The following is a 144,179-nucleotide window of genomic DNA, read 5'->3' on the forward strand; positions in this document are numbered from 1 at the left end:
GGGGATTCCTTATTACATTTAATATGTTGTAATTCCTAACGGGGAGGTGTTAGATGTGACATGCTTGGTGCCTATGAAATAGTAATGAAAAACTCTCTTTAATTGGAATGTCGCTAATCATTAAATTTTGAAAATAAATGTCACTTTTAGAAAGTTGGCATTTTCCTGCCATTAGCCCTTTGTGTCTGCAGCCTGTCTTGGGTCACATGACTAGGTGGAGCTGACAGACTTAGTGAATTTCTCCCAGATAGTCTCAAAATAGAGGGATTAGGTGTCTCAATGAGTCATCTACTGGTAGGATGGGGGAGTATAGCTTAGCACATCCCCAATTATACCTAAATAGTATGTGCTCTGCCTTCACTCAAAGGGCCTAGCATCCCTGCATTGTCACTGCAGCCAGCTTGCAGCCAGGGCAGGCAAGTCAGGAAACTTCATGCACTTTAAACAACCTTTGCAGAAGCATCTCCCACCTTCCAGAAGAAGTGCACCAGGGTATAAAAGAGGACATTCCGACCCACTATTCGATTCACTACTCGACCTTCGGAAGGACTCTCAGAGAACTGCCTGCTGCTGTGACCTGATGTGCATTCTGCCTGCTGTGCACTCTGCCAGATTGCTGCTGTACATTAAAGGACTGCTTTACTTCCTGTAGCCTACAGTGAACCCTCAGGGGTCAGCCCTGCTGTTGAGCCCAACATCTTCACCTGCACCCAGGACTAACAGATTGGCTCCAAGGGCTATTTTGCTTGCCACCTGTTCACAGCCACAGGGACATAAAAAGCTCCCACCATTTTGGAGCTGCACCTGGATCCAGCGTGAGCGACCCCTGAACCCCCAAGAGTTGTCCCACCAGTCCTGGTCCCTTGGTTGTGGTACTAAAGGTTCCCATATGGCAAAAAACCAAGACTGAGGACTAATAAATTATGGTGCTTTGAGAACCAGGAGGACATCGGGATCAACCTGCTTGCCTATCCGCCCGAGGTTCATTGCTGGTCAGATTGGATTTGCGGCTTCTCTGAGATTCCCTTGGTGACAAGGAGATGGTGCACAAATCTCACATGCCTTCCAACACTTCTACGTACAGGCAATTGGTCGCCATCAATGGGCAGAGGCTCAGAGGGACACAGGAGCCAGTATGACTACTGCCAGTTGTCATCTGGTATCCCCAGAGCAAGTGATTCCCATTTCCATTCACCAGGTTGTAGTAGCAGATAAATGGGAGAGCCAGTACCCTATGGCTCTAACTCCCTTTGAATGTGCAGGGTCCCAGGTCTTCTGAATGTTGCTGGGAGTCATGCCATGTCTGTGGACTGTCTATTAGGGATTGGCCTAGACCACACTGCCTTTAAGGCAGTGGAGCTCAGGTCACATATGGAAATGTTGGGGGTGCCTGAGTAGGTCTGTGTGACTGCCAGGTCTATGGCTGCCCAGAGGAGGAGTCAAGGAGGCCTGGAGCCTGGGAAAATGGCCCAGATAGCTGCCAAGGTGAGGGAAGGGTAAGGGATGTAAGAAACCAACCCTTGAATGTCCCATGGTAGAGGTGGATGGGGTCCCATAGACAGCCGCCCTGGAACCTACCGTGGAGGACTTTGTCTCACTTAGTGACTTGCCTGAGCTTGCTGGATGGCAAGCAGAAGGAGGACCTACCAGGGAAGAGTTATGTAAGGTACAGAAGGTTTGCCCGAACCTGAAGGGCATGAGGCAGCAACCCAAAGTCCAGACAGCTGGTGATACCTCCAAATATCACATAATATACTAAGAGAATGACCTCCTGCATAGCGAGCCTCGGAACCTGTGAATGGAGCAACACATGTGTGGGTAGTCTCCCAATGCAAGACGCCCTTCCTACTGGGGCTGGCAGATACCCCTGGCAAGACATCTGGGGCAGGACAAGACCCTTGCCAGGCTTGTCTCCTACTTCTATTAGCACCAAATGAAGATCTCCTCAAACACATTCTGTAGGAGTTGCCTTACCTGCCAAGCCAGTAGAAAGGCAGGAAAAAAGCCGGAAGCTCCAATGAATTCCTTATCTGTAATTGGCACACCCTTTGAAAAGGGTCGGCATTTACATTGTAAGACCCTTGTACCCCATGACAGTCTTAGGTGATAGGTTTATCCTGGTCTTGGTGGACCACGCAACTGGTTACCAAAAGGCCATACCTCTGAGGCTTGTAACTGCACCTGCAGTGACTATGGTCCTGAAACAGATTTTCTCCAGAATAGGTTAACCTAAAGAAGTGGTGTATGACAGGGGCACCAACTTCATTTTTGCATGCAGGAAGTAACGTTGGAAGGAGTCTGGAGTAACAAACAAGTTCTCCACACCGTATCATCCACAAGCAAATGGACTTGTTGAAAGATTTAACAAGACCCTAATAGCCATGATTATTGGCCATCTTCAGCCCATAAGGCAGTATTTGGACATCTGTTTACATACCTGCTCTTTGGCTACATAGAGGTGGCACAGAAGGGGGTTGACTTTAACCCCTTAGAATGTTTGTATGGTTACCCTCTTAGGGGACCTTTCAGCCTGGTTAAGTAAGGGTGGGACTAACCTCCCAAGAAGCTCCTCCAGGATGTTGTTAGCAACATACTAGCCCTCAGGAGCCAGATGGCTAAGTTCTGGAAGAACATTTCTGGAACCTTGGAGGTTAGCCAGGAGGTTATGAAACAGTGGTATGAGCAGATGGTTACTATAGTGGAATTTCAAACTGGGCAGAAAGTGTGGTTAATAGAGCCTATGGAACCCAGGGCCTTCGAAGACCATTGGATTAGGTCTTATGAGAAAGTTGAGAGGAAAGGGGTGGCCACCTACCTGGTGGTCCCCCAGACACTCCTTAAGGGTTCTCCATATCAACCTTCGCAAACCACATTATGAGAGGTCTGAGGTCACCATGCTTCTGACAGCAGATGATGAGAAGGAGAGTGATACTCTCCCTCACCACCTGTCATTAAAAGAGAAAGATAGTTCAGTGAAAGGTGTCAGCCTCTCCTCTACCCTGACCTCAGAATAGCTGAGGGACTGTCACCAGTTAATGTGACAGTTTGCCTCTCTGTTTTCCCTTACTCCTGGGCTTACACATCTATATACCCCATGATATTGACACTGGAGAGAGCTCTGCTGTGAAAACCAAAATATACAGGCTGACTGATAAAGTTAGGGCCAGCATCAAGGAGGAGGTCTCCAAGATGTTGGAGCTAGAGGTGATTTAGCACACCAGTAGCCTCTGGTCCAGTGCTTTTGCCCACTCTCCTAAACACAGTTTGATTGGCATCTCCCTAATTGGCATATTTAATTTACTTATACCCTCTTTTAGAATGATAATGTATATACCAGGGTCTGTAAATTAACTGCTACAAGTGGACCTGCAGAAGATATTATGCCACCCCCGTATGTAGCACATTAAAACAGGCTCAAGGTTCACCGCTGCAGCCTGAATACAATGTTAAACTTCCATGTTGACTTGGCAATTAAACCCCCTACCAAGCCTTAAGCTCTCTGTTAATATATATGTCACCCCTAAGGCAGGACTTAGGCAGCTCACAGGCCAGGGTTCTGTGCAATTAAATAGTTGGACATGTACTTGTAAGTTTTGCATGATTTGGTAGTGAAAAACTAAAAAATTAATTTTACTACTGTAAGACCGACCCCTCCTATAGGATAATTTTGTGGATTCCTCATTACATTTAATAAGCTATAATTCCTAACTTGGAGCAGGTAGATATAACATGATTGGTACCTATGAAATATCTAATCAAAAACCCTCTTTAACGGTAATGTCAGATTTTTCATTACAATTTTGAAAATAAATGGTACTTTTAGTAAATTGGTATTTTCCTGCCCTTAGCCCTTTCTGCCTGCAGCCTGTCTTGGGTCACATGACTAGGTGTAACTGACAGACTTTGTAAATTCCTCCCAGATAGTCACACAATTGGGGGATTAGGTGTGCCTCAATGGGCCATCTGCTGGCAGGATAGGGGGGTAGAGCTGAGCACAGCCCAACTTACAACTGAATAGCCTGTGCTCAGCATTCACAAAAAGGGCCAGGCATCCCTGCATTGTCACTGAAGCCAGCTTCTAGCTAGAGCAGGGGGATTCAAGAAATTCTATGCACTTTAAAAAACCTTTCCATAAGCTTCTCCCACCTTCCAGAAGAAGGGCAACAGGGTATAAAGGGGACATTCAGACCCACTCTTAAGTTCACTACTGAACCTTCAGAAGGACTCGCAGAGAACTGCCTGCTGTTGTGACCCTCTAGGCACGTTGCTAGACTGCTGATGTACGTGAAATAACTGCTTTTCTTCCTGGAACCTACCATGAACCCTTAGCAGCCAGCCCTGCTATGTAGCCCTACATCTTCCCCTGTACCCAGGACTAACAGATTGGCTCCAAGTGCTAGTTTGCATGCCACCTGCTCAGAGCCACAGGAACATAAAAGGCTCCCACCATCTTGAATCTGCACCTGGATCCAGCCTGAGCGAGTCCTGATCCCCCAAAAGGTGTCCCACCTGTTCTTGAACCTTGGTTGTGGTGCTACACATACCCAGATGGCCACAAACCAAGAATGAGGACTTAGATAAATGATGGGCCGAAAGTGCTTTGAAACCAGGAGAAGATCGGGACTAACGTAACCTGCTCACCTATCCGTCAGAAGTGCACCACCAGTCAGATTGACTTTGCTAATTCTCTAGCTATGTTCTTCTCCACAGCAGCAAATCCTTTTCAGTGGTCCTTCATCAAAGAGGTATCCGTCATTGTGGAACTGTCTTCGGCTAAAGTCCTCTTTCTCATCCCACTGGAGATATTTGACTTCCATTTCAGCGACTAAGTCCAAATGGAGAAATCTTCACCAATGCTCTGACTCAAAGCCAGCTGACTGTTATAGTCCCAAGTTAGGCCCATGTTGTGAAGCAGCTTATTTCTTACATTGGCCTCACAAAAAACATTTTCATTTGTGACATTTTACACATATTTGCATGTGTAACAATGTTGGATCAGTTTCCCTGAAACCAAACTTGTTTATACATCTATCTTCGCACAACATTATCACAATGCCCTGAACATCTTGTACAAGGTCTCTTTTTGCACTGTGTACAAAGGTCTTCTCTATCTTTATCCATGTGGCGACAGGGCTATCCACAGATGCATAACATCATTAATCTATACGCTCATCGCAAGGCTGCTTTCTATTATTAAAGTTGAGCATCCAATAGATTAGAAGAGGAGGCACTTCCGCTGACATCGAAGGTCCTTGCTATGCTAAGAAATCACCACGCAGTAGTCTGACATCTCGTGGGGGGTGTTCAGCTTGTGACCAAGATGGGGTCCATCATTCACTCCCACCAGGTAATGGGGTTGGATCGTCCCTTGGGGGGATTCTTGCCTCTACACCTACACACACTCTGGGTACACTTAGAGCAGGGTTCACATAGTAGGAGTACACTCAATTACTGCCTTGTTTTAAATGCCTGTATATATACATTGTTTTATTACCATGGTAGAACTCTATCTACTATTCACGCTTTTGGTGCTTGTAATTTCTTCTATCTGCTTCTGTCTATTAATCATGGCAGCCCGTGTATTCTATACAAGAATAACGGTGGTTCAATAAATTTATTGAAAACGTCCCTCTGTGTATTCTCTGTATACTTGTCTGGGAATAAGTAAGCACGAGTGACTGAGCAAAAGATTCTGCATTGTTTCCAGGATCCCTGAGGAATCAGGGTTGTCATTTTCAGTGTTTGCTCGAAACCATTCGCTCCCTGGTAGGTTGGGGGGCTTATGGTGGCACTGTGAGCTAGCTGGTCTATAAGCCAGCATATTCTGCAGGGGTGTCCGGAATCAGCCTTGACACCTAGCCCCTAGGTTATGTTGTCTAAAGAATGTGCAGATCCTACGGATTAGTTGGAACTACACGACACGACGATGAAGGTCCCTCCTCGAATACCTTCTGCAGCCTTGGCCTGTTGAACATTACCTTCTTTTTTTTTTTTTTTTTTTTTTTTTTAAGTTTAAAGATTTTATTAGGCAATGGAAAATGAGAATGCAATACAGAGTATCAGCTAGGAAGGGAGGGAAGATGGAAGAGGGGAGGTAGGGGGAAGAGGGGGTTGTAAAATACAATATGTAAGAGATAATATGCAATCAAACAATGATCATGGGCAACTGAAGAAAAACAAAGAAATTACATGAGTCGTAACTAAACAGCTAAATACAGAACAATATGTTAGAAAAATGTTGGACATGAAAAGGGTATCATGGGGGTTTAGGAACCTCCTGCTGAGCAGGCGATAAGCGAAAGGAACAGGCAGCACAATTATCTAAATGTAATGTAATGGGGAGCCATAGGTCACGCGTTTAGTTGCTGTTTGAACAGGAAAAACAAAGGCATTGTCAAGTCTGTGGTTGTGACAAACATTGTACCACCACGCTTTGAAGGAAATATTGGATGTGTTTTTCCAATTAACAGTAAGCTGCTGATAGGCAACAGCCAGTAATAAGTCAACAATGCAAACACACATATCTACATTGTCCCAGCTAGGGGATAGACTACCTAAGAAAAGGTGAATAGGAGAAAAGGAATACAGGTGTGAAAAATAACATTGACTTGAGCCCATACCTGTAACCAAAAATCATGAACATGTTTACAAAGAAATATCATGTGAAGTAAGGTAGCATTCGGAGAGCCACACGACCAGCATTTGTCTGGGGTATTTGGAAACCGCTTGCTTAGTGTAGAAGGAGTGTGGAGTAGTCTGTTATAAATAAAAAATAAGGATTGTGTCAAGGAAGCTGCTCTGGAAGTTTTGCGTATTTTTGTCCAGATTTTGTCCCACAAGGTTGTCGGCCAATTTATGTCAAGATCGATTTCCCACTGAAGTTCAACTTTAGATTTGGGTCTGAGTGACTTATGTGTATGAAGGTTTTTATAAATAAGAGACGCTCTGGGAATAGTACGCAGGAGAGAATGAAGTTGAGAAATGGGGTTATGCGAAACAGGGGAAGGAGGGGAAACCGAAAGTCGCTCATAAACCTCCAGGACAGCAGTTTTAAGTAGAAGATATTTGGGGAGAAAAGATAAGGGTAAGTCAAAAGAAGAACAGAGATCAGGAAAAGAAAGAAAAGTGGAGTTAGAGAAGAGCTGCGAGATCCAAATCAAACCTCGGCTTCTCCAAGATTTCCAATAAAAGGGCTTGCGACCAATTAAGAGATATTTATTATGCCAAATGGTGGAAGAAAGGAAATCAGCTACGGTCGTAGGGGGACCAGGGGCAGCAGACAGTAAAAGCTTAAGGGTGTACTTATGAATAGCAGTAGGAAGCAAAGAGGGTTTACGGGTAAAAGCAAGATATTCTGCAAAAGAAAACGGAGAGAGGAGATTACGCTCAACCTTAGTCCACAGAGGGCAGGGAGAAGTGGGGTCTTGTAGCCAGAGGGAAGCTTGACGTAGTAAAAAGGCCTTTTGATATGCAGGGAAGTCAGGAAAGTTGACACCACCCTCGGAGGTGGGACGGATAAGCCTGGCAAGGGACATTCTAGGCTTTTTGGAGTTCCATAGAAATGAGGATAGCGTTGAGTTGATCTTTGTAAAAAAAATTGTTGGGATGGGCACTGGAATATTGGAAAGCGTGTAGAGAATAATAGGAGAGATCATCATTTTAAGAGTGTCAAGACGACCCCACCAGGATAAGTATAAAGGATGCCACCTAGCAGTCAGGTCTGCAATCTTTTGTACGCATTTGGACATGCATAAAGAAACAGTGTCCGAAATGGAGGAGGTGATGAATAAACCCAAATATTTAATATGGGAAGGACACCAAGTAAATTGAGAGTCGCTAAATTCTTGTTTAAAAGTAAATTTGGTCAGGGGAAGGATCTCACATTTGTCATGATTAAGCTTATATCCAGAAATAGAGGAATAATTTCGGACTTCATTCAGAAAAGCAGGAATAGATTCTGCAGGGTTAGAGAGAAAAAGTAAAATATCATCTGCATAGGCAGCGAGTTTAATATGAGAGTCTGCAACCTGAAAACCATGGATGTCAGGATTCTGACGCAACCCGGATAAAAAAGGCTCTAAAGCGAGGTTAAAGAGAAAGGGGGACAAAGGGCAACCCTGACGGACACCTCTACCTAGATTAAAATAAGAGGAAATTTGACCATTCGCAAAAACTGCAGCTCTGGGGTGTGAGTATAACAGGGAAACTAAAGAGATAAATCTAGGGCCAAAACCAAACCAATTAAGGGTGTAAAAGAGATAACGCCACTCAACCCGATCAAAGGCCTTTTCGGCGTCAAGGGCAATCGCTGCAAGTGATTGCTGACAGCGGGAAGATTTTGACAAGATGTTAAATAGAAGTCTAGTGTTGTCCGTAATATGACGACCCTTGACAAATCCAGATTGTTCCTCAGGGAGAAGATGGTCCAATCGGATCGCCAATGCCTTAGCAAAGATTTTGTAGTCAATATTGACTAAGGATATGGGCCTATAATTTTTGCAATATTGTGCGTCCTTTCCAGGCTTAGGTATGAGGCAAATATGGGCATCCGAAAACGTCCCTGAGAAGGCACCATGGGCACAAAAAGTATGAAGAAGTGAGTGTAGTCGTGGGATCATTAATTTAGAGAAGTGAAGGTAAAATTCGACGGTAAAACCATCAGGGCCAGGAGCCTTATTAGGTTTAAGATGTTGTAGGGCAGTGAGAAGTTCCTTTCGCGTAACGTCAGACTCTAAGGAGGAAAGATCAAGGGGGAAGTTGGGTGGTGTATGGATGGTGGAAAAAAACCGAGTAAGGGAATTGGGAGAGGATTGAGTTTCAGATGTATACAAAGTTTCATAAAAACGTGAAAACTCAGCGAGAATATCAACATCCGTGTGTTTCAAAATATCATTAAAGTCATAAACAGATTCAATATTTAACTTATTATGCTTAATCTTCAAATAATTAGCTAAGAGCTTTCCTGCTTTATTCCTACCCCCATAAAATTTAGCAGAAGACTTCAACAAGTACAAGGAGGCGTCCTCCGTAGATTTCTCATTAAATTTCATTTTTGCAGCAACAAGGGCTGCCAAGCTATCAGCAGAATGTGAGGTAAAATATGCATGTTCCAATTTCTTAATGTCAGAAAGGAGGTTGTTGGTAAATCTTCGTGCACTCTTGCGTTTGTCCGCAACATAACTAATAATAAAGTCACGTGCAGCTGCTTTAAAAGCGTCCCAAATAGTATGGTCAGGAAGAGTAACGTCATCATTAATCAAAAAAAATTCATCAAAGAAGGAAGTGAAGGTGGTTGTAAACTTAGGATCAGCAAGGAGGGAGTTGTTAAATCGCCATCTTTTAGGGCCAACAATTTTAGGGAATACATCAACGCTTGTAAGAACAGGGGCATGGTCAGAAAGCAGTATCGGGCCTATCTCAGAGTGTAAAAGTGATTGAGCAAGGTTGTGGGAGACAAAGATATAATCAAGTCGTGACTGGGAGCGGAGACAGGAAGAGTAAAAAGTATATTCCCGCAAATTCGGATTGCAAAGGCGCCAGGAGTCTACTAGCTTATGCTGTGAAATAGCATAACTAAACAGCTTATGAGGTTTGTTGGGAATATGGGGGGCCATGGACATCCTATCAATAAAGGGGTCGAGAGGTTGGTTACAATCTCCCGCCAGGACAAAATTATGGTCCATAAATTTGGTTAAGAGTGGAGAGAAATCAGCCCAAAAAGAAGGATCACCCGTGGTTGGTCCATAGACATTGAGGAGAGAAATTGGAACACCTCTAAGTGATAGCTTGGCATAAACCCATCAACCAGAAGCATCTGATTCATGAGTAAGGACCTGAAAGGGGAGGGACTTGCGACAAAGGACTGCCACACCATTTCGTTTGCCATCACCCTGCGAGTAAAACAGTTCACCCACCCATCCACGTTTAAGCTTAATAGACTCTGCATCAGTTAAATGCGTTTCTTGGAGGAATGCAATATCAACATTCAATTTGGCTAGGTGTGACAAAATCCGCTGACGCTTAATCGGAGAATTAATACCCTTCACATTCCACGACAATATATTCAGTGACATAACAGTAACTTATTTACAAAAGATGCATAAAGCATGGCTAATGAAAGAGAAACCCATGAAAAGGAGAGAAGAAAAAAAGAAAGAAGAAGAACCTGCGGAGACATGCTAAAATAAGAGAAAGGAAGTAGGTAATCGAAAACGTGAGCAGTAGCATGAAAGAAAGAATAAAGGCAACAGTACCAAAATTGATATAGAAAGCTATAAATAAGGAAATAAAAAATGATAATGCCAAAATTGAAACAGAAAACCAGAGGTAAAGAAAAGATTGAGAAACAACTGTAACGAGAAGAACAGGGAGTGCAACTCTTACACAAGCAAAGGGTTTCAACCAGAGGTAGAAATACAAAATGAAGACATGTGGACAAAAATAAGAACAAGGAAGAAGAAAAGGGGGAGGAATCGAAGGAAAAAGCAATGAATGCACAGGGAAGACAAATAAGGGCATAGAGGAAGAACATACCTACAAAGGAAGGATGCGAGAGAGGGTGGAGGAGGGAAGGAGCCACATAGATGAGGCGGTACATCCAGGAGCAACGAGGCAAGGATCGGGAGACATCATCAACACATGAAACAAAAATACCTGTAGAACAAAAGGGAGAAAAGAAGATTAAAACATATCAGGAAACTGTGATAAAACCATGGCAAACAAATAGAACAAAGGCCAGCCAGCAAGCATAAACAATTTAGAATGACAAAGTAAATGTCCGGGGAGTCAGAAGAACTCAGGTAAACTGCAAACAAGAGGATCAAAAAGGCATTAGTCAACCAGGAGCAGAGGAGGAAGATCCGGAAACAACCATAGGAGATGATTTGTGCACATTGATGAAGCTTTGTAGGCGCATTGGGTCCTCATAGGTGGTAGTCTTATTGTTGTAAGTAACTTTGAAGAGACATGGGTGGTAGAGTCCATATCGCGCACCCAACGCACGTAGATCATTTCTGAAACTTAGGAAAACCTTACGACGGTTGGCAGTAGCCTTAGCATAGTCCTGTGCAAAGAACAGGGACGAACCAGACCAAGTCAAATTTGGAGAAGACTTAGCCGCTGCCAGTACCATCAGGAGATCCGTATATTCCAAAAAATAGAGTATGACCCCTCTAGGTCTCTGTGAGGAAGAAGCAGAAGAAGGTGGTCGACCCAGTCTGTGTGCGAGTTGAATGTTGAGGGCTTTATTCTGTGTCAAGTGCAAAAGCTTAGGGAGGAAGGACTTGAAGAAAGTGAGTGGGTCAGACCCTTCGATTCCCTCAACAAGGCCATAAATACGGAGGTTGTTGCGTCTATTTCTGTTTTCCAACTGCTCCACTTGCTGTTGAAGGTCTGAAACTTGAGACTTCAGGTTTGAGACAACGGAAGACGTCTCTTGAAACGACTGAACAGATTTTTCCATCGATGTAACTCTTGTTTCCATTTGTGACCAGTTATCGGTGAGGACCTGGAGCTTAACATTAGTCTCCTCCATAAAAGGACGCAAGGATCTTATTTCTTCTAACAATAATTCCATGGAGACAGGCCCCGGATGCTTTGGGGGCGAGAGGGAATTCGATTTAAGCCTCTTCGTATTGGTTTTAGAATTATCTTGTGCAGGCCTGGTAGGATCCATTGGTGGACCTGAATCAGATGTATTAAGGGAATCTTCTAATTGCGAAAAAGCAGTAAAAACCTTTGAGTTCTTCGCAATATGAGGTTTGGTTGAACGAGGCAGGTGCGACATTGACTTGAGCCTACCCATGCAGCAAAGCCGAGGAATTCCGGTCCAGGGAAGACATGGCTTGGCAGTTCGGGCTGGACTGTTCCCATGAGGCACAGGGTCAAGACTGATTTGCATATGGCCATGTCTGAACTGGGGTGGCGTAGTGGGCAAAAGAACGATGGATTTAACCCAGATCTCTTGACTGGGGGAGAATGTCTGCATTGTCAGCATTCCGTCCATCATTTGTTTGTTGTAACGCTTTTCGCCCTAAGTGGGATGGGTATTCCCAGACGTGGGACCCGTGCTCACTACGCCACTGGAGTCAAGCTATCCTGGCTGATGACGGCTGATAGCCAGAAACCGGTCCTAGGATGCTTGATTCCGGGCCAGGGAAGACATGGCTTGGCAGTTCGGGCTGGACTGTTCCCATGAGGCACAGGGTCAAGACTGATTTGCATATGGCCATGTCTGAACTGGGGTGGCGTAGTGGGCAAAAGAACGATGGATTTAACCCAGATCTCTCGACTGGGGGAGAATGTCTGCATTGTCAGCATTCCGTCCATCATTTGTTTGTTGTAACGCTTTTCGCCCTAAGTGGGATGGGTATTCCCAGACGTGGGACCCGTGCTCACTACGCCACTGGAGTCAAGCTATCCTGGCTGATGACGGCTGATAGCCAGAAACCGGTCCTAGGATACTTGATTCCGGTCCAGGGAAGACATGGCTTGGCAGTTCGGGCTGGACTGTTCCCATGAGGCACAGGGTCAAGACTGATTTGCATATGCCATGTCTGAACTGGGGTGGCGTAGTGGGCAAAAGAACGATGGATTTAACCCAGATCTCTTGACTGGGGGAGAATGTCTGCATTGTCAGCATTCCGTCCATCATTTGTTTGTTTTAACGCTTTTCGCCCTAAGTGGGATGGGTATTCCCAGACGTGGGACCCGTGCTCACTACGCCACTGGAGTCAAGCTATCCTGGCTGATGACGGCTGATAGCCAGAAACCGGTCCTAGGATGCTTGATTCCGGTCCAGGGAAGACATGGCTTGGCAGTTCGGGCTGGACTGTTCCCATGAGGCACAGGGTCAAGACTGATTTGCATATGGCCATGTCTGAACTGGGGTGGCGTAGTGGGCAAAAGAACGATGGATTTAACCCAGATCTCTTGACTGGGGGAGAATGTCTGCATTGTCAGCATTCCGTCCATCATTTGTTTGTTGTAACGCTTTTCGCCCTAAGTGGGATGGGTATTCCCAGACGTGGGACCAGTGCTCACTACGCCACTGGAGTCAAGCTATCCTGGCTGATGACGGCTGATAGCCAGAAACCGGTCCTAGGATGCTTGATTCCGGTCCAGGGAAGACATGGCTTGGCAGTTCGGGCTGGACTGTTCCCATGAGGCACAGGGTCAAGACTGATTTGCATATGGCCATGTCTGAACTGGGGTGGCGTAGTGGGCAAAAGAACGATGGATTTAACCCAGATCTCTTGACTGGGGGAGAATGTCTGCATTGTCAGCATTCCGTCCATCATTTGTTTGTTGTAACGAATTGTTAAACCAGCAGATGTACAGGAGACTAAAGCGAAGGCAGTACGAGATATGACACAGCAGATGTAACACAGCAGATGTATGGGAGCAATGGAGTGCGTTATGAAGGGGATGCATCCATCTCCATAAAACTCAAGCGTGTATAGTCGTCAGGGCACTTTGTAATGGAAATTCCTGGCCAATACAATCAATCAATCAATCAATCAGTGACACTTATAAAGCGCGCTACATACCCGTAGGGTCTCAAGGCGCTGGGGAGGGGGGGTGCCGCTACTGCTCGAACAGCCAGGTCTTCAGCTTCTTCCTGAAGGAGAGGTGGTCTTGGGTCAGGCGCAGGTCGGACGGGAGGGAGTTCCAGGTCTTGGCGGCCAGGTAGGAGAAGGACCTTCCTCCTGTAGTCGCTCTTCGGATGCGGGGGACGGCGGCGAGGGCGTGGTTGGCTGATCGGAGGTGGCGTTTGGGAGCGTAGAAGTTGACTCGGCTGTTGAGGTAGCTCGGGCCTTGGTCGTGTAGGGCTTTGTGTGCGTGGGTGAGGAGGCGGAAGGTGATTCTCTTGTTGATGGGGAGCCAGTGAAGGTCTCTCAGATGACCGGAGATGTGGCTGGATCGTGGGATGTCGAGGATGAGTCTGGCTGAGGCGTTTTGGATCCGCTGGAGTCTCTTCTGGAGCTTGGCGGTGGTCCCGGCGTAGAGGGCGTTGCCGTAGTCCAGTCGGCTGGTGACGAGGGCCTGGGTGACGGTCTTCCTGGTCTCTGAGGGGATCCACCAAAAGATCTTTCGTAGCATGCGTAGGATGTTGAAGCACGCCGAGGAGACGCTGTTGACTTGCCTGGTCATGGAGAGGGAGGAGTCCAGGATGAAGCCCAGGTTTCGTGCATGGTCTGTCGGTTTGGGCGCGGTGCCCAGGGCGGGAGGCCACCAGGAGTCGTCCCAGGCGGAGGGTGAAGAGCCCAGGATGAGGACCTCCGTCTTGTCCGAGTTCAGTTTCAGGCGGCTGGTCGTCATCCACTCGGCTACCTCTTTCATCCCTTCGTGCAGGTTGGCTCTGGCGGCGGCGGGGTTGTTGGTCAGGGAGAGGATCAGCTGGGTGTCGTCGGCGTAGGAGATGATGCTGAGGTGGTGTTTGCGTACGATGGCCGCGAGGGGGCTCATGTAGACGTTGAAGAGGGTGGGGCTCAGTGATGATCCTTGGGGGACGCCGCAGATGACTTCGGAGGCCTCTGACTTGTACGGTGGTAGGCGGACTCGCTGTGTTCTTCCGTCGAGGAAGGAGATGATCCATTCCAGCGCCTTGTCCTGGATACCGATGTTGCTGAGGCGCCGTGTTAGGGTGCGGTGGCAGACCGTGTCGAATGCCGCGGAGAGGTCTAGGAGGATGAGGGCCGCTGTTTCTCCCTTGTCCATCAGGGCTCGGATGTCATCGGTGGCGGCGATGAGGGCGGTCTCGGTGCTGTGTTTGGCTCGGAAGCCGGACTGTGAGGGGTCGAGGGATCCGTTCGTCTCGAGGAAGGCGGCCATCTGCTTGTTGACGGTCTTCTCGATGACTTTGGCTGGAAACGGTAGAAGCGAGATGGGGCGGTAATTCTTGAGGTCGGTGGGGTCCGCTGTTGGTTTCTTGAGTAGAGCGCTGAGTTCGGCGTGTTTCCAGCTTTCGGGGAAGATGGCGGTGTCGAAGGATGTGTTGATGATGTCTCGCAGGTGGGGTGCGATGACAGCGTCGGCCTTGTTGAAGACGTGGTGAGGGCAGGGGTCGGTTGGTGATCCGGAGTGGATGGAGTTCATCGTGCGGATGGTGTCTTCTGTGCTGATCGGGGTCCAGGCGTGGAGGGTGGTGGTGGGGGGGGGTGGCAGGTCGGTCGTGGTGTGCGTTGGTTGGTTGTTGAAACTGCTGTGTATGTCCGTGATCTTGTTGTGGAAGTATGAGGCGAGGGAGTTGCAGAGGTCTTGCGATGGGGTGATGTCGTTGTTTCCTGCGCTGGGGTTGGAAAGCTCTTTCACGATGTTGAAGAGTTCCTTGCTGTTGTGTGCGTTGTTGTCCAACCGGTCCTTGAATGCTGTTCTCTTGGCGGCGCGGATCAGCTGGTGGTGTTTCCGGGTGGCCAGTTTGTAGGAGGTCCTGTTGTCCGGTGTCGGGTCCTTTTTCCAGACTTTCTCGAGGGCTCGGCAGTTCTTCTTGGAGCTCTTGAGTTCGTCGGTGAACCATGGGGCCTTCTTGCTGGCGGGTCTGCTGGGCGGGGTCCTCAGCGGGGCGAGCTCGTCCGCGCAGGTGGTGATCCACTTCGTGAGGTTGTCGGCGGCCTGGCTGGGGTTCGCTGAGCTGGCAGGAGGGTGTTGGCTCAGGGAGGTGGCGAGCTGGTCTGCTGTGATCTTGTTCCAGCTTCTGCGGGCGGTGTGTTGCTGGTGTTGGTGGGTCGTCGTTCTCTTGAAGGTGAAGTGGACGCAGCTGTGGTCCGTCCATTGAAGCTCTGTGGCGTGGCTGAAGTTGATGTCTGTGCTGGATGAGAAGACGGCGTCGAGTGTGTGTCCGGCGAGGTGGGTGGGGGTGGACACCAGTTGCTTGAGTCCCAGGTTGGCGAGGTTGTCGAGCAGGGTGCTGGTGTTGTGGTCGTTGTTGTTCTCCAGGTGGAAGTTCAGGTCCCCCAGGAGGATGTAGTCGGCGGAGGGGAGGGCATGCGGGCTGACGAAGTCGGCGATGTCCTCGCTGAATTGCGTGCGTGGTCCAGGGGGTCGGTAGATCAGGGTGCCTCTGAGGGTGGTGTTCGGGTTGGTGTGGATCTGGAAGTGCAGGTGTTCGGCGCTGGTCAGGGTGTTGTCGGTGCTGGTCGTGAGACGGATGGTGTTCCTGTGGATGATGGCGATGCCTCCTCCCATCTGGTTGGCGTTGCGGTCCCTCCGGATGATCTTGTAGCCCTCTGGGATGGCGATGGCGATGTCGGGAGCTGAAGAGGCGTTCATCCAGGTCTCCGTGAGGAAGGCAACGTCAGGGGCTGTGGCGTCTAGGAGGTTCCAGAGTTCGATGGCGTGTCTGTGGACGGAGCGGGTGTTGAGCAGGATGCACTTGAGGTGGGCGCTGCTGGAGTTCGACTTGTCGGGTGCTGGTGCGGGGCTGGTCCGGATGCAGGAGAACTTGCAGGCGTGGCAGCTGAAAGGTCCGTGGGTGTGTCGTGGTGTGGCTTGATGGCATTCTGGGAGTCGGCCGGTGTTGAGTGCGATGAGGGTGGCGGCGGAGTACGTCAGGCGGGTCGGTCGGGCTCTACGGGGGCCAGGGGTCCTGGCGCTGGTCGCGATCCGGTCGCGGACGGGCGCAGACGGGCTTACCTTTGGCGCGCCTTCGGCGCACAATCGGCGCGCCCGCTGCGCGTGACCGCTGCGCGTTCGCACGGTCGCCATTTAAGGCGAAGTGCGCGGGTGGGCGGGGCAGCTGGGAGGCGGGAGCGGGGAGGGTTACAGAAGAAAAAGGGGCGGGGACAAGCGGCGGTGGCGGGAAGGGAGGGCGGGGGGTGGCGCGGTAGGCGGGCAACAAGGAAGGAGAGCGCACACTTTAAAATACAAACAGGCAAAAATAAACGACAAAAAACGGGCAAAACAGAGAAAAACACAGATCGGCAAGACAAGCACAATACAGGTTCAATGTGGTAAATTACGATGCCCGAGCGGCTTTAAGGTGGTCACCTTATGGTGCCAAAAGCCCTCAGAAAGCTACTCCACAGGTTCCAGTGATTGAGTAGAGGATGACAATATAATATGAAAGTAAGTTCAAATCACAGTATGATGTAATGCTCCTTGGTGCAGGGTGTGTTGCTGCAGCGTGAAACCAGTGTAGTCACATCAGGCAGAACCCCATACTCCGAAGCACACAGCTAGGTTTACAATGTGCAGAAAAAGTCTCGCTTGTTTGGATTGCAGGAGAGAAAGTAGCACATAAAATGCAATCTATATGGCATATTTGGGCTGCAAATACAGATATAGCGGTCACTGGGGTCACTTCCTTGGCTGTGTCAAAGTGTGGGAGCTTTGCGCTGCTTTGCGAGTGCTCGTTACGAGGCAGTCACCTCATAACGCGCGCTGAGTAGAGAACTTAAAATGGCGGCCGTCGCCGAAGAAAGCCTGACAGAACTTACTGCCGTCAAAAATAACGTCGCGGAGGCAGGAAAAGGACTTCAACGAAGGCAGCCGGGGTCAGGGCATATTCCGATACGTCGTTAGTTGTCCGTCATTAGGTTTGGCAAGCAGGAGCCGGTCCGTCTCCCGATGTCGTCCCGGAGCTTCACAGGAGCGTCGCCATCATCCGCAGGCGCCAAGCCACGCCCCCTGAACATTACATTCTTAAACACTCTTTCGCCGAATTTCTTCTAAGTCTGAAGGTAAGCGATATGCGGGCCTAATCCACATTTTGTATCCAAACCACACTCCATTGCGGTCTGCCATAACTTATGACTTTGACCAGTTCTTCTGCATCTAGATGTCTGTGGTTGGCGCGTTGATCTTTTAGGCCCTTGTTTTTACTACAAACTTTAGGAATTCATTACTTCAGTTCTATTGACTGGATTTTAGTGGTTGTGGTGCCAAATAAATAATTACAATTTTCTCTATTTTGCTAAATTGATTTAGGATTTTTTTGTGTTGTATTTTCACTTTACTACTGTTTGTGTGCTGCATAAATACTTTACAAATTGCCTCTAAGTTATGTCTGTCTGCTTCATGTGCCAAGTTACTTACGGTGAAGCACAGGTTAATTAAGGGATTTTTTCTCAGTCACCCTGCAGGGAATTGTGCCTGTTGCTTGACCAGGGCTGGACCACATTTCTCACATTTGCAAGTAATATTACTGTTGGACCTAGCCCTCTCTGCATGGTCATGCCCAACATTTTTGCCTTCACGCTTCCCGTTTTCTGGATTAATATTTCTTGGCACTAGGACCCTGCGCACTTTTCCACTGCTAACCAGTGCAAACATGCCTTTGCTTTCTCCCTAAAACATGGTAAAATTGGCCTACACTGGATTGGCACATTTAATTTACTTATGAGCCCCTAGTACACAATATTATATGTGCCCGGGGCCTGTAAATTAAATGCTACTAGTGGACCTACATACTCATTGTGCCACCCATTGAACTAGCATTTTAAAACATGTCTCTGCCCTGCCATTCAAGCCTGTTATACAGCTGCCAATTGGACTTTTGCCAGGCCTAAACCTCCCATTGGAGGTAATGGGTAATGGGTTACCTTGTTATATTTAATAATTGCTAACTTTTGATTGGGAGTAGGTAGAAAGATCATGTTTTCAATCAAGGAAATTGTAATTTCAAATCTTATTCAATGTTAAAGTCATAATTCTGAAAATAGCACTTTTAGAAATTTGGAATTTTCTTGACCTAACCATTTGGTGCCTGCTGCTAATGTCCTGAGTCATGAGACTGTGAATGGCTCTGCTGTTAGGGTTTGGGTATACCTGCCAGACAGTAAGACAATGGAGACTGTATGTAGGCAGGATGGGGCATCCTGTAAGTGTTGCTGGGGCAGAGCTCTGCCCTACCTCATTTACATTTCAAAGGGGCTTGCCTCCTGCACACAAAAGAACCTGATATTAGTATTTTGTTACCCCAAACTTCTCTGAGCCTTGGCAGGGGAAGGGAAGAGCTTTCTAGAACTAGATGTGGGGGTAGACCAGGATGATCTCCCACTTCAAATTCTGCCACCAGGTAGAAAGATTAGACCCTTAAACAAATCTTCAGTACACTCCTGGGCCAATGGAAAAATGCAGAAGGACTGCTTGGACCCTCAAATGACTTCCCTGCTGCTACCAGAGGACTGCCCTGCTGCTAGAAGGCCTACCTTGCTGCCTATAGAACTGGACAATCTCCTTCAAGCCAGGACCACAAGAAGTGACTACCGAGCTAGTTGAACGGCTTGCTGTATGAGCCACAAAGACATAAGAAGCTTCAGAGGTCTTGGACCCTGCACTTGGCCTTTGCTGGAATGAAACCCTAGGTGGTGCTCCCCAGATGCTGGACACTTGAATTTGTATTAGAGGTGCTGTTCCTTCCTAAACCAAAAAGTTGGGACCTGGGAGAAATTTCACCAAAAATTGCAAGAAGAACCAACAGAAGATCGTGACCTAACTGCTAGCCAATCCACCCAAGGTGCATCGCCAATTGTTCTGACTTTGCAGTAGATCCTTCTACATTCTTCTCTGCAGTACCAAATCTTGTTCAGCTGTAACTCTTGGTGAAAGTATCCACCCTTGAGGAGGCCTCATCAGCTACAGCCTGCAGCTTCATCCTGCTGGAGGTTTTCAACTTCCAAAAATGTGGCAAGGTTGGTGGTAAACATCTTTACTGCAAATCCATCCAGCAGCTCCCCCACAAAAATACCTCCTACTCGGACACTGTCTGCTGCCTTGACCCACTGAACTTTACATTCTCAAGAACTTCTGTTCAGAATTTCATCAACGACCGAAGGTAAGTTGCAGCAGGCCCAATCCACCTTGTGTATCCAGCCCGTGCCCCATCACAGTAAGGCCTAACTTCTTACTTCTCCCCCTTTTTGTGTGACCAGACACTCGCAGTTGGTGTTTTGATCTTTTAGCTGCTTTTTTGCACTAAAAACCTTAAAAATGTAATAACTTTCATTCGAATGGATTTAGTTTTGTGTCATTCATTACATTGTATTCTATTTTTCTAAATTGTTTTGGGGGTTTTCTTATGTTGTATTACTGTGTTATCACTGTTTGTGTGCTGTAAAAATACTTTACACATTTCCTCTAAGTTAAGCCTGACTGTTTGTGCCAGGCTACCATAGAGTAAGCCCCTGTTAATTCAGTGACTTTTGTGGTTCACCCTGACAAGGATTGTGGTTGTTGCTTGAGTCGGGCTTCCATCCCCTTGATCAATGACCCAATTTTTTATAACTACTATATGTACTCACAAATGCTATTTGCAAATCTCCAAACAGAAATCTTTGGTGATGAGAATCCTAATCGATGTAGGCCCTCACGTTGCAAGCCTCTTGCTGACAGCAGCTTCAGTGATGATGCAGGACTCCACATAGCAAGCAACGCAACTTCTTCAGAACCAGATGATGTGTAGATGCCATATCAACAAAGGACTTCACATCGCAAGCCCCCTTGGCAACAGGCTCCTTGATGGTGATACAGAGCCTTGCATTGCCTTGCAGCTCCTTGGAACCAGTGCTGCATGACACACCTCCATCCAGGACCGAGTATCCACTTGGCTGTGTGACACATCCTCAATGCAGGACCTTGCAAAGCTCCGCAACCAGGATTTAAGGTACTCTTGTTCAGCAGCCCTAACTGAGTCCCTGTAGCTGGCCCGTGCTCCATCATGATTGGCCTGAACTTGTAACTTTGTCCTGGTCTGGCGCAACCAGATAACCACAGTTGCTGCCTGGTGCTTTTTGGCACTATATTCACTGAAATCTTTAAAATTGCATATCTTCGGTTTTACGGATTGGATTTGTGTCATTTTGAGTAGGGGTGGGCGGAATTTGCGGAAATAACCTTCGCAAATTATCGCGAGAATGTTTAAAATTATCGCAAACAAGCAGAAATATCGCGAAGATGCGGAAGTTTTTTTCCGGCATGTTCGCGAGATTTTCTGCATGGGCGCGGGTCGCCAACTTACCCATGTGGTTGCTTGCGGGCGCGGCCATCTTGTTTTGAGTTGTTCTCGCGGTGCATGATCGCGAGAAGAAAGACGTGATCGCGCGACGCATGACGTCACTGCGGGCGCGAACTGTCGCGAGACAGCGCAAATGGCTAAAAACAATACAACATCTCATGGAGAACGCGACCGGATCAAGAAAACTTGTCGGCGAACGCAGGGATTCAGGTAAGGCGATCGCGCGCGCGCGAGAATGTATTATTTTACAGCGCGAGCAAGAAACAAATTATCGCCAAGCTGCGGAAACCGGAATTTTTGACATTTTCGCGCTCTCCGCGGAACGCAAAAATGTCAAATTATCGCAATTTCCGCGAACGGAACGAAATTTTTGCCCAGGCCTAATTTTGAGCTTGCTTTGTTTACAAAAAATTACTCTAGTTTTCTAATTTGATATGGATTTTTTCCTGTGCTGTGTTTTCATTGTATTACTATTTGAATTATAAATTGACTCTAAGATAAGCCTGACTAGTTAGTGTCATTTTCCCGGAGGGTTGAGCACAGGTTAATTTCGGGTTTGCTCCTGACTTCTCCCTGAAGAGGACTGTGGCTGCTACTTGAATAGGGTTTTGCCCCCCTCAATCAGTAACTCAATTTTTACAAAAAGTTTAAGGGACTTTATAGTTAGGTGAAAATGTCAGTTAAAACATACCTTATTAAAGAAACAAAACTTCTAAAATTCACCAGGTACAATTATCTCAAGTATCTATAACTAGTGCCTTAAGACAACTATAACTTGTATGTTTTGTCATCAATGATGTAATTGCAAATGGTGCTGTGACATTAACAATGATGTCATATAACATCTCATAACTAATGTAATTAATATGTGGGGTAATTAGCAGTGCATGGTAAGTTAAGATTTACATTAGGGCAAAATCAAACCCTCTTTGAATGCATACACATGATGCATCAAAAAACAGCAGATGGGGAATCTCTACGTAGCAGCCCAAAAAAGGGGGTAAAGAGGTTTAAAAGGGCCATAGTACAGACCATAAAGCTGGTACGTCTTCAGATGATACTGGGCTAGAGCTTGATGAGAACAGAGAGGGCAAACAATTGGGACAAGAAAGACAATCACATGGGACTGAGGAGTCACTAAGTATTGTGAGGAATATGATAGCTCTAAATCTCCCCATCAGGGTAAATTCATTTTTTCGATTTTTCATGTTGAAAACAAGGGAAAATGCAATTGACCATTCTAGGGTTCTCAGTTTATGGAGAATATGCAAGCATAAAGGGCTGAGACAGGGCACAGTCAAAAAGGATCAACATAATATCCACTGGGTTTTTTCTGCCTTCATTGCTTCTCCTTTAGTTGTGACTATTCCCCTATTTTCACCCACTCCTCTCTGCCCCTCCCACACTTACTACTAAAACATATACTTACATGTTCAGAGGCTCCCCAAACGGGGTGCAGATCTCTGCACAGAAAACTACAGGACAGGAGGAGACGGAATCACTGCAGATACATTTATAAATTGCATCAGCTAGTGCATTTGTAGTACTACTGTAGTACAACATTAAGAGGGAGAAGGGGTACCTAGTGGATCTTGCCTCCTGTATCAAACAGATAATCAAAAGAAATCCACTAGAAAGCTTCAACTGAATGATATCCTTCCAGATATAGTAATATTCCTTAAGGGAAAAGTTTTAGTTTTCTTAAAATAACCCTGACCCACCAAAAGGTCTCTTGGTGGCATGCTTCATCATCGGGTTCTTCCCGCCCCGCTACAGGATGGGGTGTGCTGCAACTGGTGGAGATGTGGGAGCACTTTCTGGAAGGTGTGGGCTATAATAGTAAAAGATAAGTCAGTGAGATAGTGAACAGAAATTCTAAAAAATACCTTAGAGGTACACAATATAATGTATGTGTTACTCCTGGTCTACATGTTTCAAGACTTACCCTTCGGCTTTTCTTCAGGACCAAGTACGATTGATCCCTAATACCACTCCTGAATTTTGGCCATTGTATTCTTTAGTGCCTATTCATGATATATCATTGTGATTTATACGATACCCAATCCGTATGATGCTTCACTACTACCTATTTGGTAAGTTTTCTCAATTAATTTTATTATTGTTCTAACTTTGCCCCATGATTTCTGCACGGGAGGGGAGGGACGCTTGTAATCAAACTTGCCTCAAAGCTACTCCCTTGCCCAGCATACTTTGCCTGCCTGTGGCTCCGTGGGTGAGACCCTCGTTTTTAACAATACCAACCACATGATTTAATAAAGTTTTGGTCCCTAGAGGCCAGGTATTTTTAGAATTTTTGAAAATACTGATTATCTACTGGGTTTTTTTCACCTCACTCTTTAAATGTAATTTTGTTCCAGTGTTTGAAACTTTGAGCTAAGCTGTAATAGCAAACTCTTCTCCTGAAGTGCAAATAAAAGATAAAAGCACTTTGGGCCTCATGTAGGTAGCTAAATACCGGTCGGTAACGGCCGAAATTCGGTAAATATGCCGTTACCGACCGGTATTTAGACAAGTGAGATGTAGGAGGCCAAAAACCAGTTTTCGGTAAATATGAAGCGGTAAATACCGATTCATAATTACCGAATTCTAAAATACCGATTCATATTTACCGAATACATATTTACCGATTCGGTAAATATGAAGTGGTAAATATGAATCGGTAAATATGAAGTGGTAAATATGAAGTGGTAAAACTGAAAATGACATGTAGGAAAACTCGGTAATTAAGAAATCCATGAAATTCGGTAATTAAGAGTCGGTAATTAACACTGAGTGAAAGCAGGTGGTAACCATCAACAGACCATATAAGCAATCCCAAAATGCAACAGCGTGGACAACATGGCCGCTCTGTATGTCATTGCAAGGCGCCTACGTCTACAGGCAGCAGGTCTGAGGATATGGAGACGGGAGGAACGCATCTACAGACAGCGCATCACACTCTTCCAACTGACTGATGCAGAGATACATGAAAGGTACAGGCTACACCCCCAAACCATCATGGACCTGATAAGGGACCTGCACCCACTCCTGGACCAGCCAACAAGAAGGGCGCATGCCATACCACCACATGTGCAGGTGCTCTGCAGCCTACATCTACTGGCATCTGGCAGTTATCAGGTGGTGATAGCTGCGGTGGGTGGTGTATCCCAGAGTTGCCTGTCCCGTTTCTTCAGGAAGTTCCTGGATGCCATGATGCAGAGAATGCACCACTACATCAGCTTCCCAAACACACAGGCCGAACTGCAGAAAACTAAAACTGACTTTTATCACATGGCACAGTTCCCCCATGTCATTGGCTGTATTGATGGCACACACATCCCAATCTGCCCACCAGCTGACACAGAGCACATCTACAGGAACAGAAAGTCCACCCACTCCATCAATGTGCAGGTGATCTGTGATGCAGGGAACATCATCACTGATATTGTAGCGAAGTTTCCTGGGAGCACCCACGACTCTTACATCTTCCAGAACAGTGGGATCTACACACGACTGATTGCCGGAGAATTTGGAGAGGGATACCTGCTAGGTAAGTAACAGTGACGCCCCATGAAACCTGCAAATCATAGTGTATAGAGGCATGTGACTGATGGTTCCCTTTTACTCACCTAGGCGACAGTGCATATGCCTGCCGGTCATTCATCATCACTCCCTACCTACACCCATCAACCCAGAGTGAGAGACGATACAACGTGGCACATAAATCTACACGCAATGTGGTGGAGCGCACGTTTGGACTACTGAAAAGCAGGTTCCGCTGCCTCCACAAGAGCGGAGGCGCACGCCAGTACACACCGATCAACTGCTGCAAGATCATTGCCACTTGTGCAATGCTGCACAACCTTGCCATGAAGAGAGGTACAGATGTGGAACTAACAGATTTTGAGGACAACGAGGAAGAGTCAGGCCAGCCAGAGGGCAACGCAGCTGGAGTGCCAACTGCAATAGATGGGAGAGAGAGACGGGCAGAGATCACATGCAACTATTTCTGAGTAAGTAAGGGGACACAGCCAGTTGTGGTATGTCATGACGTAGTTTTAATGCGGCACTATGCCATGAAAACAAGATCAAGCCAATCTGGCAACATAGCATATTTACAAGGAGTAAGTCCAGGGTTACGTCACCCATTGGGAATTGGCTACGCAGGGCTGCATCAATGTTTGCGCATACGCGCTGCAGTGTGGGATGGCACGGATTGAGCATCCTCACTACAGCCAACCCCAAGCCGCCTGCTGCTCCTGCGTGCTTCTGGGACGGGGGGGTGTGATGCTGCTCCTGCTGCTGGAGTCAATGCTCTCCGCAGCATCCCCTGCAGCAGTTGTCGTCGCCTGACTTGTTAATAGCACCTCTAGTGCACTTGTCACCTGCACCATCCCCCGAGACACGTTGCTGCAGCAGTGTGTCAGGCCCTCCTGCATCGACACAGAGCTCCGGCAGAGTAGAAAAGTGGCAGTTGCCAGACGGTTGAGTGCCCTGGTGTTAGTGTCCCTCCTCTGCCGTTCCCGGCGCCGTGCATCTATGTCAGCATCTAATTTGCTGCACAACTGCTGGATTGACTGGGACATGTCCCGAATGCCCGCTGCCATTGCGCTGATGTTATTGTCCATGTTGACAAATGTAGATTTCATGAACCGCATATGCCTCTGGACTGACATGACTGCCTTTGTTTGCAGGCGCTGTTGTTTTAACATTTGGCCCTCGAGCCCCGAGAAGACACCATGGCTGTCAATGTTTGCTGGTGGACTCTGGACACGCGACCTGCGGCGCCCTCTTGCACCCGTCTGTGCTGCCTGTGAGGTGTAGGGCACAGTGGCAGGGCTCCCATCCTGGGGCATAGTAATTTGCTCAGGGCCCCTGCTGTCGTCAGACGAGGTGTCTAAGGCTCGCAGCCTGGCGGCAGGACGCCTCCTCATTCTCACACCTGCAGGCGGTGATGTGGCCGGTGACTCAAACATGAGTGGCGATGCTGGCTCTGGGTGAGGTGATGCTGGCTCCAGTTGAGGTGAGGCTGGCTCTGGTTGAGGTGAGGCTGGCTCTGGTTGAGGTGAGGCTGGCTCTGGTTGAGGCGAGGCTGCCTGTGTTAGTGGTGCAGCTGCCTGTGGCACTGCTCCCTGGGCTGAACTTGTGCTGGCCAGAGCTGATCTGTGTGGCCGGTGTGCCCTCTCTCCTGCAGCATGTCCTGTCCTGCGTGATGTCTCATCTGTGGACAGAAATGCAACATCGGCTCAGTGTCCCTGAAGGGCTGCATTGCAAGCATCACAATAAATCATGTTATACTCTAAATGTGTCCTCTGCCTCCTTGTGGCTAATGTGTGTAACATGCCTTTTTGTCCTGTGCTATTTACTTCAAGGTTGGGGTTTCCCTGACTACATCTCCCAGAATGCATTGCCTGTCTGCACTAACACATGGACTGGAGTGGGATACTCATTTACCAATGGGGGATGTGGGATAGGGGTAGGGGGGCTACATTGCTGTGCATTCGTCTCACCTTGTTGGGTGGCGGCTCTGGCAGAGCTGTCAGCATCCCCAAGACCCACGACGCTCTCATTCTCGATTGTGGCCCCCACCAGCTCCTCCAGTTCGGTGAGGGCAGGTGCCCTGTTGGTTCCACCTCCAGTCTGGCTGGCCTCCTTCTGGATTTCCCCCATCTTCCTCTTGGTTACAATCCTCAGGTCATACCAGCGCTTTTTGAGGACCTCTATGTCCCTGTGGGTCACTCCCACAGCATTGACCTGCGCCTGGATGGCCAGCCAAATATTGCGCTTTTCAGCCTCAGGCACTTGCAGGGACTGCCTCCCAAACAGCTTCTGGTGCTGCTTCACCACCTCCTCCACCAGCACCTGGAGTTCCTTGGGGCTGAATTTCAGCTTCCTCCTCCTTTCCCCTCCATCTCTCTGTGTCCTCTGGCTGGACATGATGTTTTTTTGCTGCACAAACAGGCACTGGCTCCCTGCCTCTCCTCTGCACTCCACGCCTCTCCAGGGTCTGTTAATTGTGTGCACCTGCCTGGGTGTGGCCACTTCCTGGTTGGGTGGGGTGTGGTTGCACAGGATTGGCTGTTTCATCAAGTCATGTGATTTTTTTTCCCGATTCGGTAAATACCGATTCGGTATTTACCGATTCGGTAAATACCACCTCGGTATTTACCGATTCGGTAAATTCCGATTCTTGATTACCGAATGTTACCGATTCGGTAATTATTACCGAATTTTTACCTACATATAACTTACCGATTCTTAAATACCGATTCGGTACGGCTCAGTATTTAAGAATCGGTAATTTTTATTTACCTACATGAGGCCCTTTGTCTTGTTGTCAAAATATAAAGAAATTGGATTTGTTTAGTTATATAAATGCTATATGGTTGTTATATATGATTCATGCGCATTCACGTACCTACAAAACAAGTTAAAATATATTCTGAAAATGTCAATAGAGTACATGGCTTTATTGCTATTATCCCTGAATACATTTTATGGAAAGAGAATGGAGCTTTAAGCTTGATTTAGAGTTTGAAAGACAAGTACTTTGTCAAAAACGTGGCGGATTCCCTGTCCATCTTATTACAAGTGCATAAGGAAATGATATCCAGATATTTATCATGTTTGTGATCGGGTACCCATTTGCCAAACTCTGAGGGCCTGGTTACGAGTCGGGCAGTCCATGGGACCACTGAACCCGTCGTAGAGGTGCAGTGACTGTCGTGGACTGCTACACCAGTGGTCCAACTACCGCGTTACGAGTGCAGTGGTGAGACCATAAGGGGACCACAGCAACTGCTGGGGATCCGTGATCCGTGATCCCTGGCGGTGGTGTGGCAGTCCTGAGGCCGCAATATACAGGAAAGCTACACAGCCCACCAGAACGCCACCCGCAGACACCACCACCTCATCAGATCTGCCAAAAGGACCTCCTTCAAAAACCGCCTAGACAACAACGCACACAACAGCAAGGAGCTCTTCAACATCGTGAAGGAACTCTCCAACCCCAGCCCCAACACCAACGACATCCCACCTTCACAAGACCTTTGCGAATTGCTAGCCACCTTCTTCCATCACAAGATCGCAGACATCCACGACAGTTTCAACGCCGTCACCACCCCGATAACCACTGAGACCCCTGCTCCCATGACCACCACCCACACCAACCGCCTGATCTCCTGGACCAACACCAACGATGACGACACCATCAAGATCATGAACATCGTCCACTCCGGATCCCCGGAAGACCCCTGCCCACACCACATCTTCAACAAAGCCAGCAGCACCATCGCACCCCATCTCCGGAAAACCATCAACATCTCCTTCGAGACAGCGACCTTCCTGGAGAGCTGGAAGCATGCAGAGGTCAACGCCTTACTCAAGAAACCCAAGGCCGTCCCCAAGGACCTCAAGAACTTCCGACCCATCTCCCTGCTCCCGTTCCCGGTGAAGATCATTGAAAAGGCCGTCAACAAACAACTGACCAGCTTCCTCGAGGAGATCAGCATCCTTGACCCATCCCAGTCCGGGTTCCGCAGCAACCACAGCACCGAAACTGCCCTCATAGCCACCACCGATGACATCAGGACCCTGTTAGACAACGGAGAAACCGCGGCCCTCATCCTCCTGGACCTGTCAGCCGCCTTCGACGCGGTCTGCTACCGCACTCTACGAACACACCTCTACGACGCCGGAATCAAAGAGAAAGCCCTGGACTGGACTTCCTCCTTCCTCTCCAGCAGAACACAGAGCGTCCGCCTCCCCCCTTCCACTCCGAAACCACCGAGATCATCTGCGGCGTACCCCAAGGCCCATCCCTCAGCCCAACGTTGTTCAACGTCTACATGGCACCACTCACCCACATCGCACGGCGGCACGACCTCAATATCATCTCCTACGCTGACGACACCCAGCTGATCCTCTCCCTCACCAAGGACCCCCACACCGCCAAAACCAACCTCCACGAAGGAATGAAGGCTGTCGCCGACTGGATGAGGAACAGCCGTCTGAAGCTGAACTTGGACAAGATGGAGGTCCTCATCCTCGGATCCACCCCCTTGGCCTGGGACGACTCTTGGTGGCCGAATGCCCTAGGAACACCCCCAACACCCACCGACCACGCACGCAACCTAGGGGTCATCCTCGACTCTACCCTCTCCATGACGAAGCAGGTCAACACCGTCTCCTCCTCCTGCTTCAACACCCTCCGCATGCTTTGCAGGATCTTCAAGTGGATCCCCACCGAAACAAGAAGGACAGTCACCCAGGTCCTCATCAGCAGTAGACTGGACTACGGAAATGCACTCTACGCAGGAGCCCCGGCCAAACTCCTGAAATGGCTTAACTCATCCAGAACGCCTCTGCATGCCTGATCCTCGACATCCGTCGCTGCAGCCACATCACACCCCACCTGAGAGACCTACACTGGCTCCCTTTCAACAAGAGGATAACCTTCAAACTCCTCACCCACGCACACAAGGCACTCCGCAACACCGGACCAACGTACCTCAACAGCCGACTCAGCCTCTACACCCCCACCCGCCAGCTCCGCTCCGCAGACCGCGCCCTTGCCACCGTTCCCCGCATCCGAAGAGTGACCGCCGGCGGCAGATCATTCTCCCACCTCGCCGCCAAGACATGGGCAGACCGAAGACCTTCAGAAGACTTCTCAAGACCTGGCTCTTCGAACAGTAGCAGCATCCCCCCTCCTCCCCCAGCACCCTGAGACCCTCGCGGGTATATAGTGCGCTTTACAAATGCCATGATTGATTGATTGATTGAATATGCTTGGCATGCCACTGCGGCACCGCCAAGCATATTACGAGTTTACTCCCTGCCTCACCTTTCACAGCGGAAAGCCCACCGGGAAAAGTGAGGGGGAGGAAACAAACAGGGCCCTACAAAGCCCACTTGTGACTTTGGGCCTAGGGATACATGCAGAGGGGGACATGTTGTGCCCCCCTTTGCGCATTCACCCCCTGTTCCTGCACGGCACGGACCTGACAGACCATGCCATGCAGGAACAGCCTTTGATATTCCCACTGCGGTGCCTTTTTGAAAGGCACCACCATGGGAAGGCCAAAGGACTACCTACCAGACTACAAAAATACTTGGAATCTGTTGCTTGGCCGGCAGTGAGCTTTGGCCCACTCCCGCACTGCCAAAGTCCTGATCAGGCCCAAAATCACGACTTAAATATTTTCAGAATCGAACTTTATTCACTGTATTGTCGAGCATTACCAAATTCCTGACACAGTATTTGGTAATATGGCTTGAAGAAATTCGAAAAAGGAAATAAAATAATGTAGAAACTTTTTTAATTTGCAAAGGTCATGAAGTTTTCACTGTGTCACATTTGCATTAAAAACAAAATTGTTTTTCACAAATTATAGTTAGCGAAAACCAGTCCAATTTTGTTTGGAAATGCCACTGTGTACAGAAAAAGTCTAAAAAGGGCAGACTTACTGGGAAATATCCTACAAACATTTGCCATTGTGCATACAAAAAGCTTTCCAAATATTTGCAGAGTAACAAATGCAGATTTTTTCAGCATTTATGTGTTTGAATAGTGACAAATATATGGCAATGAGTGTAAAGTGGGAAACATTGTAAATATCACTTTGATGAAAAATCCAGGTCTGTGCAAAACTATGGTGGTTATAAAATGCCAGAGCATGTGCTTGCTGCTTTTGGCTGTAAACAAAGCAGCATTTGTTGCCATTTATGCCAAAAATTTGCCATTTCCAAAAACCTGCTGTTATAATACGGTGGAAAAAAGTAATTTGCACCAATCACTGCCTTAGTTTACCACCAAAGGCGGGCCTTAGCATCAGTTAAAAAAAAAAATTGTGATTGGTGATTGGGCCCCTGATGACTTTTTGATGCCAAATGGTACCAGTCTATTTTAACTTGATGCACCACTACACCTTAAATAATGATTTGTAAAAGGAAAATATGTTTGGAACTGAGATATTTATACGACATGAAATACATACCGTACCTATCTAAGGGGTTACTACTATTGTTGCTAGATCCCAACAATATACTGACATAAAAACACCACTTCAACAATACAATTGCTGCTAAATCAGTGATTAACTCTTAAATGCAGAAAACACGTGCAATCTTAATGTAGTTATAGAAGCAATATTAGCCCTACCACATGGTGCAGTAAGTTTGATAAAAATGTAGCAAAATATGTTTGATGTTTGTTCAGCTGCATTCATGCATAGTGTGTTACATCCTTCAGTAAATATAAACTTTGTATTGGAAAAATTGATAAGTACAGATTTGCTGGTTTTTTTCTGGTCGAAGAATTCACTAGTGTATTAATCTGTCAAATGATGTGTAATTTTGACATTACAATGACTATGCTTTTTACAACAAGGCATATTGAACAAAACTGTATAGTATTATTCTCCCCTATATCTCGCCAACACACATTTTCCTTGATCCATTCATTCACAGTCAACACTCAGCAATATCAAACAGAAGATTGCAAGTGTTCCACACAGACATGGACACCCGGTACTCAGTCTGCGATGGAAAGTTGGATTTACTAATTGCTTGGCTCACAGGGATAGTATTGTCAGGCATTGATGGATTGGCTCAATGGAGGTAGTGTGAAGTTGAATCAAGACACGATTAGGGCTACTCTCAAAGCTAACTATACACGTGTGTGTTTGCTCATCCAAATTTCCCTAGGACACCTGGTTGTTATTGTGCACCTTTTTGCTGTTCCAGTGTAGGTTTATATCTAGGTGTAGACCCGAATCCACTCCCTCAAATTGGGGGTGAAGCTTCCTGAAACAGAATTTACAAAGGAAAGTAACTACTGGTAATTTTGCATATGTAACTGGAGATCTTCACCACCATGGCAAAGCTCGCCCTGATGGAAATTAAAGTGCAAACTATTAAACCTTATTGTATTTAATCTTTGAAAAATATGGAAAATATCTATATGTGTAGTATAAATATAACTTAATTTAAAATATTTATCATTAACTTAGAACTAATAAAATAAAATGTAATAGCACATTAATTCATCATAGTAAATGTCTAATAAATAATGAATTAATTGGTATTTATATTAACTCATGAATTATAATTGTTGTCATCATAACTTTGAAAACACCACGCTCATTAACATTGTAATTTGTCCTTATTTTTATACTATATTTTGTTAAAAGTTATGTGTTAGTTTTTAATGATTTTTTAAAATAAAAGTGTACATTTTTAATTTCATATATTAATAAATGTTAACATAAGAAGCATATTAATTAATAATTATATACATTTTATTACTAAAAAAGATGTAATTTAAATGTTAAATATTTTAATGTATTTAACATTTTATACTACAGGGTCTTATTTTAGTTACCTGCCTCATTATGATGCAGTACCAATGAGTGGCCATGTGTGGTGCTTGACGTACTCCCATGCTGCGGTGAATTAGTTACTCTAGTTTTGACACCTTTATGACCATAATAACTTTAGAAGTGTAGCCTGTGAATAGCAATGGTGTTACTGTGTTATTCGTGTGTGTTTGTATTAACATGTTACTCTTTAAAACCCTTTAAAGGCGGAGGTAGAGGCTTCCACCCTTAAGTTGGTGAGTATCATTTTGTAATATGTCATTAGTACTACTGTAGTACATATAACAGAATATAGTTTGTAGTACACAGTTAACACATTTGCAACAAAAATAAAATATCCATCGAGGGTTGATATTTTTTGTAAGGAGAACTTTTTTTAATAACACTTTACATATGTATAAGGGGATTATACATAGTAAATAGTGAAACAAAAGAAATTGCAAAACAAAAAAGGAAATAGAATAGTAAGAAAGAAATAACTTAGAAACACTGTGAAGACATGTTGCACACAAAATATAAAGTTCATGATGATGACGCTGTTCCTGTCATAATAATTTAGAACAGTAGATCGCACTTAACATTTCTTGCTTGTCACTTCATGATCACAGGAGGATTGCTATACCTTCAAAATTTCACAAAACCCGTAAAAAGATTAAACATCTTAAGGTAAAACAGTAAAATCAACTGCCTTAGGGTTTGTGATAAACTATTTTTGATTGGAAAATCTTCTCTGTCCTCTCAGTTTAGTGTTAGCTTTGAGCAGTGTTTTAATATACTGCCTAAGCACAGCCTTTGTGCAGTGGAGGTTGGTGATAGGGCTTGCCTTTGACCAGACCCTTCACACAACTCACTGAGCATGGCCATCCCCAATGTGCACAGACTTCAGCCATGTACAGTAGGCATTGTCAAGCCCTGCTGCTCACAACCAACAGCAATGTGCAGCAGGCTTTGCTGCAGGCTCTGAACACCAGGTCCCATGCCCAAACAACCATGGGGAGCCACCAGTTGATGTAAACATTCTTTGGGCCTGCACAGTAAAGGTTGGCTAAAGGCCCTGACCTATTCTGCCACAGGTGCCGACCCCCACTGCATTTCAGCTGTGCACACAGTGTTGGCCACAGGCCCTCACCCTTGGCCACATGCTATTTCCAGCCTGCCCCAGGTGCCCAACACCTTGTTAGCCACAGGGCCTGTCTCTGATACTCAGCAGATTACTAATGTACTTCATTTAACCAGGCCCTGCGCCCAATTGTGCATGGTTAGCCTCCCCATTAAATAGATGGGTTGGGAAATATAGCTTTTGTTTTGGCCTGGACGGATTCATTATGTTTATTTTTACTTTGGGGAAATTATGGATCCTAGTTTGGAACCTCGAACCCCGAGCAAGCCTGTGTACCCGATACCCAGACAAGCTTCTCTGACGAATGCCTTAGTTCCAGAGATTCATGGCTCCAAATCTGTATCTGCCAGTCGATGATAGATGATGCATGGGTTGAAGAAGCTTACCTTGGGTCTCAGTGTTTACAGCACCTTCTTTGGGAGCCGTAGATCCTCTGCATTTAAAAAGGCTGTTGGGGTACCATGGACCACAAACTGCCATTTTATGTATTGAAGGTTCTACAAATCCCAAAAAGGATGCGTTGATCCCATGACAATTTTTCATTTTGTTTTATATTTACACTATGAGGTGGACCTTTTTAGGTACTGAAGGTTCTACAAATCCCAAAAAGGATGCGTTGATCCCATGACAGTTTTTAATTTTGTTGTATATTTACACTATGAGGTGGACCTTTGAGGATGTCCCCAAGCCCCACTATAGCCTGTAATATTTGTATTAGCATTTTGTAGACATAAGAAATTAGCTTTAAAAATTGTTTCAGTCTGGGCTTGAAGAAAAGAAATAGTGAGATATGTGGACAGTTAATTTGCCATAAGCCATAAATGAGGCCCAAGGGCAAAACCTGCCTGCTGTGCATGATTGATTGTTGTGTGCAGCATTGTTTGGTTGCTTGCAGCAGGTTGAGTAAATGTTGAATTTGGTATGTGATAGAAAAAAAGGTAAAATTTAGTTAATAAAACAAAGGTTTAAGTGAAGTATGTATTCATGATTTTTTGTTGTGTCGATAACTGGCATGACAATTTTCATGCAGTTCTCTGTCCAGAAATGTGTTATTTCTGAGATGCAACACACAACGCTCACCATAACTCATGCTTCCCACCACACTCTGAGGTCCGATTCCGATCCGGGTCGGAAAGCACTCTGACCGAGTCGGATCCGGAGTGTTTTCCTACCGAGCCGGACCCCTAAAGTCCGACCGAGCGAGTACAATGCGCACGTATGCTGTTGGACTCGGTTCGGTCGGACTCCCCTAGAAGTCAATGGGAGCCAGTTGTACGATGCGTACATGCACTCCCATTGACTGAATGGGTACGTCTCAAACAAGTGCGCCCCCTACAGTGGGTACGCATCAGTGCCATCCGCACCGTACATGCCTGTGTTGGGGAGACCCATAGGTCTCCCCCTGTGTGCGAGTCGTACGGCTGCGGGTGTCGGGGGGTCCGACGCGGACCCCCGAAGTCTGACTCCGGGAGCTTTTGCGTGCCGGACACTCCGGCTCACACAGGCTGTCCAACACGTGCATCGTACTGGCTCGGTCATGAATCACATCCATTGCACGCCACGGTTAGCTTACGACCGAGACATACGGAGCGGTTCGGACCCGGAAACGACTCGGTCGGTGAATTTCATGTAGCTCGCATTGCACTGGCTCGCTCGTACAGCTGTACGAGTCGGCCGGAAAACATGCGTACGGCTCGTAGTTTTTCTGGCCGGATCGTGTTCGGTGCCCTTCCGACCCGGATCGGAATCAGCCCCTAAATAGAAACAATTGGAAGGCTGCCCATCTCAAACTTCCTGAACATGGATGACGTAGTCCTCCTCAGTCAAACTAAAACCTGCCTCCAGTGCCTAATTGATCAATTTCACCATTATACAATAGTAAGCAACATGGAAATTATCAAGAAAAAAACAAGGTCATGATTATTAACAAGAAAATAAAGGGAAAATACAAATGGTTACTGTATGGTAAGCCATTAGAATAAATACATGAGTACAAAGATATAGGAGTACCATTCGATGCAAAAGGTTCCATTCAACAACAAAAACAGGAGCTATCACAAAGGATTACTGACTTAACAGTGGCCTTCCACACCTTGTACAGAACATTGAGAAGACCCAATTATCTCAAAACCTATGGATATCTGTTCAATGTGCCAAAAAGTACATCACCAGCGCAGACACATCTGGAATTCGGGCAAATCAAGCAAACAATAGCAAGGCAGGGGGCTTACATTAAATCCTGCTACAGACTGATAGTGCTAACAGATGACTCCTTAAATAAAGGCTTATGGGCAGAAATAGCGAACAGCACTGGCACACCAGCAAGGTTTTATCTAGACAAGCACTCATAATTCAACCACTGTGGGACATAACAACGTCCTATATAGCGTCTAAAAATTCATCAACAGCCTTCTGAAGAAGGAGTCTCTAGTCGAGGATAAGGTGACTATCAAAAAGATCACATGCATGAATGTTATAAACTAACTCCAAAGTCCACAAGCTACAACAATAACTTGAGTCTGGATATTCAATGTTTTTAAAACAAATATTTCTGAAGTATTGGTTTGGAAATATACCTTCTCTCTTTCACATCACCATGGCTTTGGAAACTTGAATCAACCACATGCCGTTGACTTAAATACTATAAAGCCCAAGTCTATTTTAAGTATGCCGAGGCTCCATTTTCTGTATTCTTGCAGAATCATCAACATGTCTGCCATTGACCCAAATGTCATCTGTCTCTATCTTTTCAAGATCCTGTGAAAGTGTTAAGTTACTCAGACATAGGCATCAACAAGATAACTCATGTGACATTGGTCTGGAACATGTGCCTTGTTATCTCTATTTCAAGGTCAAATAAGAACAGTAGCCAAAATAAAGTAGTCTGAATTGTCGTATTATTACCTTATTTGTTTCTGAGAATGGATATTAAAATAGTATCTTGATATTCTTTAGTTATACCAGCAGTAGTGGCTGCCTCTGAACAGAGGTAGTGGACAGTGGGTGAAAAAATAAATAAAACAAACTCACCACTGCATGCCTCTCCTCTGTCCTCTCCAGCACTGGAAGCACCCAAGCTCCTGGACTCTCCAGCCAATCATGACGCTGCTTGAGCAGCGTTGTGATTGCCTGAGTGGCCTGTTTGACCACTCCGGTAGTGCCTGTTAGCTTGGGCATGTTCTCTGTCAGGCTGTGCAACACAGCGCAGTGGAGAACATGGTAAGTGCGCATGACTGCTTGGCCGGCCAAAAAGGGCAAGCCAAGCAGTCATGCGCACTTAGGGAGGGAGTACAAACCACTCCTGGTCCCTCTCATGGCGGCAAGTCTAGCCCTGCCCCACCTGAAAAAAAATATAGAATATATTGTTATTATCACTTTCTTGCTATTTTTTTCCACTGCTCACTGAGCAGTAGGGTGACACTCCTCCACCTTAGCGGAGGGGCCGCCACTTTATACCAGACATTCCTATGGTGATCTTGAAAATTTCATCTGAGATAAGATATAGTATAAAAGAACTACCACTTGACCATATGTCCAGAGAATCCTTCACCCCAGATTATTGCGTACGATAATGGCAAACTCCAGGTGCAAGTTAAACTACTACATACTATCGTAGAGTAGCTCATAGAAGTAGGTTTTAAAGCCAAAGACTTTGTTTATGCAACACTATTTTTGCAGATCTGCTAAGCAGGAGCTTGTTAATCTGCTTTTTATTTGTCCTTACCTTTTAAAGGAAAGTAGAGAGCTCCTGAGAGAGCTTTTTAACCAGTGGAGAATCCTCTCAAGCAGACAAGCAGTTCACGCTTGTTTCAACCTTGCATACACGATATTAAATAGCTGGTTTACAAAAAATCTATTAAGGTCCGATTTAAAACTAAAAAAAGACTGTGCTACAGCCCAATTGTGAGTAACTGCCGCTACACATTGCAGCTTATTTGTTTTTACATCACACTTGTGTTTTCGTAATTTTCTTACTCAGATCTGGCCTAGTATAACTGTGAGTAACTGCCACTACACATTGATGATCATTAGTTTTTATATCTCATCTCATGTTTTAATAATATTTTTATTGTGATCTGGCATTGTATGAATTTATCTTAATTAATTAGGCAGAACACATTTGACTTGACTTGAAATATACCACTTTGCCAATAGAACAGAAAAACAGCTGCCTACCAAGAGCAAAAACACGGCATTCAGTTTGAGTTACAGTGCATGCTCTGCATTGCATTCTATAACTTGAACAATTCCTTTTCTATACACACACAAACTTAGGATGACCACTTAGTGGGTGAGATGCATGGCCAGGAACTTAGTTCAACCCTAAAACCCCAATTCATACTCCTGCATGGGAGGTTTGAAGAAGTACTTGGTTTCAAGTCTGGCCATACAGACATGCCCCCACAACAGATGGCTGAGTTCTGTGCACAATGGGTATTGGCTACATAGAAGATGTGCAAAGGGTCTGGCCATTGGCAAGGGCTTCTGCCCAGTCCCCACTGGTAATGGCTGTATTGGAGGGAAGTTAGGCACAGAGCCTGACTGCAGGCAGGCCCTCACAGCCGATTACGAACACTGCTGTGCATGGCTACAGGGCTGGTGGGTTTATATAGCTGGCATATAGATGCACTGTCACATAATTTCAATAGAAAGTTGTTTCTGGTTCAAGTGGATAAAAATGTCCTGTGTAACTTGCCCTTCCTTGGTGCATACTTTAGGTAACCTCCTTCATCATGTTATAGTCCGATTCCACATAATCCTGGTGGTCCTGGAAATGGTAAAGTTCTGTAGAATGGTTTTGGGGCTATCATTATGATGATTAAAACCATATTTCTTGCGTCTCAATAAAATATTGTTTTTATACATCTCTATTTAAGCAACAGGAGCACCCAAACATGATATATATGAGATCTTTTAAGTTTGATTGATTGTTAAATGTTGTAAAATATGTTTAAAGGATTTACTTGTGTTTCTCAGACTTAGAAACCTTTAAAATGAAACATCTAATGAAATACATATCAAACAAAGAAACAATAATGCAGGTATTTCAAAATAATTCTCCAAAGAAATGCATGGCGTTATTTCTTTTGTCTAAAGGCTGTTCATAATATATGCAATTAATTTTTAACTTAGGTCCCTATTATGAGGCATTCGGAAACGGCTCTGACCATCGGTCGGAGCCTTTCCCACCGCATCGTAATATGCTGGTTGGATTCCTTTCCGACCGCCTCATTATGATGGAGGTGGTCGGAAAGGAATCCGAATGGTCATTCTGACTTGCTTCCAATGGGCTCAGAGAGCCCATCCGCCAGTCGGAATGTGGCAAGTAATCCCAAGGGCGGCTCTTTCCACCCATGGGATTGCGATGTCTGGTTTCGTCAGCCTTTCTGTGCCAACCTTTCCGACACAGAAAGGCTGTCGGAACCCGACTTTGGGGGCCCCACTGCATCCTGTGGCAGAGTGGCAGGCACCTTGAGGTGCCTGCCATGGGGAGCAGGGATGAACTGCACCTCCTATTTTACAATGGAAGCATTCATTCCGGCCGTAATACATGCTCCCATTTTGAAGTATAGGACTGCGACTGAACAGTGTTCAGTCGCATCCTAATTATTCGGTCGGGACCTCCGACTGGGTGTTGGTCAGTCCCATAACCGAGACGCTGTCGGGTAGGGAAAACTCTGTCCGAAGTCGTAATTGGGTTCTAAATGTATCTTTCATTATTTTCATTAGCCCTGATGCTGTTACAGTATAAATTAATTAATCTTTCTTCTAATCTAACATCTCTTAAATATTTCTTAGACATGGTTGTCCTGATAATGCTGAAGAATCACTAGACTCATAATTCCAATGATGTCACAGGAATTGACATCATTATGGAAGATAAAAGAAAAAAACTAAAATAGGAATACAATTAATAAAAGATCTAAGTCCATCACAAAAAAAGGCCACAGTACTAGTTTAAATAGCAATCTTATTAATTGCAGCACCACAATCATCTGTCTACGGTGCAGGTAAAATAGGGTAGGTGTAAATTTTTGGTAGGTCAAGGGTGTCTCCATCAATAATGAAGTTACAGCACCATATTTCTAGGTAAAACTTCACTATGCCAATATGCATCTTGCATATCTTCAAGTGCATCCGATTTTCATAAGCATGAATTTACATCGCATGACACCCATGCCAAAATCATCCTAAAAAAACCTAGACACTCTATCAATCAGTCATTTGTAAAGTGCAGCAATGTCACCCCTAGGTATCTGTGCACTGAAGGTACCATGTCTCTGTCGAAAAGTCAGATCTTGAGCTTCTTCCTGAAGTCTGCCCGGGAAGGGGTTATTTGGAGGTGGAGGAGCAGGTTCCAGGTCTTGGCAGCAATTTATGAGAAGTTGTGGCCCCCGCTGCGACTGCATCGAATGTGAGGGCTATTTGCAAGAGCAAGCAATGCGGAGTGCAGGTGTCTAGTGGACAGATGGAAGTTATGTATGGGTTGATGTAGGAAGGTGATGAGGTCCTGAGTGAGAGCCTTTCTGTTGTTGATAGGGATCCATCTGAAGATTCTGTAGAGCATGCAAAGGGTGTGGAAGCATGAGGAGGCAGCTGCATTGATTTGTCGTTTCATGGTTAGTTGGCTGTCAAGGATGATGTGGACGTTGCAAGCATGGTCGGTTGGTGAGGGAGCAGGTCTGAGTTCTGCTGGTCACCAGCTGTGCTCCCATGCGGAGATGAACTTCCCGAACATTAGTACTAGACACCACATGCCTCATTCAGCATCATCTACCCAAGTGCAGTGTCTGAAGTTGATGTACAAATGACTACAAATGATTAGATACTGCCATCATAGGCTACAAACAGATTTGTATGTCATTGTATTCCAAGTGAAACTTCACATTCTAACTTACCAATCACTGAAGCACAACCCCTGTAACAACTCTTCAGTCATCACTTGCCGAGTCTTTGCAATCAGCTGCCCAGGTCACAAGGCAGGATAGGACCTGATTGCATGATCACACTTTGTTTCATTATGCTGTACCGTTTGTCAACAGCTTTGGAAAAAGCTAAATAAAAAATAATAGGCATATGTACGACCTCGTAAGATACTTTATAATGGTATATGCTGAACAGTAACCTTACGTGTCCAATTACAGCCTCCTATGTGAAGTTATTGTCACACACTACTCTGGCCCAAACTAAAATGGCCACATTCAAGCACGTAGTCCCAGTTATAGCTGCATATTTCCTAGTTCACTGTTATACCTTCAGGCACATCCTTGCATGGGCAGAGTATAAGTCAAAATCTTACCTCATATGCCGATTTGCAACTTTAAATGACAGATAGAACCTAGTATGTCCATGTGTACAGTCATATGTCTAGATACATAAATAAACTTATAGACGGGCCTGTCTACACTTACTCTTATGCACCTATCTATGCCTATATATTCTAGGTGCAAGACATATGCACACAGACGCGCCCCCTTACATTGAAGTGATTTTGCACTTGGGGCCATATTTACAACTTCAGTGGTGCAGGGCAGTACAGCAAGTAACCTTGATCTGCTGCCCTACATCACAGAGAAAGGGTAGGAATGTGCTGTATTGATCCAATACAGGCATTCCTGTCCTTAGCCTTTCTTCTGGTGCTGTTCTTGCAGTCTAGCACCAACACAGCACACATAGAAAGAGGAAAAAAAAAGAAGAAATAAACTGTTATCCTTGTTATGCCTCCCCTGGGGATGCGTATCTTTTTGGCACATTTCCAGGTTAACAAGGTCTTGTAAATCTTGGAATGCCTCAAAAACCATGGGAGTTGTGTGGGAACATCCATGCAATGCCCATGGACTGGTTGCCCAGGGCAGAGTAATGCAACGAGGCGATTTGCTCTGAGTTGAGGTAATCCATATTTTTAGAGTCACTCAAACTGGCTTTGCGTGGCTTTAAAAATATGACTTTCGGTTGTTGGGCCACGTTGCGTGGTGCAAACCAGGTCAAAAATATGACTCTTGGTGCTGAAGAGTTGCATGTTTTGTTAGTAAAGCAAAGTGGGTATGAGAGAAGCACAATAGTGTAACTACTTTCACATGCAGTTTCCAATTCTCCCAACTCCTGTTCTAGTGCAGCATGCATGGGTCTTGAAGAACCAGAACCTTTTGGGCCTGGCGGCGCAGGGTACGCCTTAATCTCCTGGATTCACCTGCTCAGCTACACAGAGACACGGGACACTCTGTTGGCGTTAGAAGATCAGATTTATTAGCTGCAGATAGTACAGTTATCCCAGAAGTACACAAGGTAGGTTCTCAGGAGACTGCCACTTCACTCTGTGGCGCACAATCTTATATACCATATAGAAACATATACATTAACCAAATATACACCCAGAGCATACAAGAAAGAGCCAATAAGGAAAGTTGGAAAACAGGACAGAACCAATAGGAGAGATTGGAAAACAAAGTGTCAGATGACTCGAAGAAACCTCTCCTCCAACTATGTTTGTCACCCCTCCCTCAAACTAATTTATTAACGGATTTGTAACTAACTTGCAGGTGGCGAGATACGTTTGTGTGTGTTGGAGGACAGTTGTGAAACGAGAGAATGCTAGCAGAAGACAGTGAAGGCCAGACGATAAGATAAAGTCAGAAAAGAATAGTGTGAACCAACAGATAGTTGAGACGAGGATTAGAAAACCAGACGGGGATTAGTGTACTCGGCCAGTCCTAACACCAGCTTTGCAAATAGAGGCAGAAAAGCTGTTTTTAACACGAAGCTGCAGAAAAAGCAGAATAGACTTTGTTCGCCGTGCTGCCTGAGTGATGGCAACACAAAATGGCGGCGGAGCACAAAATGGCGGGTCGATTCGATCGCGATCGGAAATCGAAGTTCCTCAGTCTACGCGCAGTGATCTATCTGGCCCCAGGCTCTCTGCTGCCTGCTACACCCAAGGAAACAGTGAAAATGCAGAGGCCCTATATATGATATGCAGTGGGACACTACCCCTAACTCCCCACCCTTGGTGACATGTACTTTGTTTTTAAGTGAGGGCTGTGGTAAAATCTCATAAGGACTGATGTCTTGAGAATGCCCTTTTCAAAGTAGATGGTGTATTTAGTGATGTGCTTCTCCATCTTTGTGTTCTTGGTAATGTATCAGAAGGCTGAAAACGCCTCTTTGTAAGCAAGAGAAGGCCAATAAGGGGATGGGCAAAGATAGTTAAATACCGAAAAACACATGGCTCTGAAAGAGACGTGTCTCCTCTTAGTTAGGGGTGGGCGGAATGTGCGAAATTCACTTTTGCAAATTATCGCGAAAATGTTAAAAATCTCTGCAAACACGCGGAAATATTGCGAAGATGCGGAAGTTTTTTTCCCGCCCATTTGCGATATTTTCTGCGTGGTCGCGGCTCGCCAACTTACCCATGCGGTTGCTCACAGGCGCAGCCATCTTGTTTTCACTTGTCTCGCGGTGCATGATCTCGAGAAGAAAGACATGATCGTGCGACGAATGACGTTACTGCGGGCGCGAACTGTCGCGAGACAGCGCAAATGGCTACCAACAATCCAACATCTCGTGGAGAAAGCGACCGGATAGGGAAAACTTGTCGGCGAACGCGGGGATTCAGGTAAGGCGATCGCGCGCACGCGAGAATGTATTATTTTACAGCGCGAGCAAGCAAAAAATTTCCGGTAAAATGCGGATTGCGGAAATTTTGACATTTTCGCGCTCTCCGCGGAACGTGAAAATGTCAAATGATCGCAATTTCCGCGAGCTGAACAAAATTTTAGCCCAGGCCTACTCTTAGTGCCATCTCCATCCGGAAATGAGGATAGAAGTGGGAGTCATTGATGCACTGTTGCGACCACCAAAGACCTTAAATAAAACAGCCCTGTTGTTGAGTTGCAGCAATACGCCCCTTCCTGCATATAAAACCTTCTCGAGGTAACATCAAAAGAAGGCATAAGATCACAAACTAACACTTTTTAGGCAGCACTGCGAGAAAAGTGATTCGTCTAACCAACTAATTCTTCTTATTTTAGTGCTATATTCCATCACTACTTAATGCAGCTTAAGTTGACAAGCATGAAATATTAAGCAACAAAATTACCGTCTAATGTATAAATGCTCTAATAAGCCTAGAAGGGAGTACTGGCTATTTAGCCTAAGCACCACGTGGGTTCACTGCACAGAACGCTGGACGCTTATATCTTATATTGCAATTTCCCGAATCACCTCGTAGTGTGATACAGACGCACACGAAAAGTTGGACAATCGGCACATGTTCACAATAGTCGTAGGGGCCTCCCACTTGCAGGTCGTGGATACAGCGAGTGAGTCCATAAACGGATCACTTGTATGACATGAAATGGAGCCAATAAATGGCCCACTTGTACTTTGTGGCATGTATCGAAATAGTGAAAAGATGGGTTCGTGGAAGATGGCGACCACCTGCTGTCACCTTGACGATAGACAAAAGCAGCTATGCATCCATCCCTGAGGTGAACGTATTGGAAGCGCGAGGAGATATTTGTTCCCAACTCATACATATCAACGCTTGTCATACCGATTGTGGGTCCAGTTCACCCATATAATATAGCGAGTGTATTGAATGCGAAGCATAACAGATGTTTGTTGAGAGGTGCAGTCACATCTTTATAATAAGCAAGGCGGGTAACAACAAGCATACATTTGTAATAGCATTTTTCGTTTTGCGGTTTAAGAATTCTCTATCCCTTTCGTTACTTATTTTAAATCCTGAGGGGCAGATTTATGTTCCCTGGCGCATCCCTGCAAATCAGCAGGGATGCGCCAGGGAAGATGCGTCACGCAAGTTTGCCCTTACGCCACCGCAGATGTGCCCCATTTACAATGAGGTGCATCGTGGCGCAAGGACAAGCAGATGCGTGACGCATCTGCCGGCGTAAGGTTGGCGCAGTGCTGAAGTTGTGTCGCAAGCGCGACGCAACTCCAGCACTGTTCCAACCTACCCTATCACTAACATGGTGCGTCACACCTTACGCCTGCTTGAAGCAGGCGTAAGGATTTGACGCACTAGCGTCGGAAAAGTGACTGCGTGAAATCTTGTAGATTTCACTGCGTCACTTTTCCGAGGCTTTTTCTGACGTAACGCCCACCCTGCATACATTGGGGCAGATTTATGTTTCCTGGCGCATCCCTGCAAATCAGCAGGGATGCGCCAGGAAAGATGCGTCACGCAAGTTTACCCTTGCGCCACCACAGATGCGCCGCATTTACAATGCAGCGCATCGTGGCGCAAGGATAAACAGATGCATGACGCATCTGATGGCGTAAGGGCGGCGCATTGCTGGAGTCGTGTCACAAGCACGACGCAACTCCAGCAATGTTTAGGGGCTGCCCATACCTAACATGCTGCGTCATGCCTTACGCCTGCTTCAAGCAGGCGCAAGGTTTTGACGCAGCAGCGTCGGAAAAGTAACTGAGTGAAATCTTGTAGATTTCACTGCGTCACTTTTCCAAGGCTTTTTCCGATGGAACGCCCACCCTGCATACATTAAACCTGCGTCAGGTTTAATGTGGCGCAGGGCTTTACACCGTGACGCATCTCCATAGATGCGTCACGATGTAAATAGGGCGCAACGTGGCGCAGGGTTTACGCCGCCACTGCGTCACAAAAGTGACGCAACGGCGGCGTAAAAGTGGCGCAAGTCTAACATAAATCTGCCCCATTAAACATGACGCAGGTTTAATGTGGCACAGGGCTTTGCAACGTGACGCATCTCCCTAGATGCGTCACGTTGTAAATCTGGCGCAGGATGGCGCTTGCTTTGTGCCGCCGCTGCATCTCAAACGTGACGCAACAGCGGCGCAAAAGTGGCGCACGGGGCTTGTAAATCTGCCCCGTAATCCTTTTTGAGTGTGCACTGATCTTACTGAACTAGAGTCAACCGAACCTTTATGTTGCATTCAGCATGATTTGCCCCTGTTTCTGCAGGTACCTACAACATGTTAGCGTGTTTGAAACTGTTGGTTAAAATTGAAGGTAACTAACAATACATGAAACTGAAATGTGGTTATTTTGTATTTAGTTTTCTTTCATAAAACATAATGACCAATTTTCAGTCTGCCAGAAACTATCAAAATCGATATAATCAGTTAAACAAAATTGCACTTAGAACAGAAGCACACCACCTCGATAACGTTAACGTTGATACGACATGAATGAGCTATGTGGGCATCTGGTCCTACGTAGAGTGAGATAAAGCATCCCAGTATTTGCATATCGAGCCAACCACATCAGGATTCAGCCCTCTTTGTGCAGCGAGTCATTGACATGCATGAACTGTACGCCTGATGTTTGTAGGGATGGGCTAAGAGCAAGTGTGAATCACTATTGCGCCGATACGAATAAAGGAGAAATATTTACAAATGCTAATTTTCAATATGCCCATCTATGTTACAAATAATTTTTAAAGCTACTTCGTTTTCAATGTTGTTTACAAATAGGAGGCAATGATCTAGTATATTTTGATATGTGGAAGCACTAAACAGAAGCAGTGCAAAGCGCCTGGGAACTGAGATTAATGCCACTTGAATTCATGCACTGTGTAAGATTTAACATCCCCTAAAGCAAGAGCATCGGGTTTCTACAGCTGTAGATGGCGAGATTTGTTTGTGAAAAACATAATCCACTATTTATTCTCCCACAGTGGACTTCATGGAGACCAGTTTGAAAGTGAAAGTTTATCAAACGAGCACAAAAGTGAAAGTAAAAGATAGTACGCGAGAGTAAAAATGTCTAGCTATTTATTTCAATGTGGAAAACAAAGATACCGATGTCAAAGGATATGCTGCTTGGTACAATTATACTGGATTAAAACTGTGCTTTACATTTCTGTAAGAATGATCTTCACAACTTTGTAAACATGCTATCAGAGTCATTGGCACATATGTGTATTAGTCCATAAGAGGTTGTCCCAGGACATATGTTGTAAGATATTAGGGACCTCATTTATGATGCCCTACTGGCACTTTTGCACTGCCGGAACGACACTTATTTGATGTTCTTGTGGCGCAATGTGTCACTGGAACTTTTAAGGCCACATAAAGTATGCTACGTAGCTTTTCATGGCCTTATAAATATGTGTCCCTTTCACGCAGAAATCTGAGTGAAAGGGGTGTTCCGTGGGTGTTACTGGGGGCGTGCCCAGCAACATCCATGACTATTTAACACTGCCCCAGATTTACAATAAATCGTAAGTCTGAGGCAGCACCAAAAATCTACAGCTCCCCAGGGGAGGCGTAAGGGAGGCACAACAAGGAGAAATATCTTTATTTCCCCTTGTTTTTCCTCTTTCTATGTGTGCCTCATCCTGCAAGGTTTCCCCATTCTGCACATAAATAATCATCCCGCAATGCAGGCACCATTGCACTGTGGTGCAAAGGTGCCTGCATTGGTGCACGGCAGCCCATTGTGCACCAGGGCAGGGGAAAATGACAGAAATGTGCCGTATCTGATAAATACGGCACATTCCTCCCCTTTTCTTTTGCTGCACTGCCCTACAACAAAAAGAAAATACATGAGGCCCTAGGTTGTTAGTTAAGAGAGTTGACTACTCAACTTAAGCAAAAAACACAATCCTTATTAGGGGAACAACTAATGTCACCAAATTTACCTAAACTCAACCCCTGATAGCAATGGCACAGAACAGACAGGCTTAACCTAGAGGCACTGGGTAAATATTTAGAACACAGTACCAAAGCCATAATAAAGTTAATACACAACACAATAAAAATGCCAAACAAATATAGAGAAATAAAGTGATTTTTAATTAATACAATGACATGAAAACAACAGAAAATCCAGTGAGGTAATAGGAGATATGAATTTCTAAAGGTTTAAATAAAATAACAGCAAAAAGAATTAAGCATCAACCACGGACAACGGGTTCTGGTAAACCGGAATGTAGGTGGATACAGGGACCAGGTTCGACTCAGTCATAAGATTTACCTGAGGACTCAGTCACAAAAATGGAAGTCCAAAGTCCTCAGTGGGGTAAGACAGAAGGTTGTAAGTGAGGAGATCTCCATGAGGTCAGATAGTCGCCTGACAAATTCTAAGTGAAGGTGTGGGTTTTTGACTGGAAAGCTCAGAGCAGGAAAAGTTGGATTTTGAGCCCAGAGATAGTCGCTTTGGCACCTTTGGCTGGTCCCAACACCTACTTTTGTGTTTCTCCTTTTTTTGGAGCTTGGTTTACTCCAGTGGGGCAAGAATGCAGATTGGAGCCAAAGAGAGCTCCACAGGTCAGAGCCTGTGCAGATCAGATGACTCCAGTACTCAACGGAGCCACCTCCAACTCCCCCCAGCGCCTTGAGACCCTTGCGGGTGAGTAGCTGGGCTTGACAAACCACTGATTGATTCATTTGCTCAATGTTACTGTTGCAACAAGATCCTGCTGTTTCAGATTTGCAGCTGTGGAAAAGCTCAGAGTGAAAAACCTGAATCTTTAGTAAGCCAGTGGCAATGCTCCTCCTTGGTTGGATCAGCTTGGCAGAGATCTCTAAAGATCTTTTGCGTTGTAAATGCAACAATATCTCAGCAGGATATATTGAAATTATTTAAACTGGTATGTACAAGACATTACAAACAACAAACAAAGGAGAGGAGGCTTAAAGTTGTTTTTTTCAAAGCGCCAATCGGCGTCATGTATTCAGAAGATCAATGAATATAAACAGTGGTGGTTAGAGCACAACAGGGTATGAATACTCAGGCAACCCTAGTGTAGAAAGTGTATAAAGTGCTCGTGCTTGTGAAACAACGGCGCAAGTGACAACGTGAAAAATACCACAGCAGGCGGCGCAGTAGAATATGCAATATGTACAATTAAAAGGTTCATACAACAATTTACTCACTAGTATAATTGGTACTTTTCATTATTTCAATGAACCAAGTGGGCATGCGCCTAAGGCGTTTGAGCTGGTGGATAGTGGTCGACGGCGTTTCGATCCTCTCAATTTAGGATCATCTTCAGGACCTGGGTCGCCTATTTGTGGAGTGCTCTGTGAAAACAAATTACGTGTCAGAGCGGCTGAGCAGGGGGTGAAAAGGAAAGGAAAAAGGGGGGGCGGGGGGGGAGGGGAAAAGGGGGGAAAAGGAAAGGAAAAAGGGGGTGGGGGGGAAGAAGGATTAGGAAGGGAAAAAGGGGGGGAAGAGGGTAGGACGGAGGCTAATTAAGGCCTACCTTGCGCACACAGTTGAGGCGCTGGCGTGAAAAGGAGGGTATTGCTGGCAGCGAAATGCGCAGTGAAGGGCAATCGATGGAAAGGGGGGATTCCCCTTGAATTCTGTGGAAAAACAGGGAGGAAGGTAATGAGGTGAGGTGAAGAAAGGGGAGAAAAAGTGAGGGCGGAAAGGAAAGGAAACTCACCGATGTATAAATGAATACACAGTCGTCGCAGGAAAGGCAGTAAGTGCTGGGGTCCGGGGGGACAGTACAATGCCTAAAGACAAACGGGGGCAGGAGGTTACCGGCAAATAATTCTGGGACTGAAACGGGAGAGCACAAGACCAAGTGTAGGGCTTACCCGATAATTTGAAGAGCGAGAGTCTGGAATGCAGCCGGAGTCAGAAAAAATCAAGCGGCGGCGAATCTGGAATGAATCCGGAACCAGGAATGAATGGGAGCGAGAGAAGCCACAGACGTGTGCTATCCTCGGTCGATCAGTGACTGTGGTGCTGGCCGCATAGTCTCCTATAAGAAGGAGGAGCAGGCGGGATGGAGAAGCCGTCCATTGGACACTGGGGGAGGAGCGGGAGTCGACGAGGCCGTTGCTAGGGACGCTCGGTAACAAGGGACGGAGGGAAGGAAAGGGAAGAGTTCAACGGGGCTGCGGGGATAAAAACGGGGACGCCAGGGTTAGAGAAGAAGGGGGGGAGGACAGTGAAGGCGGGGATGATAAAAACAGCGGAGGCGATGGATGCAAAGAGAGAGGGGGGGTTGTAAGAAGAAGCGAATAAAAAAGGGGAGGTGGAAAGGGGATGGGAAAAGGAAAAAGGGAGGGGGAGAGAAAGGGGATACCGCGGATGAAAAAGGTGGACCTAAGTCCGGGGACAATTAATCATTATGACCATAATAACATGCCCAGGTATTCATTGGAGACAGAATAGTTATGGACGTAGGGGTACAAATACATAATGGCGAGACACGAGTATAGAAGGGACAAAAAGGACACAACATCAGGTGGTGTAATGGATAGTACTATTCCACTCATCAATCCTGTTCAAGCCCTGGTGTACAGAGTTGCAATGAGTTATCCATTTGCATTCACTCTTGTTAAGGAGAGCTTGAAGATTTCCACCCCTGGGGGAAGGCGAGGTTGGTCAATTACTTGCCATTTCATGTCCAGAGCATCGTGATTTTGTTCCAAGTAGTGCGTGACCAGTGGGGCTGTGATAGTCCTGCAGTTTATTCTGCTTTTATGCTGAATGATTCTCTGTTTAATCATCTGTGTCGTTTGTCCAATATAGATGAGATGGCAAAGACAATCGACAATTGGTGAACGTGTTCAGGACATGTGACTGGTTATTGAATTTAAATTCCTTGGTGTTGGTTGTTAGTTCACAAACGCTGCATGATTGACATTTGTAGTGGCCCAATATGGGTGGTAAACCCCAATTAGAGGTGATGGTATTTGGTGTAGTCAATTTGTTGGGCCAAGTGAAGGCATGGACCAAATGGTTGGATAAATTGTTGCCACGTTTGTATGAAAAGAGGGGCGGTTCTTGGAAAGATTTATTTGTATGCAGGAGTGTCCAATTTCATGTAATGATTTTCATGACTTGGTTACTGCTTGGGCTGAACTGGGATACAAATGGAATCCGGGAATTGGTTCTTTTAGGGTGGGGTGTAAGTAAGAGATCACGATGGCAGTACCAAGCCCTCTTCCGAGCCCGTGAAACCAGTCTACGTGGATAACCTCTGTCTGTGAGTTTCTTGCACAGGACCTCGGATTCTTTGAAATAGTCTTTGCGCCACTTGCAATTCCTCCGAATCCGAAGGAATTGTCCATAGGGTAGCCCGTCTTTGAGCCCATGCGGGTGATAGCTTGACTAGTGTAGCAGTGTGTTTCTTTCCGTTGGTTCCCGGTATAGTGATGTTCCGATCAAGCCCTCTTCTCCATGTATGTTCAGATCTAGGAATGGCAAATCATTGGTTGTCTATTCACACGTAAATTTCAAGTGAGTTTGAGAGTTGTTCAGCCAGTCCAAAAAGGAAGTTAAAGTGGCGGCGCATCCTTTCCAGAGTAGAAGGACATCACCAATGTATCTGCGCCACAGGGAAATCTGATGTCTAAACGGGTTGATAGGGGAAAGTATAAGGGAAGTTTCAAGTTTGTGAACAAAAAGAATGGCAAAATTCGGGGCAAAGCACGCGCCCATCGATACGCCTTTGATTTGTAAATAGAAATCATCTTTGTACAGAAAATTATTATTTTCTAAGGCAATATGTAACAAGTCCATAACAAATTCTGTGGGGATCCGAGTAGGTTTAGGTCTCCTTTCCAGTAGTTCAAAGATGGCTAAAAGACCTTCATCATGTGGGATGTTTGTATAAAGGGATTCTATATCCAAACCTGCCATCAATTCGGTATCCACGTCAAAAGGTCTGTCTTCAATAGTCTTAATAAGGTCCATGCTATCTCGTATGAAGGTGTCAGTGAGAGGGACAAATTCTTTGATTACAGCATCTATGTATTTCCCCAAAGGTTCCAGGGCGGAACCGCAACCAGACACAATAGGTCTCCCCGGGGGATTCTGAAGGTCCTTGTGAATCTTGGGTAAGACATAGATCACAGGTGTACGTGGGTGAGCATTATTGAGAAAAGAGAATTCTTTAGAAGAGATAATGTTGTTAGTTTGTGCTTGTTTGGTGATGTGGTGTATTTTTTTCTTTATGTCCGGAAGTGGATCACATGTGAGCTTACGGTAATGGGCCACATTAGAAAGATGTCTTCTAATTTCCAAATCGTATTTCTCATTATCCATGATTACAATTCCACCTCCTTTATCTGCCGGTTTGATGGTTAATTCGGATCTATTCTTGAGGCTAAGTAGGGCCTGTTTTTCAACCAGCGGGAGATTGTAAGGAACATATTCAAACCTTTTCTGTACGTCTGCAATCTCATGGAGCACCAATCGCTCAAAGGACAATATTTCTGGAGGCATGGTGTGTGAGTGGGGATGGAAAGTAGAGGGGAGGTGGAAACGTGGAGCATCGATTTGAAAAGGATCTGGTCTTTCTGCGAAGAATTGCCGCAGTCTGATACGTCTGAAAAACTGTAGTAGGTGTGCGTGTAGGTCAATAAAATTACTGCGCTCAGTGGGTACAAAACTCAAGCCTCTACTGAGCAGATTGATTTCATCTTCAGAGAGAATATGTTTAGAAAGATTGACTATAGGAATCAACTCAGGGTTCGTACTAGATTCTGGGCCATTTGGTTCCACAATGATGTCGGGGTCGTTCATGGTGTTCCTAGGGGTAATCATTGTTGAGGGCCCCAACGGTAAAATTTGTTTCTGGTTTGTCTTTCTCCGGAGCATTGATTTTGGCAGTTGTTCCATGCACGTGGACGGTTCTGGACGCGTCCGCGGCCTTGTTCTAAAAAACCGGATGGAAGTTTGTGTGGGTTTCTAGAGGTGCTGGGCTCTTCGTTTAGATCAGACTCTTCAATTGAGGTATTGGAGGAATCTGAGAAGGTGATGTGTTGATTGTTCCTGAATCTATCCCAGTTGCGTGTCCTAGGTGGATTGTAGGGGGTGTTGTAGAATTCGTCCTTCAAGTACGAATAAGTTTTATCTATGTTGTAATACTTTATGTCCCTTTGTATTTTAGTAACTTTTTTATTGAGTTCAAAGGTATTGAAAGTGGTTATAGTAGAATTTATTTTGTCCAGTAAGTTTTTTGCTTCAGGTATAGAGTTATCTTCCAAAATGAGTTTCTCAATCTCAGCAATCTCTTCTAGTTCTTTTTGGCTGTGCTCTATGGCTGTGTCAATCCCCAAAACCATCCAATGACGGGAGCAAGTCGTGGCCAAATGACTGAAACCAGTGCGAAATTTGGGATCCTGGGTGAAGATGGCTGGGACGTTGCGTATTTGTAGGCCCAATGGAATAATCCGGTACTCCGTGAGCATCCGGGCATGGAGGGTTGTACGAATTTGTTTTTTCTTGAGTTTTTCAAGTCTGTCGAGCAAAATCTTTGAAGAACTGGTGGTTGGAGTAGTCGTCGCAAGGGAGGGAACAGAAGTGGAGAGAAGGGAAGGGCCGCTCAGGATACGTTGGATATAATCTTCAGTATAATTGGGATCCTCTCTAGACATATTCAATCAGGAAAGAAATACTGATAGAAACAACTACAATTAGTTGATGATAGGGGGTCAAAAGACCTACTCTCGCAGCTAGGCAGCTGCTCACAATGTAGAACAATCACAGGAGTTATACCCGTAAACCCAACTGAGATCTGGGTGAATACAGTGTAAATGCAACAATATCTCAGCAGGATATATTGAAATTATTTAAACTGGTATGTACAAGACATTACAAACAACAAACAAAAGAGAGGAGGCTTAAAGTTGTTTTTTTCAAAGCGCCAATCGGCGTCATGTATTCAGAAGATCAATTAATATAAACAGTGGTGGTTAGAGCACAACAGGGTATGAATACTCAGGCAACCCTAGTGTAGAAAGTGTACAAAGTGCTCGTGCTTGTGAAACAACGGCGCAAGTGACAACGTGAAAAATACCACAGCAGGCGGCGCAGTAGAATATGCAATATGTACAATAAAAAAGGTTCATACAACAATTTACTCAATAGTATAATTGGTACTTTTCATTATTTCAATGAACCAAGTGGGCATGCGCCTAAGGCATTTGATCTGGTGGATAGTGGTCGACGGCATTTCGATCCTCTCAATTTAGGATCATCTTCAGGACCTGGGTCGCCTACTTGTGGAGTGCTCAGTGAAAACAAATTACGTGTCAGAGCGGCTGAGCAGGGGGTGAAAAGGAAAGGAAAAAGGGGGGGGGTGGGGGTGGGGGGGAAGGGGAAAAGGGGTGAAAAGGAAAGGAAAAAGGGGGTGGGGCGGCGGGGGAAGAAGGATTAGGAAGGGAAAAAGGGGGGGAAGAGGGTAGGATGGAGGCTAATTAAGGCCTACCTTGCGTACACAGTTGAGGCGCTGGCGTGAAAAGGGGGGTATTGCTGGCAGCGAAATGTGCAGTGAAGGGCGATCGATGGAAAGGGGGGATTCCCCTTGAATTCTGTGGAAAAACAGGGAGGAAGGTAATGAGGTGAGGTGAAGAAAGGGGAGAAAAAGTGAGGGCGGAAAGGAAAGGAAACTCACCGATGTATAAATGAATACACAGTCGTCGCAGGAAAGGCAGTAAGTGCGGGGGTCCGGGGGGACAGTACAACGCCAAAAGACAAACGGGGGCAGGAGGTTACCGGCAAATAATTCTGGGACTGAAACGGGAGAGCACAAGACCTTGTGTAGGGCTTACCCTATAATTTGAAGAGCGAGATTCTGGAATGCAGCCGGGGTCAGAAAAAATCAAGCTGCGGCGAATCTGGAATTAATCCGGAACCAGGAATGAATGGGAGCGAGAGAAGTCACAGACGTGTGCTATCCTCGGTCGATCAGTGACTGTGGTGCTGGCCGCATAGTCTCCTATAAGGAGGAGCAGGCGGGATGGAGAAGCCGTCCATTGGACACTGGGGGAGGAGGGAGGGGCGGGAGTCGACGAGGCCGTTGCTAGGGACGCTCAGTAACAAGGGACGGAGGGAAGGAAAGGGAAGAGTTCAACGGGGCTGCGGGGATAAAAACGAGGACGCCAGGGTTAGAGAAGATGGGGGGGAGGACAGTGAAGGAGGGGATGATAAAAACAAGGGAGGCGATGGATGCAAAGGGAGGGGGGGGTTGTAAGTAGAAGCGAATAAAAAAGGGGGGGGTGGAAAGGGGATGGGAAAAGGAAAAAGGGAGGGGGAGAGAAAGGGGATGCCGCGGATGAAAAAGGTGGACCTAAGTCCGGGGACAATTAATCATTATGACCATAATAACATGCCCAGGTATTAATTGGAGACAGAATAGTTATGAACAAGGTCTGACAGTCTGAAGGAATGGTATGGCATAATTAATGATACCAGGGACAGCCAGGACGTAGGGGTACAAATACATAATGGCGAGACACGAGTATAGAAGGGACAAAAAGGACAAAACATCAGGTGGTGTAATGGATAGTACTATTCCACTCATCGATCATGTTCAAGCCCTGGTGTACAGAGTTGCAATGAGTTATCCATTTGCATTCACTCTTGTTAAGGAGAACAAAAAGAACTGGAAGAGATTGCTGAGATTGAGAAACTCATTTTGGAAGATAACTCTGCACCTGAAGCAAAAAACTTACTGGACAAAATAAATTCTACTATAACCACTTTCAATACCTTTGAACTCAATAAAAAAGTTACTAAAATACAAAGGGACATAAAGTATTACAACATAGATAAAACTTATCCGTACTTGAAGGACGAATTCTACAACACCCCCTACAATCGGCCTAGGACACGCAACTGGGGTAGATTCAGGAACAATCAACACATCACCTTCTCAGATTCCTCCAATACCTCAATTGAAGAGTCTGATCTAAACGAAGAGCCCAGCACCTCTAGAAACCCACACTAACTTCCATCCCTGCTACCACCCGGTTTTTTAGAACAAGGCCGCGGACGCGGCCAGAACCGTCCACGTGCACGGAACAACTACCAAAATCAATACTCCGGAGAAAGACAAACCAGAAACAAATTTTACCGTTGGGGCCCTCAACAATGATTACCCCTAGGAACACCATGAACGACCCCGACATCATTGTGGAACCGAATGGCCCAGAATCTAGTACGAACCCTGAGTTGATTCCTATATTCAATCTTTCTAAACATATTCTCTCTGAAGATGAAATCAATCTGCTCAGTAGAGGCTTGAGTTTTGTACCCACTGAGCGCAGTAATTTTATTGACCTACACGCACAGCTACTACAGTTTTTCAGACGTATCAGACTGCGGCAATTCTTCGCAGAAAGACCAGATCCTTTTCAAATCGACGCTCCACGTTTCCACCTCCCCTCTACTTTCCATCCCCCCTCACACACCATGCCTCCAGAAATATTGTCCTTTGAGCGATTGGTGCTCCATGAGATTGCAGACGTACAGAAAAGGTTTGAATATGTTCCTTACAATCTCCCGCTGGTTGAAAAACAGGCCCTACTTAGCCTCAAGAATAGATCCGAACTAACCATCAAACCGGCAGATAAAGGAGGTGGAATTGTAATCATGGATAATGAGAAATACGATTTGGAAATTAGAAGACAACTTTCTAATGTGGCCCATTACCGTAAGCTCACATGTGATCCACTTCCGGACATAAAGAAAAAAATACACCACATCACCAAACAAGCACAAACTAACAACATTATCTCTTCTAAAGAATTCTCTTTTCTCAATAATGCTCACCCACGTACACCTGCGATCTATGTCTTACCCAAGATTCACAAGGACCTTCAGAATCCCCCGGGGAGACCTATTGTGTCTGGTTGCGGTTCCGCCCTGGAACCTTTGGGGAAATACATAGATGCTGTAATCAAAGAATTTGTCCCTCTCACTGACACCTTCATACGAGATAGCATGGACCTTATTAAGACTATTGAAGACAGACCTTTTGACGTGGATACCGAATTGATGGCAGGTTTGGATATAGAATCCCTTTATACAAACATCCCACATGATGAAGGTCTTTTAGCCATCTTTGAACTACTGGAAAGGAGACCTAAACCTACTCGGACCCCCACAGAATTTGTTATGGACTTGTTACATATTGCTTTAGAAAATAATAATTTTCTGTACAAAGATGATTTCTATTTACAAATCAAAGGCGTATCGATGGGCGCGTGCTTTGCCCCGAATTTTGCCATTCTTTTTGTTCACAAACTTGAAACTTCCCTTATACTTTCCCCTATCAACCCGTTTAGACATCAGATTTCCCTGTGGCGCAGATACATTTACGATGTCCTTCTACTCTGGAAAGGATGCGCCGCCACTTTAACTTCCTTTGTGGACTGGCTGAACAACTCTCAAACTCACTTGAAATTTACGTGTGAATAGACAACCAATGATTTGCCATTCCTAGATATGAACATACATGGAGAAGAGGGCTTGATCGGAACATCACTATACCGGAAACCAACGGAAAGAAACACACTGCTACACTACTCAAGCTATCACCCGTATGGGCTCAAAGGCGGGCTACCCTATGGACAATTCCTTCGGATTCGGAGGAATTGCAAGTGGCGCAAAGACTGTTTCAAAGAATCCGAGGTCCTGTGCAAGAAACTCACAGACAGAGGTTATCCACGTAGACTGGTTTCACGGGCTCGGAAGAGGGCTTGGTACTGCCATCGTGATCTCTTACTTACACCCCACCCTAAAAGAACCAATTCCCGGATTCCATTTGTATCCCAGTTTAGCCCAAGCAGTAACCAAGTCAAGAAAATCATTACATGAAATTGGACACTCCTGCGTACAAATAAATCTTTCCAAGAACCGCCCCTCTTTTCATACAAACGTGGCAACAATTTATCCAACCATTTGGTCCATGCCTTCACTTGGCCCAACAAATTGACTACACCAAATACCATCACCTCTAATTGGGGTTTACCACCCATATTGGGCCACTACAAATGTCAATCATGCAGCGTTTGTGAACTAACAACCAACACCAAGGAATTTAAATTCAATAACCAGTCACATGTCCTGAACACGTTCACCAATTGTCGATTGTCTTTGCCATCTCATCTATATTGGACAAACGACACAGAGAATCATTCAGCATAAAAGCAGAATAAACTGCAGGACTATCACAGCCCCACTGGTCACGCACTACTTGGAACAAAATCACGATGCTCTGGACATGAAATGGCAAGTAATTGACCAACCTCGCCTTCCCCCCAGGGGTGGAAATCTTCAAGCTCTCCTTAACAAGAGTGAATGCAAATGGATAACTCGTTGCAACTCTGTACACCAGGGCTTGAACACGATCGATGAGTGGAATAGTACTATCCATTACACCACCTGATGTTGTGTCCTTTTTGTCCCTTCTATACTCGTGTCTCGCCATTATGTATTTGTACCCCTACGTCCTGGCTGTCCCTGGTATCATTAATTATGCCATACCATTCCTTCAGACTGTCAGACCTTGTTCATAACTATTCTGTCTCCAATGAATACCTGGGCATGTTATTATGGTCATAATGATTAATTGTCCCCGGACTTAGGTCCACCTTTTTCATCCGCGGCATCCCCTTTCTCTCCCCCTCCCTTTTTCCTTTTCCCATCCCCTTTCCACCCCCCCCTTTTTTATTCGCTTCTTCTTACAACCCCCCCCTCTCCCTTTGCATCCATCGCCTCCCCTGTTTTTAGGTCTCGCTCTCGAGACCTATTGTCGCCGAGATGCCTCTCAAGGGAGACAGACCGGGGCACGCGCAGCGATTGGAGTCGGGTTCTGTGGACGCGCTTGCGCCGACGCACACACACGCGCGCACACACAACCCGCCGCTGCCGATCCCCCTCACCGCATCCGCCTCATTATGTGCATGTTCTCCCCACTCTCACTCGGACAGTATAATATATGCAAAAACATTAATATGAAAAGAGTAAGTTTTATTTCCAACAGTTGTACCTGGTGTCCCTCTTGTCTATGCAGTCATGTTTCCTCTGGCTAAAACTGCTCTCTCGCTGTTTTGTAAGCACGAGGTGTAATTATATGAACGTGTTCACTGTGGTGTTTCAAGTGGAAACTGTTGCTATTATTTTCTCTGTTCCGACACGAGTGATGTGCATTCGGAGTTTTGCTCCTGTAGAGGGTATAAGCTTCTACTCCTACCACCCCTTACTTTTCCACTGTTTTCTCTCCATTCTCTTTCCTTCCTATCTTTTTAAAGCGGTCAAATAATCACTTCACTGTAAACAAAAAAACATTCTCATTTGCAACACAAGTAGCTCTAACTTTCAATAATGCTTGTTTTTTAATGCGCACGCGAGCTTTAAACTGCAAATTCAATAAATCACACACTTTTAAACCCTAGTACTCCACCATATGAGCATTCCGCGTGTCCGCTTTAGATACATTTCTACAACAAACAAAGCGTTTTGTAATTTCTTGGCAGTATAAAGCACGTGAGCTCCAAGCATGGTGCGCTTTACACTTACAGCATGCCTCACCCCACTTACCGGCTCTTGTGGGGACTCTGCGCTTCTCCTCGGCTGGTCTCCGTCTTCAGCTGGTCACTGCAGCAACACGTGGGGCTCAGTCTTGCTCACAGGAGCCCCGCCTGAAATCCTGCTTTGGCCTCACCATGCGGCATTCACGAAGGCAGGGTGGGCTCCCGACGGACTTCCTGTACTAATTTTGTGTTTTGGGTGCTTTGGCAGCCCCCGCCCTGGGCCGCACCAAGCCGCGTAGCATTTATTCAGGCGCCTCCACTGGGCACGAGCCACAGGCCACGCCGATGTGCACGCTCACGCCGTGCCTACAACGCGCGCATGGCACTCTTTCACTTTCCCTTGTTGTAGGAAGTGGTGGGTGTAGCAGCACCCCTGAAGGCTTTTGAAGGTGGGCGCTGAGCGGGCGGGGCAGGGACGACAGGCTGAAGTACCAGCAACCAACTCATGCCCGCCCCAGGTCTCGAGTATCTTGCATGTGAGTGTGCTAGGCACAGCCCCCTCACTCTTAGACCCTCTCCATATGCTGCGTGTCTCCCTCCTTTCTCCTCTCCACTACTCTTTCCTTCCTTCCTACTTTATTTCTTATCCCTTCCCTCCCCGCCTTGCTCCCGTTCCTACTTTACTTTCTTTTCTCTCTACTTCTTTCCCTCCGGACTTTCACCGCCAATCTTTTCCTTCTTCCTCACTCCTTCTTTCCTACCAGGTTTCTTGTTCTCTTCCTTCCTTCCTCCCTGCTTCCACTCTCACCTTAGTTCTCTCTGGAGACCCTGTTTGCGTCTCGGCCGCGCTTGTGTTTTTTCTCTCCCTCCACCCTTCCCGGTCTCGTTAAAAGTTTGGCCTGGGGACTTAGAGGTTTGCCAGAGATCTGGTCACCTCTTCGGTAATGCGAGGAGCGGTGGCATCGCTGTCTCACAGGGTGTCCCCGGGCACTTCCGTTGTCCTGTAAACAAAGGCTCGCATGTGCGCACGCGGCGCGGTGACCTGTTTTAAACTTCCCGCTTACTAAATGCTTCACGCTGTATTTAAGACATGGCGGGGCTCACCACCACTTCACTACAGCAGCCAGGCACAAACAGTTTCACACTGAAAAGGACCACGCGTATTTGTACTTATTCTTTTCGTCTGCCAGTTTCTTCGCAGACTATTTTATATTTATATTTTGGAAACAAACTAGCGAGTACATTTGGGATTGTCACCTATCGACGCGTTTACCTCGAACAGGAACATCGTAAAGCAGCGATATCCTGGTGGTAGCCCCGTTTGTCTCCTTCGGTGTGATCGTCCCCAGTGTTTAGAAGGAGCGAGGAAGCAGGTGTGCGACCAGGGCCTGGGATGGTAGCACTAGTGTCCCCCCTGCGGCCCCTGCACCTGGCCCCCAACTCTGGGCTCCTGTGCTCTTCCTGCGGGTTCCTGTGCAAAGGCTCTATAGGTGAGCGTGTAAGTCTGGCTGTGGGGTGTGCTGTACTGTAATTGTATTTGTATAGCGCTTCATACCAGTGACGAGGCATTGAAGCACTGTTAGTGAATGGAGTAAACACTAAAGCCCCCTGATTGCTGATTCGGCCAGATATATTTGGGTGAGCTCTACAGCACCACACCTGCCCTACTCCTTCTTATTTTGCTTCTACCCCCCATACCATGTATATTCACCACCAATTGTGAGTCCGCCCCTTGGTAACAATTGACACTAACCTCTATCCCGTCATGTTGCATCTTGTAAAACTGTATGTCTTATAATAAAACCTGTTCTTTTTCTTAAAGCACTCTAATACCTTTTGGTAATTTTCGCGCAATATAAAAATGCATAAATATCGCATTCCTCTCCCTCGCCCCACAGACATTTCAGCACCACTTTCTACTTCATTAAATTACCTGCACCACTAAGGACGTCACGCCACCAACCACATCACTGATGGTGGCATCATATGCTGCCAGGGAACACGCTGTTAGCATGTGTCAAGATCTGTTGATCTCATCTATATCCCCCTCATGCCAACTGTCATACTGGCTACCCCAGTGCATTCTGGAAATTGCAGTCTCTGTCAAGAACAGGTCAAGCTCATGACATATCAGAACTCCTTACTGCTTGAAGAGGCAGGTGGTCATTGGGCGCACTGGAGCCGCTGGACCGTTCTTAACATGGATTGTTCAAACCAGGGCTGCTGTTACTGCCCGTTTGGCTGCATCTAGGGCTCCCAGTGACATGTACCGGGGGTGACAAGGAGGGTGGGCAGTTTACTTCACTGGCTGGTGTCGTTCGCCGAAGGTCACACTGCGCAAGGACTCACTCTGCAGCCAGAGCACGGAGAGTAGATAGATAGTACTGAAATCTGCACCCTGTAATCCACTCCCGCCTCACCATTCAATCATAATCAGGGCTCCCGAGCCTCCGGGCGACATGTACCAGCAGTGACAAGGACGGACGGCGGGGACTTCACTGGGTGGTGCCATGCGCCGCAGGTCACACTGGGCGCAAGGACTCACTCTGCAGCCAGAGCACGGAAGGTAATTACAAAGTACTTCACCCTCCCTCCCCCCAATACAATCATAATTAGGGCTCCAGGGCCTTAAGGTGACATGTACCGGGGGTGACAGGAAGGGCGGGGACTTCACTGGCTGGGTGCCATACGCCAAAGGTCACACTGCGCAAAAACTCACTCTGCAGCCACATCACGGAGGGTAGTTACAAAGTACTGAAATCTGCACAAGGATCCAGCTTTGCACTGCCCTTTATTTACTTCAGTTTATCGCACATTCATGTAGCACTAACTAGGGAGAGGTTGTGGCCTTAGGGCCACAGCTGCCTACTTTGGAGCTGGGGAACCAGATTTGAGCCTCAACGTCGGCTTGGCTCAACTTCCTGTGATTCTGGGCAAATTTCTAAATCTCCCCATACTTAACAACTAATGAATGTGTCCTTGTGTAACATAACTGGTGCTCATAGAAAGCGCTCCAATACATTCGAGTTGAGTTTGCGCTATATTAATCTGCAAAAAAAAAAAAAAATCGCCACGAAGGGCCTGAAGTGCTTTGCATGAGTACCACTTCCATTACACAGAGACACATAGCCCAGTGCATCTGCAGCTGTCTTTACTAACCCCCCACCCTTTCTGTAGTTGCTGTTTTGAACTAACCAATGCTTTTGACACCCCCCCACACGTCCCCCGCGTGACCAACCACGCCCTGCTCCCTGCCTCCTTTCCCATTGCTTGGCCACAAAAGGCAAGTTTATGGCCTCGTAGCCATGTGGTGATCTCTCGACCTCTCTGAAAGTGGTGCGGCCTGCATTGATGTGCGTGCCACTAATCGAGATTTCTGTAAACCGAACATTGCTTTGTCTTCCTCCTACTTAACCTTTCTTCTACTTCAATGCAAGTTAATCTGTAAATTCAATGCACACTGTGTTTGTTCTCAATCTTTCTCTTATCTGAGCGCAAATGTTGGCATGTATCCCCGAATCCTTTCATTGCTCGCCAGAAGACGGCTTTGAGTGGTTGGCTTGGCTTTTGTTTGGGGCGCTTATGAGTCAGAGTGAGTAATGTCATCTATGTGTGCACACATCCGTGACACATGGTTTAGTGCTGCAGTGTCTGCTTCCAACCTTCATGCCTCACCACAAACCCCCAGCACCCCCTGACGCCACCCACGGACACAGAGAACCTCTCTGCCCTTTAACCACAAGGGCTGCTCTGCACTAGCCCTGGGCACATTCCGGTGCTACACCCAAGCAAGCCACAGAAGTGAATTCAGAGAACTGCATTTGTCAATAGAACAAAGGTAACGCTGGTATGTTATTAGCTGCACCGTTTTAATGTGTTCACTAACGACACTCCGGTTAAAAAATGGAAACTAACATTGGCAAAGCAAATCTGTCTTGTATTTTGAGTGCTGCCTATAATATTCCAAAGGCCTGTTGCAGTAAAAACAAAACATACTGCTCTCTATATACGAATGATCTTTGAGATAACTAATCACTTATGTGACGATTCAGTGTACTTTTGCATACAAAATGGCCCCATATGCATTGCAATGCAATAGGTGTTGTTTTTGGTATTGTAAATAACAATGCTTTTTAATGTATTAAAGGCATTGGCATTTACAATGCCAATAGCTCCAAAACTCGCAGTTGCGAGACCTATTGCATTGCAAATGCTTGTTATCATCCCCGCCTTCACTGTCCTCCCCCCCTTCTTCTCTAACCCTGGCGTCCTCGTTTTTATCCCCGCAGCCCCGTTGAACTCTTCCCTTTCCTTCCCTCCGTCCCTTGTTACCGAGCGTCCCTAGCAACGGCCTCGTCGACTCCCGCCCCTCCCTCCTCCCCCAGTGTCTAATGGACGGCTTCTCCGTCCCGCCTGCTCCTCCTTCTTATAGGAGACTATGCGGCCAGCACCACAGTCACTGATCGACCGAGGATAGCACACATCTGTGGCTTCTCTCGCTCCCATTCATTACTGGTTCCGGATTCATTCCAGATTCGCCGCCGCTTGATTTTTTCTGACTGTGGTAAATATTTCTCCTTTACCGGGACTGAATTTGATACAGGAACATAGTAAAATAGCTCAATGAAATGAGAGGCAGAATCCGTGGTATTAGAGGTTCGGAATGGGCTTTATTCCGGTGATCGATTATAATCGGATGCTTCAAGTTCCATCACCACGGGGGTTCAGGAAGTGAAGTACACACTTTATTGACAAGAAATGACTTTTATAGTACATACATGACAATGAAGTAAATGCAGTAGGCGTAACAATTGATAAGGAAAATGACGAGTTGTTCTGCGTAACCAGAAATGGGTGTAATAAGGCGAAAAAAGGAACATAATTGGGTGTGATGTCATGTATAGGTGGATCTATAAGATAATACTTGGCATGGATGCGCGCGCAGCAGTCTGACGTGTAATTGACGTGTAACTAGGGGGTGAAGGGGACTTGACATTTAGCTCTACGTGTGGAGACAAGAAGTCTGGGGGGTCAAGTCAACCTAATCCCAAATCATATCTAACATCCTATGTTTAAAGAACTATGTTATCCATAAAAGAAGGACTCTCGGACAGAATCTATTCTATACTGACTGTGCGTGCATGTACAAGCGTCTAAGTGTCTACACTAAATGCGAGGGGGTAGGAATATTCCATGGTAACAGGGCTATGAATTACTTGCATGAGGACAGAGAAGATGGGCCTTTTTTGCTTGGTAACTGGAAGAATGTTTACTTAAGCTACTAGGCAGGAATGCATCGGCTGAGGGGGAAGCAGATAATTCGAAGGTGAAATACAGTTCTTGGCAGAGAATAGGCTGATGTCAGGCTTCGTGAGCCGCGCAGAGAATGAGACAAAGTTCATGGTCACAGATGCAGGCTCAGACTGGAGCTTTCAGAGGCAGAAGGCAAGAAGAGTTTGATGACAGAATCAGGGCCTACTTGCCTGGACTGTAAAATGGCATAAGTGAACCATATAAAGCCGGTGGCCTTTCATATTTAGGAATGGAATATCCGGCCTATTCATGGCGGATCTGTCAAAGGACATGTTGACGGTGGACGCACATGTATTTGCGTCTTCATAACTGGAACTGGAGGGAACATACATGTACTTGTGATATGCACATGGAACCGTTGGGGTCCAAGATAGGGGACATAACTGACCAGGAAAATCCATATTTCCACATTCCCTCCTTGTCCCCTACTTGCCCTTCAAGAGATATCAATCTTCATCAATCCATTGATCTGTTCATATAGCATCATTTGTTCTTCTTTCTTCTTCCGGGATCTTGAATGAAAATCTTGATGTGGAATGCACGATGTGGCACACAGACCACAAATCGCTGGTCCACATTGTAGGCATAGACAGCAACTGAATAGTATGAGAAGGCCAATACCTAGGAAGGATAAAATTCTCCATCCCCAGGCTGATACCGCATTCCAAAACCAACTGGACCAAGTCCAAGTGCCTGGGTTCTGGTGTATCTGGCTTACAATCTTATGAAGGCGAGTGATGGCTTTATATACAGATGGCGAATTTTCTGGTATGAATACGCAGCAGCTTGATCCGATGACCCTACAAGCTCCGCCTCTATCAGCCAGGATGACGTCAAGGACAAGACGATTTTGAAGCACAACAATCCGCATAGCAGACTGCTCTTCTGTTAAATTGCCTAAGGCGGAAATAGTTTCATTCACTACTGCTTCAAGGGTTCTAGTTAATCTACGTATCAGCTTACTATTAGTAACAGTACCTATATAGGGAAAGATGCCTTTATTAAAATCTACATACTTGTCCCATGCCGTCTCAGTGTAATCGACAATGGGGAGATATCTCCGTTCTCTGTTGTGTACTAAATGAATATTTCTATAATAATCAGGAGGTGCTAGGAAAACAGGTGGCAAAAGGAATGCTATGTAGCAGGTACCATCCCAATCTAGAGGTAGACGCATATATGCAGTCTGACCACATATAAAGTAGGAGTGGCGATAAGCTCTGAATGAAGATTTGCCTTGATCACTGAATTCTACTGTAGTAGTGCATTGACTATGGCCCATATGTATGGAACCAACCTTTCTTACACATAATTCACCTTTTGCTGGGAATACTGACATGGTGGGTAAGACTAGCTCAACTTCGGATACGACATTTAGAATCATGAGATTAGGTGTAAAATTACCTAATCCATATACTTCATTTTCTAGATCAATTCCTGTTCTTTTGGGGCGACCCTCCTTGTCAGGGTAGCAGGCTTTGAGTAAAACTAGGTTCAGGTTTCCCCATATCCAATGGTCTTGGTAAACTGCTGTGTCTGAGTCTATGGAATTAATTAAACTAAACCATGCTCCACAGGAGCCATTATGTGTAAATGGATGTGGAAAGAAAGGCAGGACTCCTTCATAATTCTGATAGGGAGGGAGTCGGCCACACACCCAACAATTGGTGGCGTTACTAGTCTGATGGGAATGATGTAACATACTAATGAAAGTGTTATTGCGCAGCGCAATTCTATAAGACAATTCATGCGGAGGTAAGTCACTAAAAGAATGTTCAGCAGCAACATTATAAACATGTCTAGAAATAGGGTAATATATGTGCAACAACATACTTGTAATGATTATTAAAAGACTCAATAAAAACAAAATTAATAATGTCACTATGCAGTGGCTACGCAGTGATTTACAATACGCCTGTCGTTTCAACATTTTTCGGGTATTTTCTCTACTCAGGTCCAAGGGATACATGTCAGAGACAATTCAACCGCTTCACCTTGGAGAGGACTTAAACAATCAAATTGCTCGACTTGGTGGGCCTAAGCTTTAGTTTGTAATTTTCAGATTTGTTCAGTTCAACAAAAGGGAGTTTTGTATCAATCTGTGAGGGAGTGCAGGGCACAATGTCTATATCCGAAGATAGTCCATGAAATTTCTTGATGTGGCTTGAATGAATCCAGCCCTTGCGGCCCTCGATCTTCACGGCTGTTCTTGTGGTCAGCAGAACCAACTTGGGTGCTTTCCACCTGGGCTCCAGCTGAGTCTTTCGGTCGAAATTCCTCACAAAGACAAGATTACCCGGAACAACGTCATGGGGTTTCACCTCAGTGTTGTCGGGAAAGGCTGCAGCTACCTGTGAACGAGAAGATTGTAGTGCAGACATCAAGGAAGCCAAGTAATCTGTCAGCATATTACAGTCAATATCAGTTATTTTGCGTGGTATAGGCGTCCCCCACATATTCGGTGGTCTACCGAAGATCACCTCATACGGGGATAGCCCTGTTCTAGAGTGTGCTACCATTCTCATGTAAAAAAGTGCAACTGGTAATGCTACTATCCAGTCGACCCCTTTCTCTCTGCATATTTTGGACAGTCTGATTTTCAGTAACTGGTTATGTCTTTCTACGAGACCTGCTGCCTCGGGATGTCGGACACAGTGAAATTTCCACTGATATCCTAGCAGAAGTGAAACGTGTTTCATTAATTCGGATGAGAACGGCTGGCCGTTATCTGAGTAGACAACACGTGGTAAACCGTATCGTGGGAAGAATTCTCGAACCAACTGTTTGGCAGTAGTCGGGGCAGTGTAATCTGAAACCGGGTACGCCTCTGTCCAACGGGACAGAGCGCAGACAACTACGAGAACATATTTGAATCCTCGACATCGTTCCATCTGGATATAATCCATCTGTAGGACTTCAAAAGGGTGATCAGGAGGATGAAATCCACCCTGTTCTACGGGAACACTTTTTCCTGGGTTGAACTGGCAACAGATCATACAGGTACGGACCTTTTGTTTGGCTGCTGCTCGTAAATGTTTATTAAACCAAATGTGTTGAATGCTGTCTAGCATAGCTTTTTCTCCTAGATGTGCCGGACTATGTATAGTGTTAATTACAACTTGGACCATTGAATCAGGAAGGAACCATACAGACCTTTCCTTCATCATCCATCCTTGGTCCGTTTGGATCCCTCCTAATTCAGTCCATTTCTTTATTTCGTCTGGTGTAGCATGTGTCTGTATGTCAATTACGTCAAGAGTAGGATCTTTAACTGTCATACAATGTGTCGGTGTCGGGACTATTGTCTTAGTCATATCGGGGGTTTGAGTTTGAGCAGTCAGTTTAGCTGTTCTGTCGGCTAGGTCATTGCCTTGGGAAATGGTATCAGTAACCTTTGTATGGGCTTTACATTTCATAATTGATATTGCAGTGGGTAGATGTATTGCATCTAATAATGCATGAATGAGGGGTCCGTGCTGAATGTGGGCACCGTGGGAAGTTAAATAACCTCTCTCTCGCCACAGCACGCCGAAGTCATGTACAACTCCGAATGCATAACGTGAATCAGTGTATATGTTGACTTTTTTATTCGTGGCTTGAATACAGGCTTGTGTCAGAGCGATGAGCTCTGCGGCTTGAGCTGACAAAGTATTTATACGATTAGTTTCAATGACTTCAGTATCTGTTGTGACTGCATAAGCGGCTACTAACTCTCCTGTACTTGTTCTCATGCATGAACCATCGACATAAAATGTCAAGTCTGGATCTGACAATGGAACATCGGTCAAGTCTTGTCTGGGTTTTGTCGTTACAGTAATAACTTCAATACAGTCATGGGCTAGTGGGTCTGTTCCGGGTACTGGCAAAAGTGTGGCAGGATTCAATGTGTTACAGCGTCTTATTTCTATATGTGGCTGAAACAATGTAAGTTCATACCCTGTAAGTCGTGCTACGGTCAAGTGTTGTGTTTGTGTTCTATTTACAAGAACCTCTACTGCGTGTGGTACTTGAACTGTCAATGGATGTCCTAACACTATGGCATCGCTTTGTCTGATTGCTAAAGCTGTTGCTGCCACTGATTTCAGACATGCAGGCAAAGCCTGAGCTACGGGATCTAATGTACTAGAAAAATAAGCACATGGTTTGTGTGCTCCTGCTTGTTCCTGTGTGAGTACTGACAAAGCAGTACCTTCGCGCTCTGTAACAAAGAGTGTAAACTGTTTTCTGTAACATGGTGTTGCTAAAACTGGTGCTTGACATAAAGTTTTCTTTAGGCTTTCAAAAGCTTGTGTGTGTTCCTGAGTCCAAGGGAGAACAGTCGGTGTGGCTGCCTCCTGGGTTGTCAACTGAATGAGTGGTTTTGCTAGGAATGCATATTGCGGGATCCACTGTCTACAATATGAAGTGAGGCCTATGAAAGCCCGCACCTCCTTTTGTGTCTTGGGTATTGGCATGTTAGCTATCAACTGAATGCGGTCGGGTGTAAGCTGCCTTCCCTCCTTGTCCAGCGAGTGTCCAAGATAAACAACTCGTTGGACACAGAATTGCAGCTTAGAAGGGGACACCTTGTGCCCTTTTTCGGCTAGAAATTGTAAAACTGTCAGTGATGCTTTCTCACATTCAGGTTCGCTTCTTGCGGTGATCAGCAGATCATCGACGTATTGAAGCAGAGCAGTGTTAACTGGCATGTGGATACTGTCAAGTTCTCGTTTCAGTGCTTGGCTATAGATGCTGGGGCTTTCTGTAAATCCTTGAGGTGCGCGTGAGAATTTAAAGCTACGTCCATTTAAACTAAATCCGAACAAATATTGGCTTTCCGGGTCTATTGGGACGCTGAAAAAGGCATTCTTGAGATCGATTACAGTGAAGAATGTCGCTTCGGAATCAATAGCTGTCAGTAATGACGAGATATCTGGGACCACAGGGAATTGTGGCACAATGCATTTGTTTAACTCGCGCAGATCAATAACCAATCGATATACTGGCGGGGCCTTCGGATCTGTTCGTTTAAGAATCGGTATTATCGGTGAATTACATATATTGGAGTCTGTTTCCACAACTACTCCTTGGGCAATGAGCTCGTCAATGATTTGTAGTAAAGCCACTACAGCATCTGGTGGTAACTTGTATTGTCGCATTCGTGGTAGCACCACTCCTGCCTTTAATGTGACTCGATATGGAGTAATATTCATGCATCCAACATCAGTAGGGCCTTGTGCCCATAGACGTGTAGGTAAAATCTGTAATCGGGGATCCATGTCTCTAGACACATAGTGACCTTTAAAATCACGTAAAAACAATCTTACTCCTTCCGGAGAACAACATATTATAGCTCCTAGAGCTTTTAACGTTTTTATTCCTAATAGATTTTCTGGACATGATTTAGTAAGCAATAAATCTGTAGTTCGGGTCAAAGGTCCTATCGTAAGTGGCAGAGGTTGTGACACTTCATTAACAATAGGTTTTCCTGAAAAACCAAGGGAAATATTCTGTGAGCCTGAGAGGGGTGCCCCTGGAACTTCACTACGTTTTATGGTCGTTCGACTTGCCCCTGTATCGAGTAGAAATTTTCTATCTTGGCCTAATAATTCACTATGTACATAAGGTCCTTCTTGGTCTACTGGGATTTCAATAAGGGGTAAGTCAACTTCCCTCTCGAGGCTTGTTCATGCGTAACGCTGATACTCGGGATATTCATACTGTGCGGTCTGATACATTTGTCGTGTTGTTGTTTGTGTGGCAGCAACAGGCAATGGGGGTGCAGCTGGCACAAACTGTATTGGCTGTTGTGCGGCTGGCATGGCCTGGGCATGCTGCATAGCTCCTTGTTCATTCTGATCTTGTCTGAGTGGCCGTGATCTTTCTTGTGTTTTACCTATGGCGATATTATGTTTTAAAACTGGACAATCGTGTACGTAATGGCCTGGCTTTTTACAATAATTGCATGTCCCTTTTACAGGTCCTGCTGAATCGGAATGTGTCATACCCCTTTTATGTCCTTCAGCTGGAACTGTCTGGGAAACTAACATTTTCATTTTCGTGTCTTTCATGCGTCTGTGTTCATGTTCTTGTTCCTCTCTAATTCTATTGTGATGGTACTGTAACATTTGTAACATTTGTGATGGAGTGTTACCTTGCCAGGTACTCTCGAATTTTAATACTCTATTCTTTACTGGGGGCAGAGCATTTTCTACTAATTTTGTTACAAACAGATGTGGGTATGATTCGCTACTTGCTTTTATGCCACTATTTATACCAAAACATTTTTCAAAACGGGCATAGTAATCACTAGTGTCTTCATCTTGCTTCTGCTTACAGGCTGAAATTGTACCCCAATCTTCCTTTTTCGTAGTTAATAAACGCGGCAGTACCTGTACTAGTAATCCTGGTAATGCCTTAGTTTTGTCCCCAAGCCCTGCACCCGGACCTCGGGCCCTTTCTTCTGCTTCTAATGCTGACCATTCTATCTTTTGATCACCTACCTCCCACTCTTTTTCCTTGAGTTTCTCATAAATGCCAGCAGGCATCAACACCTTTAATATTGTCATAATGTCGGGGTAGGTATACTCTCCCATGAGTAACATGTCTTTAATTTCTCGGTGAAAACCCGCTGGGTCTTTGTCATGACTGGGTACCACTTTCTTCATTTGTAACAATTCTATTTTCGATATAGGCGTATATACAAATACGCGTTTAAACTGATTGTCCTCACCCTTTATTGGGTGCACTTCTCGTAAGGGATTCTGTCTATCTATGTGATACGTAGTTCTTTCCTTGACGGACAATGGAACATGTTCTGAACATACAAAAAGAATATACTGCTTTCTTGATTCTAGAATTTCTTTAATTAATTCAGTACCTGGACCTCTCCATTTATTCATAAGTAATTCAGTCAGTATGTCAGGCAAGGGACCAGGGTCCGAATGCTGACTCCGATATAGTATAATGAGTTGTTGAATCATATAAATCCCAGCTAACCTTTGTTCATCTGGGGTAAGATTAAAAAATGTGCGTACTACTGTATCATCACTATATTTTCCGGGACTGTCCACCCAATGGACAGCTGCCCTGGCTAAATCTTGTTCATCCATAGAATCGAGGAAATGATAACCCCTTCGTTCTCGGAGTAGTTTGTCGGCGGTTTGGAACGAATGCTCGTTAGACCTTATATTAATTATAGGTATTTGAAAATTCCTGTTATTATCTGGACATATCGGATGTATTGAGTCAGTATGATATCTAGTCTTATTCCTATTACAAGATCTTCCTCTACCTACATAGGCTATGGTGTCCGACTGTCCTGTGGGCAGTCCTGACCCTTCTTCCTCGTTTTGTTCGAACTCGTCTACCTCTAATCGCTCTTCGTGTAGGCGTTCTATTTCTTTACGGATCTTTCGGCACATGGCTATTATACAATTTTGTTTATCATGTCTCCCTTCTGATATATTCTGGCTCCATCTTGTAAGAATTTTCATGGCTTCCGGGTCTACCCCCGGTCGGTCTTGATTTCTGATCACACAGTTTATGAGGAAACGTAACAGTTCCCCCTGTATCTCTACTTTCTGGTATTCCATAGCTCTGTAAATACATTCTGGATCTCGCCCTGTTTGGACAAAATGATATATATTATCTAGATGCGCAGTCATTCCTGGTAACTTCGCTAAATACACTGCGGCTCGTCTGATACGCAATGATGCTAGGGTCATTTCGTCCTCCTTTCCAGGCACCGGGTCATATCTACAATCTATAAGAAGTTCCTTAAGCGCACGGGCACTAAGGAGTTTGGGTGTACGTGAATGCGCTGACTCTTGAAAAGTAAGTTTATTTATTCTGGGTGGCGTAGAAAAGACATTGGTAGCTCCTCCCGCGGCCCCATCTGGGGCGTCGGGTGTAAAAGGATTCGTCGAACGTGACACAGCAACTACAGGTGTGGACACAGCCATAGAAGTAGCTGTAGGAGCGGATACAGAAACAGATGTGCTTGCCGGAACTTGTGACTCGATTTGTTGCTGTAGGGATACGGGCACTGGATCTTGGCGTTGAACCTCCCTGGTATGCGGTCTATGTGGGGCGGAATTAGCATACTCGGGAGCTGCGTCATCTAAATATGAGGAAAGAAAAACATCTTCTGCGGTTCTAGGATGCCCCTTAGGATGTACCTCTATTGGGAATAATGGGTTTGGCAAGTCTTTCGGTGTTTCCGGAGTAGCCTTAGGTAATCCTTCGGCCAGAAGGGGATACATACCATTCATAAGGGCATTTCTTTGTCTGTCTACTTGTTCTGATTTCACTCGGATACCTTCCTCAATTAATAGATTCTCTCGAACTTTATTGGAATTCTCTTTACTCTTCTCTTCCTGTCTACGTGCTTTTTCTGTTCGTCTATGTGATTCTTTACGCCATAATTCAACGGCGTCCTTCTGTGACTGTCTGACTTTCCTTTTCCATAACTCTTCCTCGACTTTCATGATGCACTCTGCATCCCAGGTCCCCGCTGTGGGCCACCTCTGACTTTCTGGTAATCCCTTGGTATAGTCTACCCATAAATCAAGAAATAATATAGCGTCTAATCCATGTTTGTGATACATAAAGTGCCCTGGGGTGTCCCTAGGAGGAATAGGGACGGCTTCTTCGAGAACCCCTTTTCTGGTAGTGATCTGTCTTAATTTCGAAAAGAGCGGCATATTGAGAACTGACCTTATACTTGATTTTGACCTGATACTTGAATTTGAACAGACTTAATACAATAAACACGATAATGAACAGTCATTCATACCACGATATACTTAAACACTTTAAACATTAAACATTAAACCTTTAACTGAAACAACAATGATGATCGTCTGCATAACTAATCACCAAGCTTAATTCTCGACAATAACTAGACAATAACTAGACACTTCGGAATACTTCGGAATACTTGATATACTGCTAAACAGTACAGATACACTGCTAAAACAGTGCAGACCGGATTTGTGTACCCAAACCCGTCTTGACCGGCACAACCTATGTGCACGTCAGAAATGCCTCCCCAGCAATGGTACTCACCGGGTAGCTTCGGAAACGGAAGGCCTCAGCAACTTGAACTTGAACCGGACTGGACTGGACTCGACTCGACTCGTCGGACACTGGGCTTGACTTCGGACTGGTGGGTCTCTGTATACCTCGGATCTTGCTCTCTCAGCTAGGCTCTGGTCGGGATACTTCGCACTTCTCACCGCCTCGTCTGGGTGTTGATCGCAGTCTCAGTCGCCCCCGCTTGACCGGAGGGAGATACAGGAAATCCTGCTGGTACGCGTTATTGTCCGTCCAGCTGTGGCAGGAGACCGGGCCTGCAACGCACCGCCGGCGCGTGAGATGAGAAAGTGTCCCTGTTCGGGCGCCATCATGTGGTAAATATTTCTCCTTTACCGGGACTGAATTTGATACAGGAACATAGTAAAATAGCTCAATGAAATGAGAGGCAGAATCCGTGGTATTAGAGGTTCGGAATGGGCTTTATTCCGGTGATCGATTATAATCGGATGCTTCAAGTTCCATCACCACGGGGGTTCAGGAAGTGAAGTACACACTTTATTGACAAGAAATGACTTTTATAGTACATACATGACAATGAAGTAAATGCAGTAGGCGTAACAATTGATAAGGAAAATGACGAGTTGTTCTGCGTAACCAGAAATGGGTGTAATAAGGCGAAAAAAGGAACATAATTGGGTGTGATGTCATGTATAGGTGGATCTATAAGATAATACTTGGCATGGATGCGCGCGCAGCAGTCTGACGTGTAATTGACGTGTAACTAGGGGGTGAAGGGGACTTGACATTTAGCTCTACGTGTGGAGACAAGAAGTCTGGGGGGTCAAGTCAACCTAATCCCAAATCATATCTAACATCCTATGTTTAAAGAACTATGTTATCCATAAAAGAAGGACTCTCGGACAGAATCTATTCTATACTGACTGTGCGTGCATGTACAAGCGTCTAAGTGTCTACACTAAATGCGAGGGGGTAGGAATATTCCATGGTAACAGGGCTATGAATTACTTGCATGAGGACAGAGAAGATGGGCCTTTTTTGCTTGGTAACTGGAAGAATGTTTACTTAAGCTACTAGGCAGGAATGCATCGGCTGAGGGGGAAGCAGATAATTCGAAGGTGAAATACAGTTCTTGGCAGAGAATAGGCTGATGTCAGGCTTCGTGAGCCGCGCAGAGAATGAGACAAAGTTCATGGTCACAGATGCAGGCTCAGACTGGAGCTTCGAGAGGCAGAAGGCAAGAAGAGTTTGATGACAGAATCAGGGCCTACTTGCCTGGACTGTAAAATGGCATAAGTGAACCATATAAAGCCGGTGGCCTTTCATATTTAGGAATGGAATATCCGGCCTATTCATGGCGGATCTGTCAAAGGACATGTTGACGGTGGACGCACATGTATTTGCGTCTTCATAACTGGAACTGGAGGGAACATACATGTACTTGTGATATGCACATGGAACCGTTGGGGTCCAAGATAGGGGACATAACTGACCAGGAAAATCCATATTTCCACCGAGCGTCCCTAGCAACGGCCTCGTCGACTCCCGCCCCTCCCTCCTCCCCCAGTGTCTAATGGACGGCTTCTCCGTCCCGCCTGCTCCTCCTTCTTATAGGAGACTATGCGGCCAGCACCACAGTCACTGATCGACCGAGGATAGCACACATCTGTGGCTTCTCTCGCTCCCATTCATTACTGGTTCCGGATTCATTCCAGATTCGCCGCCGCTTGATTTTTTCTGACTCCGGCTGCATTCCAGACTCTCGCTCTTCAAATTATCGGGTAAGCCCTACACTTGGTCTTGTGCTCTCCCATTTCAGTCCCAGAATTATTTGCCGGTAACCTCCTGCCCCCGTTTGTCTTTAGGCGTTGTACTGTCCCCCCGGACCCCCGCACTTACTGCCTTTCCTTCGACGACTGTGTATTCATTTATACATCGGTGAGTTTCCTTTCCGCCCTCACTTTTTCTCCCCTTTCTTCACCTCACCTCATTACCTTCCACCCTGTTTTTCCACAGAATTCAAGGGGAATCCCCCATTTCCATCGATCGCCCTTCACTGCGCATTTCGCTGCCAGCAATACCCTCCTTTTCACGCCAGCGCCTCAACTGTGTGTGCAAGGTAGGCCTTAATTAGCCTCCGTCCTACCCTCTTCCCCCCTTTTTCCCTTCCTAATCCTTCTTCCCCCCCTCCCCCCCACCCCCTTTTTCCTTTCCTTTTCACCCCTTATACCCCCACCCCCGCCCCCCCCCTTTTTCCTTTCCTTTTCACCCCCTGCTCAGCTGCTCTAACACGTAATTTGTTTTCACAGAGCACTCCACAAATAGGCGACCCAGGTCCTGAAGATGATCCTAAATTGAGAGGAACGAAACGCCGTCGACCACTATCCACCAGCTCAAATGCCTTAGGCGCATGCCCACTTGGTTCATTGAAATAATGAAAAGTACCAATTATACTATTGAGTAAATTGTTGTATGAACCTTTTAATTGTACATATTGCATATTTTACTGCGCCGCCTGCTGTGGTATTTTTCACGTTGTCACTTGCGCCATTGTTTCACAAGCACGAGCACTTTGTACACTTTCTACACTATTCTTGCCTGAGTATTCATACCCTGTTGTGCTCTAACCACCACTGTTTATATTCAGTGATCTTCTGAATACATGACGCCGATTGGCGCTTTGAAAAAAACAACTTTAAGCCTCCTTTCTTTTGTTTGTTGTTTGTAATGTCTTGTACATACCAGTTTAAATAGTTTCAATATATCCTGCTGAGATATTGTTGCATTTACACTGTATTCACCCAGATCTCAGTTGGGTTTACGGGTATAACTCCTGTGATTGTTCTACATTGTGAGCAGCTGCCTAGCTGCGAGAGTAGGTCTTTTGACCCCCTATCTTCAACTAATTGTAGTTGTTTCTATCAGTATTTCTTTCCTGATTAAATATGTCTAGAGAGGCTCCCAATTATACTGAAGATTATATCCAACGTATCCTGAGCAGCCCTTCCCTTCTCTCCACTTCTGTTCCCTCCCTTGCCACGACTACTCCAACCACCAGTTCTTCAAAGATTTTGCTCGACAGACTTGAAAAACTCAAGAAAAAACAAATTTGTACAACCCTCCATGCCCGGATGCTCACGGAGTACCTCAAATCTGGGATTATTCCATTGGGCCTACAAATACGCAACGTCCCAGCCATCTTCACCCAGGATCCCAAATTTCGCACTGGTTTCAGTCATTTGGCCACGACTTGCTCCCGTCATTGGATGGTTTAGGGGATTGACACAGCCATAGAGCACAGCCAAAAAGAACTAGAAGAGATTGCTGAGATTGAGAAACTCATTTTGGAAGATAACTCTGTACCTGAAGCCAAAAACTTACTGGACAAAATAAATTCTACTATAACCACTTTCAATAACTTTGAACTCAATAAAAAAGTTACTAAAATACAAAGGGACATAAAGTATTACAACATAGATAAAACTTATCCGTACTTGAAGGACGAATTCTACAACACCCCCTGCAATCCACCTAGGACACGCAACTGGGGTAGATTCAGGAACAATCAACACATCACCTTCTCAGATTCCTCCAATACCTCAATTGAAGAGTCTGATCTAAACGAAGAGCCCAGCACCTCTAGAAACCCACACAAACTTCCATCCCTGCTACCACCCGGTTTTTTAGAACAAGGCCGCGGACGCGGCCAGAACCGTCCACGTGCACGGAACAACTACCAAAATTAATACTCCGGAGAAAGACAAACCAGAAACACATTTTACCATTGGGGCCCTCAACAATGATTACCCCTAGGAACACCATGAACGACCCCGACATCATTGTGGAACCGAATGGCCCAGAATCTAGTACGAACCCTGAGTTGATTCCTATATTCAATCTTTCTAAACATATTCTCTCAGAAGATGAAATCAATCTGCTCAGTAGAGGCTTGAGTTTTGTACCCACTGAGCGCAGTAATTTTATTGACCTACACGCACACCTACTACAGTTTTTCAGACGTATCAGACTGCGGCAATTCTTCGCAGAAAGACCAGATCCTTTTCAAATCGACGCTCCACGTTTCCACCTCCCCTCTACTTTCCATCCCCCCTCACACACCATGCCTCCAGAAATATTGTCCTTTGAGCGATTGGTGCTCCATGAGATTGCAGACGTACAGAAAAGGTTTGAATATGTTCCTTACAATCTCCCGCTGGTTGAAAAACAGGCCCTACTTAGCCTCAAGAATAGATCCGAATTAACCATCAAACCGGCAGATAAAGGAGGTGGAATTGTAATCATGGATAATGAGAAATACGATTTGGAAATTAGAAGACAACTTTCTAATGTGGCCCATTACCGTAAGCTCACATGTGATCCACTTCCGGACATAAAGAAAAAAACACACCACATCACCAAACAAGCACAAACTAACAACATTATCTCTTCTAAAGAATTCTCTTTTCTCAATAATGCTCACCCACGTACACCTGTGATCTATGTCTTACCCAAGATTCACAAGGACCTTCAGAATCCCCCGGGGTGACCTATTGTGTCTGGTTGCGGTTCCGCCCTGGAACCTTTGGGGAAATACATAGATGCTGTAATCAAAGAATTTGTCCCTCTCACTGACACCTTCATACGAGATAGCATGGACCTTATTAAGACTATTGAAGACAGACCTTTTGACGTGGATACCGAATTGATGGCAGGTTTGGATATAGAATCCTTTTATACAAACATCCCACATGATGAAGGTCTTTTAGCCATCTTTGAACTACTGGAAAGGAGACCTAAACCTACTCGGATCCCCACAGAATTTGGTATGGACTTGTTACATATTGCCTTAGAAAATAATTATTTTCTGTACAAAGATGATTTCTATTTACAAATCAAAGGCGTATCGATGGGCGCGTGCTTTGCCCCAAATTTTGCCATTCTTTTTGTTCACAAACTTGAAACTTCCCTGATACTTTCCCCTATCAACCCGTTTAGACATCAGATTTCCCTGTGGCGCAGATACTTTGACGATGTCCTTCTACTCTGGAAAGGATGCGCCGCCACTTTAACTTCCTTTGTGGACTGGCTGAACAACTCTCAAACTCACTTGAAATTTACGTGTGAACAGACAACCAATGATTTGCCATTCCTAGATCTGAACATACATGCAGAAGAGGGCTTGATCGGAACATCACTATACCGGAAACCAACGGAAAGAAACACACTGCTACACTACTCAAGCTATCACCCCCGTGGGCTCAAAGACGGGCTACCCTATGGACAATTCCTTCGGATTCGGAGGAATTGCAAGTGGCGCAAAGACTATTTCCAAGAATCCGAGGTCCTGTGCAAGAAACTCACAGACAGAGGTTATCCACGTAGACTGGTTTCACGGGCTCGGAAGAGGGCTTGTTACTGCCATCGTGATCTCTTACTTACACCCCACCCTAAAAGAACCAATTCCCGGATTCCATTTGTATCCTAGTTCAGCCCAAGCAGTAACCAAGTCAAGAAAATCATTACATGAAATTGGACACTCCTGCATACAAATAAATCTTTCGAAGAACCGCCCCTCTTTTCATACAAACGTGGCAACAATTTATCCAACCATTTGGTCCATGCCTTCACTTGGCCCAACAAATTGACTACACCAAATACCATCACCTCTAATTGGGGTTTACCACCCATATTGGGCCACTACAAATGTCAATCATGCAGCGTTTGTGAACTAACAACCAACACCAAGGAATTTAAATTCAATAACCAGTCACATGTCCTGAACACGTTCACCAATTGTCGATCACAGAATGTGATTTATGCCATTGAATGTCCTTGCCATCTCATCTATATTGGACAAACGACACAGATGATTAAACAGAGAATCATTCAGCATAAAAGCAGAATAAACTGCAGGACTATCACAGCCCCACTGGTCACGCACTACTTGGAACAAAATCACGATGCTCTGGACATGAAATGGCAAGTAATTGACCAACCTCGCCTTCCCCCCAGGGGTGGAAATCTTCAAGCTCTCCTTAACAAGAGTGAATGCAAATGGATAACTTGTTGCAACTCTGTACACCAGGGCTTGAACACTATCGATGAGTGGAATAGTACTATCCATTACACCACCTGATGTTGTGTCCTTTTTGTCCCTTCTATACTCGTGTCTCGCCATTATGTATTTGTACCCCTACGTCCTGGCTGTCCCTGGTATCATTAATTATGCCATACCATTCCTTCAGACTGTCAGACCTTGTTCATAACTATTCTGTCTGCAATTAATACCTGGGCATGTTATTATGGTCATAATGATTAATTGTCCCCGGACTTAGGTCCACCTTTTTCATCCGCGGCATCCCCTTTCTCTTCCCCTCCCTTTTTCCTTTTCCCATCCCCTTTCCACCCCCCCTTTTTTATTCGCTTCTTCTTACAACCACCCCCTCTCCCTTTGCATCCATCGCCTCCCCTGTTTTTATCATCCCCGCCTTCACTGTCCTCCCCCCCTTCTTCTCTAACCCTGGCGTCCTCGTTTTTATCCCCGCAGCCCCGTTGAACTCTTCCCTTTCCTTCCCTCCGTCCCTTGTTACCGAGCGTCCCTAGGAACGGCCTCGTCAACTCCCGCCCCTCCCTCCTCCCCCAGTGTCCAATGGACGGCTTCTCCGTCCCGCCTGCTCCTCCTTCTTATAGGAGACTATGCGGCCAGCACCACAGTCACTGATCGACCGAGGATAGCACACGTCTGTGGCTTCTCTCGCTCCCATTCATTCCTGGTTCCAGATTCATTCCAGATTCGCCGCCGCTTGATTTTTTCTGACTCCGGCTGCATTCCAGACTCTCGCTCTTCAAATTATCGGGTAAGCCCTACACTTGGTCTTGTGCTCTCCCGTTTCAGTCCCAGAATTATTTGCCGGTAACCTCCTGCCCCCGTTTGTCTTTAGGCGTTGTACTGTCCCCCCGGACCCCCGCACTTACTGCCTTTCCTGCGACGACTGTGTATTCATTTATACATCGGTGTGTTTCCTTTCCTTTCCGCCCTCACTTTTTCTCCCCTTTCTTCACCTCACCTCATTACCTTCCTCCCTGTTTTTCCACAGAATTCAAGGGGAATCCCCCCTTTCCATCGATCACCCTTCACTGCGCATTTCGCTGCCAGCAATAGCCCCCTTTTCACGCCAGCGCCTCAACTGTGTGCGCAAGGTAGGCCTTAATTAGCCTCCGTCCTACCCTCTTCCCCCCCTTTTTCCCTTCCTAATCCTTCTTCCCCTCCCGCCCCCTCCCACCCCCTTTTTCCTTTCCTTTTCACTCCTTTTCCCCTTCCCCCCCCCCGCTTTTTCCTTTCCTTATCACCCCCTGCTCAGCCGCTCTGACACGTAATTTGTTTTCACAGAGCACTCCACAAGTAGGTTACCCAGGTCCTGAAGATGATCCTAAATTGAGAGGATCGAAACGCAGTCGACCACTATCCACCAGCTCAAACGCCTTAGGCGCATGCCCACTTTGTTCATTGAAATAATGAAAAGTACCAATTATACTATTGAGTAAATTGTTGTATGAACCTTTTAATTGTACATATTGCATATTCTACTGCGCCGCCTGCTGTGGTATTTTTCACGTTGTCACTTGCGCCGTTGTTTCACAAGCACGAGCACTTTGTACACTTTCTACACTAGGGTTGCCTGAGTATTCCTACCCTGTTGTGCTCTAACCACCACTGTTTATATTCATTGATATTCTGAATACATGACGCCGATTGGCGCTTTGAAAAAAACAACTTTAAGCCTCCTCTCTTTTGTTTGTTGTTTGTAATGTCTTGTACATACCAGTTGAAATAATTTCAATATATCCTGCTGAGATATTGTTGCATTTACACTGTATTCACCCAGATCTCAGTTGGGTTTACGGGCATGACTCCCGTGATTGTTCTAAAGATCTTTTGCAGCATTTTCTGTGTGTCCTGCAACAATCAATATACACTGCCCACCTCGGCCTAAAGCCAAAATGGAGAAACCCGAAGTCCCTTGTGCAGAGCTTTAGGTACACTCGAGATGTGTGGCCATTGCAATGGAAAACCCCTCCTTTGTAGCTGTTTCAAATCAGTTCTGGAGGCAGCTTCTCTCTCCACTGGGATTGGTGCCAGTCTGGCTGAAGGAACAAATGGAGCTGCAGCTGGAGCCTAATGGAGTGTGTGTGTGTGTGTGCGTGTGTGTGTGTGTGTGTGCATGTATGCGTGTGTGTGTATGCGTGTGTGTGGGTGTGTGTGTGTGTGTGTGGTGTGTGTGTATATATATAACCCACACTGTGGGGACCAGCTCGGTCATCATAGCGTGGGTTTACCTTGATAGAACCAAACAAACACTATCTTTGTGAGGACCGGTGCGTTATGAGGACTGGTCCAAGTAGTGTGTATCAAAAAACTAAAAGAGCAGTTAGACTTGCTTCAGTGCACTTTATAACCTACCCTACTATCAAAGTGCCTGTGTAGTTAGAATACTAATTACACATTTCATCATGGTACATGGCCGGGCCTCATAAGTATAGGTATATTATGTTGTGTGAGTGTGTGTATTTAAAGCTTAGTTCAAGTTAGGAAAACATTATTTATTCAACCAAGTTAAGCTACACAAACTTTAGAAATTCTAAAGTTATAATTTTAACTTACAGTTATAACTTATGTCCACTCCAAAAAGTCCTATAAATTGTGCACCTCCTTACACAGTGTTGTGAACTCGCTAGCCACACTACAATAATTATAACTCAGCACTCTATCATGCACAGTGCTCACATGAATTATGTCATTAAACACGTGTAGTGCCAGAGGCACTCCCATGTATTGGGATCATGTGATGACCTTTGACTACCATTGTTTTAATTGACTTTAGGTGTTTTTCATCATTTTTCCTGCATGTGCCTTTTTCCTTATAGACTTCTTTTGTGTCTCCTTGTAGCTGCAGATTGGGTGTGCTTTCACAGGGTAGAACAGCCTTGCCAGGAACAGAACGTGTGGGATGTGCATTTGAAAGCATAAGAGAGAGAGGTGTGGAATGTACTTCTCTGTCTCGGAGTCCAGTGTTATAAGCAGTGTGTAAAAATGGGTCTCAGGCGATGTTGTGAAGATAAGGTTTATTCACAAGTAAGCATATAGTACACCCACCAGTGCAGATGACAGAGACCCTCCAGCACCGGTCAGCACAGAACACGAAGTGACTCCCAACATTCCTCCAAGTAACTAGGTAACACAGAATGCACCCACATCAGAGTGCTGACATCAAAGAATTCTAACAATCATAATAATAATAAAAGGACACCATACAACACAGTGGTGCTCAAATGTGCATTATGTTGTACATCGGGAAATATTATGAAGTTCTTACTATTGGCTTTGACATGCCCTCTTGAATTCTGACTCTGTCTAGCTTGAGCTTTTGCGCTCACAGGCATACCCCAAGATCACTCAAGTTGTTTAGGCTATCCACGTTCAAGGTAGTTTTCTGTACTTGTGGAGATTGTTTTGTACTTTCTCAAGCTTCATTAAGATAAGGGGCTGGAACATGTGAGAGCGCAGAAGTATACATGAGAACTATTTTGCCTTTGGAATTTTTGCATGGAGATTGGCCAACTCACTATCAGGACATGTCACACACACCAGTACATGTCCTACCTTTCACATACACTGTACGCTGCCCCGGGGGCACATTGGGCCTGCCAAATGAGTGCCTTACATGTAAGAAAAGGAAAGGTTAGGGTCTGGCAAGTTAGTGCACTAGCCAAGTCGACATGGCAGTTAACAACTGTGCAGTGGCAGGTCTGAGATACCTTTTCAGAGTTATTCATGTGGGTGGCACAATCAGTGCTGCAGGCCCACTACCAGCATTTGATTTAAAAGCCCTGGAACACTTCAGTGCACTTTACTAGGGACTTACCATAAATCAAATATGCCAATCAGGGAGAACCAATTGTACCAACAATTTACACGGGAGCACTTACACTTTGACACTGATCAGCAGTGGCAAAGTGTCTAAAGCATCTAAGCCAACAAAAACAAAATCCAGCACAGCATCAAAAATATAGGAGATAGAGACAAAAAGTCAGGGGAAACCACGCCAAAGATGCCAAGTTTAACAGGACCTCAAAACAATACACTGGAGCACTCCAACCTTTTTTTTTTAAATAACACTGTTTGAGAACCAATTACCAGAAAAGTAATTTCATAAGTACAAGGGCATGTGATATATTTTCATCATTTTCATTGTGTTTACACGCTTCCAATCAAGTACATGTTCACCAGCCGACACGTTTTATCCCCAATGGCACTTTATCGAGGCATGTGGCTACAAACTGTATTTCTTATTCCTCCATAAATAATATATGAAGTAAGACGATATAGGTGCCAGAGTATGAGTTTCTTCCAAGTGACCTCTCCTGTGGCCTATCCGACAGTTGGATTTTTTCTAATAACAAATGTAGTTGTCCTCATGTCCTTATCATCAATATTTTCAAGCTTACAATAAAGTACTATAGCTGTTCAGTCATGGGCGACACTGGCGTAGAGAGTCCTGTTGAGCCCTGGCCTGTCCTTCTCAAAGTGAAAAGTGAAACATTATAGTTAGGTGAATTTGTCAATGAGAACATTAACATTTTGAACTGAAAACCACCCACATAAATTCACCAGTAATAGTTAGCAGAGCAAACTATAACTTGTGTCCCTACCATGCACTGCTTATGACCTCACATATTATATCACTAATGACATGTTCTATGACAACATTTATGAAATCACTGATAACATCACAAATGACATAATTTATTACATCACTGATGACATCATCCAATTAGTGTGCTAGTTTGTTTTATAGTTTACATAGTGGTGGGTAACTAGCAGATCACTTTTCTACCAATTTGTGTATAGCCTGGGTCCAGTTAGTGGGTGTAAGTGCTTACAAAACACATGTGCTCCTAATGTATCATAGGTGTGTAGAGGTATTGAACACCTTATAAATGTTTGCATTATAAAGTAACCCTGTGTGCAGAAGACCGTTGACAGCTTGTGTCTATTAAGTTCCACACAAGCTTTTTAGGCTCTGCAGAAAAGGTTTGTAACAGGGCAAAGATTCTATATACAACCTACCAAGTATTGTAAGCAGTCTTGATTTATTAGACAAAATCGTCTCAGCATGACAATATCTATGTAGCATAGAAGACTGTGTGGACCAGGTATTAAGCTATGTGCATGTACTTGTTTTGCTTCAGAAGGTGGCCTATCAGTAATGTTTTCACCACACTATGGAGGCAGCAGGTAGTATCATCTTTAGCACATTCAGCTGTTGCCTATTTTCAGTGAATAGTTTCTTTTTTGCCCAAGTGTTGCATTGAGTGTACACTGTTCTTAGTAAATATTATTTTTAGTACTCTGGAGTGTATTTCATATGAGAGTTTGACTGTCTGCAAACAAACAGTGTGGTACAGGGTAAACTCTCTCCATAGAGTGAATACTTTTTACAGTACCCCCTTCTATGCTCATATCAACTTCATTTCTCAATGTAGGTTGGGTGACTGTGAGGGGTTTCATAGAGATAAAGGCTGCCTGCAGTAGGGCATTAGTTGTGGAACAGACATTCAGAATTTGTAGGAACTTGGCTTTCTCTGACCAATTGTACACAGATTCAACACAGTATGGAATGAGAATTTTCCATATATCTGTGGTTGATTATTAATGTGAACTATGCTGCCCGTGAAATGTATGGGATAGGGTCAATGTGGCACATAACCCATGCTCTCTACACCAGTTCTTTCTGTGATGGCATTAATGATACCTCATATTCTTTTAAAGCTATTTTGTACTTATTTTCATACCTCTAATGCTATACCATTTATGGAGCAATGTGTACAAAAAAAGCATAGATGATGTCATCAGTGATAGTTATTTAATTTCTAGGTATTTAACTTTGTCTGCTTTCTTCATTTTGATCACTGCATTGTTATATGATATGCACAAGACTAACCTTATATATGTCACCAAAGGCTAGAGTTAGTCTACTCACCCTAAACACTCATCTGTTGTTAATTAATTTGTGTCACATAGTGCTACATATTTTAAACATTTTTAACTGTAACTCCTTGTTCACCTGTATCATGAACAACAATTTTTGCTGCTTTTTGTATTTATCTCATAGGTTATCCCTAATTGTGATACCAGTTGAGAGGTAGGTCCCTTGTTTATATCTAAGCCCATCCAGCACTTTCTAATTGCAGTGTAGGGGGCATTGACATGGCCCTGACTTAGACCCACGGCTGATTAGAGGCAGAAACATGTTGGCATAATTATTTGTACAGTGACGCATACAGATAATTACACCTAAGTATGCCTTTTGTATTTACCTCTTGGTAATCTTTTAATCAACGAGGGATACCACCAAATTGAAGGATACTTTAGTGGATTATCCCATGGTTCCTTAAAGTCATAAACTAGACCTAAATCATTGTCCTGAGAGAAGAAATATCTACAAACTCCCTCCGAAAAGCCTCATTCTGAGGCCGAGTCCACTCTGGTAGTAACATCTTACCAGGGTGGGACAAGGTGGCAGATGATAAAGCATGTCACATTACGTGAGTAGCCATCCTCGTCCAATTCTTGGAATTGCCTTGAATTTAGGTAACAAACAACAAGCAGTACACAGAGAACTCATTGGGTCTCTGGTACTAACCTGCTGATTATGCAAATAGCATTCCTCTGAAGGTTTGTTTATGTCATCAGGGATGTCATTAATTATGTATTTCAATATGTTTTCAGTGATGTCATAAATGTTATAGTTAGCTTTGCTAAAACTCCAGGGCCCTATGTTTTTTTCAAAGAGGAGGGACAATGCGACCCTCCTCTTCAAGCCTTATTAGGCTCTGGGAATCCTATCCCCCAGATCTGTTTTTTTAAATAAAGGGGAGAGGGCATCATGGCCTTCCTTCCTGAGCCTTGTTAAGCCCTGGGAATCCAATCCCCTAAGGGCTTTTTTTTAAAGGGGAAGGAGGCCGCATAACCCCCCAGTCCTATTTCTTCCTGAGAACCCCATCACTCAGGGACATTTTTTTAAATCAAAGGGGAGGGGAAGCATGTAGCCACTCTCTCCAAGCCTTATTAGGCCCTGGGGACCCCATTCTCCAGAGTTGTTTTGTTATAATTAGAGAGGAGGGGGCAACGTGGTCCCCCTCCCAAGATTTGTTAGTCCCTGGGGACCTCATCCCTAAGGCTTTTACCAAAATTATTGGGGAGTGGGCTGGTGGTCCATGATGTCACTGACCATGCCATGAGTGATGTAATATGTGAAGTCAGAAGCAGTGCATTGTGGGGGCATGAGTTATAGTTAGCTCAGCTAGCTATGACTGCTAAATTTCTCTAGTTTTGTACGCTTGAAATGTCAGCCTAACTACAACGTCCCTGTAACCTTGGGTTTTTTCAATGAATTTCTAAAGTTTTTTATATTCTAATTCCTAACTATAACATCCCTGTAATCTTTTTTTTTTCCAGTGAATTTCTATGGTTTTTAAAGAAGTAGTGACTTTGCAGAGTGGTAGGGAAAAGGGGCAGGGCCTCCGACCAGCTTTCAGCAATTCCGCTGTGTAAGACTTACAGGAGGTACCAGGAGGGCTTCTTGGGCCCCAAGGTCCCTCAGGAGTAAAGTAACTTCATCCCCCAAACAGTAGTGTGCCAGGAGCCGCATTTGCAGAGTGATGGAGAAGGGGGCGTGGCCTCGGAAGACCTCTTAGCAATCCAACTGTGTGGAATGTACTAGAGGTAACAGGAGGAGTAGTTGGTCCCCAAGGATGTCCTTTGGGGCCAACTACCCCTCCTCCTACCTACAGTAAGTCCCACATAGCAGGATTGCTGAGAAGTTGTCAGAGGCCATGCCCCTTTTCTCTACCACTCTACAAACACACCTCCCGGTGCACTACTAGTTAGGGGATGAAGTCTCCTTGGCTCCAGAAGGTCCTTAAGTTTAACAAATCCTCCTGTTAGCTCCAGAAAGTCCAACACAGTGGGTTTGCTGAGAGGTTTTCGGTGGCCACCCCCCCTTTCTCGATCACTCTGCAAATGTGCCTTCTGGCATACTACTAGTTGGGGGATGAAGTCCCCTTGGCTCTACAGGATCCTTGAGGGCCAACTTGCCCTCCTGTTACCTCCAGCAATACCCACAAAACTGCATTTTTAAGAGGTCATCAGAGGCCACACCCCCTTTCTCCACAACTTTGCAAATGCAGCTCCTGAAGCACTATTGGTTCGGGGATGAAGTTCAATTTAGTCTTGAGCCCCTCAGGAGGCAAGGGGACCACACACCCCCACCAGAAGTGCACCAAGAGGCATGTTTGCAGAGTGGTAGAGAAAGGGGGCATGGCCTCTGACCACCTCTCAGTATCCAACTGTGTGGGCCTTATTGGAGGTAACAGGAGGTCTTCTTAGGCCCTAAGGACCATCAGCAGCCAAGGGGACTTCATCCTCTTAATAGGAGCATGCCAGGAGGCGAGTTTGCAGAGTAGTGGAGAAAGGGGGCGGAACTTCCAGCAAGATGCCGGCATTTAAAAAAATATTTTTTAGAAGGGGGGCCATGTAGCTCCCCCTTTCCAGAACCATTTTGGGCCATGGGGTCCTGACACTTTTTTAACTTTAAAAAACGGGTGGGGGGCCGCCCAGCCCCACTACCAGCCGATTGCACCGCAAGGATCCTATCCCCCGGGGCCCAGACTTTATATTTTTTCCTTTTTTAATTCAAGGTTAGGGGACCCAGCAGCCCCCCTCCAAGCCATTTGCGGCCACACGGACCCCATCACCCCGGGGCCTGCCCTTTTTTTTTTTTAAAGGGGGTGGGCGCGCTGCCTCCCCCCCCATGGCTAATTTCGACCCTGGCCACCCCATCCCCTAAGGGGCAGGTCTTAATTAATGTTTATTTATAAAAAGGGGAGGGGGCCCTTAAGAAAGAAAAATGCACTGCAATCAGACCCACAAAATCAAACAAGTTTACCCAGAGCTCTGAATTTAAGCATTCTGGTTCCTTATCTGGCAGACCAGGCTTTTGGTACACTGTCAGGTATATACAGAGATGCATTTCTTTACTGTGAGAGTAGAGTCCATCTAATCCGCCCACATTATTTGCTTTTTGATCACCTGGTTTTTTACCTTTTACTGTGGGGTAGCCTCATATCCTGTGATTCATCCACAGTAAGCCGATGGTAAAATGGACTGTGCATGTTTACCGCCAGTGGAAGTCTTTTAGTATAAAGCCACTGCGACACAGCAAGGGTAAGAGGCACTTGGCTAGTTGTGTGTGCACATGTGTGAGGGCTACATGTGGGAGACTCCTGTCTTATGCAGCCCAGGAACTGCACACAAGTAGCCTGACCCAGAGGTGACTCTGCAGGGTTGGGTATTGACATGGGATGGGCCTTATAATGTTGATGTACACAGATAGGGAAAGTCAGTTTGCTTTACTGTCTGGTCTGCAGTGACACTTCATTATGCACTATGGGGAAGACTTCCTTAGAGAGCAGCTCCACTCCCCTTGGTCTAAAGACAACAGGGTCATACCAATGTATAGTGTAACCTGTCTGAAAAGAACAATAATATAAATTCCAATGTCATATCTGGCAGCTTATGGGTCATCCAGCAATGACATATTTCTCTGGCTCAGCTCAGGATCAGAGGCCAGGACTTTTTTCACACTGCTAGCCTGGGTTAATTTATTTTCTCTCAGGCAGCAGGAACAAAGGTCATCCTCCACATAGGAGCAATTAACCTTGATTAGGCCAGCTCCTGAGGATGAAGGGGTGGGATGGATGGCTCTGCATCAATCAGCAACCTGTAGTCCTGTTCTAGGAAGAGGGCTGGCCCAAGCCCACAAAAACAAAGGGAGAAAACCCAGACCCTGGAACCAAGCCAGGAGTGGGGGCTTCTCTGATGTTTTGCTAGGCAAGACACTGGCAGAAATGTAAGCGAGGGGTGGAGCTGAGACCCCTAAAGCAAATGTGGCAAATGACTCCTGTGTGACCCCATCTTGAAGTATCACAGAAGGCTGTGGAGGAAGGTGGAAACAGGGGAAGAGAGGCGATGTGGCACCTTAGGATAGGCCAGCAGTGCATCCCTGTTGAAACCTCCCACCCCCACTTAAATGGTGTTGTGCAGGGGGAGGGCTCTCTTGCATATGATTTGCTGTTGGACACTGGGACTAGAGGCTGATGCCATGGCCAATTAGAAGGATGAACCCCCGATTGTCTTCTGGACTAAGGACTCTGCCTCTGATTGACCCCAGGACCAGTGGGCCACTCCCCTAGGATGAGTTGGGGGAAAGTCTGGGCTTCTGGGCAAGGAGGAGAGAGACCCAGAGGAAGAGCAGAGAGAAAGACTGACACAGGGAGCCAGTGAAATCAGCTTCCTGCAAAGTTCATCACCTTTCAGACCAGGAATCCTGGAGAAAGTGCCTTAGGTGGCCAGGGCTTGCCACCAGAAGCAAATCGAGACAAAGATGTTCAAAATTGGCACGAGTTATGGCCATTTGAAATGCCACGACCTTTGAGCCTTTTCAAAACCGGCAATGAAGTGTGTCAGGCTCTGCTATTGTTTTCAGCCTTGCCCCTAGGGTGAGCCAGTGCTGGGGGGCTTCCCCAAGAATCAAGGAGCAAAGGGAAGCCCTGTCGTGCTTTCTGAAACAATGGGAATGGTCCCCGCACCCCATTCCTCGGCCCTGAGAAGTTACAAGGCAAAGAATTATCGCCTCACCCCCAGCAAATGAGAAGAAGCCCAGGACCACATCCCGTTGCCCAATATTGACAGAGGAGAGGAAGGAGTGCCACAACACTCCCCCGTATGACCGGCCCTCCACAATCCCCATTCCCATGTCTGGGGGAGTGGGAAGCAAGTGTAGAGTGGGGTGGAGGGGATTCGACATACAATGACGAGAAAAACTTAATTAAAAAAAGAAAACCATGGTTTTATTTTAGATTTCACTTGTTCTGGCATGTTGAATCCCCCACCATGCCCTCCGCCCCATCACTGTTAACTGTACCGACCGCGCCTGGCAGGAAGTCCAGCCAACCAGTGCAGGAGTGGGCAGACCAGAATGTTGCTGCCGGCTCCCGCTGCAACGCGCCAGAGTGCTGGCAGCTTGAAGAGCTGGCGGGGGAAGCTGGGGGTGGGCTCCCCGATTTGTCCTCCCAAACGAGTTAGGTGGATAGCGGGGTGCCCGGGTGGGGCCGGGCACCCTGAATACAATGAGCGTGTTGTTAGGCTACTTGGAGGAGAAAGATGCGGCTCCCCCCGAATCAGCTGGATAGGTTAAAAATTCTGACAACTCGCGAGGAGTGCTCCATAAAGCCCTGGGGGCTTTCCCACATTTATATTAGAAAAACACTTGTTTTGGGATTTCTGGAGGCCCCCGGATAGGAGAGTCCCCACCAAAAGGAGCACAAGTGCAGGGGGAGCTGCAGGAGCAGTGCAGTTTCCCCCTAAAGGATTTTAATAGTGTCCCCACTCAAAGTGTAGTGGGAATCTAAAAGCATAACCCCTCAAGGGTTTGAAAGGATTTTTAAACACTTCCCAGGCTTTAACTTTTGCTCTTCAGCTGGGAGAGTTGCGCACTCTAAGGTCAGAGGCCACAGTTGCAGTGCTTGTCACATGAAGTAGTTTAATCTGAGTTTTCATGTTGGCAGACACCCTCTAGTGGTGAAAGATGGTAATTACACACTTGTGTAATTCGAAATGTGATGCATGTTAGAGGTTATTTTCAAAGTGCAGGACTTGATGCTGAATAGAATTAGGAGTTCAGGCTGCAACCACCCTCATGGAGATAGGGATATAGTTGCACATCATATAAAAACAAATGTGACACCCTTTAGGGGCTATATTTGAGTATATTTGTATTTCATTATTCATACTAAAAGTTATGCTGAATACACAAAATACTCTAATATGCATATAGATAATTCTTGCAAATGCTTTATTTAAATAATGATATTCAAAGTCACTCCTGAACAAAGTATATATGCTTTATTTCCGGTATTAAATGCTCTCAAGCATGGTTTTCTTAAATTATTGCAGATATTCCTATCATGAAATGCTTGTTCAGATACTAATGTTGGCAGCCACTTGTGTTCAAAGTTTGCATGCTTTATTGCCAGTATTAAGAGCTCTCACCCTAGATTATGCTCAATTATTGCATTTGAATGCAAGTGAATGTTTTCACATGTGGTTTGTTGGATCTAGATCTCCCTTTTTGGAAGGATAGCAACGATTACGAAATGTCACTAAGAGGTATTTCCATCAGCTTGTGTATATTTGTATATTGCTGCATAGTATTGTGTCGTGTGTGTGTAATAAATGTTATTTTCTCTTTTTTGAAAGAAAATGCACAGACTCGACAATCATTTATTTAGTGTTATTATTGTGCATCTGTGAATGTTGATTACTGGCCCACACCACCTCCTTTGAGAAGGTCTTGGACAGCTCTGCTTCACTACCTTATGAGAGTCAAGTGCAACAATGGGGTGTTTGGTTCCTAGTGGAGGACAAATGTAGACCCATTACTTGTGCAGGAACCACAACTAATGAATCATTTTCTAACAGTTACTGTAAGAAATTGGTTACTGGTTGGGAGGGGGTGAAACCCTTCTCAAGCAGCAACCACAATCCTTCCCAGAGTGAAATCACAAGCAAACCCTACATTAACATGTGCTCAATCCTTGGGTAGCTTGGCACAGAGCAGTCAAGCTTAACTCAGAGGCAATTTGTAAAGTATTTGTGCAATTCTTCAAACAGTAGCATAGTGAAAACACAGCACAAAGGTATCCCACATCAGTTTATACAATAGAGTAATTTTTTATCAAAAAAGCAAGATCAAAATGGATAAAGTCTGGAGATATTTGATTTTAAAGATTTTAGTGAAATTAGCATCAAAAGGTGTAAAGTACCAACTGTGGATGTCTGGTCGTGCAGAACTGGGAGAAAGTTAAAAGTTCAGGCCGACTACAATGGAGCAAGGGCCGGCAACAGGGATCCAGTTTGGACAGATGAACATAGTACCTCAAACCTGGTTTGTGGCACATTGTGAGGATCCGCGTCAAAGATGCTCCGCACAGCCGAAGCGATGTATTGGTTACGAGATGTGGCGAGGCAGTCGGTTCCTAGATGTGGCAAGGCTGTGGTGTAAGGTCCTTCTTAGAAATGTGGTCTCTAATTGGCAGTGGTTTGCACCCTCTCCAAGTAGGGACACTCACTCTAGTCATTTTTAGGAGATTACACTGCTAAAATAATCCCTGCTCACTCCCATGGTAGCTTGGTATGAGCAGGTAGGCTTATCTCAGCTGCAACATGTAAAGCATTTGCACACACACACAGTAACACAGTGAAAACACTACAAAATGAGTCCACACCAGTTTAGAAAAACAGCCAATATTTACCTGAATAAAACAAGACCAAAACAACAAGAACCCAACATACACAAGTAATGTTATCACTTTTCAAAGGTCAAAAACAGTTCAGTCCATAGGAATCTATGGATGCGTCACTTTTAGCACAGGGTACCTGGGATGCATCAAATCAAAGACAAAAACAGGTGCAGGAGAGGTGAGGTGTTGGAAAAGCAAAGCAATGTGTTGGTTCCCTACTCTCAGGAGAGGTGACGCATCAGTACCTAACTGCTAGGGTAGGTGATGCATCGGTTCCTTACTGTGAGGGGAGGTGCTGCATCAATCTCCAGACACACGGCCTTGGTTCCTTACAGCTGGGCAACATCAATGAGGAACATGGCGCCCAGAGACGATGCACTGGAAATCCAGGCACTGCATCGATTTCACAGCTGTGAAGCAGGTGATGCATGAATTCTTCAGCAGCACAGAGGGCTTGAGTGAGTCAGAGCGGGTGCCACGGGCGTTGGTGACACAGTGCTCGGGACTTAGGCTGAGGTGACATTTTAGCCACACCGCAGGTGCTGCACGATTCTTCGGCCATACAGCGGCAATGTGTTGATTTTTCAACCACACGGCCGTGCTGTGCCAGAAAAATGGGAGCTTCTTAGGTTACCAGATCCTACTTTCAAGGACCCAGGAACTGGGTTTGGCACCACTTGGCAAGTCAGAGCCTTCAGCAGAAGATCCCAGACACTGGTAGGGGAAATCTTTGATGACCCTGAGACTTCTTAACATGAGACAAGCACACACAAGCCCTTGGAGAACCTTGGAAAAAGGATGTAGAAAGCAAAGTCAAGTCCTTTCATTTCCAGGACAAAAGCAGCAAGCAGCAGGCCAGCACAACAAAGCAACGGGCAGAGTATCAGTCCCTCCTACAGCATCCAGCACTTCTTCCTGGCTGAATGTCATTTAGTCCTGTAGCGTTCTCAAGTTATGATGTCAGACCTCCAATACATATTCTGCCTTCGAAGTAGGCAAACTTCAAAGGGAAGTCTTTGTAGTGCACAAGACCCTGCTTTCCTTGACCTGGCTTCAGATACAATACAGGTGGGTGGAAACAGGTTTGTGTGAGGACAGACACAGCCCTATTCAGGTGTCAGTGACAGCTTCTCCCACCACTCTAGCTCAGGAAGACCCACCTGCCTGGTGATGGGCCATCAGGATATGCAGATATGCACACCTCAGCTTCATTTGTGTGACTGTCTAGAGTGAATGCACAAATAGCTCAACTGTTAGTCTAAATCAGACATGGATTCCACAGGCAGGCAGAGGCACTGAATGGTAAATTTTCTAAAAGTGGCATTTTCAAATGTGCAATTTAAAGACCAACAGTCTGATGTATGACCGTTCAGTTTAGCAAGTCTCAAATTGCGCAGAATTGTGGCTTGCAATTTGTCACTCTCTCAACTGAATGTACAACAGTGTCTCAGACACTGTTTGCGATTCCCAATGTGGTCACAAATTGTATGCCTCATTAATATTCCTGAGGCACAGGCAATTTGAGACCCCATTGGGAATGGCTAGCACTCACAGGGATGGTGGCATGCTGGGGTCAGCAGACCACCATGTCTGTGACTGCTTTTTCAATCAAGCAGTTTTGTTTTTTAAATGCAGCCCGTTTTCCTTACAGGAAAATGGGATGCATTTAAAAAAGAAAAATTAAACTTTTCAGTTTCATTTTTCAAGGGCAGGCAGTGGTCCCTTGGATCACTGCCTGCTCTTAAAAAATAAAATTGCGCCCATTCACAAAGGTGAAGGGGTCTATCTGGGGACCCCTTCCAGTTTGCGAGTGGTAAACTGGTAAAAAGGTGGTATACTGCGAGTGTTTTGCGACCTCAAATGCGGTCACAAAACAATAGTAGGTCAGTGTTAGAGTACCTACCAGGAAGGGTCGCCCTTGGCACGCCCCTTCCTAATAGCGAGTCGCAAACGCTATTTTGTAAGTCAGTGACTCGCAAAATAGTTTTTGTACATACCACCACCATTTTTTGCGGTCGCAAACAAGTTGATTTCCCATTTGGAACTACAAAAAAAGGTTGTACATCTGGGCCCAATGTCACTAAAAGATGTATTTTTAAATTGTGGGGTTAGGGACCCCAAACTCCAAATCCCTATCTCTTCCCAATTGGAAGTTACACTTATAAGATGTTACAAGTAACCTCCAATTATAACCTATGGGAGAGATAGCCCTTGCAATAGTGGAAAACAAAATTAGCAGTATTTCACTATCAGGACATGTGAAACACACCAGTACATCTCCTACCATTTAAATACACTGCACCCTGCCCATATGGCTACCTTGGGCCTACATTAGAGGTGTCTTACATATAGTAAAAGAAAAGGTATGGGATTGGCAAGTAGATGCACTTGCCAGGTCGACATGCCAGTTTAAAACTGCACCCACAGACACTGCAGTGGCAGGTCTGAGACATGTTTGCAGGGCTACTCTTGTGGGTGGCACAATCAGAGCTGACGGCCAACTCGTAATATTTGATTACAGGCCCTAGGCACACCAGTGTCATTTTAGTAGGAACTTGCTAGTAACTCAAATATACCAATAATCGATAAAGCAATTACAGATACATTTTATAAAGGGAGCACTTGCACTTTAGCTCTGGTCTTAAAACCAACAAAAACGGAATGCAGCACACAGTCAAAAACAGGAAGTCAGAAACAAAAGAGACCAGGAAAAACATGCCAAAGATGCCAGAGCTCACTGTTCTGCATTGTTATTGAGAATCTTGACGACCGGGGCTTGCAATGTTAAATCCAGGGTTGAGGATGCGCAGCACAGTCGGCACCATGAATTGGTTCTGAGGAGCTGTGAGGCTGCAATGCAGAGTATGCCATCGTCATTGAGGCTGTCGTCAATAAGAGATGCGAGGGCTTGTGATTGAGGATACGTCGCACAGAGATGGTTCCAATGCAGCGACAGGCTGCGATGCGATGCAGATCTTTGCGATGGTTCCTACCCACGTCGTGGTGGCGAGGCGTCTATTCTGCTCAAGGTTGCATAGCCCAGCAGAGGAGATGTGTCAGTTCCACTGGATCCACAAAGGCTGGTAGAGCAGCTTAGGCCCACTTCCTGGGGTCCAGAACTGGGGTGGCACCACTAGGAAGGGTAGATTCACAGATTGCAAAGTAGAGGTGCTGGGTCAAGGTTGTTGGAGCCTTCTGCCCCAGAAGCTCAAGTCAGGAGCCCACCTAACTAGCCCTTGGATTCACTTTGAGGTTGTGGGCTAAAGAGATGCAGGTTCAGTCCTTCTGACCCAGGCAAATGGGCAGCAGGTTAGCACAGCCAGGCAGCAGCACAGCAAGGTAATAGTCCAGCAGGGCAGCAGTCTGGCAGAGGCAGTATATCAACAGCTCAACATTCTTTCTTCCTGGCAGTCATCCCCAGAACCAGAAGTGTACTGAAGAGTTAGTGTCTGAGGTCCAGTATTTATAAAATATTTCCTTTTGAAGTCCCCATGCATCCTGCCATCCCTGTCCTGACTCCAGACTAACTACAGGGGGTATGCAGCCCTCTGTGTGGAGGCAGGAGACACCCTATTCATGTGAATGTGCGGCTGTACCTAGCTCCCTCCTCCCATACTGCCAGTGATGGCCCATCCAGGGACACCTAAGCTCCCTGTTGTGTGTGTTTGTCTAAGAGGAATACACAAATTTCAACAGTCAGCTAGACCCAGTCATGGAACTCAGATACAGGCTACAGGCACTAAATGGCTAAGGCAGGAAACTGCCAACTTTCTAAAAATGTCAGAGCCATACATTTGCGCTCGTATTACTGACGCACTGCTGAAAGTGGGAACAACTCCCTCCGGTAAGAAATTTTCATCCTGGTATTCCATAGTACTCTCGTCATCACCATATTCGTTAATCATCCTTTACTAATAGTTTCATTGTAATCTTCACCACAACGGAGACAGGTAAGTTCAATCTGAAGGTTTTATTTAACACTTCTAATACTTGCTGTATGCCATTCTAAGCTTTGTACAACAGTACGTGCAAATTAGCCTCCATATGAGATGAGCACATCTTATAATGTCCCAATGCATTTCGAGCCCGGGGGGCTCTTCGTCAGGGGATTCTGAAACATGAAAAATAAACAGTTTTCACTCTTCTAAATAATAACACCATAAAATCTCAAACTTAAAAAAATATAATGCTATGCATGTAATCTCACAATGTCTAATGCATTCACCCATTGTCCTTATTACTGAGATTCGCGCCTGCTGTTTACAAATGATCACCTGATAGGTCCAAAGCCTCGTGTTCACCTTAACCCGCACGCTAATTCAAACCCATTTCTCTCATATCTGTCCTTCACTCTCCTCCATTGTCCTTCTACCCGGATGTTATCACCCCCACTCCTACGTCTAATCCCTCCTTGTTGATGTGCTTACAAAATGCTGTTTCGTCTTTCTAATCCATCAATCCTTTCATCGTGAATGTCCATCTTACCTCGTAGCAATCTCTCAACTCGTAAGCACCATTAGTACCCGTCCTCCCACCTAAAATACCTCACTCTTACGTACTGCCGCACACATCAGTCTTACTTACGTCCGCATCTCTCCTCAAGAACTCTGACCTCGAACTTCCTCGTGCTAACGCAGAGTGAAACAAAATGCTCTTGATTCGCTTTGACCTAAATACCTACCAGACGTGCTGATTAGTTACCCACGTGACACCATCCCACTTGCTACACGCCCACTAAACACAAGATTACTTCCACATACTAAATTTAAAAAACTATAATTCCCACAATGCATTTCCCTGTCCCCCTGTGATTCTGAAGTATCCCTATCCATTTTTACTGAACTTCCATACAAATTAAGTCTCTGATGAATCAATGGGCTTTCATAACCTTAATTGCTCTCTACGGTTGTGATATCTGTCATTCATTGTTATCAAGCTACTTAACGTTGTTGGTATTGAACCATACTTATGAGAAATAATACGTGAAAAACGAATACAAGTAAACCAACAATAAAGGACACTCTCGAATGTCCTTAGAATCAATGTCAACTGTCGAAATAGCATGTTCAGAGGATTTTCAAATGCTCCATGATTACGCTGTCTCCGCAATGATAAACATGATCTTATTTTTTTCTTCAAGTTTCTGTGTCAATATTTCTTCACAGGGGTGCAAAACCTCCTTTGGGCGATAAATTCTGAGTAGAAAAGGCATTGATGAGGATGCACTCCTTCCCTTAACGCATCCACAACTTGCAAACTTAACAGAACGTGCGTGCGACCAGTAAAAGCTGATCGCCCATAAACCGCTCATACTATTAAGAAAACATGACAGAGCCATACATTTGCGCTCGTATTACTGATGCACTGCTGAAAGCGGGAACAACTCCCTCCGGTAAGAAATTTTCATCCTGGTATTCCATAGTACTCTCGTCATCACCATATTCGTTAATCATCCTTTACTAATAGTTTCATTGTAATCTTCACCACAACGGAGACAGGTAAATTCAATCTGAAGGTTTTATTTAACACTTCTAATACTTGCTGTATGCCATTCTAAGCTTTGTACAACAGTACGTGCAAATTAGCCTTCATATGAGATGAGCACATCTTATAATGTCCCAATGCATTTCGAGCCCGGGGGGCTCTTCGTCAGGGGAATCTGAAACATGAAAAATAAACAGTTTTCACTCTGCTAAATAATAACACCATAAAATCTCAAACTTAAAAAAATATAATGCTATGCATGTAATCTCACAATGTCTTATACATTCACCCATTGTCCTTGTTACTGAGATTCGTGCCTGCTGTTTACAAATGATCACCTGATAGGTCCAAAGCCTCGTGTTCACCTTAACCAGCACGCTAATTCAAACCCATTTCTCTCATATCTGTCCTTCACTCTCCTCCATTGTCCTTCTACCCGGATGTTATCACCCCCACTCCTACGTCTAATCCCTCCTTGTTGATGTGCTTACAAAATGCTGTTTCGTCTTTCTAATCCCTCAATCCTTTCATCGTGAATGTCCATCTTACCTCGTAGCAATCTCTCAACTCGTAAGCACCATTAGTACCCGTCCTCCCACCTAAAATACCTCACTCATTACGTACTGCCGCACACATCAGTCTTACTTACGTCCGCATCTCTCCTCAAGAACAGAGACAGAGATTGCTACGAGGTAAGATGGACACTTTTGTGATGCAGCGGCGGCGCAAATCCTGCGCCATTCTGCGGGGTATTTACAACGTGACGCATCTGGGAGATGCATCACGTTGTAAGGCCCTGCGCCAGCAGTAGGCGTACCTGTGCAGGGGGGGGGCGTTCCGTCGCAGGAACGCCTCCTAAAAGTGGCTGAGTGAAATCTACAAGATTCACTCAGTCACTGTTGAGCCCATGCGGTGTCAAAACCCTGCACCTGCTTGAAGCAGGCGTAAGGATTGACGCAGCATTGTAATGATAGGGCACCCCCAAGCCTTGCTGGAGCTGCGTCGCGCTTGCAACGCAACTCCAGCAATGCGCCGCCTTTCTGACAGGAGATGCGTCACGCATCTGCCATCCGAGTGCCACGGTGCGCCGCATTGTAAATGCAGAACAAGCACAGGAGTAATACCCGTAAACCCAACTGAGATTTGGGTGAATACTGTAAATGCAACAATATCTCAGCAGGATATATTGAAATTATTTAGATTGGTATGTACAAGACATTACAATGGCAAACAAAAGAGAGGAGGCTCAAAGTAGTTCTTTTAAAGCGCCAATAGGCGTCATATATTTACAAAATCAAAAGATTTTGAACAGTGATGGTAAGAGCACAACAGGGTATAAATCCTTAGGCAACCATAGTGTAGAAGGTGTACAAAAGTGCTCGTGCTTGTGAAACAACGGCGCAAGTGACAACGTGAACAAACCACAGCAGGCGGCGCAAAAGAATATGCAATATATACAAATAAAAGGTTCATATAACAATTTACTCAGTAGTATAATTGGTATTTTTTCATTATTTTAATGAACCAGTTTAGCATGCGCCAAGGACGTTTGAGCTGGTGGGTAATGGTCGACGGCGTTTCGATCCTGTCAATTTAGGATCATCTTCAGGACCGGGGTCACATATTTCGGGAGTGCTCTGTGAAGAATAAATTGCGTGTCAGAGCGGCCTAAAAACAGAGGGAGAGAGAGAAAAGGGAAAAGCAGGAAAGGGATAAGGCGAAAGGGGGGTGGGGGGGTGGATAAGTTGGGCAGGAAAACAAGTTAGAGGAAAAGAGGGAAAGGGGGAGGGTAAGGGGGGTCATGGTAGGACTGGATGCCTACCTGGCGCACGTGGAGTAGGCGCAGATGTGAGAGAGGAGTGTTCAACTGTAACCGAATTCAACAGTGACAGGCGGGATGCGATTATTCTTGCTCTAGAATTGTGATAAAACCGGGGAAGGGGGGTGAGAAGCGATGTCGAGGGAGAAAAGGAAGAAAAGAAAATTGGGTAGGGGAAACTCACCAAGGAAGGTTAATTGCAGAGGGTTCGCAGGACGGGCAGCAATTCCCGGGGTCCGGGGAGAGGGAGATACGGTGAACCGCCTAAAGAAAATCAATGGCAGGAGGTTACCGGCAGAGTAAAAGAGGGGTTGGGAAGCTACCGCACATGGACATTAGTAAGGCTTACCCGATGATTGGTGAAGCGGGGGAGTGGGCTGGAATCGCAGTGGCGTCTACGGCACAACAGCAGGTCTGGAATGAATCCGGATGAGAAATGAATCCACAAAAGACGGGAGGAGCCACGGACGTGTGCTCCCTGGAGACGATCAGTGTCTAAAGTGCTGGCCGCAAGGCTTCCTATATGAGGGAGGAGTAGGCGGAAACGGAGAAGTCGTCTATTGGATGCGTGGGTCGGAGGAAGGGGTGTGAGTGGACAAGCTAGCAACTGGGGGTGTGCGTCAGCGAAGGGGTTGCTAGGGACGCTCAATAACACGGAAAGGGAAGAGTTATAGCAAGCTGCGGGGATCGAGCCGGCGGGGCGTGAGTGGGCAAGCTAGTAACTAGGGGTGTGCATCAGCAAAGAGGTTGCTAAGGACGCTAAATGAGGAGGGAAATGGAAGAATAAAACGGGGCTGTGGGGATCAAGCCGTAGGACTGGAAAGGGGGAGGGAAAGGGAAGGCCCAGTCAGGGGGAAGAGGGAAAGGGGAAGAGGAAAAATAGAGGTATCTGGGTAGGACAATCTAATGAGAGGGTGAGGACAAGATAGGCCAAGAGAACCAAGGAGGGAAAAGGGGGAAGGGGGGCCGAAGGGGGGGGGCGGGGGGCCAAGGGAGAGGGGGGGAAAAGAGAAGAGCAAGTATGGAAGGGGATCGGAGGGTAGGGAAGCCTCGGATGGAAGGTGGGGAAGCCTCGGATGGAAGACGGAAAACACCATAATAAGGGGACCATTCAATATTCCTAGTTCAACAAAGTTGAGAATGGAAAACGGGCAAGAATTAACATGGGAGAAGTGGAAATGGGTGCCACGGTCAATCGGAAAGGACAGAAAACACATAAGTAAGGCATGAGTCAATAGAAGAAAAGCGGAACAACATGATGTGGGGACAATTCAATGTTAAGACCAAGTTGATATCTGGTGTACAACAACAAGGAAAAGTATTGGAATGAGCAAGACCTGTCATGAGAGAACATGGTTATCACAGTCAATCTGGAAGGAAAGGAAACAATTTGTCAAGGCATGATTAAGGAAGAGGGCCCAACTGAGAAACAGCATCAGGTGGTGTTGGACCCGGCCTCGTGGCGTGGTCCTGACTTCCCTGGGGTCGGGCCCGTTCCCCGCCCTGGCCTCCACGGGCCACCCATTCGAGCCGCATGAGGTCGCATACACCTCGGGGCTCCACCATTTTATTGCCTGCCACGTGACCCTGCACACCAGTCCACCTGACTCCGCTCAACCCGGCCTCGGCCCCAGCGAGGCCCAGACATTGAGGCACCAAGAACTGGCCAGGGGGTATCACGTGAACACCTCATCGCCCTGGCGGAGGGCGGTATCGATGGGACCCCCAACCGTCCCCACACACCGAGGTGCGATCGGCCTCCATCTCTCCTGGGCCCGGTGCTGGGGGTACGCACCGTACATACACGGGTGGGGGTATGACTCGAACGTACACGGGGGGGTTCGACTCGAACGTACACGGGGGGGTTCGACTCGAACGTACACGGGGGGTATGCACCGTACATACACGGGTGGGGGTTCGACTCGAACGTACATGGGGGGGTTCGGCTCGAACGTACACGGGGGGTACGCACCGTACATACACGGGTGGGGGTTCAACTCGAACGTACACGGGGGGGTTCGACTCGAACGTACACGGGGGGTACGCACCGTACATACATGGGTGGGGGTTCGACTCGAACGTACACGGGGGGGTTCGACTCGAACGTACACGGGGGGTACGCACCGTACATACACGGGTGGGGGTTCGACTCGAACGTACACGGGGGGTTCGACTCGAACGTACACGGGGGGGTTCGACACGTACACGGGTGTACATACAGGGGGGTTCGGCGCGTACGTACGGGGGCTGGGTGGGGGTCGGCGCGTACGTACGGGGGCTGGGGGGGGTACGGTGCGTACCGGGCCACCTACTCTGGTCGATTCGCGCCGTACTTCGCTTTTCCGGCACTTTTTGGGTGCCGTGAAAATATTGCCGTCCGGACTGCTGTCGGTTCGAATCGTAATTCCTGGGTCGTGAAACGCTGCCTGAAAGCGTACCGACGTCACGTCGCAGCATTCCCGGATCACATTCGTATGTATATTTTCGTCGGTCGGTGTTTTTTACGATTCGTACGGAAATGGTGTTTCCGTGCGAATCGTAATTCCATGTTTGTAAAGTTTTACGACCGGGTACGAGTCGGACGGGGAAAACGCTCCGACCGACGGTTCGTACCCGGTTTTTACCGGATCGTAATCGGCACCTGTGTCTTTTAAACAATCACTTATAGAAACACATACTTATTCATACAGGAACTCTTTCAATCTCTCACTCTCACATATACTCACTTATATACACCAATAGTCACATATAGTAGTTTAAAACATATGTAGTTACTCATAAAGACACTATTGAGACAGTCATTCACTCACTAACACACCCATACACACACTCATCCACCCATACAGTCCTGCACACATGCTGTCTTCAACACATACAACCAGTGAGTCACTCATTCATGCACCTATGCACTACGTAATACCCCCCACCGAACCATGCAGACACTCAGACTGATACTCAAAAAACCACCTAATATTCTATAAAAACACCCATGTAGCTACTCACCAACCCATGCAGCCACTTATACACAAAGTGAGAGACTGATACAGATAATTACATATTTAAACATTACTCTGTAAGCCATATATTCACTAAGATACACTTAACCAGTCAGTTATACAATCAATTTTTCAAAAACAAATCATCCATTTAGACACTTATATACCCATTTATTCTTCTATCGTCCGTGAGATATACATATATAAAACATATTTAATTTTCAGAAAAATACACATTCACTGGATGATGTCATCAGTGATGTCATTTGAGATGTCATCAGTGATGTCATGAGTGATGTCACTGACCATGTCATGAGTGATGTAATATGTGACGTCATCAGCAGTGGATTGCGGGTGCGCGAGTTATAGTTAGCTTAACTAACTATAACGGGGGAATTTCATTGGTTTTTTACGAGTGAAATGTCCAGCTAACTATAACGTGTGTGAAACCTATGGTTTTTTCACTGAATATATATATATATATATCAACTTTCCCCTCTTCAGAAAACCGGGACACTTCCTGCGTCGGTGCAAATACGGGTCTGAAGCAGCCCAATTAATACACCATTTTCACTAAGTACCAAAGTACTACTGCACTCTCGTCAGGACACAATAACTGCTACGAGTCCATCCGTCAATGAAAGATCGTGTTTATTTCACAGCATAGAGCATCCGCCAGAAATTTACCCTGTAAAAATGGTATATATATATATATATATATATATATTGCGGTCTGGTCACCACATCCCTTCTTGTATTGGGGTGGAGGTTCCTAAATCTTACTTTCCTCAAAGGAATACGCCACGACCGCACCTCCGTTTATACTCTGATGATACAATAATGATACAGTAAGGATATTTTTGCTGCTTGTGACTGGTGTGTTTGACTTAGCCAAAGAGGATATTTCTTTCAATTTGTATGAAAGCCAAATAGTACCAGTGTTGGGTTCCTTAAGTAAACTTTGTATTCGACCAGCGAATGCAGCCCAAAAATACAATTTAAAATCTGGAAGTTGAAAACCACCTTCTTTGTATGATAGTTTTATATACTCAATAGCTCCACTCGCACGCTGATGGCCCCAAATAAAGCTACCAACGGCAGCTACAAAACCTTTGGAAGAATATTCATTTTGACAATTTTGCACCTCTCAAATATGCTAAGGGGGAGCCAGTGCCAGCAACGCAGTTTTGCCACCACCTTTTTAAGCAGTGGCTCATAGTTTAATATAATCACGTCATCAATTTGGCTGCTAAAACAGACTCCCAGATATATTGCCGTTCTTGTAATCCCTAATATTACTGGGGGCCTTTCAAGTTGGAAATTTTAAATCGTGTCTTATTCAGGTTTAGTTTATAACCGGAAAAATAGCCATATCGCTGGGCCTCTTGTGTTATTTCGGATAGAGCATTTACTGGTCTAGTAGAAAAAATTGCGATATCATCCGCGTATGCGGTTCTTTTTAATTCCAGACCATTAAGAGACACCAAAGGAATCCCAACATTGTGCAACAAATGCTAAATAAAAGGTTCAATGTAAAGTGTGAACAATAAAGGGGATAAAGGGCAGCCCTGCCGCGTACCAATTTGGACAGCAAAGTAATATAAGGAAAGGACATTAAGCTTGACCGCAGCTATTGGGTTCCTATAAAGTTTCTGTACCGCCGAGATGAACCTTTGACCAAGACCTATTGATGACATTGTCGACCATAAAGCTCCCCAAGTAACCCGGTCAAAGGCCTTCTCGGCGTCCAACATCCCAAACTGCTGATTTAGTTGACCACAGACATCAAATGCAGCAATAGCTGTATTAATATGCGCAGCCATGTCTCTACCAGGGACAAAACCATGCTGCTGTTCCGAGACTAAAAGATTAATAACTAGAGCCAATCGAGATGCGAGGATTTTGGAGAAGATTTTTGCATCATTATTAATCAACGATATGAGCTCATATCCTTTATTGATTTCCTCTTTTTTGGGTAAACAATAATATTGGTAGTGTTCAAAGAGGGGGGCATCCTCCTATTGAATAATTGTATTGCATAATGCAAGGAAGACAGGTACCAATGTATCTTTAAAAGTTGTATAAAGTTCAAGCGGAATGGTGTCTTCACCAACTGCCTTGCCAGCTGGCAGAGCACTAATCTTTTCCTCACATTCCCCAAAGTCAACATTTTATTGCAAAGGCTCAGAGAGCAGTGTATTCAAAACAGGCATTGCACTCTCCTGTATGTAATCCAAAGCAGTTTGCTGGCTAAAACATAATGAATCGCATATAAGTCAGCATAAAATAGCCTGAATTGTTCCACTATATCTAAAGATCGAGTGTAAACAAGACCCACTACCCCTTTAATTAATTTAATATGCGATCTAGCCCTTTGATCAACAATCTGATGTGCCAACAAGCAGCCCACCCTTTCCCCATATTCATACTGTTTGGATTTGTATTTATTGTCATTATTAGCTACTTTATCCCTTAACCTTCTTTTGAGCTTAGCTGTTACCTCGACAACCTGCTGATAAATCAACTGTTTGCCTGTATCCTTTGCAGCAATGGCTCTTGCGTGTTGTTGCTCCAGATCTAAATAGAGCCTGTGTTCCTGCTCCAACAAGCAAGCACCCTGCCAATTCTGTTTTATAATGTATTGCAACATAGCCCCCTCTTACATAGGCCTTCAAACAGTCCCATACTACTGCAATAGGCGCCATGCCCCAATTGTTCTCTATGTACTCCCCTAATATTCCTCACATAAATTCCATATACTCTGGGTTACTGAGGAGGCGTCTGGTTTTTTATCCCCCGGCTGAAACTGCACTGTTAGCATCACCGGGTTATGATCTGATGTGATTTTAGGACATACCTCTATGGATGCATTTTCCAACATAGTATTATTAACAAAGATCATATCAATCCTAGAATAGTGTTTGTGCGGGGACGAAAAAAATATGTAACCTGGTACAGTTGAAAATAATCTCCTCCAAGAATCCTCGAACTGGTGTATGTGAAGAAGTTCTAAAATAGCAGCCCTACTTTACACATTCTAACATGAGCTGTAGCATTAGTGGTGTCAATCTTCCTATCTAAGATACAATTAAAAGCTCCCATAACTATCAACTCACCAGCCCACTCCAATAGCTCAGAGTATAGATGCAAAATAACCTTGGGCAGTCAGTATTGGGGCCAAATACCATACATACTGTAACCTTACGCCCATATATCAGCAATTGAGCGATTGCCCATCTCCCTTTAGAGTCGGCCAATGTTCAAAGGACAGTAGCTCTACAGCTCTTAGACTTTAATAAAGCCACCCCTTAAATAGAAATCGATTGCGAAGTACATACAATTATGTCATAACCAAGCTGTTTTAACTGAGCTCTGTCCTTTTAAGCAAGATGTGTTTCAGCAAGCCCTAATATATGAGGTTTAAGTACACGGAGTTCCTCCATTACTAGCTGGCACTTTCCGGCCTGATTAATCCCTGACACATTCCAACATGTGTACTTAAAGTCAAGCATTTAGTAGTGCTTGTGAACTCAATCCGATCATCTCCCCCCTCATTACGTGCCCCTTTCCTCTGTGCTCTACCAAAGTGAATTTAACTAAACTGTGGCTCTTTAAACCCCTCTCTCCCTGACCCCCTCCCCTCCTACCGGTCAACCAATCAGCCATTTTTAAACCCTCCCCCTCCCTTCCTACAACCCCCCCAGTACCTACGAAAAGGAATCGCCCCCTTCCTTGCTGTCCCAAAATGACAGCATAGAGAAGACACCACCTCTACCCCCCCCGCGAGACCCCGAGACCACCCGCAGCCCGCCCACACCTCCCAAAGTAAGTGTCCCACAATGACATAGCAAGACAAAAGTAGGCAAAAATAATTTTAAAAATGTAAGTCAAAAGGAAATATTTCACAGGGTATTCCTTTCTATTGTCCCAATGATTACTGCGTTTGAGCATTAAGTCATTCCTTGACAATAGGCTGCCACTTTGATAAGGCTTGTTTAACATCCTGCTCATTAAAGAAAAAATGGGGCCGGCCATCCTTAATAATCTTAAAACGGGCCGGTTCTTGCAAAAACTGTTGCGAGCACACAATCTTTAGAGGATCCATTAATTGACAAAGCCTCCATCGCTTGTCCATTGTTGCTTTACACAGGTGAGAGCGCACAAAAATAGACATTGTATCCACTTTGACTCTAGCCGATGGACGCGACTTTAGATAAATCGCTTGATGTAGCAGAAAATTGCCCATAAACACAAGAATTGGCCGGGCAAAGTTGAACCTAGCTTCGTTACCCTATGAAATAAACAAAGGCAGTCTGTGTGCAAGCTGGACCTGAGTATCCATATCCCAGTCTGCTAAGTCGGGAAAAAACTTTCTGGAAAAGACTGATGATAAAAGCCTGTGGATCATTGCCTCCCCTTCCTTCTGGAATGCCAAAAATCCTTAAATTCTGACGCTGCTCCCGATTCTCAAGGTCTTCAATCTTGGATTGCATAAACAGCATTTGCGAGTCCTGTGTTTTTGCAGGATTCACAGTATACGTATTGGCCTCTTCCACATCCGCAACACACTGCTGTAAATCAGTAACCTCAGAGGAAAGCTGGGTAATCTTGGTTGTAACATCCGTCAGTACTTGCTTAATCTCTCTACTGGCAGCCTTGGCCTGTTGGTAATACTCTTGAGCCTCCGCTCTCTGAATGACCTACACTTGCATAATCCTAGACAGTGAGGGCACCTCACCGTCTATCAATTCCTGAACATTGGTGGTGATTCCTAATTTAAGTACAGACGATGATAGATGTACAGAGCTGGAAGCCAAAACAGGAGATGCTGAAGAAGCGGCAGGCACAGTTTCCACTACTTGTGCTGTCAACACAACTGATGATGAAGCAAAAAGATTTCGATTTCTGCTGTTAAATTCACCTGGCAGCCTATCCTGACCATCAGAGCCATCATGAGAAGCAGATACAACACCAGGAGTAGTTCCTCATATTGATTGCTCGACGTCAGCTACTACTCCTTCTCCCACTGCCACTGCCACTGCCATTACAGTTGTTGCCATGTTGCCAGAATTGGATAACCTGGAAATAATAGCCTTAACTTCACCATTTGTGGCTACCCATTTACACAGAGGGCTAGCCCCAGGGCCGACTTTTTTAGTAGTTGCATCAGTCAGTTAGTCAAATAACTTTATTCGGTTTAAATAAACCATAAAAGTAAGACATTCATACACAATATATGCAAATATTTTGTCTCGAATGAATACAATAAAATATCATTTGACTCAGCTAAACCACAATTTCTCATAAAATCATTATAATACAGAACTCTAAAAATCTACAAATATAAACATGAGACGTCAGTTTTGTTTATGATTCATACTGTTTCCTTATTATGAAAGCATTCCTGATTAAATTTATAACTACAGTGCAAATTGCTTCATTCGATAAGGATTATAAAAGATTAAAACCCTCCTGATAGTTGCAAGGACAAGCTTTTTTTTAAAAAAGGAATGAGGAACCGGTCCCTTGGTTCCCTATAAAGTGCGCAGAATAGAATAAGGTGCAAGGTGCTTTATTTTGTTGAATTGTCACACGGGCAGGGAGAGAGTTTATTGCACCAACCGGCCTGCTTAGGAAAGGCCATTAAAAAGTGAAAAGTGCAAAGCCGAAATCTGGTCCAGAAAAATCTAAAATGTGCGTTAATTGTAAAAGACAGGTAAAATTGGGGATACAAAAAGCGCTGGTTAATGTAGGATTGCAGCCCTACTATCGTCCTGTGTTTATCATGCTTATTACGAAATGCATTTTTAATTATTTGTTTCGCCTTTGGGTCTATGTTGTCCGGATTGTCATAATAATGCCCAAGGCCAATTTCTTTGAATTTTCCCTTTAGATAGCTGAGTCATGGAATGGCCTCTGCATTATCCAACATCATGCATTCCCTGACAATCTCTTTTGTTAACGTTAAATCTTCCGACAGCCAAACTTTCGCCCAGAGGATTAATGGGGCAATGTTAATCCGATCCGCAATGAAGTCAACCCCAACCTCAGTGTGACAAAATACTGAAGGTGCGCTTTGGGGAATCATCAGTAGTCTCCTTAGAAACTTATTCTCTAATATTTGGAGTTTTGAGCTTTTGTAGTATCCCCATACTCCCGCCCCATAAGTGGCAATAGACAAACATTTTGATCTATATAAAGGTATCAATTTAACTACCGGCTTATGGCCCAATTTACTTGCAAAGCAGAAGAGACCCTCCACTGCACTGCTAGTATTCTGCAACCTGGATGTAATAAGCTGTTCCCAATTCAATTTGTCATTAAAAACATTCCCCAAACAGTTAAAATTTGAAACCTTGTCAAGTTTCTTATCGTTTACCATAAATGTTCTTGATTTGGTCTGACTAGGGCCACAGACCATGATATGAGATTTATTAAAATTTACCTTTAGGTCCAGAGCTGACATAAATTTATTAAAAACATTCAATGACGTCTGTAGTCTGTTTGCCGTTAAGGCCATTAAAACCGTGTCATCCGCATATGACAACAACAGGATTGGCTTCCCCCCTATTCCTGGCAGATCTAAGTCCTGGTCTTTCAGGGCAGATTCAAGGCCGTTAGTGTACAAGAGGAAGAGGAAGGGGGCCAATATGCACCCCTGGCATACTCCCACCGTGGAGACAATGGGTCCCGTTCTTTCACCCCTGGACCATATCGTATGGACACCGTAGTGGATGCATGCAGCCTACGTAATAAAATGACCAGGGGTTCCACAGAGCCCATGGCCCCCATCATGGCCTACAGTTTACCCCTGTTGACAGTGTCAAAAGCACTGGATAAGTCCTTTTAGGCAAGGTGTAAGGACCCCTTCCTTGCCTTCATGTACTTGCCCATTATCAGTGCAAGGTTTAGGGACTGTTCGTTTGTCCCAATACCTCTTCAGAATCCATATTGGGTTTGGGATATCATTCCTTCGGAGTCTGCCCACGTCTCAAGGCGCACTAAGATCACCCTCCCTAACACCTTGACCGTGGCGTCAATTAGAGAAATGGGCATATAACAAGCAGGATCTTCCTTCTTTTCCTTGTTGCATCAGTCACTTTTGTTTCGTCCCTCACCACGGCCCTTACCGCCTTTGCCTGCCCTTACGACTTTAGGGCCCTTTGCTTTTGCACCTTTCCCCCCAACAGGGGCATTGTTTTTTGGGCTACCAGAATCCCCTGACTTGTTCATGCAGCTGGTCAGAGTGCCTTGCTGAGTCAAATGCTCTGCCTGATAGCTGGGCTGAGTACTTTCCAGACCTTGAACAGGATTAGGCCGTGCCAAATCTACAGCCCGTTCAGTGCGAGTTACTTCAGTGGTCACAATATCCACAGAGCTACAAATCGATTGCTCCAGAAGATTCACTATACCATTATTGGAACAGTTCCCATTTACTAAGCATGCACTTGATGCGCTATTCAATGGCTGTATACCAGTTTCAAAAGGATCTTCTGAGATAAATCCACTGAATCCGACAGTAGGGACTGAATTATTAATTGAGTTATCAATGGTATTGTCTCCTGGATCAATATGCACCCCTTTGTTCACTTAAGTAACTACCTCCATTTTATTCATAGTCTTGGCACCATTAACCTGATCTATCGCACCTAATTCCGTTGTCCCGCCAGCCTCTTGACAAATAGAGGCAGGGAATGTTAAGACGAAACCGGTCGGTTTGCAGATCCAACCTCTTCACCCCAGCCCTCCTGGACGGCAGCATTAAGCACTTCAGCAATCTCAACCCCGGAATGGAGCCCCTCAGACCCACAGGACCGGAGCAGCTCAGTTGCTCTCCCAGAGCGCAACAACCTCAAGATTGGTTTTCCCAGCTGAGACCCCGCACCAACACCAAGCCCCGGAGTGAGCACACCATCAGTCAGAGTATCGCATTCCAACAGCTCACCTGTGGACACGGTGTTACTGCGGCTTCCTCCATTGTCATCCGGGCTACCACGGCTTTCCCAGCCATGACAGGTGCTTCATTTCGGCCGCGTCCTTTAGTGGTGCGCTGTGGAGCCATTCTCACCTCCTGTACCACCTCCGATAGCAACACTGAACTCCGCCTGTAGCCACAGACCAGAAAACTACTCCTGGATTCAAAAAGCAGCAGCAGCGGTACCTGCAGTGGAATCCACCGCACCGCACGGCTTGTATAAACCTCTCTTTTCAGCTAGACAATCCGGCACATTTGTTTGTCGTGAGTAGCGCTACCTGAGTCCCATTTTAGGTTGTAATAAAACATGGCATCACGTTAATAACAACCCGCAAATACATTAAGGGGAGGCGGGCGGGCCATTGGCAGCTCACCCGAGGCTCGCAGGGAGACCGGAGAGGAGCGTCCTCAAGCGCGGAGTCAATCCACCATCTTCCTTTTCAAAAGAGTGAATTTGTGTCAGGGAATCATTCATTGCTGCTGTATATCATATACTGGTTCTGTTTGTGAGAGAATTCCCCTTTTGCATATGTTGTACCTGTTCTCTTTATGTATAGCACGATTACACTACTGTGGCCACTGATTTATCTCTTATGAACAATACTGCTGCTTCCTATGCTGCACATGTGGTGTGTTTGAGAGGCTTCTGCTATCTTTGCTCATGCTGTGCATGCTCTTGTTATTTGAAAGGTTATGCCCCAGAGCCTGTGCTGTACTTTGGTTTATTGTTTTTTTAAATGTACCGTTCACCGCAGTAATTATAAAATGTGTTCAAGGATGATGTGTGCATACCACAACCCTCATAATAAAGTTTTTTTTATTTTATATCAGATTTTGGACCTATTTTATAGACCCACTGTGCCTTAAATGCACCACATGTCACAATACGTTGCTTCACATAAAGATACATCCTTAATCATTCTAAGGCCGTGACTTACAGTTTGACAGATGGGTTACTCCATCACAAACATGAGAAATGGCCTGTCCGCCTCGTTACAAGTTCTTTATATCCTATTGCACTTGTAATATGGTGGACTGGCTATCTGTCATGTTTGTGACGGAGTTCACATCTGCTAAACTCTATACCAGACCCTAATCACTCCTTAAGGTTATCTTTAAGTCATTCTCTTTTTTTGGCCTACGTTACGGGGTAGTCTGCTTAAAAGTCATAATGCACCATTTGACAATATGTTTTCCAAAAATAGTTTCCAGGCAGCCTTCAAGTCTCAGGTTACGTTTTCTTAACATCATATCCACTTTTCATTAAGGTGGTAGTAACACCTCACATAAAAATATTTTTGGACATTTTGTTCCAAAAATGTCTCCGCATTTAAGAGTGCAAAGAGGAATGTTTGCAGTGTTCCCTCAGGCTTTGGGTTGTTGGTCGAAATCTCTACATAAAGTCATTAATCTGGGTGATGTGGTGTGTCGCGAAGCCTTATAAACATATTGTTAGGACCTATACAAAAACTTCAAGAGATGGCCACAGTCGGGTTCTTAAGTATTCTTATGTTGGCAAAGAAGTTGTCTATTATGAAAGGGTCTGTACTCATTGCTGGGAGTCTCAGTTGTTTTCCAATTATCCATTCTTTACAATTTCTGGAAGATAGGCCTGATGATTTCAATATTAGACCGCTGGGTGGTTTACAAAAGCCTGCTGAAGTTGTTTTCAAAAGCCCAAGTCCACTCTTTTGCTATAGAAATGAGATTTGTTAAAAATACTTTTCAACTAAAAATGTACAGCAAGGGGCAGCTCGAAAATAAAAGTAGCAGAGGAAAACTGCCTAGGTTTGGTTCTGAAGGGCCAAATTACGGTTGTATTTATTCAGTTTTATCTGAGCATAAAGGTTGAGTTAGAATGATAATGTATAGCAGCCTGCTACAAGTTTCACAAATGCAGGTGCATCCATCCATGCTGTACTTAAAGCTAATCACAGTGAACGAGCCCCTCTTCTACACTTTATGCCTATGCACAGCTACAAATTTGCTGCTCGATAATAGTAGCATATCTGTGATCCACAGCCGCAAGCGCCTACGTGGACCAATCCGACGCTCCTTCATCTGTGACCAATTCAATTACTGCTCTGGACTCGGAGGTCTTCCTGCGCCATTCTAGGACTTGTCAGGGGAAATAAGTGCAATGTAAATTTTATAATTCAATAAAAAACTAAAATTGACAACTAATTATGAGCATAATCCAAAGACGGGACAAGCAAGCATGTTCTGTCCGTATTTGGCTAACTTGGCCTTAAAAAACCCAGTTCCTGGTGTATGTGAATCGAATTCACCGCAGGCTGCGGGCCGCTCACCACAGCTGTGCTCGCACAGGCCCAAGAAAAGAGGAACGTGGTACCCGAGGGAAATCCCGAGGCGTGTAGTCATTCTTCTGCGCTTTAGAATTTTTCTTTCAATTATCCTTTGCCCATGATGGACGCTTCGTGAACTGTCAACCCCAGCAATGAAATAGCACAGCGCGAGATCCGGGGAGATCAGTAAGTGGATGCGCGTCGTTTTTTTTCTCTGTGTAACCTGTGGACCACAAGAGATACGAAAACTAGCAGCGTCAGGGGGAATGAAGAAAATTCATACCTTGGGCTCACTGATCCATCACAGGCGCCGTCGTAATCACTTGTCAGAGCAGGAGACTGGCGCGCTTTTGGTCAAGATTTAAAGCTGCAGGACCTCTGCAGAACGCGTCGATCCGCTGTTGGTCAGTTCGATAGAAACAGTTCTTCCAGGAGCCGGACGACGATTATGTATCCCGAAGCAATGCTGCGCTGGCCGGTCAGAGTAAAAGCGATTGCAATTACAAAAGAAGATGTTTTTAACAACCGCTGGGATGTATTCGCAGGTAGGCCCAAACTGATGTCACCAGGAGAAGGCAGAATATAAAGCGAGAAGAGGACCAGATTTTCAGCCCTTCACAAGGAGCCGCCGGCATCAATATCCCTTCGTAAAAACAATCGTAGCAGATTCGCTTTCACAAAAAACAGCTGCTTTTCGATTTGCCAAGGTTCTGAAGAAGAGTGACGGGTGAACTCTTCATGAAATACTTTTCATCCTTTCAACTTGTGTCACGTCCTGCGTCTTTTATAAAGAGATGATATGTAGGTAATCGTTATAATGAGAGTTGGTTAAGGCAATGGTCTGCCGAATGGCGCAGAAATAGAGAGGAAGGGAGGACAGCCTTCCTCAGCAGGAGAAAAGGGTTCTTTGAAATGTAAATTGAAAATTGTAAGACATAAAACAGCAGGTGGAATTTTCTTTTACTGGGCGCATGGTCTATCGACACTTCTTGCAACCTTTATGTTCTCTTGCGGATGAAATACAGTCCAACAGCATTGTGAGACGAACAAAGAGAAGGGTTTAGAACCTTTTAATGGTGACTAATATATCCAGGAAGAACAATAAATGCACTTCTATTTGTTCAGGTCAGGAGAGTTTTGTGACCAATAATACTGCTGATCGGAGTTTGTGCAGCGTGCAATTGTTATCATAAAAGCGCACTGGTGTTTGAAGTGAAGACTTGCTGCTATAAACTGGTTGCTTTAAGAGACGGAAAGTTTCAAAATGGTTAAAAAAAACTCCTAAATATTCGCTTACTCATTGGATTAGGAACATGAAAATACGTCTCTTTTACGTTTTTTTCACGTATACTTCTAAATTGCTAGCTTGCATTTAGCTACCTGAGTAAATGTGTAGTTTTATATTTTTGGCACATATGGTTGGGCGAGAGGGCAGCAGCACATCCCACAGACACATATATTTTTGGGATTGAAAAAGGCTGCTTTATTGAAAGCAGGTACCCAACACATGCAACCCTCGGCCTTATGCCTTACAAACTATTATCCTCGATATGCATTAAATCAACTACGATTGCAACCCACCGACCCCTAAAATCCAACCCTACATCCTATCCTATCAATATCTAAATCCTACTTTAATCCACAATTGAAAATGGTAACCTTTAACTTCCCCTAGTGCTTTACCTATATCTTTTGACATCTATCTACAATTCCAAAAGCATATTTTTCATTTCCTGCCTCCTCCATGTGTCCTTTCTTGACACCTTTCCCTTAGCCTGAATTTACCGATAGCAACACAGTCAACTTTAATTCAAAACCCTGACAATTTATAGGCCAACCGCCTTGTGCATGTTTCAAGTGACAACCAACATACATAAATACACTTGAGCACCCGTATCCAAAGAAAGATAGCCAAGAATTTCAATATCTACAAAGCCAATCAAAATTCCTTGAAAAGAGAAATCTTTTGGAAAACAAAAGGGGACAGGAGGGTGGGTACCGCTTCACCAAATGCTCAGCCACTGGTTCACCGAAAAAAATGGTGGCAGCCAATGCAAAATTGCAGCATTTATATGTCGGGCTATCCCGCACTAGCAGGCTTAGCCCTAAAATAGTCCTTACAATACTTGGGCTGAATAATGAACAGAGTGAGCCCGCTCGTTTCCTCTCTTCAGGGATTGATTGGAAACACTGTTAAAGTGCATGGATGCAGCTTTGCAGCATAAAACAAAATACCAATAACATTGTATAATTCTATTCATCTGTACTATTTGTCACCCCTCATCAGCCAGGATAGCTTCAGCATTGGTTTGAATAGAGTAATCCAGCGCTCCATTGCAGACTGGGAGCCTGTGCCTGCAATCCACTGGGCTGTTTAAAACAACTCGGATTGGTACGGGCTGAAGTGCACAAGTTGGGCTGGCCGTCAAAGGGCATTTTTGCATACAGTTGGTTTTAGGCAACACATTTAGGTAGGCCGCTGTTCAGGTAATTCATTTTAGCGATGCGGAACGTGTACAGATGTCACAGACCTAGGTGTGTAGTCAGACCCTGAAGTCGACAGACATCTCTTACACTTCATCTACACTCTCCACATCCTTGCAATGACTTCCAGGATTCGAGGGCAGTTTTAGAAATTGCCTTGGGTACTCAAGCCACACTAACAATAAGTGGGGGAGCCATTTAATTAACTGACGATCACCACTTTCAAATGTCACTATCGGCCCCTGGCTGATCCACTTGGCCAAAACACCCGGAGGGGCACTCGCATGGGTCAGTTACCCAATCTATTGGGTGAGAGGAGAGAAGCAAATACAACAGAGACATATTTTGGGATGTGAAAAAGACAGTTTTTTGGAAAACCGGTGTGAAAAAAACCGCTTTATTGAAAACAGGTGCCCATCACATGTAATTGGATGCCTTATGCCTTAAAAACTATTAACATAGCTATACATTAAATCACCTATGATTACAAACCCTTCCATTCTTAAAATCCAACCCCCCACATGCTATCAATTTCTAAATCCTTCTCCAATCCACATTTGAAAATGGTAACCTTTAACTTCCTCTAACACTTAGCCTATAATTTTTACATTGTTAGACCTGCCCCTTTCCCAGCAATTTTATCCCCAGACAGTTTGCTTTTTGGCCTCCTGTTTTGACTGTGTTTTTGTTGGTTTTAGGACTTTCGGCACTTTACCACTGCTGATCAGTGCTAAAGTGCATATGCTCTCTGTGTGAATTGTCATTATGGATTGGTGCTTCCAGGATTGGCTTATTTGATTTACTACTAAGTCCCTAGTACAGTGCACTGTGCGTGCCCAGGGCCTGTAACTCAAATGCTGCTGGTGGGCCTGCAGCACTGATTGTGACACCCACACAAGCAGCCTTTCAAAGGGGTCTCAGACCTGCTACTGCAGTGTCTTTGCGCAGTCTCTACTGCCATATCAACCTGGCAAGTGCACTCACTTCTGTGGAAAGCATCCTCTAACACGTGAAGGACACACTGCACACTTTGCACCCGACTTTATGTCATTAGCAGTCATTCTTAAAAAAGTATTCGTAAGCTCTTGGATTATACAGTATGCATTATTTTCCTTGCTGGAATTACCACCTGATGAAGGGCTGTGCCCGAAATGCATTGGGGCCTTTGGAATTTCTGGGAATGAAGATGTTAACTATCACACTTCATGTATATATGCGATGAATCATATGAAGAATGAAATCGATTGAAATTTCACCACCAAAACAAATGATGAATAAATCAGTTTTGAAAATTACTAAGTGAACGATAATTTTGTAGAAGCGACACATTCGCTAGGAGTGCTAAATTGAGTACGTCCTTTATGTGTTGGAGGACGCTTTCCACAGCATTTATAGTACACACCTCAGGATCAGGAGGTGATACTCACCAGCACCCAAAAAAGGAGTACTACCTTATTATTATTAACCCATTTTGAATGAGGAGTGCGACCGCAACCTAATTAGTTTCTAGTGCACCCACTTGCCAGGCCCTAACCTTCCCTTTTATTACATGTGAGTCACCCCTAAGGTAGGCCCAAGGTGCTGCTGTGAGCAGGGTGCAGTGTATGTGAAAGGTTGTACATATACTAATGTGTGTGAAATGTCCTGATAGTGAAATACAGTGTATTTTCTTTTTCACTATTGCAAGGCTATCTGTCCCATAGGATAGAATGGGAGTTTATTTATAACATAGTATAAGTATAACTTTCCACTGGGGCAAGATCGAAAGATGGAGTTTAGTATGTCTGAACTCTTTTTATTGTGTGTTTGAAAATACCACTTTTAGGAAGTAAGTATTTTCTTGCTTAGCCATCCTGTGTGCCTCTGCTGGGTTGTGGATTAAATGTCTTGCTTTGGAGTGTTGGAGTGACAGGGGCTGGGGATGTGCATTCACTGTAGAAAGCCAGTGGGGGGGTTTGAGGTATGTCCTGCCTTTCGTGGATGAGTCAGGGCTGGGCTGAATAGACCTGGGCTGCATTTAGAGTTGGGGAAGAAGATTTCCTTTCACCTGAATGGGCCTGTTCTGCCTTACACAATGCTGTCTCCACCTCCTGCCCAGAAGCTGGACCAGAGAGAACAGAAATTATTTTGTCTGAGCACAAAACCTCTCTGCCACAAGAGAACAAAGAGAAATCGAATATAAATATTGAGGCCCAGACTACAGAACTTTAGATTACTTCTGGACTCAAGAGGAACCTCTGCCAAAGAGAAGAGCTGGGAACACTGAAGGAGAAGAACTGGCCCTTTGCTGTGTGCTGATAGGGGTTGTCCTGCAATAGCTGTTTCTGCCAAGGAGAGGACAAATACTTTGCTGTGGGCTGTGTATCCTGCTTTAAGACCACCAAGGGCTTGAACTAGAGTTTGCCTCCTGGTCTAAAGTCTCAGGGACACAAAGACTTCACCACCTGCTCCCCTGAACTTCACTGCTGGGAGTTCTGACCCACCAAGAGGTGCCTGTTACTGTGTTGGGCCTCTGGAGATTGTTCCTGCTGTTAGGAGCTGAAAAAGAGACGCAATTAAGAGAAGCGTGATGCATCTGCACCCGTTTCCGTTGCATCGCCAGTGTGCAGCAAGAATTTCCATGCATCATAATTGAGCCGCTAAAGAAACCGACGCAGCTCCTGCCCACGGCTGGAGAAAACACTGCATGCCAAATCTCGTGCACCGATCTCTGAAGTCCAAGGTCAGTGCACCAATTCCAACACAGGACCTGCTGCGTGACTGCAAGAACCAATGCATTGTGTGACCGCAGCAGGAGAGATCAACGCAGCGCCATTGCTGCCGCTACATCGAGAACCAACACATCCTCAAACCCCCACGTAGTGCACCGGGGCGCCAAGTCTACATCAATGCCGGGGCTGCAGTAAGAAACTGACGCATCACCCCTCCCCGCACAGTAAGAAACCGATGCATCACCTCCTTTTCAGTAAGGAACTGACACAACAACTCCTCTGCATGGTAGTAAGGAACAGATGCATTACCTCCCCTGGAGCACGGAACCGGCGCATCACCTTCCCTCTATTTAAGGAACTGATGTATTACCTTCCCTGCGGCTGTTTTTTGTTTATGATTTTGATGCATCCAAGGTACTTTGTGTTGAAATTGTCGCATCTATAGTTTTGTATGGACAAAACTGTTTTTACCTTCTAAAAGTCATATTTTGATTGATGTATTGTGGATTTTTGTCATTTTGGCCTTGTTTGGTTTAGATAAAGATTACGTATATTTCTAAACTAGTGTGGTGTTCATTTGTAGTGTTTTCACAATATTACTGTATGTATGCATAAATGCTTTGCACACTGCCTCTGTGATAAGCCTGTCTGCTCCTGCCAAGCTACCAAGGAGGGGAGCTGGGGTTATTTTAGAAGTGAATCTGCCTTATGCAGACTAGAAAGAAGGGTCCCTACTTGGACCAAGGTGTAAACCATTGCCAACTAGAGACCCCCATTTCTAATATCTCTCTATCTACAATTCCTAAAGCATAACTTTTGTTTCCTGCCTCCTTCATGTGTCCTTTCTTAACACATTCCCCAATATCCTGAATTGGCCTATAGCAACACATTCAACTTTCATTCAAAATCCTGACAACTGAAAGGCCAACCGCCAGTAAGAAAAATACCTGGGACCCTGATTTTTTCTGATCCTCCCCCAACTAGGGCCAATTACTTCATCTGTGGACATTCAACACCCACACCAGGACCTCCTTTAAAGGATGTAAAGCTCTATTCGTTAGTGGGACATATGCACCCAAGCACCCCGAAAATATTTTGTCTATTGCTGTGAGTCTCCTAGCCCCCCTCTTCTCGGAACAAATTCTGTCCAAATGATGTAACATCCTGACCATTGCTGTTTAATTTCTCTCAAGTTCCTTTTCATTTCCTTCATCAGTGCCAAACCTTTTGCCACCACCATGATGTTCTCCCCAAAATCTAAAATCAAAACATCAGGCTCGCAATGATTATGCAACTGAGTATTCAAACAGTTCGGAAGCTCCTTCCACTGCATATCCCCTTTACCATACAATGACACTGTAAATAAACTGTTGTCTAAGCCCAAGTTAGAGCTGTGACCTTTCTGTACTTCGTGCCTCTCCGCCCACTTAATGAAAGAATGTTCCCCAATCCACATGAACAATGCTGCCACCTCAGGGCCCGCTGAAGCACCTGAAAAAACAACATGGATGAGCAGGCGAGAAAACATCACGTCTGCACTTCTCCCCTTCAAACCTCACATATATCCTGAAACATGAAGATGACCACCTACCCAAGCTCAAAATCTGTTCCCTGGCCCAACCACATCTTGCTGCCGCCATAGCCATTCTGATCCGAAAGGAATGGCTGCCAAAGCCCACTGGTCTTCTCTAAGCAACCCTAGAGCCTTTCTCAATATTGCCAGGAGTTGGAATGCTGTCACCCTTGCCCCAGATTCATACAGGAAGGCCTCCCTTAGCAAGCACCCATCTGACATCCTACAACTTCTGACCCCACCAAACCGGGCACAAGTTGTGAATGGGGTAATACTGCAGTATCACTGCCTTCCCCCGAGACCTCTGATCTATTTTAGACGTGCGCATAAAGAGTTCAATCTCATTCCCTGTCCACCTGATGTCTCCCCACCTGAAACCCCCTTTAGACCTGCCCCTCAGCAACTCTGATACCTGACAACATCCACGATATCAGAATGGAAAACAGGAAAACCTCTCTCACCCCATCACGCACTGCCTGCAAAGTCTCCACAAACATGCCAAACAACAGGTGTCACATCGGTCACTGTCGCGCTCCCTCACTACCTCCCTTTTGCGCCCATCCCTCAAGAATCTGCTTTTCCAGATCTCCAGCAGATGGGGCGTATCCCCAAAACAGCATCCCCATGAAGGCAATACCCACTGGTTTTCCGTTTATGGTGACAAGCCTCTGCCGATCAAATCCAAAATGAACTGCACCATATCGTCGTCCCTGCCAAAATGCCTTTTCCAGTACCAATGGCACTCCTATGTAACCCATGAGTTCCTGAAACTTGCCAGCTGCTACTGTTAGACCACAGAACTGGGCTGGCCTAAAAAGAAGAAATAGCCTAAATAGTGTGTGGTTGAAAAATGCCCTGTGTGCCACATGAACAACCACTGCAAAAAGGAGCTAAAACGCTTAAATAGGGCACATGATATTGAGCAGCCCATTGGTAATGTCTTATACAAGCTCCATTGACCATGAATCTGAATGCCCAGTAGCTGGAAATCATCAGGGTGTACTGGCACCAACCTAAAATCTGACTTAACGTCACTCTTTGCCATGTGCATCCCTTTTCCATTTGCTCAACCTGTGACATCTACAGATGAGCATGACACTGAGGAGATGTTGTCTGCAATAAACTCATTCCCTGAGTGCCCTTATGGCAGGCGAGGTGTTGTATCAGTCTAAACTGACTCCTTTCCTACTTGGGCACCACACAAATTGGGGAGAGAATGAGGTCTGCCATTATCTAACCACTTAACGGGCCCACCACCCTGCTCTCCTGGATCTCTTTGTTCTGTTTCTCTCTCACCACCATTTTTGTGTGCCTTGGCAGATTCTGTAGTGGGAACTACTTCGGACAAGTGAAAATCATCGTGAGCTACTCAAGGCTAAGTAACTCATGCATTGTTACCAGGCGCCACCCCACACCAAGCTTAATTGATTTTCAGCCTAATGACCATAGAGCCAGATGCATTGGTTTGAATAAAATACTTTGACTGGAAGCACTATGACAGGGCTGCCATGTGTGTTGATGAGAGCGTGTTTTTTGGGGATGTATGAACATGTGTGCGTATTAATGGGAAATCTGTGTTTTGGTGACTAAGAGACAGTGTCATATGTGCTTGTGGCACAGGACATCCTTTTGCCATATGTGGCCCCATTAAATGTATAACACAAATGGGAGAAATTTGAAGAGCATAAAAATGTTCTGCAAAAATGTTTGGATCAGAGTAGTAAATGTTTTTCTGCAGTTTAAATTTCTCCAACTTAAAATAATGGCTGCATATTTCACTTATAAATATGGCACTGCACAAAGAAAACTAAACTGAAGTGTTAACTTTGTTTACATGGATTCCATAAAACTCATAATTTACATTTTCTCCATTACTAAGGTCACATTTACAAACACCAAGCATCTTACTCCCAGTGGCCTGTAGACATGGTACCATATTTATATCAGAAAAATACATTTGTTAAATGGGAGGAATTTTAAGTGAAAAAACATGCTTCATTAAAAATGTAGAGGTATTTGACCTAATTGAAATTGGAGAAAGTCATTAATACTTAATGTTTCATAGAAACTGTTTTGTTTGCTTTAAATTTCTCTGATTTGAAAAAGATGACTGTATTACAGTTATACATGTGGCACACTGTCTTCTTGATGCATTTAAAAAAGAAAAATGAAAAGTTTGCTTTTCATTTTTTAAGAGCAGGCAGTGGTCCATGGGACCACTGCCTGCTCTTAAAAAAATGTTGGCGCCCACATTTCCAAAAGGGAAAGGGTCCCTTTGTTTACCACCAATTTGAAGTTTGTGGTAACTGTGAATGTTTAGCAACCACATTCCTGGTCCCAAAACATTCCTACATAACAGTGCTACTCGGTATTAGGAATGGACGCCCTAAACATGGCCCTTCCGAATATCGAATTTCAAAAGCAAAATGTGACTGAGTCATAATTTGCCTTTAATACATGCCAGAAAACATTTTGCCAGCCGCAACCAGCTCGATGGGCCATTTGCAACTGATAAAATGCTTCATACATCTGGCCCAAATCATTATGGTAACTTTTCATTTTAGTTTTCTCTCACTGAAAAGCATTCAAAAAGATAGTTTTGTTCTTCACCTCTGTCACCCAGACTGGCTCATAAATCTAACTGAGCACTGCTCATTATCAGGCTTTGCTATGTGCAGCCTGATGATTATAATGTAAAGTAAATGCAACCTTCCATTAACATTAAAAGAAAGATGAACTCAAGGCTGCGAGCTACTGTGAAGGTATTTGGGAGCTACTCGTAGCCCGTAATTGACTGGTTGGGGACACCTGTTTTAGATTGCCAGACCATCTTCGCAGGCATGGGCTCTCATAACCTAACAGAAAACCCTATCTTAAATCCTCGCTCAGCAACTTTGCATCATACCTGTGTGTGTAGCTTGAAAACTAAAAGGCCAACCGGTCCAATTTAATTGGAGTACAAGCTCTTGCCCACTGCCCGGCGAGAAACCCTGTCTCCACAAAAGCCTGTGGTCTGGTCATTGTGGTGTGGATCCACTCCTCCTTGCTGTGACCTCCAGTGACCTGACTGCTGACCCTGGAAACCCCCTGCACCCTGTAACACTGCACAAGAGCCTGTTTAGATGCACACTTGAAGCACTTGTGCAGGAACTGTTAAGATTCCTTGGTACAGAGACCCTTGTTGATATCCCAGCAGGCTCTGAGCACTCTGTCCTGACTCTTGGATGAGTTCATCACCCCCTCTCGAGTGGGATGCCCTTGAAAGGGACGATATAAAATCGGAAGGCCACTAACCATAAATTTAATTTACTGAATTTTGCAGGCCCCATTGTTTGTTGCCACAGATCCAGATCATATTCAATCTACCCCCATTTTTCTTACGGATCAAGTGCCAAATAAGTGATCTGGGCCTTCCTGATCACATCCATATATTTAAGTATTGAAATGCAGCATTCAAGGTACTTCTCACTGTACACACTTTAGAAAATCAAGAATGGCTCCATCCAATTTTCTATTGTCATCAGTACCTTAGGCTTCTTTGACAATTCATACTACTCCTCCCCTGATCCCTCTTTTGTTCTCATCACCTCCACATACTCACCTTCCCAAATGTTTTCTTTTGTAAAGAGCATAAGGTGTGGGCCGAGGGGTTTCATCATCCCCATATATATATATATATATGGCAATTTCTTTATCTAAAATTCCTTATTCTCCAATGGCCCACACCCCTAGTACTGTGTCACCCATGACAACTTGTCCTTTCTGGCCCTGATTTGTGTCACCCTGTTTAGACGATCCCTCACCCCCTGTGCTCCCCCCATGGCCAATTCTATCAAGACGTCTCTCTTCCTCACAGGCCCCTTCTTCCATCCCAAGCCCAGAGTCCTGCACGTACAAACCTTTCTTCAATCAAGCCTCTTTGTTGTGTCCCCTCTTGTATCCACCTTAATAGATACTCTCACTGAACATCCATGTGCTTTGGCACCCTTACCTGGCATTAAGGTCAACGTCCGCACCACCATCTGCTGCCCAACCAGTTGTAAAGGCCTGCTGTGTTCTCTGTCAGTCATCCTCTCTGACAACATACCATGCACCACCTGCTGAACACTAGGCACAACCATGTTATCCTGCACATCCCCCCTCCCACTGCATGTGCCATCATGCCACCACCTTTGTTCCTCCTCCATCTGAGTACCATCGTCCAACAACTTGCCTTCCTCAAGGCTCCACTCATCAAAATCTAACTGGATGTCATCAATCCCCAAATTGCCAAGACCATGTGCCACTGCACCATGAGACAAAGCCTGCTGTGTAGCTTCACACTGTTGTGTGTTTTCATTCCCTGTGGGGTAACAGGGGGCCGCCTGATAACATCCTGGTGTACTCACAGCTTTTCTGCAAGGTGAGTCAAAGATGCCTGTCCTGGGGGCTGCACAACACCGTCTGGGTTGAAGCATTGCTGAGGCCACCCCAGATGTTCATGTGGCAGTGATGTCACTGTCCCACGTCACCACCTGGCTAGCTGTCCTGTGTCCTGCCTTCTCTTACCTATATTAAAAATATGTTGTGCTATCTACTTGAATTTCTTATCTATGACAGCTGTTGGTCAACATATTTCAAGCTGCAGTGTAGTAATTTCAATGACCTGGTAGCTATTCTTCAGGACCGGTGTTACCTAATTTATTTTGTGTCTGAAGTTTCAATATATAGGTTAATGAGTCTACTGCCAATCACACATACCTTTTTGGTAGGCAACGGTTTAGAAATGTTTTTTCGCAAAGACCTGTGGCATAAAAACACACAGTGATAATTTCCATTCATTTGTTACAACATTAAAGACAAAAAATTGTAATGGAAATAAACAGGGTTTTAATAAAAAAACACCAATTACATGCTTTGTGTTTTGTGCTTGTTCACAGTTATGTACCAAATTTTTCCAAAAACAAAGACCACATGAAACACACAACATATATTCTTAAATGTCCACCACATGTAGTTGACCATCGTAACAACTTACCCTAATTATGTAATATTCATGATTTCTCGAGTTGTGCAAAACGTAACGCTATTTGTGTGCTGAAAAATATCAATGAGGCCAGTCATTTGACATTCATTTGTTGGAGAGGGGTGAGTATCCACCTTCTCTTTTGTTGATGAGCAGTCGCCTACGACATACTTACAGTTTTCTAGGAGCGACACTCTGGACGACCTACCCTCGCTGGCTGACTCAGAAGGGTCGGTGCGGGGGTTTGCTTTCGGTATATAACCTGTTCCAGGTGATATAATTAGGAACAGGTGATGCGGAGAACAGATCAGCCCAGGGGATTCCCGCCATAGTGTAAAGTATCTTGTTCGGCCAGTGTGCCCATTTTCTATCTCAGTGGAGGGGGGCTTTACTTCCTTTCAAAAGTTCAAAATCATGATGGCCATCTTATCACTGTGGCGGGTCCCTATATATTGCAGTTCTTTTTGGGCAGCAGCGGTATTAAAATCAAAATTATCCCATGATCACCATCCTATTAGTCAGATATTATGCCCTGTATATTGCAGTTATTTTTTGGCAGCAGTGGTATTTAAATCAAAATCAAAATATCCGACTAGTCAAATATTATCCAATGATCAGGACAGTCCAGTAGTTCCCCATGTTTAATATGGGTAGACGTAATACTTATGATTACTTTTAACTGATTCGGCATAGTGATAATTATTAGGTGCCTAAATGCGCAGACCAGTATGCTGTAACGTTCAATGTGTAGGAAGGATGTAAGAGTGCTATTGTTTAAAAACACTCATAGGTATATCCAATATAGTTCAATGCAGTAGTCACAACATTTAAATATGTGTGTTGGAGCGTCCATAATACAATAGGTGAAATGTCCTAATAATAGAGGATGTCCAGGACATGGGTCTAGTCTTAACCACAGTCAGAATATTTATAGCTCATGTCAAGGAATATCATCATTCAACCCAATCATGTCAGAAGAAAGGCAACATTTCCGTTGTTGTTCTCTCCTAAAAAGAACTTTCTGATTCAAATTAGGATTTGATTCGAATATGGTTCAATGTAGGTCATCTGGTGTGTGGCTATCAGTTAGGAAGTGCATACTAATTTTTGTATTTGATTTTTTGCAGGGCATTGTGTTGAGGTGTTCACTGATTCTTAGCTTTATAGGCTGTGTGGTCATTTCCACATACTGTTTATTACATGAGCAGGTGATTAGATAGACACAGTTTTTTGTATCGCACATTTTATGGATTTTTTGTGTCCATAATCAGTCTGTCCTGAGCTGTACCTCTTTGGTGAATGCTTTAGAGGCGCTATGCATGATCCACAAGGGAGATGTCCTACCACAGAGGGGAGGTCCCACAATGGTCTCTGATCTGACCCCTTCATATCTTGTGTCCGTGTATGTATTAACATGCCTTTAAGGTTCGTGGTCTGTTTAAATGCGAACCGAGATGGTGGGAATGATAAATGTCCTGTTTGTAAGATAGACCAATGTTTATTAATGATCTTGTGTATCTGGAAAGATTGTGGTGTGAAAGTAGTAACACATGTGAGTATGTCTTCTCATTGTCTTGTACCTGGTTCGAGTAAGGTCTTATTGCTGCGCCTACCCGACGTGGAACAAATGTCCAATGATAAACCCTGGTACCTATTTAGGCATGTGAGGGCATTTGTTCCTGCAGAGTCAAGCTCCCAGTGTATTCTGTGGAACTGACATTGACCTGAGCAGACATATGCACTTTACTAGGAACTGCAAACCCCTTATACTTTACTTTGATTATCAGGAGTACATATTCTGGACCATGATGCTCTCCAAGTCCACCTTTGATATAAATGATTTGCACGGCGGCTCAGCCGTGGGACTTACATTAAGAAGGAAGTAGCTATTTAGGAACCCTCTTGGGGTGTGATTTCACAATGCACTCCACACATAAAGAAAACCACACACTTTCAATACCAAATAGGTCCACCACTAAGTTCGCAACTCAACTCACTATGGATGCAAACTTAGGCCTGAGTTCTGGAAACAAAACAGTCAGTTATATCTTGAGAACACCAACATTGCTGGAAGATGATGGATCTATTCCTTCCAACAGCCAATCAGAAGATTGGAATATGTTTATCACAATGAAAAGACAACTGATTAAAATCATATTACAGGGGGAAATCATGACCGAATGCCTAAGGGAAAATATTTTCCCCAAATTACTTCAAAGATTTTTCATGAATGTGACATCTTCAAGAAAGAATGGTCCCTGGTGTCATGGAAATGCACCAGGAACTGGTTAGTGCTGATTATCAATACAGCAATACGCCTTGATGGCACACTGATCATTAAGATCAACATTACTGAAGGAGCTCTTAAAACCAGCATCCAGTTAACCTCCTACAAGACAAGACTAGCAGAAATCAAAAGCGACATTATTGAGAGCAGAGAGTACTTGACTAAACAGAAAATAACAAAACTACAGAAGGATATTAAGAATTTCAGTAAAGAAAAAATATACCCCTACTTGAAGGCTTACTATGCCGAAAATATGAGAGATAATTCTTCAAATGACAGCCTACCATTTTATAGGAGAAAGAATTCCTACAACAGCAATTCCAGCTCGGATAGTTGGAACAGCAATCAGGCTGGAATGATTCCTCCCCATCCTTGACAATACTTTCAGGGATCACTGATATGGTAATATACAATGTTACCCCAAGGACCACATCACCCTTTTCAAACCTCGTACAACTCCAAATTTCACACAGTGGTTGGGGCAAAGGGTGGGGAAGAAGAAGAGGACAACAACATTGAGTACAATGGTAGGAACCTCCAATGCCCCAAATGACACTGAGGAGCCACTCAAAGAAGAAAGATTAGTTGTAAATCTTTCTCCTAGAGAACTTACCAAATTGAGGTGGAAGTTTTACAAAAAGGATTGGGCTATCTCCTGACTCCTAAAATGGATCAATTCCAGAGAAGTTGCAAATTACATAATTTCTTTCACACAATATGTCTAAAAGCATTTTTTGAAGACAAACCAGCTCTTACACAAACAGGCTCAGGCCTACGTAACCCATCAACCTTTACTCCTAACACAGCCATAGTACCACACAAACTAATGATGTTTGAACAGGCTGTTCTTAAAGAAATAGGGAACTATTGTCACCCACCAAGTGTTCACAATATGTCTAAAGATGATTTTGTAGCAATGAGAGCTCTAGCTAACAAAACAGAAATTACGATCAAACAGGCTGACAACGGAGGGGCTACTGTAATTATGGCCACCACAGATTATGAAAATGAATGTCAAGACTAACTGGTTGATCGAAAATACTACAAACCCATTAGACAAGACCCCACACCAAGGCTGAGAGCACAGATAGTATCCGTGGTATCCCCAGGGTGGATCACGAAGCACAAGGTAGGCTTTTTAGTCAACCAAGACCCCTGGGTCCCATATTTTTACACCGTGCCAAAGATTCATAAAGGAATCTCTCCTCCACCAGGCAGACCAATAGGTTCAGGAATTAATTCGATTTTGGAACCACTTTAAACGTTCTGTGACCACTTTTTACAACCTTTATGTTAAAAAGACTCCTTCCTACATCCAAGACACAAGGGACACATTGAAAATAATGAAATCCATTAGCAACTCACATCATATAGAACAGTTGTTCACCTTTGATGTGGAGGCGCTGTATAGCTATTGCAGCTATTTTTGGGCCGCTGTGGTATTAAAATGTAAAATTATCCCATGATCACCATCCTATTAGTCAGATAATATGCCCTGTATATTGTGGTTATTTTTGGGCAGCAGTGGTATTACAATTAAAATCAAAATATCTGATGATCATCATCCTACTAGTCAGATCTTCTGCAATGATTTGCAGCATCCCAGTAGTTTCTCGTGTTTAATATGGGTAGATGTAATACTTGTGAGTCTCTTTATACCACAGTGGCCCAAAAATAATTGCAATATATAGGGACGCGCCACAGCGATAAGATGGCTGCCTTGATTTTGAACTTCTGAGGGGATGTAATTCCCCCCTGCACTGAGATAGAAAACGGACATATCAGCCCAACGAGATACTTTACACTCCAGTGGGAATCCCCTGGGTGGATCCCTGTTCCGCATCACCTGCTCTGCTCCTAATTAAACCACCCAAACAGGATATATATCAAAATCAAACCCCCATACCGACACTTCCGAGTCAGCCAGCGTGGGTAGGTCATTCAGAGTGTTGCTCCTAAAAACTGTAAGTACAGCATAGCCGACTGCTCCTCAACAATAGAGAAGGTGGACTCAGACCCCTCTCCAACAAATTAAGGTCAAATGACTAGCCTCATTGATAGTTTTCATCACACAAATAGCTTGAGGAGTCATGAATATTACCCCATTTGGGTAAGTTCTTACCATGGTCAACTACATGTGTCAGACTTTTAAGAATAAATGTAGTGTGTTTCAAGTGGTGTTTTTCTAAAAATATGGGACATAATTGTTAACAAGCACAAAACACAAAGCATGCAATTGGTGTCTTTTAAAAAAAAAACTGTTTATTTCCATTACAATTTTTCATCTGCAATGTTGCAACAAATGAATGCAAATTATCACTGTGCTTTTATGCTACAGGTCTTCACCAACATACATTTCGAAACCATTGACTACCACAAAGTTATGTGTTGGTGAGAGTAGACTTATGAGCCTATATATTGAAACTCCAGGCACGAAGTATATTAGGTAAAATTGGTCCTGAAGAATAGCTACCAGATCATTGATATGACTAAACCACAGCTTGAAACATGTTGACCTACAGCTCTCATAGATAATACATTCTGGTAGATACACCACATATTTTTATTATAGGTAGGAGAACTTGTTCATTAAAGTTTTTTCCTGAGAACTACCTCTTATCCTATTTTTACTTCACACTTCCTACACTTAAACACCAATCTACTTTTCAGATCCTCACACTCACACTTTACCAAACGGCAGACAAAAAGATGTCCGGCAAAGAGTCCCCATTGAGGGTGCCCATTGGGTATTGCAGCGCTACCCCGATGTGGAGCTAATGCCCAATGATGAAGTAGGACATGTATTTAGCTGTGTGATGGCATTTGTTCCTGCAGAGTCACACTCCAAGTGTATTCTGTGAAACCAACATTAACCTGAACAGACATACACACTTTACTAGGAACTACATACCCCTTATACCTTACCAAAACATTTCCATGGCCCTGGTTTCAGGACACCAGCCAAGGACCTTGGGGACACCCCTTGGAGGTCAAGTCTCACTCAAGCAGAGGCCAGCAACAGGATCCAGGGCATGTCCAGTTGGAACTGGTAAGCTGAGCATTTGCAGGAAGGGTCTCTGGTAACTTATTGTATCCCATAAGGAGGACAGTAACTCAACTCTGGAGTCATGTATGTGGTCCTGCATTCGAGGCAAGCAGGCCGAGTCTTCCTTCAGGTTCTTCAGACAACACGGCAGTCCTTCTTCTGATTCTTCTCAAGTGCAGCAGTGTTGTGAGGAGGGCACTGGGGTACCATATTTATACCCAGTGCCAGCCTGTACTCGAAACACCCTGACCATTGGGGTACAGTTTTCCAGGGTGACCCTATAAACGTTTGCAGAATCACCTGTGTGTTTTTCTGTCAGCTGTCCAACAGTAGCATTTTCTGCATATACCTAACATGTCAGAACTCCTGGTGAGAGCTCCCCGTGTCCACCAAGAGAAGTGGCTATGATAACAGGTAAACCCTCCTTTGTGGTCATTCAAAACCCGTTCTACGGACAGCCCCTCTCTCATTGGATTGATATCTGGTTGGTTAACAGGAAAATGGAAGGGGCAGGCATGGTGTGAGTTACATCTGTTTGTGACAGGGTTGGCACCCTTTGAAGTATAATTAAGCTCTTGGACACAGCCCAGATTGCCATCCTGTCAGGGGGAAAAGCATCTCCTCACACTCAAGCCCTTTGTCCGCTGTCTGGAAGCAAGACACACCTCACCACAAAAAATCCATTAACAGTCAGATGACACTGAACATTGACAGAAAGGCATATTTGGCTTTGGAAGGAAAATGGCCACTTTCTTGTAGAAACAACAGTCAGACAAACTGGTTTGTGTCTCTACATATGGCTCACATCCTAATAAATTCAGGTAAATCATATGTAAAAATTGGCAGCTCATACAGAACTTGGAAGGTCCACGACAATCACCGCTATTTGCCAAGGAAAAGAACACCATATAGGTCAACAAATAGTGTGGGAGGAGATTACCTCCACCACAAGAAAAAAAGATTTAAGGCCACAATGGAACCTAAAACCAATTGTGGGGCATCATAAGTGTCGAAATTGTTCGGTGTGTGCATCAACTATTGAAAGAAATGAGTTCACACACAATAATCTCAAGTGGCCGCTGGGAGAATTCTCAAACTGCAAAACAAAAAAATGTGGTATATGCCATTTTATACCCATGCCAAAAATGATATATTGGCAAGACAAGTCAAGAAATAAAACAACGTATTGTGCAACATTGATCAAGAATTAAAACAAAGGTTTCCACTGCCCCGATGGTGAGCCATTTTATGGAAAACAATCACTGTGAAAAGGATCTTTAATGGACGGTGCTATGTGTAATTAAACCCAATCCAAGAGGAGGAGACACTGAAGCAGCCTTGCTGCGGAAAGAAGCTTACTTAATATTGAAATTTAACAGCACTATCAATGGCCTTAATGAGGTGTCAGAAATAGGCAAAATTTAGGGGGTCATTATGATGGCGGGAAGACTCGAGTCTGCCTGCCATCGTAGCGGTGACTGGGACCGCCCGCCTGTAAGGAGCGGTCACGCACCACAGACTACGATGCGACCGCCACCATGGCAGTCGCATCCAGCCCGTTTAACATTGCAGCGGGTGCTGCTGGCTACAGCACCCACCGCAATGCCAAACAGCCATGTCGTGCATTTCCCACATGGTGCCTGCCACTTAGTGCAGGGAAATGTAGGGGGTACCATTGGTACCCCCCAGTGCACCACTACCATCCCCCAACACAAGGGGGGCCCACAATGGGCCCCCAAAGCCAATCCCTGTCAGCCTTTCCATGGCGGTTTCACCACCATGGAAAGGCTGGCTTGAGCCAGCATTGTAATTTGGCAGGCGGTGCCTGCTAGGCACCGCCACCATTTGCAACATGTCTGCCAGGCAATCGGAACGATTGCCTATGGCGGAACCATGGTGGGTGGTCTTTGCCACCGCCACGGTACCAGAACGATTCCACCCGCCATCGTAATATGGCAGGGGGAAAATTGCTGTCAGATGGCGGAGGGCCCGCCACCGCACTGCTGGCGGTGGCGGACTCTCCGCCATCGTAATGACCCCCTTAATGTTATTGCTCTCCATGGAGTCATATCATAGGCTATCACACCTGAAAAACAAGCCGAGATATCGATACACAAATGAAGCCAACCGCTCATATCACACTCAAAATCCCAGAATGCAAGATTTGAAACATCTGGAGCAATCGAGTATAAATGACGTGGAAACCGGAAGTCACCGATCCAACCGGCTTGATGTAAAACACGAAGTATGGCAGAGAAAGAGCTTGTTTAAGTAAGTGAGCGGAAAGGTAAACGCAAACGCTTACAAGAATTGCTAATGGAAAATGAAGCATTTATACGGTGTACTTTCTTTACCCCAGATTGGAATCCTAACACTCGACCATCACAAGGGGTCACCACAAAGAATTTGAATTGATTAGATAGCCGCAACGAACCATCAGAAAGTAATTTGTCCGTTTGCTCTGTCGAACACTAAGCATCCGATAGGCAACATTGAGGATGGATGATTAAAAAACATCTGTCAAACTTTCATATTCCAGACGGACCGTCCTATATTCCAAAAATACACTCTTATGAAGGAAGACACAGGCTTCAGTGGAAAGGCAAACCATGACAGGTAGCTTTAATGTTTATAAATTGTAGAAATTCTAGGAAAGGAACCTAGGGGAGTTTAGAAATTGAAGGATTATTCTTGACCTTTTTTACAGATAGTGCCCAGTCTAAGCCCTGAAGAAAACCGCAAGAACAGTACGGGGCCGAAACACGTCAGTGATATGCACCACCAGCAGGATACATTTACTTGATACTTATCCACTCGTAGAGAACAGTTAGCCCACGTTTCTGTCCTGAGGAGATTAAAATAGTGTTCCAAGTGGTTAGCAGCTTGTAAATCACCATCTGATAATGGAAACAGTACAATGGAAGCTGCTTGTTGAGAATAATGACTTGTTCTATAAAGTTGTAACCTTTTTCACATGAATATAATGCTTGTGTATATTAATGGAGGGAAGCAAGAAGTCTTTCCCTCATCCTGACAGAAAAGATAATTGCTGTATTGTATTTGAAAAACAGAAGATGAGTAAATAAATACTTCAGACCATTACATTTTTTAAATAGCTCGAGTCTGTTTAAGTAAAAAGCAGAATTTCAAGTCACGCCTAGTGATATATTTTGTTTGAAATTTGATAGGCCCTATCTAGCCGCCGGTACCAGGTCACTCCCCCTTTATTAGTTCACTTTCTAAAAGTGGCATTTTCAAAAGAGTAATTTGAAATTGGCATTTACCATTATATTATAATTTAAAGAACTATTAGTTTGCATCATTAAATCATGTTTATAGCTATCCCAAACTGAAGTTATGCATTATAAGGTGTCATAATGTAACCAAGTGCTTTTCTATGGATGAACCAGCATTGCCACAGTGAAAAATGACTTTGGAGATTGTTCACTGCCAGGACTTGTACCCATGCCCTACATTTTAAATACCATGTACCCTGCCCTATGGTCACTTAGAGTCTACCTTAGGGTGACTTATAAGAATTAAAAAAGAGCGTTTAGGTCTGGCATAAATAAAAATGGCCAGGTCGAAATGCCAGTTTAAAACTGCCCACACCGGCTGCAATGGAAGACCTACAGACAAGTTAAACAATGCTGCTTCAGTGGATGGCACAATGAACGCTGCTGTCCACTAGTAGCATTTAATTTACATACCAGCCCAGGCATTGTTAGGTTCTTTGTCCAGTTACAAAAGCCAAACTACACTGATATGGCACTAACTTACCCTGTCCTGCTAAAACTGTACATTGCTCACCTGCTCTTGCTCTGTTGCTGTCCTGAGCCAAACATGTGTGGTACCTTGTTAGTCTCCTATTCTGTGAACTCCATTTACTACCGAGTGGTTCCTTTTTTTGGTCAATTACAAAACTAAATTGATACTGCGGTGTAATGGAAGCCCTATTGGAATTGGTCACCTAGGCCTGATTAGAAGTAAGGCAGAATTCCATCTGGAGGTTCCGGGCAGCTGAAATTACCACTATCAGCTGGAATTTCGAGATTACTGCAGTTATATGTTAAACCACATGGACTAGGGAATACGTGTGATAACGTGACTCTTCCACCCAGTATTCCACCTGGCACCACATGGACTAGGGAATACGTGTGATAACGTGACTCTTCCACCCAGTATTCCACCTGGCACAATGGTGTCATTTCGAGAATTTCACAAAATGTCAAAAATCTAGATGGAGATGTATTAAAAAGCTACAGTCATTTTGTGGCTGCTAATTAAAATATTACCAATTTTAGCTTTCTGAAATAAGCAACATATATGAATTTCAGGCAGCACATCTCCATGTTTCCAAGCTGTGTTGTCTGCAGCTCATGCTCTTAATGTATACACTGCAGACACCACAATGCCAGAAAAGGGAAGGAATAAACCTGTTCTGCATCGCATTAGTGCTAAAAATGGGATCGTGGTACAGCCTCTGCTGTTTTACCCCACGTTTGCAGCTGTCAGTATTTTTTTTCACGCAGCAAAAATAATGGTACAGTTTTTGTTTATATAGATAACATTTGAAGGATAATATTACTGTCTCATTATTTTTGCAACAGTTAGTACTGTTATACAGCAGGAAAAATCAGTCTTAATCTCGATAGGTAAAATATGACCTATTATTCTTTGTGGTGCAAAATGTGTCTTAATTTCACAAAAATAAATGAAGAAAACAGATTTATGCTCACATGTACTTGTGTAATGAAGTGCAAAACAGCATCTCAAGAAAGTTAGAACCACCACTACTCTGTTATGTTTTTTTAGGGCAGTTAATCTGAATCAAGCATTTAGAATAGCATTAGGTTAAACCTTGTACAGTTTTTCACTCACTTCTTGTCAGTTGTTGAGTTGTAATAGCAAGAACAGTAGCATTTACTTCCATCATAGTTTAGTTGTGCAGAATTTGATAGTAATTTCTTTGAAAAAGCGCATCTTCTTGATTGGTTCATCTAATTTGTTTCTGACTAAATGTACTGGCATATTTGACTGCACAGCTGCTAAATGCCTCCAAGAGCATGCGTTGGTGTGTGTGACGTGTCCTGGTACTGAATTATCTGTCCCATTGTATAGAATGGGCGTTTATTTATAACATTTTATAAATAATAACGTCCCATTGGGACAAGATAGAAAGATCGAGTTTAGTATGTCTGAACTCAGAATATAAAAATGCATCTTTTGGTAAAGATGATTTTTATATTGTGTGTTTGAAAATACCACTTTTAGAAAGGGGGTATTTTCTTTCTTAGCCATCCTGTGTGCCTCTTCTGGTTTGTAGATTGACTGTCTGGCTCTGGAGTGACAGGAGCTGGGGGTGCACATTCTCTCAGGCAGCCATTGGGGGAGTTGATGTGTGGCCTGCCTTTCATGAAAGAAGAAAAATGTTGTGTCTCAACACCCTGGACTTCTCTGAGTGTCTAGTTTTTAGAAATGTCTGAGTATGGTAGGTTTCCCTGTTTTGCAGCTTAGCTGGAGCCCGAAACCTGCAGCTACCCACATTGTAAAAATCACATTTACTTGCTGGGTGAAATGTGATGTCTCCAGAAAGCATTGTTGGGTGTTTTGTGTCTAAGGCGCTGGGCCCTACCACACAAGTGAGAGACGGTTATTATTGAATGACATGCAGAAATGTAGAATAGTAGAACATTTGCTATTACCAATTGGATGTGTCTGCATTTGTGGCTTCTAAATGCAAGATAGCGTGCCGAAAACCCTTCCGAATCACATGATAGTATAGGTATCCACAAATTGAAAGATCTACAAATAACCATTGTTCCTAAGCTCAGTGTCTTGTGTACATTTCAGAAATGTATACCTTTATTTAGTATCTATCATGCCCATTCACTTTATATTTTACCATGGGAAATGATGTATAGTGGTACACAATAAAAAATCATTGTAAGGGGCAGCTTCGTTCTTGACTCTGGTAACGCGTGTTTTTGAGAACAAATGCATATCACCATGACCAGAAAGGTCTGTTTGGTGTAAACGTAAATCACTTTTGTAAGTAGAATGTTGAGATGAGAAGTTACATATGAAAGCCTTGTCACAAATGGCTGTTTTTTTCCTACTCATTTTCATATTTTTCATTTCAATAGTTAATTTATTGGGAAAAACTTTGAGGGATCTACACAAATGACATGTTGCTGAATTCAGAATTTTGTCTACCTTTCAGAAATGTATATGATTCCAGGATTACTCATGGTTGTCACATATGTTTCTACCACAAACTGCAAGCACACTGAAACTACAAAAATTAGGAAACATAGACAACTTTTTAGAAAAATGCAAACACAGAGGGAAAATACAACTCTGTTTGTTCCTGAAAGCTGGAAAAATGGAGATCCCAGAACAGGAAACCTTTTATTGATGTCATTTTTGGAGAAAAGAAACTACCCTTTCTTGCACAGCAATTTTTCCAATTTATCCCACAAAAATAAAAATGTAGCTATATTTTGGTAATTTTCTCAGTTCCCTCTAGGGTAATCTACAAACCCTGGGTACTTTTAGTATACCCGGGATGTTGGAAAAAAGATGATGATTTGTCATGGATACCATTTTTGTGAATTAATTTACGAAGGTTTAAACATATGCTAACGTTGAAATCAAAAATAGAGCTTTGCAACATAGGGTGACTCTCGCAGTCAAGTGGGTAACTAGAAAATGAATAGGAGCTCTTTAAATCAAAATGTAATTCATGTGGAGATCATTTTGTGGCAAATCAGTTCAAAAGTCAATGTTTTTCTCATTTAAACTTTTGAAGTATAACAATGAAATGTTAATTGTTCATCACCTAAGGAACACCAGACACACCTTTGGCCCGACTCACAAGGGTAAACTTACACTTTTGTGTAAGTTTACTAATTGTTTCAGTATTCACAAAGGTAAACTTAGATCATTAGTCTAACTTTACTACTTTTCGGTATTCACAAATGTAAAACTACACCAAAAGTCTAACTTTACTACTTTTTGGTATTCAAAAAAGTCATTACTACTAGTAAAGTTAAACTTTTGGTTTAAGTTTACAGTTGTTAATACCAAAAGGTAGTAAATGTATACTTTTGATCTAAGTTTAACTTTGTGAATACGAAAAGTAGTAAAATTAGACTTTTGGTCTAAGTTTGCCTTTGTGAATACATGAAAGTAGTAAACTTACAAAAACATGTACATTTACCTTGGTGAATTGGGCCCCTTGTTTGCTGGTAGTAGCAGGGTGTAGCAAAATATTTGCAATGCAAGTCTCATTAATAGTTGTGTAGATGATATTATATAAAAATGAAGATACCACAAGTTTGAAATTGCAGTATAAGTTGAAGGGGTGAGAATCCACCGCAAATATTTATCACAATCCTTGTCAGGGTGAACTATTAAAATCACTAAATAACCTGTGTTTACCCTCTGGTAGCTTGATAGAAAGCCATCAGGCTTATCTTTGAAGTAATGTGTTAAATATTTATTTATTTAGAAATTTTGAGTAAAATCTTATAAATGAGACCAAAATGACAAAACTCCAATGCGTAGACCCGGAGATATGAAATTTTAAACTTTGAATTAAAAATACAAAGCCCCAACCATGGTTATCTGGTTGTGCTGGTTATTTGGCTGTGCTAGACCAGCCCAAAGTCATGAGTTAAGGCGGACCCCAAGTAATCGCTAGTCAGCCACAAGGACTAGGCTCTTACCAGTGGATAATTTATCTTCTGACTTAAAAGGTTTAAGGGAGAAAAGGTGGTTGTCGACAGAGCAAGCTGCAAGCTAAATCCAAAGAGGGGCTCGATAACAGTGGTTTGATGAAGAGTGGGGTATCGTTGCGGCCATCAATGAAGTTGGGAACTCCTAATGGTGAAGTTCAGAGTCAATACCCAGGATGGCCTGGAAGTCGATCAGCTTCAGCTTGGCGTCATTCTTGATTAAGCCCTCTACATCTGGGCTAAGAACGTTTTCTGGAAGTTTGATATTCTTAAGCGGGGAAAGCTAGCCAGTGAAGGCTGACTGGTGATTTGAAATCAGCAGCTGCAGTTTCGATGGAGACCTTTGACTCTGTTAATTATCAAGGTAGAAAATTGGCAAAATCTATTTAAGTCCCACTTCTTGCAGTTTGGGGATCGTAGTACACTCTAACCCCAGCCAAAAATATCCAGGACCTTGGGGGCCCCACTTGGTTGCTGATACGCACCCCAGCAGCAAGGTGTAGGGCAGTTCCAGTAGGATCTTGTCAACTGGGCAGTTGCAGGGAGAAAGCCCTCTGAAAGTTTGTTGTTTACCTGTAGCTCAAACAGGAGGTCAACCATCTGACCCTTGGAGTCACTTCTGGGGTCCTTGGGTTCAAGGCAAGCAGATCTAGTCTTCCTTCAAGTTCTTCAGACAGCAGAGCAGTTGCTCTTTTGATCCTTCACAGGTCCAGGATGTTCTGAGGAGAGGCTTGTGGGAGCCACATTTATGCCCCGTGCAAGCATGTGGGCGGATGGCAAGCCTTAGTCCACCCCCAAACCAGTTCTGGACAGATCCTCTGCTCCCACTGGGTTTGGTGGATGCCAGCCTGACTTGAGGGACAAAGGGGAGAAAGGTCCAGGTGTGAGCCTCACACCCAGTGACTAGGTACCCATGCCTTGAAGCTCAGGAAGCCCTTTGTCCACTGTCTAGGAGCCATACACATCTTACCACAGGGCAGAAATCAGGGGTCAGATGACAACTAAACACAGGCAGGAAAGCCTTTTGATTGGGGCAGGGCAATGAAAATGCTATTAAAATGAGTCCTTGAACTACTTCTCTTGCTATTTTCAAACTGAATCAAGAACTTATTAAAGGTAATATTCTAAACCAATGTTAACCAATGTTAACTGATGTGAGAGCCATCTTTACCACATAAAAAACATTATTTGGGGGATTTTCCAGGACATGTAAAACATTAAATATATATTTCCTACTTTTTACATACCAAGCACCCTGTCCTATTGGCTTTTAAGGCCTACCTTAAGGGTGTCTTATAAGTATGAAAGAGGAATGTTTAGGCCTGACAAAATGGTTTATTTTGCCAGGTCAAAAAGGTGTTTAAAACTTCATACCAAGGAGGCAGTGGCAGACCTGTAAACATACTTTACAGTGCTTCCTTGGTGGATGGCACAATGAGTGCTGTAGCCCACTAGTAGCATTTCATTTACAGCCACTGGTACATGTAGCACCATATACTAGCAGCTTATATTGATTAAATGGGCTTTGATGTATATGCCAATTTTACCATGTTTCAAAGGGAGAGCACAAGCACTTTACCCAATGGTCAGCAGGAGCAGAGTACACAGAGTCCTATGGCCAACACAAACTGGTTCAGTAAAAGGAGGCAGGCGATCTGGGGTGATCACTAAATTACCTCATGCTTAACCCTCTGGTAGCTTGGCACAAAAAAGTCAGGCCCAACTTAGAGGCAAAGTGTATTTATGATGCACACAAACAGTAATAAAGTAAAAATATAACAGAAAAAAAATTTCAGAACAATTTTGACAGAAAAGAGTCCATTTTTATAAATAGCAAGAGACCAGAACAACAAAAATCCAATCAATAGAACTGGAGATAATCAGTTTCATGATTTAGGTTGGTATAGCACTTAAAAGCACAAAGTGCCACTCGCGGCCATCCCGCCGTTCTAGACCAGGGTAAAGTCACAACTTCAGGACAAGCATGATGGACCATGGGTCAGAGACAGGGACAACCTTAGTTTCACTGAAAAAGTTACCTTCTCAAAATCCGGCACAAAGAGCTCGGTTCACATTAGAGGAGTCTGGATGGAGCCTGGAGAACATGGTTGTTGCTGTAGTGTGAACAAGCCTGGTGATGGGGACAGTCGTGGCTGTAGCACAAAGATCCAGTCGGGCATTGTGGAAGGTCGCTGCTGGTGCTTCACATTGACATTTATGGCAGGCTGTTGTTGCTGTAGCACAAAGTGAAGATCTCGCATTGCAGGTCACCTTTTCTCAAAGAGTAGGGTTCACCAAAGTTTAGTTTTTGCGGTTGTCACCGACGGAAGAGTCTCAATGCGAACGGGCCTGTTCACAGTTTCGAAGAGACCAAATCTTCAGGATTTTTCCTTTTTATTATATAGGGGTTCACTCCCATGCCCTCCAATTGTCCAGGACCTGGGAAGGCACCTCCTGGGGAGCAGGGACTCATTCTAGCATAGGCCAGCAAGGCTCAGCTGGGCAGTTGCAGGGAGGAATCTAGAGCATGTTATATCCCTGTAACTTAGACATGAGGTCAGCCAACTGACCCTTGGATTCACTCAGGTAGCATGGGATGAAATTAGCCAGTCCACTCTTCCTTCTCAGAGAGCAGGGTGGTCTTCAAGCAGCAGGGCAGCATTCTGGGGACTAGACAATTCTCAAGCAGCGGACTGTCCTCTTGTAGCAGCAGGGTAATACTCTGATGAGCATGCAAATTCTTCTTCTGCATCGTCCACAGATTGAAGAGTGCACTAAACAGTTGTTCTGAGGGTCCAATACATATTGCCTACCTTTGAAGTGGGGGGCTTTCTTTTATTACCCCTTAATTTGGTTCTGGAAAATACTTCCATTCGCCTGTCAAGGTGACAAAAGACTAGTGTCAGGTGCCTTTGGGTGTGCAAGAGGCAAAACTCTTTACAATGTAAACGGGGCTTGGTATAACTTTGCCCCCAGCCATGCTGGCAGGATGGCCCATCCTGCCCACTTCTATTCCCCCTTTGTCTTACTGTCTAGAAGAAAAACACAAACCCCAACAGCAGAGCCATTCACAGTCAACATACCCAAGATACTGGAGGTAGGCAAAAAACTTTAGGACAAGAAAATGCCAACTTTCTAAATGTGGCATTTTCAGAATTGTGACTTAAAATCTGACTTTACCATTAAAGTTGATTTTAAATTACAATTAATTTGAGTGCAAACATCATATTTCTATCTGCTCCCAGTCAAACGTTATCACTTGTTAAAAGTAATCAGGTAACCCAGTGATACTCAGTGGGAGAGCTAAGTCTTACAACAGTGAAAAACAGCGTTAGGAGTAAGACATGTAAAACTAAACCCACATGTCTTACTTTTTAAATACAATACACCCCACCCTGTGAGTCTTTAGGGCCAACATTGGAGGGTGGGGGGTGTATATTTTAATGGAAGGTTTAGGGCATTATAAAAGTTTTTTTGCCAGTTCAAAATGGCAGTTTACAACCTTACTACAGGCTTCAGTAATAGGCCTGAGACATGTTCAAAAAGGCTACTTCAGTGCATGGCACAATGAGTGCTGCAGACCCATAAGTGGGTTTCAATTTACCAGCCCTGGGTGCAATGTAGTATTGTTTACTGGAGAGACCCAAATAAATTAAATGTACCAAATAGATGTAAATCAATTTTACTATGTTTGAAGTAGAGAGCACAAGTACTTTTGCACTGGTTAACATTGGTAAAGAGCGCAGAGACCTAATGACAACAGAAACTAATTCAGTAAAGCAGGCAGATTGAAGGCAAAGAGTATGGGGGACAGCATGCAAGCATGTCAGGTCTAATATCTGGTATCTATGGGACAGAGCAGACATGCTTGACTTAGAGAAAAGTTTTAAAACATTTATAATTATCAAAACCATTAAAAAGTAGAAAATACAACACACTACAAATCCCACCTCAATTTATACAAGTAGAGAAAAAAGTAATACGCAAAGTGCACTAAAACAAAAAAAATCAGAGATATTAATTTTTAATATTTAAGTAGTAATAGTGACAAAAAGCACAAAGTGCCAATGATAGTCAATGGTCACCATATAGTGGGACCTAGGTGCGATTGCGGCTGACCACAATGAAGCATTCATTGGATACGCCAAGCATATTGGCCAACTTCAGACTGGAAGTAGAAAAGTTTGAAGACGTTTCTAAGTCCTAATGTGAAAAGGGACTTTAACATTTTTTTCCAAAACCATGGACTGCCGGTCAGACACTTACGTGGTTTGTCCCTTTGAAGCTCTGGAGCAAAAGTTCTGATAAAGTTCCCAAACTACTTCTAGCACCCTAACAACCCAGGAGTGCATTTTCAATGCCCCGATTATTTCAGATGGAGCACATAGAGATTCAGGATGCCAGGCAAAGTGCAACAGCAAAGTCTAATCCAGTTCCAGTTGCCACTGGTCAGCTGTAATGTCTTCTTGAGCTTTTTTAGTTTCCTGGAGCCTCCCTTGAGATCGGTCTTGAAGTTGTTCTGTCCTTGGATTTGAAGTGGAAGGGGGTCCAACTTCTTAAGGTCCTACTACATGTCATAAATACAAATTGCAGCAGGTCAGTCTGCATGGTATCCTTTCACAAGTCCAGCAGTGTTCAGTTGGGCTTCCGTGGGGTTCCACATTTATGCCTACCACTACCTAGATAATTGGAGTGGATGATTTCTAAGCACTCTCTAACCAATGGAGTAAATATTCCAGGGGACAATCCTACCTCCTTTTTCATTAGTTCATGGTTACTTTACTGCTAACAGGCCCAAAATATGATGTGCTAGGGAATTTTCAAGATAATGAAAGTCTCAGATCGCACTAAACTTGAGCAATGAGGACTGTGCATGCATGTATATGTGTGTGTGTGACTGCCATGGAAATGGCTGTATGATATTACAATGCTGGCAATTACCACAGACGCATGCATTTACCACACAACTGCCATTACCACATAGGTAAGTAAAATAAGGTACAATATATATATATATATATATATATATATATATATATATATATATATATATATATATATATATATATATTACATACTGGTGGTCCCCACTGGGTAGTTATAGTTAGAACCTACTTTCCAGAGGAAAAGCATTTTTTGTTTGCCAATAACTTTAGTGCTGTTTGATGAATCTCCACAACGTCTTGGAAACCAGTAAACACCTGAGTTGAGCTGCTGTGCGGAAAATTTCAGGGTGATTCATACAGCAGAGGCAGAGAAAAAGGAGAGTCCTTAAAACATTTCACCCTCCAGGTTTACATAGGGATTTAGGCATGACTATGGGCCAAACCTCTGGACAGAATGACACCAAATTTGGCAGAATACTAGCTCTTGGTCCAGAAAGAGCCCTTTTGTTATTTGGTGTAAATCCATTCAGTAAAGTTAGAGATATTACAGGAAAAACACATTTGTATATCTAAATGCACAGACTTTCCGGAAATCTATTCTAACCAATCCTGTGTTGAGATCTGATTGGCTGCGAACACTGCAACCAAGAAGTGTTGGCAGCCATTTTGGGACTTGGGCTCTGCCAAGTCCTGAACTAAGTTAAAAATTAAGAAAAGGGGTCAGGGTAGGAATACCCTAATCCACTAGACCTTGTCCTGGGGTCCAGAGACCCCGCCAGGGCAAAAATCATTTTTTTAAATGCTCAAGGCAAAAATCATAAAGATTTGTGAATTCCCATAATAAAAAAACAAGCACTGTCTCCCACGCTTCTTTGTATTTGAGCCCACAGTGGGCTAGGTCCTGAGGGTTTACTAATATAGGTATTATGGGGAGGGGGCGCATGTGGCCCCCCTACCCATGCACAATATTGGCCCTGGGGACTGCCACCTCCCTGGAGCAGGACAATTGTCATTATTAACAGAGGGAGCCGAGCAGCCCTACCCTCCTGAGGATGTTATGAGCCCCAGGGAGCACCACCTCCCCGGGGCTTCATTAATAAATTGGGGCAGGCCACGAGGAACCCCTCCATTTGCTTTAAGGGCCATGTGGACTACCTCCTCTCGGGGGGCAGCCAATTTAATTTAAAGGGGCAGGGGGAGCCGCATGTCCCCCCTCTCAGGCCATATTCGGCCCTGTGGACCATGATCTCCCTGGAACATGGCCAATTTTAACTGAGAGAGGGGCTACATGGACCCTCTCATGAGTAGTTCTCAGCCCAGGGATCACCACCTCCTCAGGGCTGGCCCTAGAAGAAAAAAGGAGGGGTCATGTGGCCCCCCTCCTGGAGCCATTAATGACCACCCCCCTGGAACCTT

The sequence above is a fragment of the Triturus cristatus genome, chromosome 6, assembly GCF_964204655.1.
Source record: "Triturus cristatus chromosome 6, aTriCri1.1, whole genome shotgun sequence".
NCBI lineage: Eukaryota > Metazoa > Chordata > Amphibia > Caudata > Salamandridae > Triturus > Triturus cristatus.